Genomic DNA, 144,179 nt, shown 5'->3' with positions numbered 1-144,179 from the left:
GCTGAATTAAAGCTAATAGACTTTTATTCTTGTGTTACTCTGCTTCTGACTGCTTGATTTTGCAGGCATAGTGCTCTTTAAACGTAGGAGGCTGATGGTGATGCGTGCAAGATGAGCAGTCCATGGTTCTTAAATCCGTGTCCTTTTCCCTAGATCAGAGGTGTTGCGTATATTTCAGTTGATACTTTCTTTGTCACTTATCTAAAAGTAATATTCTAATTCCAACACTTTATCTATATTTGCATTGGTAAAATAGCAACAGGAGGATACTTGGGCCTAAAGTAGGTGTTTTATACAAGAAAATTTAGTTGATGCCATGTTGCTGTGTGGTACAGTTGCAAATCAAATAGAGCCTTCAGAAATAATTTATGCTTCGGGTGAAAAAATGCTGACCTGAATCCTGAAGCTGGCTCTCCCAAACAAAAGTGTACTTATTATAAGACCAAAATGAGAAAATAATACCAGCACAGTGCTGAAAGCCCATGTGTGTGTGTCATACATGCTGGGAGTTGTGCACTTTGGGAAGGATGGAAGGAAACAGTCTGAGCTTACCAAAGCACTCCTCATGAGTTTTTACTGGGTAACCTCACCAGTGATAGGAATAGCTTCTTGTTTTGGCAGCTCTGCCCACCTGTTATAACGTCTGCATACTGCTAAGGTCATGACTTTCAGAGTTAGACAGCTTATGGCTGAGGAAAAGCCTTGAGAAAACTAAATGAGTAATATTATTCTTATGAATTAGAGGTTGGTTAGTGATCTAGCTAGCAAAAAAAAAAAAAAAAGGCAAGTTGATTCTGAAGCTTAAAAGGAAATAATGTGTTCTGGAGATTATGGTTTGTGTCACGTGTAATGAGTTAGTGAAGGAAAGAAGCTATACAAGCTTCGCTGGGGACTCTCACAATTTGTGGCTACTGTTAATGCAAAGGGACTTGAAAAAATCTGTGTAGCCTTAAAGGCATGGCAATAGTTTATCTTAGAAAGTATAACACATGCCATGAATTGACTCATTCCTTAAATATGCTGATGGCCTTGAGCAGCCTTCTGGAGAAAGGGGCATGAGCATCTAGCTGAAGATACTTTCTTATGCTGTTTGAAACTTCAAGAAAAACTCTGCAATGCCTTAGTTTCAAGATGGACGTAAAAGAAAATGTTGCTTAATCATATATGGAATACTGATCCACTGTCTTCCGAAATACCATGCCATTTGATACCTGTCACAAAAATCGTGGTGATGCTTAGATTTTTTAGCCTTGTAAGAGCAAAGATGATCAACAAGATAACCCCTACAAGAGACGATACTTAAAAGTATGATTACTTAATTCTGGTAATGAAGCAGTGTCTGACTTTGGTCCCATATTTACGCAGTAGTATCAAGGTCACAAACAGGTCCAAGTGAGACCTTCTGAGACTACTGATTACTTTAAACTAGGGAAGTTATTATGGAAACTAGGCAAACCCTTCATACCCAACGCTGTAATAAGGAACATTGAGATGGAGATAATGCTAATGGCAATAAATTAGAATCAGATAAAAGAAAATACAGCTTCATGAAGCATATCGTAAAAATGAGAAATTTATTGCCTGGTGATAATCAGGTCAAATACTCTTTTTGGAATGAAAAAAACCTACAGAAAGATTTTGTAAGTACTAATAATATTTTGTGTGAGCTAAAACAAGGATAACAGTCTCCTTCTTTATGCTGGCTAAGGGCAGAATTGCACTTTTCATGCATAGTGCTGAAGAACAGAAATCTGTGCTATGGGATTTGTCCTCCATTTACTGACTTTTGTTAGTGACATTTATAGACAACAAAAAAGTTCGTCTTTTACTGGCTAATTGTTCCATTTCTATATTTTTTAAAAGATGGTAGTTATAGCCCCTATAATCCTGTGTGACATACTTACCAAGAATACGTTTGTGCAGGGCCAGTACTACAAGCAAGGAACTCGCCTGTTCTACCTTCACTGTCTTAGATGTCTGGTAGGACTGCCCATGAGGACAAGTGAATGGAGATGCTGGGACATTTATTCTGAGGAGTAATTCTGAAAAAATATTTGGTTACACTGCAGATAGCTGGACTTCTGTCCCACTCACCTGCTGAGCTGTGGCCCTGATCCCTCTGGGAGAGCAGAAAGTTCACTGCAAGGTGACTACTAGTGTCATGGGAATGTAGACTTCTAAGCTCCCTCCCCTTATACAGCTTTTCTAGTGCAGGCATCCTTCTCTTACACATGAGCCGCTCAACCACCCTTGTTCCTCCATCTATAAATAACCCCAACAATCTATGTGTTGCAACATGAAAGTTAATCCTTTCTTTTTTCAAAGTTATGCTCATTCATGATCAAAGAATAGTTTAGGTTTGAAAGAACCATTAAACACCATCTAGTCCATTCTCCTGCATTAAGCATTAACATCTTCAGTTCAGTCTCCTCAGAGCACTGTCCAACCTGACTTTGTATGTTTCCAGGGATGGGGAATCTACCACCTCTCTGGGTAACCTGTTTCAGTGTTTCACCACCCTCACTGTAAAAAATTTCTGCTTATATCTAGTCTAAATTTCCACTCTTTTAGTTTAAAGCCATTAACCTTTTTCCTACCATTATAGGTCCTTATTAAAAGTCTGTCTCCATCTTTCTTGTAAGCCCTCTTTAATATTGAAAAGCAGCAATACGCTCTCCCTAACGCCTTCTTTTCTCCAGGCTACATATCCCCAACTTTTTCATCCTGTCTTCATAGAAAAAGCGCTCCAGCCCTCTGATCATCTTCATGGCCTCCTCTGTACTTGCTGTAACAGGTTGATGTCTGTTCTGTGCTGAAGAACCTGGAGCTGGATGCGGTACTCTGGGTGGAGTCTCACAAGAGCAGAATAGAGGGGTAGAATCACCTCCTTCAAGCTGCTGGCCACGCTTCTTGCGATGCAGCTCAGGATACAGCTGGCATTCTGGGTTGTGAGTGCACACTGCTGGGTCATGTCCAGCTTATCCTCCAACAGCAGCCCCAAGGCCTTCTGCACAAGGCTGCTCTCTATCGCTTCATCCCTCAGCCTGTATTGAGAGACCCATATGTCCCAGCCTATACACACGAACTTGCATTTGGCCTTGTTGAAACTCATGAGGTTCACATGGGCCCACTTCCCAAGCTTGTCCATGTCCCTGTGGGTGGCATCTTGTCCCTCACGCATATCAACCACACCACTCAGCTTGGTATTGTCTGTAGATTTGCTGAAGGTGCAATGTATAATGTCTATTTCTGTGGTGAGAAATGCTGATTTTTGTGTCACTAGCTAGTGGAAAGGGGCTTATCCACTTCCTTTTCTTCTTCCAGCTCTTTTTCATTGTAGAGTGAGTTTACTGAGCTCTGTCCACTGGGTGATAGAAATTTAGACTGGGTGTGAGTAACAACCCAGTGAGACTGGTTGATAGGAACTGAACCAGGATCACTGTTGCATCCTGATCGCTTACTGATCTCATCCCATGACAGAAGATTGCCTTGTAGTTGCGAAAATAAAATCAGCTTTCAGTCTGACTGGCAGAACCAGAACAGCCCTCTCTGGACCGGTGTTTGAGCACACATCAGGTGCATGCCAATTTCTAGGCAACTTTGCACTATAGCTATAAAACAGAGCAATATTTTTTGTCTGCCTACAAACATAATGTGGATGATGCTAAGGCAAAGCACGTTCTTATCCATACCCCCATTTTACACTAATTTGAGCTGAAGGTCTGTTAAAAAACACCCCAAAGATCTTCAGGCTGACCTGATCTGTTCATGCAGTTCTCAATGGACAAAAGCTCAGAGAGGAATGGAGTGGCCTGCATGACTTACATTTGATCTTGACTCCCTGGCCGGAGCAATGAGATATTCATTTGTAGCTCAGGCCTGAGCCCACCTTATGGATCATCAGTGAAACATGTTGCTTGTTCCTGCAAACAGGAACAACCCAAGCTGTTCCTACATCCCCAGACTGGATCCAAGGGTTGGCATGCTAGTGCAAGGTTTTTCAGATGCAGGCAGAGGCAGAATTAAGACTCACTGCCAAAGCTAGCAATAAAATTAAATATTAAGAAGCCAGCAAATGTGAATTTTAGCTCTGCCTGTAGGATAATAGTACTACCAAATTGGCTAAACTGTCAGCCAGTCTTGCAAATGACAGCCAAATTACTGAGCAAGGCTGAAAGATAGTTCTACGGCTTAGAAGTATAAAGTTAATGTAAAACTGAGCTATGCTTTTGGTCTATATATAATCACAATATGCTTTGATAGCCTGCCCTGAAATTAGCTTTTTAAAATTTAGATTAAAGCTTTAAAGCAGATCTTACAAGGTTCACTTCCATATGCACATTTATGACTTTTTTTCTTACAATTAATATTTAATACCAGAACTGTCAGTGAAGATTTTTCTTTCCTGTTTTTCCTAGCAGCATATTTCATCATGATACACAGGCTTTCTATATATGCATAAGGCTGTCAACGAAGTGTTGGTAGTACTGGAATAATACAGGCCTTGAGAGGAGTTAGGTTTAATGCTTGAAACAAAAAACCCACCCCACCGAAGAGGAGATATTATTCTGAGGAGAGTAAATAACTTAGTATTTAGCCTGAAGGTGCATCCTAGATGTGTGTCAATGCACACACAAGCATCTTTGTGGCAGAGAGAGATTTCTTTTTATGTCTGTTGCATTGCACAGGAGTGAAAGAAATAGTGGGAGGTGATGTGATAAAAGCAAGCAGAGGAAGAGCAGGAGCAGAGACAGGAATGGGTATGTTGCCTCTACCTGACTGATGACAGGTGGCTGGTTACTGTAGGTGTCACAGGCAGCTGAGTGGCAAGGAGAGGTATGAAGCTGGAAAAATTGGTGCCTTTTATTTTAGTAGGGTTTTATGTCAAGCATGAGGAGCTGCAGGTGAGGAAGCACAAAGCTACAGAATCAGGAGGAGGAAAAAAAGGCTGGGCTGATTGGCCAGGGAGAAGAACAGTTAGAGCCTGTGCTTGGAAAACAGGAGTGCCTGCTGGAGCAGGTCTGACCAGAGAAGAGACACAGAGGAGGGATGAGTGTCTAAGGACAGCCAGAGGACATCCACTGACAGGGAGGCAGAAGGATGAGCTGCAGGAAGGGTTTTGGGATCAGAGTAAGGGTGAGACTGCGGGGGAATTGAGGCCAGAAGGAAAGAGATGGCATTTCTTGCAAAGAGAAATTAAAATCATACACGAGGCATCTAGCAGTGTGGAAATGAAGACCACATGCCTTTCAAAATATTTTGCAGGAAGAAAGCACTGGGTGTGGATGTTTGGTTCACACTGTCATAATGAGCCTTTTTCTGGTCTTTGTGGAAATATTTTCGCCATGTTTTAATGTATTTACAAAATCACTGATTAGTGATGGTTTTGATGTTGAGCCACAGGAAGCTTTGAGCTTTGCCTGTTCTCAAACTTCAAAAATATATACAATCTTGAATTCATGACATACGATGGGTGAGAATTCTGTAGCCTCCAAATACACTTAACTTCAGCTTTTGCCTATTTTTTTACTTTCATAGCTACTTTTTGATTTTCAGATTAATGATGTGCTCATCTGAATGACCCATCTATCAGTTCTCGATAAACTCATGACTGAAAACATTTTAAGATCTTAGAGTTGAATGCTGTGAAGAAAACAGGTTATTGACATATTGGAATGATTTTCACTCATTAAGCTAATAGCTTTGAGCTAGTAGAAAACTCTTCATTTTATAAAAAATCTCACACCTAGGGAGAACCCAGCCACTGGTATATTATTATAGAAAAGAATATATATGTCAGAGGTCTATTTGCCAGAAAATATAAAGCTCTAAACTAGTTTCCTGAGTATTTGTTTTACAATACAGCACTGTATTGTCATATGGGCTAGGGCTGGTTCAAGTTTTTGGCATATTAGAAATGTGGTACTCTTTACAGAAGTTCCTTCAATTTTTTCACTTTCTCATTTTAGAGGTTCTTCTTTTGATTTAATATTTTTCTATACCTAAGAAAGAAGACATGAATATCCTTTGGTTTTGTTTTCCAAATATGTTTACCGTATCCTTTTCTACCTGCCCAGGACTAACCCTTCCAAGGAAAGTTTTGAAGTACAACCAAAAGCTCAGTCATCAGCAAAATCCCCCAAACTTAGAATGAATTACTAACTATAAGCAAGAACAAAATATTTTAGGTCAGCCTCTTAGCTCTGCAGTTCAGAAACTCAAACCGAAGTAGGGTTCCAAGGAGAGCTACGTCAGCAATGCTACATTATCTATGCTCCTCCCAGACTTTGGGACCTAGTGTGTTACTGGCTCCTATAATGACAATAAACATCACTTGTGTCAATCACTTCCAGCCAACCTGTTGTCTAGGTGACAGATGTCCTCAAGTGTTTGGTGTATGTTGTCTTCTGCAACTATGATTCATGTGAAATGGGAAGGACTTAAAAACTCTCCATGTTTCCCTTGGAGAATTTTTAATGCATGGTAAAGATCTGAGCTACCCCATTGCTGTGCCATGGCTAGGATAAATAGGTTTTGGCACACAGAGAAAGCAAGGAATTTTAGACTCCTTCAGAGTATCAACTGAAAGTGGCAACTTTCAGATGACACAATCCTCTAGGGCAGTCAGTTTTCACAGCAGGTGCCTTAATGCACAGTTATCTGCCCTTGCTATTGCATTCCTTGGGGAACTGCAGTTGATGGGAACATATTGCAGATTGTCTCTTTTCTTCTGCACGTCCTAAGTGATTGTGGGCTTGAAGCTGGGTCACACGGTCACACATGAATCACCCAGAGTGCAATACGACATCTACTGCACCTGAGGGTGGAACTGGCTCTGACATGTTTCATAGTTGGATCCTTTGTTTAGTGCATGGTGAAAGGCTGTAACTTGCAAGTGTTTATTGGGAGACAGCACTGAAGACCTTCTGAGCTACTGAGCAACTACTGAGCTCTTCTGACAGGCAGAAAAGATTTTGTTGTAATACGCTTTTTAACACTGCAACTCACCTAGCTCACTGTGAACTCTTAAAACCAAGAAAACTGAGACCTTTCTATCTGCTGTTGTGTAAATGTTAGTGACTGGAGGTTCTTTTCAAGTATTTTCTGTTGTTAAAAAAGAAATTTTAAGACACATTTCCTTTCTCCAGCTCACAGTTGATTTTGTAATCTTCTCTTCCACTTTATTTTGCATCAGTTCCAAGCCTCATATTTTTCTCACAAAATCACAAGCTCAAATATGTGTACACTGATTTCATTCGGACTTTAGCATATCTACCTGCCTACTGAAACTGATTTTCAGTGACTTTTAGAGCATGTTTGCAATTGTAACAGAGTAGCTGGTATACTGGTAAAAGGAACAAAAAAAAAAAAATGAAATGCACTACCTAAAAAGGAAAAACCGCGACCAACTTTGTGGATGGATAACTGTTTAACTTAAAAATCATATAATATACAGGATTAGTATATATCCTTTTGTTCACCAGACCCTTCCTGACTCAAATATGGTTTTAATTGTTTTAAACTAAAAGAGGGTAGACTCAGAGTAGATATGAGACAATTCTTTTTTGGTGAGGGTGATGAAACACTGGAACAGGTTGCCCAGAAAGGTGGTAGTTGCACCATCCCTGGAAACATTCAAGGTCAGGTTGAAGAGGGCTCTAAGCACCCTGATCCAGTTGAAGATATCCCTTCTCAGTGCAGGGGGCACTGGCCTTTAAAGTTCCCTTCAAACCCAAACCCTTCTATGATTCTATGCTTCTATGAACAGAGAGAATTTTCCGTCACTTGAGTGTTAACAAGCCTCTGTGTAGCTGTGGTAGAGTCTTCGGAAAAGTCAAAGTGCTGTGTTACTTACAGATGATTCAGTACCTATTTCTAAATGCTAAAGTAACCTGTATTTCCTAACTTTATTTTCATGTCTAGCCACCTGTCAAGAATTCTTTAAAAGCTGGGTTTTCACAATAAGATCTTCCCCCCTATATTTTTTTCTGCTAATGTGTAACAGTAAGGTAGAACAAGTTATGAGTTTTCTGTCTATGTGCAATCTGGCCTGTGAGTGTACAGTATATATATATGCAATAGTAATTTGGTTAATGATTCAGGTTTACCCTGCCCTCATATTTGAATATGCAGTAGTATTGCAGTTGCCCCGAGCACATGGAGATCAGTGTGAATACATTCAGAAAAAAACAGACCACCAAAGTAGCAATAGTGAAAAGGGTTTATAGTAGTATTTATGTCTCAAATCCCTAGACTTTTATTGGCCACATCTGAGTAGCAAGCAATGAGATACTGCAGCTGTTAAACCTTCCTTCTCTTTCATAAGACAGAGAGAAAATTGCATCCAGAAAAGTCCTCAAGTAGGTCCTTTCTTGAAGATCTTTGGTTCCTTTTTATCTACAGAATGCTTTTAAAGTTACCTTCTTCCAATCATATGCTACTTTATTTATTTAGTTAGTTATTGGAGTCAAGACTATTTTTATTATGGAAACATGCAGAGTAGCCTCAAACATTTCTACAGTTGTTCTTACTTGATTCATGTCCAGGAAATGTCTCCAGCAAAATACTGATTTTCATGCTACTTACTTACTCTCTCCTTTGGTTAGTAGCAAACAGTATACACTTGCTGAGTTTCATGTGACAAATAAAATAAAAGCTTGTTTTCAAAAGGGAATTGTTGTCCCAAAGTTACTTTTCATCCTTTATTGCAGTTTAGTGAGAATGAAATAATATGCTTCAGGTCATGGGAGCAAGGAGAAAACATGATGACAGAGTAACAGCAGTGTTTGAGGTAAAGCTGTTTAGCACCTCATCTCAGGGTACAAGATCCTTGTCTTATAATAAAATACAGAGGGAGCAACTGCACGGAAGGAAGATAAAACACTTCCATGGAAAACTGAAATAATCATTTTATCTTGTCAGGGTTTCTTTCTTTGACTTTTATTGGTGGGTAATTTCTCAATTGCTACAACATACTTCCCTCTCGAGCTGTGGTTAGCCTTGGTTTGGCTTGATTATAATTAACACGGGGGTTGAAGAGTTCTGTGCTGAAGTGTAGGTACTTACATCACATTCAGACACTTTCTTCAGTTAACCTTATTAGTCTATTATTAGAGCAGTGAAATTTCTTTGTCTGTAAATACAAGCTTTATCTGCATGCTTTTTCCCTAGACAGAAAATTAATGTGGTATCTGTATCTTTATCTTATTTGAAGCCATATTTATAATATTTGTAATAAATCAATCTTTCTTTCCATGTCAGTTTCTGATTGTTCTCTTGATTTCAGATACTGCTGTGTTGTTGGCATGTGATTTTAAAATTAAGTACCATCTTCGGTTTCTTCACCAGAGACATTGTTTAACAGAAGATATGGTCAGGAGGGGAAGGGGTAGGGAGAAAAGAGGAGAAAAGGGTGCTTGATTATACAGTGGTAAAATCAGCTGAGTGTGAAGAATTTGCTACTGTTATATTCCACTCATAAAAGTTGCACGCAGCATTTAGCTTCAGAGCTAAATTCCTGTAAAGTTGGCACCCTCACATCTTAAATTAATGCATTAATTCAAGGCCAGATAAGGTGACCTGATGGCCAAATTAGGCCTGCTGATTTAGCTTGTATTTCATTGCTCCTGCAGACCAATTGAAGTGGATCAACCCTGTTGCCTTTAGGCTTTCCTTGCTTGGAAACACCTCGTGTGCATGGGATGTGGGTGTTATCCTACAACATCAGTTCCAGAGAAGCTTTCTTGCTTGATTTCAAAGCAAGTTCAAACTCTACTTCAGGCTATTTGAGAAATGTGTCAAACCAGAACCATTCTGACAATCTTTTACAGGTTGCCACTTTTCTCATGCACTGTATTCAGTAAGTCCTAGTCCACAGGCACCATGTCTTGGAAAAACTTTTAACATTTATTACCAAGATGCTGCCTTAGAGCTTGCTACAATCTGGTGCCATTAAAGGGTTGGATCCTCCTGTCATTCAGCTCTGTGGGAAGTGTGATATTTCCTCATTTCACACTAAGCTTAGTCACTCCTCAGACAGACAGGGAAAAGGGACATATGTTCGGCTCTGGGTACCTGAGATAGCAGACAGGGCCTCTCAGAGTCAGGGGGACAGAGAGACTCAGCTCTGATGCTCTCTGACCAGCTAAATCATCTGGATGATCTGAGTTCCCACAGTATTAGTGGTCTGTGTATACCAGGCAGAATCCTGTTGTCTGAATGTCCTCACCCTTCGATGTTCTCTCTTGGCAGAGGTTGGGCAGTGTGACTGGGACCAAGCTCCATGTGATGAGTGCCAGTCTTTGAATTTGCCTCTTACTAAATGTCCTCTCCTGACAGATGGAATGAAATGTAGGTGGTTAAGGCAAGTTTTAAAAGAGGTTTGCTTCAGTTTCAAAAGGTGGGTACAAATAGCATGATTAATGTCCATTGTCTACAGGAAGCTGTGACTGAATGCAAAGGTGAAGCACTTACAAAAGAAATGAACCAAAGCCTCTTGAAGCCATGTGAAAATCACAGTATTCAGTGTAGCTGGCAGATACAGCTGTCTCCAAGGAGACAAAACTCAAAGACTTGTTCAGAGACAAAGTCATTACAGAATATTGGATGTAAATACCCTAGCTGCATGCAAAATATTTATGATTGCCACTGTATGCTTCAAGATTGAAAGTGTGCAGGTATGGAGAGTGTTATAAGGCTTTTAAGTTATAGATAAGATTGTCATTCACAATGGAGGGACATAGTTTTGAGAATCACACCTGGTTTAGGGTTCCATTCACAATAAAAGGGCATAGTTTTGAGAATCTCATACCTATCTTAGAGATTTGATTGCTAGTTTCCTGTCCAGCCTCATAATATTACTCTGCTTTACATCCCATCTGAGATTTTTCAGAGAAAACTTCTAAAAATTATTTCTGTTGAGTCATAACTAATTAAATCTGTTATCGTGATTAACTGCACTCTAACAGTATCCTGAACAGTGCACCCAAATAAATTCTGACACCTTTTGTCTGTCCAAATAAAAGCAGAGATTAGTATAAGTAGCAAGTATTGTGCTTCACTACATCTTGCTAGTAGAGTGAAGATAGCAGGAAAATAAGAGCAGAGGCCTCATGTATTATAGTCTTACAAAAGACATAAGAATGGCTGTAGTTTGTCCACACCAACGTCCAAGCAGGACTGCTGGTCTGTTTAATAGTATCCAGCTGCAGGTGCCCAGTAAGGACTATGGAAACAGACAAACATGCAGTTATCCTACTTCTGTATGTTTGTGGTCAAAAAAAGAAAACATTAGTTCAACAAAAAGGATTGGCAAACTAAAATAAACCTTTCTAAGGTACATTTTCCAGTTGCCTTGTAAAAACCAGAGTTACTTTTTGTTAGTTGCTACTACTACCTTAAAGACTGGCAGCTGCAGAATACATAATTTTCCATAAAAAGAATGAGAATACCTGTAGTCTTTATATAAATTCAAAGCAGAAGTAATGCTATACAGCTCTGATATATAGAAATATTTTATAATAACAATACTGCTGCTTAGGGAATGTGGCCTTTAACCAATTTGCTGAATATCTCTTCTGCCGTTGTGACACCCTACTGGTTTACTGATAAAATAACACCATTAGCACACTATGCTAAAAGTCACCGTTGCCAGAGCTCCCATGAAGATGTAGCAACTTATGAAACTAAAGACCAAAGTAATATTTTAACAGGCACTGTTTGGGTTTATGTTCTGTCAGCTCGCATTGCTGATTACAACAGGGCTCTGGTTGCTTCTGTAGCTGGCTGTTTTTCCTATTTTTACATTCACAAACTAATACTCCGACCTTTTTCTGCTCCTGCCCAGTACAAGTTAATTGTGGGTTAATGAGTTTGTGGTGGCTGGGGATATGCACCAGATGGCATAGTCTGCCTAACATTTTACACATGGAGTTTCCATGGATTAAATGACCTTAAATGTCATCAGCTTTTTAACTGTAAAATAAATCTGACTCCCTGGGTGTGTAGTTCCTGGGTATTACCACATGTGTTAGTAGAGACATCTCACATGAGGTCTTTAAACAATCATCAACTGGCTCCAAGAGCAGAAAAGTCACTCAGACTGTGCTGTTTGTACCAGTCAAGAGTCTTACCATTTACATATCTGTGGATCAGGTCATGCTTACAAATGTGCTTTGTTACTTTACATCCAGGTTGCTCCTATAATTCTAATTTACACAGCACATGACTCTGCCAGATTTGTCCTGGACTTCAAATACTTACAAGGGTCAGATGTCCAATCTGTGATTTTATATTTTTAAACTTACACTTCCTTTTTTCTGCAAGGTTTTGACGCTGGTGGGACTCCATTTTTGCATTTTTGACTCTTTGAAATGCCTAATATATGCATATGCAGCAAGATACATTAGATTATGATTCAACACTGTGGAAAGATAGTGTAACTTACCCAAAAATCATGAACTGGGAAAATGATGGGAATACAATTTTAGTATGGCTAATGAGCCTATTAGGAACCAGTTCAAAATAGGAGAGGGGGAGGAAAAAAAGAGATTAGCTTAGTTTAGTTCTACCAGAGTCTCCCTTACACAAGCTAGAAGGATTGGCAGCAGATGTTCCAGCTTGTTTTCATGATCACACAGCCGGAAAGAAAAGCTTAGGCTGCACTGCTTCCATCACACTATGCGAACTCCTGGGTCTTTTCAGAGGGTGACTGCAAAGGCAGACCTTGAGAAGCCTGGTGGAATCCACCTTGAGAAAAAGATGTTTGCAGAAATAACAAACACCTCTCTCTCATCTTAGGCTTGGCCCCTGGCAAGTTTCAGGTGTTGCTGGGATCCATCTGATCCACAGCTCTTGCTGTGAATATGTAGACAGCTGGGAACTGCTGGAGCACTGCCAAACAAGTTTCACGTTTCTGATTTTAGGAAGAGGGCAATTTAAATCCAGAATCAGTGCTGGGCATTCATTGCTGCATGATGTCGCATATTATAAGCTCATAAGTGGCACAAAACCTGTGCAAGCAGCTTGATGTGTCATTAAATGTTTCTGACTCAAAAATATTTTTTGAGGTCTCCAATTAAGAGACCAGCTTTTCAGGTTCTTTTCTCCAGCAATTCTATAATGCCCTAGTTCAGAATCTTTTTGGAGCCTCCAGCTTTCTTTTACAACTACGTAATTTCATAAATTATGTTTGGTTGCTTAGGGAGTAAAGGAGTATTTAATCATGTCTATATCTATTTTTCTTCATTATCAAAAGTACTTTTACCAAAGATTAGTTTTTAAAGTGCTAAAAGTGATTTTTCTTTTTTTTTTTTTTTTAATAAAAAAAAAGGCTTACATTTTCTAGGGAAAATAGTTCTGTTGCTGCCTGTAATACTGTGTTGCTGTGTGTAAAAAAGTCAGCCTCCGTGGTGTTTAATTACGAAATACAGTGCTAGAATGCAAAACAGACTACGTGCATCACATTACTCGGGATTCTCAGTCACGGTAAGCCAGTTGTCTCACAGCTGGCAGCCAAACAGGCAGACACCATCTCCTGCCCTTTACTTGGTCTGCAGAAAATACAGATGCAGAAAAATGGTTTGGTCTTGTGGTTAGTGGCATCCAGACTCTAGCAGAAATAGCCACTCCTACGCAGGCTGGGTTGATCTGATCTTCACAGTCCATGAGCATCAGCTGAAACATCTAGCCAGCTTGTAAGATCCCTGCAACTTTTAATTGCTCATCTGCCTCCAATTTAGTGTTGAAAAAAAAAAAAAAAAAGGAAAATATGTGTTCCCTCTCTTCTAAAGGACTAGAAGCACCTGAAAATGTTGCTGGATCTCTAGCATGGTGGGACCAGCCAACAGAGCTAGTGAGAAAGAAAGTTGCATGTGTTATCATTTGGAGATCTTGCAGCCCGGGGAGGAGGCTCTGGGGACACTCGTGGCTGCTGCTGTCCTGGGTGGCTATCTAAGCGGGCAGGCTAATATTATCTGTCAGGGGCTCTGTGTGCTGATGCCAGAGCCCTGGGTGTCCCTGCCACTGCTGCACCCGGCTGCCAGTTCTATTTTGTTTGTGAGAGCATTTGCCAAAAGAAGCCTTGTGCCTCTCCTTTAAACAGGTCTTATCCCTTTGGGAAATAGCTTGATCCTGTTGCTGTGCCTCAGCCAGAGTGGCTGTGTATTTCCCTGATGTATCTGTCTGAGCTGTAATCACTGTAATTCAGTGATTACTGCAACTATTTAATCTACTTAGAAAGTACAGAAGGAAAGCTGAGAAGAAAAGCTATTTCTTCTCAGAAGATTTCTAAATGTGCTTTTTTTTTTTTTTTTCATCCTGTCTATTTTTCTGCCATGTGAAGAAATGAGGAAGGAGAAGAGAGTCTAGCTCAGGCAGTGATAAAGAGGTATTTGTTTCCTCACACCACAACATTGATTAAGCTGGAGGCAGGAAAGTATATTCATTTCACACTGCTGTTCCAAATCAATGCCACCTGCCAGAGGAATCTAACCTGATAGATCCTTTAATGCTGCAAAATGCTGGCGCTGTATTGGCTCTGTAGCTTTTCTGTTGGAACATCATTACCATGGTGAAGGTTCTTTCCAAAACTGTTTTTCAGCAGTGAGAATAGGCAGAGGCTTTACTATATTGTGAAGCCAGAAAGGCTTAAGTATAATCTGTCAGACTTAGTGTAATGAGGATTCAGACCAAAATGTGTAGCTCTGTAACACAGGCTACAGTGTGCTAAGTGATGAACAGTGATGTCTTGGACTTCACTGAGCACTGTGAGCACTGCGAGCACTGCTTAACTTCAAACTGTGTGTGAAAGCACTGCCAAGCAAAGTAGAAGTTTGCTTTGACCTCCATTAGGTTTGCTTTTAAGTTTGATGCAGTAGGTGGAAGTAGAAGCTGATCTTTCAAAACTCATTATACCTAAATTCTTGTCATGATTTAACCCCAGCTGGAAACTAAATACAAAGCAGCCACTTGCTCACTTCTCCTCCTTATCCCAGTGGGACAGGGAGGAGAATCAGAGGAAAAAGCAAGGAAGACGAATAAAAACCAGTAAACACAAGCGATGCACAATACAATTACTCACCACTCACCAGTGAATATCCAGCCCAACCTGAGCAGCAATGTGGGACTTCCTGGTGACTCCCCCCAGTTTATATACTGGGCATGATGTGCTGTGGTATGGAATAGCCCTTTGGTTAGGTCAGGTGTCCTGTCCCTGCTCCTTGTGTTCCTTGTCACTGGCAGAGCACGAGATACTGAAAAGTCCTTGATTTAGAGTAAGCGCTACTTAGCAACAGCTAACACACCAGAGTGCTATCAGCATTATCCTCATACTAAATCCAAACCATGGAACTGTACAAGCTACTAGGAAGAAAATTAATTACCCTAGCTGAAACCAGGACACTCCTGAACATGGATAGGAAAGTTTGGGATTTTTTTCTTGTTCCTTGTCTGCAAGCATTGGGCTTGGATTATTGTATTGTTTTACCCTGGAGCTGAAGAAATCTGGTTGTTGTGTAGACTATATTCTTACCCAAATAAAGATGTTGATGAAGACCTGTCTTTTTAAAGCACTCACCTAACATAACTCCTCAGCTCTGCTGACAATCCTCAGTAAAATTAATACTGATCATAGAGGTAGATGATTGTTCTGGTTTGAGGTTTTTTCCTGATTAATACATTTATTAGAAAGTGTTTTTTCACCTGGGACTGGAGAAATCAGAAAAAAACACTTGCAAAACTTTCTTAGAAAGAAAAAAACAGTGGAGATTTTTTTTTTCCTGAAATTATACATAGAATCATAGAATGATTTGGGTTGGAAAGGACCTTAAGATCATAGAGTTCCAACTGCTCTGCCATGGGCAGGGACGCCTCACCCCAGACCATGTCACCCAAATGCAAACTTCCTGAAAATATTTTTGAGGTGATAAATATTTAAAAAAGAATGAATATTAAACTAGGGTTGGGTATTCAGGAAATATAAATTTTCACCAAAATAACTCTTCTCTTGCATTTTCTTGACCTATTCATCTCCACTGTCTAGAAAAGACGAACAGAAATGAAATGCCCTGTTGAAAAATACAAAGCATGACAGAGGACAATCTAGAAACTGCTTTTACTCTAAAACTCTTCATGATAATGTTAAAAAAGTAAAGGAAGTATTCCAGTAAGCTATAGGACAAATACAGAGCTTATAGAGAGCTTTTAAAAAGCAGGAAGATACTGGAGATTAAGTTTCAGTAATACTCATCACTTAGTAAGGCCTATTCAGAAACTGATAGAGCTGGGTGTTGCTGGAAAATTACTTCTTGTTGCTCTCCTTGGGTTTTCTCTATGTCAGTGCACATTTCCTGAACATGCAAGGTCTGCATCCTGTACCCTGACCCCCAGGAGAGCAGGGTCTCCATCTCCTGCATTGTTGTCTGACCCAATTTAAAAGGATCCGTGATGGTAATAGCAGCCCCTTGGATGTCAGTGCGTTCAGGTGCTAGGGTTTGCCCTCCCTCTTTTGATGTCATCTTAGAAAATGGTCAGGCTGAAAAAGCAGCTCCTAAAGTCTTGGGGCTGTTTGGAAATACAAGTGCTGGTGTTCCCGGAGCAGTTTTCCTTTATCAGTTCCAGATCACAGGAAATTTCCAAAGCTTTGCTCTTGTTCAGATCAAAAGCAGAATCTGAGCTTCAAATTTCCTCTGAGCCAGGGATACCTGGTTGCAGACAAAGCTGCTTAAAACCCTGTACCTCGGAAAGGAAGACTATTTTCTTTGCAAACAGTTTTGCTTATTACTCTGTGCCCCTAAGGTATTTCTGCCACTGCAAAATGCTCACACAAACACAATAACATTTCCCCTCATTTTGCACAGAATTGAATTATCAAGAAAAGTTCAGAGCAAGGAAGAGTCTAACACTGTCTGTAAATTCGGTCTTCTCTCATTTCCTCCATCCTACCTCACTTGAGGCTGTAGTGCAATTGATCCAATACTTTATCTTGGGCCTTAAGTCTATGTGTGTGGATTTTTTAAACCTAAACCAATCTCACATTTGTCCTTGAGTGTACTTCTGTGCAGTTTAGATGCTCTCTGATCTTTTGGTCCATGCTGCAAAGCTGCGTCATGGAGCAAAATTTCCATTCCACAGATGGAACAGTCTCCTCAGCTTCTGCTAAATGTTTAATAAAATACTGCCCAATATTTCTTCTACCACATACTATTCTTAGTATCATTTTTCTAGGGTAACATCTTCTCACTTGAAGCCATTTTCTTGCTATGGAAAACAGGTCTGAATGCCTGTGCTGGGTATCCTTGTGGATCATGGATGGCTCCAGATATATCCTATCTTGTCAGGAAAGCTGTACTTTTCTGTGACTATACCAGTCCACTCCACTGCATGCTGCAGCCAAAAAGGGTGGATAAGTACAACTGGTGACAGCAGGCAGCACTTCTCTTCCTTGGGATCAAGGAATAGGTGTTTTGTCCAGGGCTCAGTGTGTGTAGCTGATAACCTACATAATCTGGAGGGATAAACTCTGTGTAGAGATATGAAGCAGTCTGTTTGCACTGGTACATTTCATCAAATTGATAAATTGCAGTCACACAGCCTGGCTGTACAGGAGATGCCTCTCACATTTTCAGGCTATTTTTCATTCTTACACAGGAACTAGGAAACTCACAGTCTTTGCATCTGTGGCATTCCCTGGTAGAGAGAGGATCTAATGCATGAAATGTAGCTCTCTCACAGCAGTGGGTTATACTAAAATGCAACTGCGCACCAGCTGGAAAACAATAGAAATGGGTTAGGTGCTGAGAGAGAGCTGCAGACTGAAGTCTGGAGTGAAAATGAGGATGGAGACTGAAGAAATTGCAATTGTTGGCTATAAACAATGCTGATGCTAACAGGGCTGGTATTGCAGCCCTGTTAATCAGAAGGTGGAAGGAGGCCTTGCAGTAGAAAAATAAGTGAAGATTAGGCTGGTGATAAAAAGCTTTTATACACATTGGTGAAAGTGGATAGCATAAAAAACACCCTGATTTTGTGCCTAAGTGTGGTGTTGAATTGATTCGAATCCAGCCCTGAATCCAATTTTTCCAATATTGTCAAATTTCAAAGCTTCAGTCATAGATCAAATCACCAAGACATCATGAAACCAGTTTTAAGGCACTGAGAGATTAAGAGGAAAAAACCCCACAAAGTTTAGAAATGCCAAGATTTTAATAGTCTTTTAATATCTGAAAGGCATAATTTAGTTGAGTTTTCCAACTACTTCATGATAACCATAAGGACTAGAATTGTTTCATATCCTTATTATCACAAAACAGAATGAAAGGGAGCCTGATTTGCACAGACCTATTCAGACGTTCAAAAAGTGTTAAAGGCTAAAGTAATGCTACTTGAAAGGATGCCTTGTAAGAAGTTATTTTGTGGAGAGAATATGAACAACACATTGAAGAAACATCTTTTCATTGTTTCTAAATTCTTAAGAAAGTTGATCACAAGAGCATAGTATGTGTTCTGTGGTTGTGAAAATACAGTGTCAGAAATCGTTGACCCCTTGGAAAGTTAGTCTGCCCCTTTGTTCAGATTTAGTCAACTTTCATGAAGCCTACCACACACTGGAACTGCACCAAGTGTATTTCTTGCAATCCCACCTTGCTGCAACTTTCCCAGGTATTGTCATGGAGCTTCACATGTTTTCACCTGTTTATTTGTAATTCGTATTAAATAATCCACTTAGCACTATCAAAATCACTGTTAAAAAATGAAACCTTTGATTTAGCATTTAGTATTCTGGATTGCTGAAATATCTTGGCTGCAAAAAGACTGAGAATTCACTGTTCTACAAGAGGAAAAGAATCATCGATTGAAGGAAAACCAAACAAAAGCCCAAAAGTAAGTGAGAAAACGTCACTTTTCTCCCAACGCATGCTAACCAGAGCTCTTAAATGTTTGCAAATGATTTAGGATCTTTAATTTCCTATTCAGAATGGGAAGCTGAGGTTAAGGACATGTTGATAGAGAGTTTAAATCATAATTTTTACCATAGGTAATGCATTCAGATAAGCAAAGATCATGCAGGAAAGCCTATCCTGACTCTAATGTGAGTAAATCAGTATCTGTTTATCAGCTGTTGCTTCTGTAAGTTTACATATATTATAAACTAGGATAGCAGTGCTTGCAAGAGAGGAAATCGTGCATTTGTCCATCATGTCCATCTCACTGAATTTAGCAAAACTGAAACAGGAGTTGCCCATATGTGAAATAGGCTCAGTGAGAGCTTATCTCTTCCTGGAAACCTCCCAACATAAGAGAGGCAAAGAAGGAAAGTAAAAACCAGTCCATCTTTTCCAGGTATTCTATTGTGCCGGGTTTATCCTATCTTATTCTTCCTTATTCTATTTTATTCTATTCTATCTTATTTTATTTCATGTAATTTTCTGCTTCCTATGGGAAATTTATTCCTAATGCAGATTGTTGATTGCAGCTATATTCTGTAAAGAACTTAAATAAATCTTCTTGTTTACTCTCCCAGACTCTAGCTGTTGAATTGATTTTAATATGTGCTAGCCACCTAATTCTGTCCTACTTACTTTTCATAGCCACAAGGTCAGCCCTTACTATGTTGCTTTGGGGATTTCATCAGGAAGCCCCAGCAATTTTGCTTCTTAGAGGCATGGTATTATAACCAAACAAAAGCTGTTACTTCACAAACCCAAGATGAACTAGCTCTCAAAATGCAGCTTCAGTCAGAGACAAGCAATACAAAGTCATGGTGCAACCTCTGCATTCCACCCAGCAGGCTTCACATCTGGGTTTGTAGTCTTTAGGTTTGCCTGTGGCTTGGTGGTTTCAGCTCCACTTCTGAGTTGCTTGGGTTGACCTGAGTTTGGAAAAAGAGCATTATAAATAATTTCAGCCTTTAGTCTTCAAAACACATGCCTGGACATGTATTTTCTGAAGCAATGTCTCCCAAGAGTCTATTGATTTCATTGCTGTCCTGGTGACCCTGTGAAGCAGAGATGAAATAGGAAAGCAGGCAGGACACACCTCCAGAAATGTAAGAGATTTTTTGTAAAATAGTTTTTTTGGTAGAGAACCATTTTTTAACCAAGGTGTCTGATAAACACCAACATCCTCTCAGGCAGAGAAGGGCAGTCAGCAACCTGTGCAGTTGGGGCACAGTCATGAGCTACTGCCCACACATGGAAGCCTGTGGGCTCCTATGACTGTCCTGCCTGCACCAGTGTATATGGTAATCCTCATTATGACTGTGTACATGAATTATGAATGTATTGCCATTTCTGAGATGGGTAGCATTTTTAGGAGTTCTACATAGATGTGGAAAGACCAAGTTTCAGTTCAAAAAGTGAGGCAGAAACTTCAGAGTTGCATTCCTTAGAAGTGTTCTGCATCCATACAGTTGAATTAAGATCTCTTAAAATTCAGATGGAATTTTTATTGGACTTTACCTGATTGTCAATTAACTGGAGCGTTAATTTGTCTTCCCGGGAATCAAGAACTTTAACTTCTTTTAGTACAAACAAAAACCTAACCCGCTGTAAAAACCTCAGTGAGAAAAACAGTGAAAAAGACTTCTGGGTCACCACAGGGGAAGATGCCATTTTATCAGATTTTGATCACTTTGTGCACAGCCAAGGTCACCTGATATTATGCTTTTGTAAAGAAAATTGCTCTGGAGTGTTTTGCAACCATCAACACTGGCAACAGTATCTCCTCAGAGAATGGGCTTTTGCCATCTGTGAGATGGTAAGAGAGCACAGCTGGCTTGTAATAAGTCATTTTTAGTGAGAGCTGTATAGCACTTGTAGCAATGTTTTTTTTTTAAAGTGCATTACTTCTGTTTGCATCAGAGAATGGTTTGTATTGGAAAGGACCTTAAGATCATCTAATTCCCACCCCCTTGCCACAGGCAGGGACACCTCACCATAGATCATGTCACTCAAGGCTCTGTACAACCTGGAGGTGTTCTTGACTGATACACTGGGGACTGGGGACTTTAGGTAGATGTGGTTTAGCTCAACAGTTTTCATCCTAGCTATGGCTTTTGTACATGAGAATGCTTACCCTTGTTCTTACCTTTCCTGCAGTGATGCTGCAGAGTCCTGAACCAGGACTCCCATAGTGCTAGGTGCCATGCAAACACAGAGAAAGAGAAATGTGTCTGCTTCTGAGGGGATGATGTTCCTTTCTTATCCTAAGAGTGCCTAGGAACACTACGGTGGTAAAAAAGCTGTAACTTCAGGATACAGGCTAATTCTTTCAAACTTTTTTGGTTTTGACTCTCCCCAAAAGGAGTAAAACCTATTTCTGTCTGATTGAGGGACCCACAGCTTTATGTTCAGAAGAGAGCAAAAACCAAAACAAAATCTGTATTACAGTCCACATCCAGGAAACGTCATGTCTGACAAGGAGAAACCACTCATTGCAAAATGCAATTCTTCAACTCAAACTTTTCAAGCAAATTGACACTGTTGGGTCCTTGCCATAGTTCCCCACTGCTCCAAGCCTTCTCATCTTTTAACCAGTTATGATGTCACACTGAAATCTTCTTGCTAAGTGGTTGATTCTTGGCAGATGCAGTTATCAAATTTATATTGAAGAAAACCCGTGGAAGAAAGAGTCAGGCAAAAAAATGGGAGGGATGCAGTTAGAGGGAAGAGGATGCCATACGTATGGCAAAGAGGGGAGAAGTCACAGTACCTTCCCTTTCCTGCAACTCTTAGTTATCTCCTGCTCACAGAAACCAGTGCTGCTGACCTTAGCTGTTCTCACTACTGCCTTTTCCCTTCATCCGGACCTGAACCTGAACAGAGGAACATGGCTTGGGGTGGCCAATTCCTATTACTCATTCTCCTTCAGTAAGAAAGTCATCAGTGGTCTTTGCAATATAAGTTGACCTTTAGGCATCTTCTTCAGGGAAACCCTTATGGGTGTTAAGACTATCCTTGGAATTAAGTTGCAAGTCACTTGGGTGAATTAGAACAAGCCTCTGAAATGGTATTGCTCAAGGCCTGGATATCCAGTGACAGTTATTTCCCTGAGTGATTTGTGAATTAGCCTGAATCCTCTTTGTGTGCTCTGTAAATACCACTCAAGTCAGCTGGCAAGTATCCTGAAAATAAAGGTCATGTTAGTAAGAGTGTGGCAAAGATGTGTAATCTGACAGAATCATCATAAATCTGAAGCTTTTAGTTTTATGTAACTGTTTTCCAGAAGCCTCAACCTATTCACTCATCACTCAGTGACTATATTGACCCATAATATAGCCTTCTGTTGGTAGTTTTCTTACCTGTACAATTTTCACAGAAATATGAAATTTCTATTTATAAATAGAAATCAGTGCAATATCTTTGCTTCAGTAAAGAACAAATATAAACTAACATCCTAGTCTGCTAAGTATCCCAGTTAAAACACTTAAACACCTAAAACACTGTTTCTTATCACATTTATTTACATATCAATGAAGTAAGCATTACAAAAAGATTGTTGGTGCTGCTTTTATGCTGAGCCCAGTAATGATAGAATTGGTCAGAATGAGAAATGGTAGTATTACCAGTTAGTTAGAATGTCAGCCTTCTAGTCTGATGTTTTTGGGTTGTTTTTTTGTTTGTTTGTTTTTTTGTTAGTCTGAACAATGCAAAATATCATAAAGTGTTTAAGGAGACCATAACAGGTGATATTTGTTAGCCAGTCCTATTTAAAAAATACATAGCATTTAAGACATGAAAACAGAAAAAATTGGTGATATAAAGGGAACTTTAAACAAAATGTTGCTCTAGGAGTTTTACTGGTTTATATCTCCTTCTGGAAAATGTTAACTTCTTATCTGGGAGTACAGTATGGTAGCTCTTACCTGCGAATGCAGAATAAAGAATATGGGTCACCACAAAAGAAGGATGGTTTTGTGGTTGTCATCTCTGAGACCCAAAGATTGAGTCTTTGGTCTGACCTACAGATCTGCTAAATGCTTCTTGTGCTGTCTTGGGCAAAACACTCAAGCTCACATCTGTCATGACTTATGCATATATCTGATTTTTATTTGTTAACACATGAATTATCTCATTAAATTCAATTTCTCTTTCTAGAAAATGTTTTTAGCGAACTTTTGTGCAAATTTTAGCAAAAATATTTTTTACAATTTAAGGGTCAATTTGTCAAGAAAGGAGACTGAGAAATCTATGTTTTCAGTTTTTCTATGAAAGAAAATTAATTTCCTCTCTTTTTTTTTTCTAAGAGAGTCCAGTATTTTCATTACCAAAATCTGTCTTTTTTTGTGTGTTTTTTGATGAATGTCTAGTACATGTTTTTTGTCCTTCCAACATAAATTTTGTATTTCTTTATGCAAACTGTTTTAATGAAACTATCAATAGGTCAAGAAACGCAGAATCTATCAAAATGTTTTTATTTAAAGTCTTAGATGAAGATACCATTTTAAAGAATGCCTGAAATCCAAAGAGTTATTAAGATTAAAGAGCCTGATTACAAGCTCTGCTGCAGTCTATGTACAGAAGTAGCAGCTGCAGGAGAACCTGCTGGAAGTGGATACCTCACACAGTTCTCCATGGGGAAGTTCTCTATTTGTGATGCTTTAGAGCAGGGGAGCAATGTTAGCTCTAAATTTATCTCTGCTTTTAAGCAGGTTTTAATTCATGTTGTGAGAAAATAACAAACAAAAAATCTCTTTGAAAAAGCAAAATAGTAAAAAATGCTATTTGTTTTTCTAAATTCCATCCCAACTGTAAAAATATTAATGATTTACTAATTTATTTTTATTTCTCTCCCTTTTCCTCACATTGATATCACATCTCTTTGCACGCCATCTTCCACTGAAAGGCATTTTACTTGTATATTTGATTCCATTCAACTTATGGTTCTAAAAGCTTTCAGTCATGTAGAACATCTTTTTGGAAATTCCCCAATTGCAGAAGACAAGTTTATTTAATTTCCAGGCTGAATGATAAAGTGAAAATATTTTGAGAACTAGATGGCACAATATATTAATTTGAAAGTCCTTTTTTGAGCGATCAGTGATTTCAGTGTTATTGCAATGAAGATCAAGTAAGATCAGAATAGGTTAAATTATCTTGTGGTCAAGAGTTTTACAAATTGACATAATTAATTAAGATTTTAAATAAGACAGGAATGATTTTTAGAAGGGACAGTGCTTTATGTTACGCAAAGATTTCATGACTTCGTGTCATGAGAAAACAGCAGGGAAAAAGCCCAAATAGTCTTGTTCTGAAACTTGCTCCTACAAACTGCAGAAACCAGCAGATTTGATGTCCTTGGAGCTCAGCAAAGCATTTATTTCAGTTGGCACCTGTAGTGTAGCATTGCATTTGGAGTGGCTCTGTCTCTCAAAATTCAGGGAAGATTCACGCCACCAGAAAACTGACAGAGTTTAAGCAACAAACACATGGTGGGATGCTTCTTAGTCTCCTTCCTCCATGAATATGCTTTTCTTCCCACACTTTGGACACATGTGGACAATGACCCTGCCCTTTCCATATGGCTGCTTTGATCTTTTCCCATCTCTCTATCAGATGAGAACATATCCTAAGCACTGTATGTCTGAATCCTTCTTTCTGTCTAGATCTTTCTGAAGTTTTCTGTTTATACCATCTTACGTCAGAAACAGGTGGGATTGTGCCAACCACCAGAGCAGCAAATACTGCAAAGAAGCTTGCCACTCCAGTAAGACACTGTTTACAAAAACAACTGGGAAGAAGAAAAAGAGGTTTAAAATCTGAAAAGGAAATTAAGCAAAACAGTTCTCCAAAATAGCCGGCTGAACCAAATGGAGACTGTACTCATAGAAGGCAGAAATAAAACCACACTTTGGTCTGAACAGAAATGCAACTTCTTATTTGACATTGTCCTCAGGGCAAAATGTGTTAATTCAGACATTTTGAAAGATTTGATTGTATTTCCTATGCAGCTTAATGCTGCCCGATGCTCTACATATTCCTTGCTACCTTTTCTTTCTCGGGTTCCTGCTTATGTTATTGCCCAGAGCTTTGCTCTCTGTCACAGATGTATTTGGCAATGTTAGTCTGCTTTTCCCCAATCTGTCTTAACAGCAGAACTTCTTAAGTATTAAAAACTAAACCCAGGCTCCATCTACCAATGTGAGGCATTGGGAAAGAAACTCTGTGAAAATCCCTGTAAATCTGCATGAGACAAAAAATAAAGCATATGTGTTTCTGTGCATGTATGTAAGCAAACAAAGGGAAAGCAGCATGAAATTACGAAGTCAATATTCAGGGTGTAGTCTGATTTCTAGTGAGTTGTAGATTATAGCTATTGCATCAATACTGAACAATATGGTTTATTTAACCTTTTCTACCCCCATGCACAAGGAAAGTATTTCTTCAATTACAGAAGGCTGGGAAATGATGAGATGACAAATGGGAAAAGACTCAAGTTTCCTGTTTGCAGTCTAGGCACACAAAACTGTAACCTTCACACACAGAGAAATAGTCTTGTATTGATGCATGTCTAGCCAGCCAGTAATTGTGGTTTGTAGACATAATCTGATCACAATAATTGTGGATATTTGGATTGTAAATACATATCACAAGAAAAATACATTAGGAAGCAATCAGAAAAGCTGTGGTAGTATATTAGCATCTGCTGTACTGCTAGACTCTAAAGCTCTTGAAAACAGTGAGGAGAGAGATACCATAATTTGTAACAGTAAGAAAGGCAGGCTTGTATTCAGCCTCTGAGCTATCTGTTTGAAACCAGCTAAGAGGTATTGACTAGCAACCTTGAAGGAAGAGCATTTGTTTGTAATTGCAAATCTTAGAATGCATTTGAGCAACTGCTTTTCTGTTATTGTTTCATTGCAATTAGCTTTCTAATTTTTGCCTAGATGGAATTAATTTGGAGAAAAAGGGCTAAGAAGAGACTTACTCCTTCCAACTAAGTGTCACATGCAACAGCCACAGTGATGTAATATGTGGAATATTGCCTCAGAGTGTACTTTGGCCTCCAGAGATTTCAGATCTGTGACTACATAAAATATAAGAAACTATTAAGGGGCCTTCAAGTGGGAACTTAACACCTTTTAGCTAATGGGTTGACCTTGGCAACATTTACAGTCTTTTTCACACTGCACCACCTCCAGTAAGGCATAGGGAAGAAACTCATGTTGTACATGGGATGAGGAAGAAAGATCTGTTCCTCTTGATCTGAGGCAGGGGTGCGTGTGTAGACAACGCTGTGCCTCCTTGTCCCGAAGGTTAGCTGATATCTAGGGTATCAGTAGGCTGGGTGAGAAGAGCCGGAAGGAGCTGAGGCTTATTCTACTGCAAAGCCTGATAAATCCCGTGAGTAAGATTTTTCGACACTTTACAGGATGGGGCATGGTGGGTGGGGCATGTGGTTAATTTCCAGTGGACAACCAGCACTTCAGCTTGTGTTTCTTCCAGAGGCCTCTTCTTTGAGCGGGTAACCAGACATGCTCTTCTGCAGGCTGTGGGAACAGCAGGCAAAAGTTTGTATGAGCACCCCATCCTTTAAGAATCTGAGACACCTTTGTGCTCCCTCTAACACAGGTATGGTTTCTCTTGGTGGCATCGTGATTGCTACAGTAATACTGGGTTGTAGGATACAGAGCCGATGGCGCTGACTCTTGAGTTATTTCTTGACAATTGTTGCTGGCACCTACCACTACCCTGCAGCTAAAGTGGGCAGGAATGGAGCAAGCTGCCAGCTGAAAAGGAAAATAGCAAGAAATTACTCATCTCCATGAAGATGTTTTGGTTTAATTCAAAGGGGTGGAGGAAAGTACCCCTTGGTAATTTGATTTGGCATATCCTGTAACCCTTTAGCAGGTGACGGAAGAGTGTTTTTACTGTAGGGAAAGAGAGTAAAGAAGTCTGTGTGGGATCAAGTTTGCAACTGGCTGTTTTTGCATCCTTGACATACATACCCATTAACAGTTAGCGCGCATGTTTGCCACCATGGCCTATTTGACCTTTCATGTTTTTGAAATTGTAGCATATCCATCAAAAGAGCTTTTGTGCTTCTGCTCACTGGAGTACTGAGCACTCAACATGCCTGCAACTGCCTGTTTGTTCTCAGTCAGGTGGGGACTAAAGTGTGAAGCTTATGTTGTCTGTAGTGGGTGCTCCCTTCTTAGTCTCTTTGGAAGTTAAAATTGACCAGGTTTGCAAAGAAAAGTGTCTGAATTCAGGATTACTGAGAACATTGATACTTCTGTGCTCATGGGGCAGAAAGAGAACAAGTTGGTGTAAGAGCTCTTTAGAACGATATTGTATGTTTTTTAGCTGGTGGGATGTGCAGTATCAATGTCCAGAGGTTTTGGAAAATGAATAGATGTTGTTGCCTTCATGCAGACAGGATATTCTGCTTGTGTAGCCTGTGGCATCCTGCTTTCTGTGAGGTACATGCAGAAGGTTAAAGAAAAAAAAAAAAAAAAGGAAAAGAAAAAATAGAAAAGAAGACAGGAAAAAGTTTCTTCAAAGGTAGTTGTTTATACTTAGTGACAGAGAGCTGAAAAGGAAGACCCAGCCAAAACTACAGGTCTGCTGAAGTAAGATGCTGCGACAGATATCTTCTGAAGTCCTTGTTATTCTTTGTTACCATAAGTGAGACAAAGAGTGAGAACAAAAACCTAGGCATGGAGAACCATTGTCTTACACAAATACTCAGATATATCCAGGAGTAAAATGCAGGTCCTTTGGTCCTCTGTGAGGGTGATTGTAATCCAACAGTTAGTCAACACTGTGAGTCTATAGAAGACTAGTTTTATATTGGTAACATGGAGCAATTTCTGAACTGAACTGAACAGCAACTGATGGGGGGTTTTATGTGTTTTATGACTCTATTTATATTCCCAATGTAACCACAGTGACAAAACCGACAATTCAGCCTTGACACTAGCATCAGGAAGATTACCACAGAATTACTGGGCCCTTTTAAATAGCAAGGAAGAAAAATAGTGATGTAAAGATTCAATTTTCTACCAGCTGAATGAGCCGATAGGCTGCAACCCATCTGTTTTCCTGAACTGCATGTGTTCCCAGGGACTGCCAGGTACTGGAATGGGAAAAAGGCAATCTCCACGGGAGGAGAAGAGTTTCAGCAGGAACTGAAAGAGTATGCCTGTTGTTTTAAGGGAAAAAAATAGTAAAATTAGAGAAGAATGGGAAAATGTTCCATCCCTGGCAGTGTTCAAGGTCAGGTTGGACAGATCTTTGGGCAACATGATCTAGTGTGAGGAGTCCCTGCTTATGGCAGGGAGCTGGAACTAGGTGATCTTAAGGTCCTTTCCAACCTAAGCCATTCTGTGATTCCGTGATTCTTGAAAATTAAAAAACAGTACTGTTAGGTTTGTCTATAATGGTATGGAATAAAACTCCACTGGGAGATCCTGACAGGTAGCAGAGAAGGCATTACAGGCTGGCTTATTAAGATAGAACTGCCATTGCTGCTGCTGCCTGCTGGAAAACCTGTAAGAGAGTGCCAGATCCTACCACTAAACAGCCAGAGAAGTCTGTAACAGTAGATACCACAAGGAATAAAATGCATTTTTTGAGGGCAGAATGGAAGTATCTTCTGAGTCCTCCCCAACCCCTGTTTTTACCAATTCTGTGTGTTTGAATAACTTGGGAGCAAAAATAAATAGGTAGACGGGAGCAGACAACTGGGCAGTACTGCAGTCACTGTGAGCTGGGGTGTCTGGGTCTGCTTATAGCTGCAATGAGCCATAAATTATATATGTGTGCGTAATATAGGAATGAAGGTCTGCATGGTGAGCAATGCCTATTATGGACCTTTAGTTTTCTCTGAAGTACTTGGCTGTGGAGGTAGGAACAACTGCTGAGCAACAACAAACCCTATTTTAACTCATCTGGCACAAGTAGGAGCTAGGTGTTGTCACATTGCTCTTTAGGAATGAAGGACAACATTATGAAGATTTAGTTGACCTCCTGAATAACAGGCTGGGTCGTGCCGCCCAAGATTCCTGCTGTTTCCAAATAGGGTGTAGTTAAACTGCAGAAGCTCTTTTGCAAAGACATCTGCTCCTCCTCCACATGTGAGACACAGAGAAACAGAGAACATGCTGCTTCCCCTGCTGTCCTCATCCAGCAGTTAATTATTCTCCACTTTTTGCTGTCTTCTGTAAGTCTTGGTTTGAGCTAGGCTAAAATTTGATCTCACTGCCACGGGTCCTCATTAGGCCCTTGACCTGATGAAACTACAAAATTCCTTCCTTGTAGCACAGGGCTTTCTCTTCATACAGACTGACACTTTCAGTTTTCTCTTCAGTAAGCTGATAAATCCGCCTTCTTTCTTCCCTCATAAAAAGTATTCTCTCTGGCTGACAAGGCTACTCACGACTTTCCATGTCTGCCCCAGCTGACTCCCCAGGCCTGTCAAGCCACAGGCACAGTACTGCCTTGCACAGCTCAACCACCACAGAGTGACCACAGACAGATACAGACTACCAAAACCTGTTTCCACAGAACCTAAAGGGTACTCCAGCTACAAGTGAGGAAAGCCTTTCTTGGCTTTGCTTTACTCTAGGACTTCTTACCAGGAAGGAAATCTTTCAATCTCTTCACTCAGACCAGTAGCTCCTTCTCAAGTCATGTTTTTTGCTTGACCTCCCAAGAGGATGAAATTCCCAGTCCTGCAAGGCTTTGGAGCTGTTGTTAAGGGGTAAAAAGTCCCCAAGAGCTGTGTGGCATGCTGTGAAAACACACCAATAAAAACAGTTTCAGCATTTGCACTTCACTGATGGCTGATGGATGTTCACTTGGTGTGACTGAGTCATCAGATATGGCACCCATCAATAAGCACAAAGCAATAGCTAAGCCAGGCCATCCAGCAGTAGCACATAACTGTGCTATGAGGCAGAAGGGAACCTCTTAACAATTGTTAACAATTGCCTCCAAGCCTTGTTAGCGATGCAGTGGATACACTACTAGCAGTCATCTGATGAAAAGCATTCAAGCCACTATGAGCACTTGGTTGAATGAACCCAATAGAAGATTTAAAGCTTTAACAAGCTGCCTGAAATGCTTGTCATGTTTTTGAGCTTAGAAGGCATAGAAAGTCTGAAGAGTGCCAAAGATTAAGGTCCTCAGTAGTTCAGTTCACCCTGTCTCATGGGGAACTGTAAGGGTAAACTCTCAGGAGGTACCCAGGACACTGTGATTGCAGTGGCCTGAACCAAATAGCAACTTCAACCAGGAGTTATTAACAAATTCGATAAATTTGTAGTTTGATGGGAAAATAGAACAGAGGAATAAATACTCTTTGACGAATATCAAATGGCTAACTGTCTTGAGTCACTGCATTTTTTATATTGTATCTAAAATTCTTACATCATAATTGTAATGCCTGAAATCAACAATAAGAAATTGGGTTATAAAGAAACATTGCTATGGTGTTAAATGCATTATTGGCATACTGAAATTATTTACAATCCAATAATCATACCTCTAACACTGGTTACTGCAAACTATAATTTGAGAAAGTTAAATTGTGAATCATAATTCAATAGTGTTTGATGTTTATTTGATTATGCATAAAGATAATAGGCACAACAATTTGTTTACGTGTGGCAGAAAGCTTACTAATTTTAATTTGGGGTATTTCATTTTGCTGTCTTTTATAGAACAGTTAGAGGATAATTATCCTCTTGCTTACCCTTGAACAAGTAAGGGTAATTGAACCAAAGCTATGGCCTCATTTGTTTTTTTTGTGCTGTAGATCGGAATAGTGTCTATTGAACTTTCCTCTTGACAGGACTATCTTCTGCTCAGCAAGCTTTATATAAGTTAGGAAGAAGCTTTCAGCTTAATTGTAGATTAGTTTTTGCTGCATGCTGTGGAGCACTCGTGTAGAAAAACTGCAGTTTGTTCAGCTCTTGGCATGATCTCACCCCTTTAAAATTAACGTAGAGTTATCACAATGACTGAAATTGAATCAATTGCATTTCTGCAGATTTCCTGATATTTTAAGCTGGCAGAGATCTAGAAACTTAAAAATCAGAGTCAACACTTTTAGTACGTCAGATACCGAAATGAGCCTGTGACTGGTGTGTGACTTTCAGAATAGCATCATTTCAAAGTTTACCATGCTTTTGTTATGAACAGGATTATTGTTTGCTCTCTTTCTTATCTATTTCTTCTTTTTGCTTGGTTTTGAAAACTAAAAACTGTGAGACTTGTCATAAGCCAGAACCTTAGCTACCTTTATCCTAAGTTAACCTTTTCATAAGGGTTTTTCTAGTTTTTATGTATCCCAGAATATCTCTGACATAAACTTCTTGGGAGAGTGGAGAAAGACAGAAAAGTTAATATGTGTTCCTCTTCTCTTGCTAAATAAACCTTTCAGAAAAGAAACCTGCGAGAAAACTGTGATTTTATTTTTTAATTTATCCTCTAAACCATTGCATAATCCAATCGATTTTCAACAGCAGTCATCAGAAATTAATTTTTGTAATAATAAAGAGGGAACATCTTTTATACGCAAAACAACTTTCTGCATAGCACCTCTAAATTGAAATTAACACTGCACATGTATGGTGCTTTTATTGTTATGACTATTCAGATTAGGTGAATAAAAATGTCAGTTTTGTTTAATACAAATATTTGTTTGTGACTCCTGTATAGGACATAGCTTCAAAATAATGCCTTCTCGGGTTGTCTTTTACTTCTATTAAATAGTTTATGAACCTTTTTTCTCCCTTCAGTTCTTTTATTAAATAGGAAACATCAGGAAAATGTTTTAAGTTTTTATCCCAAAGAAAAAAAAAAAGAAATTGTCTTTACTCATTAAAGTGTAGAAATAATTTTCACAAATGGAATGACCTTGAAAAGTGAGATGCCTCAGTTTTTTAAATCACTTATTTAAGCCAGCCTACTGGCACATAAGTTTTCCATTCATTTTCAAAAACAAAAAAAGAAAGAAAGATATTTTTAGTGTTGTTTGGAGGTGCTTTCCACAAGCATAGCATTCAAATTTGATGGGACTAGGGAACGCTGCAAACCTGGTTAGCTGTGTAACTATTAATGTGCCCTTGATACAGAGAAGCAGTGTGCTAGTCTGATATTCCAGAAATGCTTATTCATCTTACAAAAATCTTACTAGACTTTAAATGGAATGGTGGTGGAATGTTAGGTTACTGGATCCGTTAACAAGGAAGAGACTCCATGTCTAGTTGTCTAACCTCCAGCTGACTGAAGAGTAATTACCTTTTAAGCCAGCAATGGTAAACACCTTAGAGATTGCCCAGTGAAACAGCAGAATGTTTTTCTGTGTCTGCTGATCCTTACAGTCCCTCTATCTGACACAGAAGATAAATCTGCTTTGCTTTACAAACACCTGAGTGCATTACCTTGAGTCTGTAACCTAGGAGATTACTGAATTCTTTGCGCTGGAAGAGCACTCCGTGGTCCAAAAAGTCCTTATCCTTATCCTTGGTGCATGCTGTTGTCCAGGACAGTCATCTCCAGCATGCATGCAGACAAGACTCGAAGTTGTATCCAAGAGAGTTCAGAATCTTCACAAACACCTTGATCTGTGAAAAACCTGTCCTCACAAAAAATTGAAAGAACCCAGCTAGTTAGCACCTGAGACAATTGGCACTACTCTTTTTATGTGTGTGCTTTTCTCACCACCTCAAGCTGTTTGTGTTCATTTATTGTCCTCCGGCTCATATTTAGAACGTAGCTTCCCAGGAGCATACACTGTCATTTTTGTTCCCTCTTCAATCCACAAGTAAAGTATTTGGACATGACTTGTTCTTGGAACTTCAATAAGAACAGTAATATAGTGAACAATGCACTAAATGCACTAATGAGGGTCTCTGTTAACTTGATAAATTAATAGGCTTTTTTAATTAAAACAGTTGCATCCAAGCAATTTCCTTCTGAGAAGGGAAGAAAATGTTCATATGGGCAAAGCATAAAGACAAAATATAATGTACACAAATGGCAGATATTGTACATCTCTGCAGTGAATGTGGCAATGGTTACAAGTTGGTGCTGAGGAAAATGGCTCAGCCTAGTTCTAATAGAAGCAAATACCACATAACTAGAGTTTAACAGCTAATCTACACAAAATTTCAAAGCAAAAGTCAGTCACTGGTAGGTTTGTGATGTTGGAAGGGGCTAAAGGGTGAATCTCAAAGCAGAACCTAACAATGTATGTAACAAGATCAGAGCAAGTGAATGTATTTTTCATTCAAGCTTGAGCTGTGTTTCATTTAACTTTACAACTTGTCTATAGAACTACAGCAAAGAACACCTGATGTAAAATCCCATTTCACCTGTTAAACAAGAAAACAGGTGAACTTGACTGGAGGCACTAATAATCCATTGAGAGAATGTAGACATGTGCCAACACCAAGGTTTTCATGAAGATGGCAAATACGTAGACTCCATAGGTTGTGAAATAATCCATTCAGTCCAAGCATTCCCCCAAGAAATAATTTTTTGTGGACTTGATGACAGGCTAGTGACACGTGGCATTATGTAGAGAGTTTTGATAGGTAGAAGGGATTATGTTCAAATAGAAAATCTTATTCTTTGCTAAACTATGGCTGCATATCTGATGTTGTCGGAAAGATTGACCTCAAAAGGTCTTGGCTGCCTACTGAGTTGCAGTTAATAATCCTCATATCTGCAAATATGTTCTTCACAGTTATGCTGTGGTGGGCAGAACAGGCAAAAAAGGCTGAAGTTCAGGCCAGTGCAGACAAACTCTGAACACTGATCCCATGAAATCCAGGTGAGATGTTGGCTAGCTGGCTGAAAAAAAAGAAAAAGGAAAAGTTCTTGAATTACACCACAGCTTCTAGCAGGTTAGCTGGTAGCTCTTAACAGGTCAGTCTTCAGCCATCAAAAGGCTTCAAACCTACATGTTTGGGGGCATCCATCACAGTCCTTGAGAAACAGCAAAGAGTAGGGAGGAAGCAAAGGGAGTCAGGCTTGTAGGAACTGTAGTTAGGCCCAGAGATAGTGCTGAGTAGAAACCATATCTTATGTAGAAGAGAACCATCTGAAAACTGAACCTGTTCAATGATTTATGGCCTCACAGACTTACTTTAGTCTCCTGTTTAAAATGACTGTTCATTCATAAAACACAACTATCAGACACTGGATGAGGATGAAGTACACAGGACTTGGAGACAGAACAGGAGGAGCAGCTGCAGGGCAGAACACTAAGACTGCAGCTGTTGAATATCCAGCAGTTTTTTCTGTATGGATACTGATCTCACACCCATCTTGCTCTCCAGAAATTCATTGAGCATGGCAGACCCTGTCTTCAGGCAGATGGGAATGATCTTGCAGAATAATGTTGCCATCAGACAGATAAAACATTTTAAAAAAAAGAAGATACATTTTTTACTGTTAAAAAAAAAAAAAAGTGAAAAGTGCTTACGGGAATATCTTGAAGGACTGACTTCGGAAATGCAAGTTGGAAAGCATTTTTTTTACTGTAGGAAATGTCAAGATGCTGGAAAACCTCACTCTGCTTGCCCTAAACAGGTTGTACTCCCTCCTGTGAATGGCTGAAAAAGTGAGCTGATCTTTTTTTACCCAGATTATCAGTTTCTCACAGTGTATCTTTTCAGGTCTGCAGCACAATATTGTCAGCAGAAGTTAATATTTTGTAGGCATTTGACATTAAGACATCTTTCGCAACAGTGTGATGTTGGATGTCCCTGTGATGTGGTAGGTCACCCATACAAGCCATGGCCATATCTATTTACACACGTGGCCCAGACAGCATAAATAGCTTTTGCTGGTATTTCTGGGGAATAGAAAGTGATTGACTTCTGTTGTGATCTGTTGATCAGATGCCTTAGAAAGCTGACGTGCCTCTGGTATCTACACTTCTCTTTTCTGGTGGCTCCAATACCATCATGGATGGCTCCAATGCTGGGGTGTCTGGTCATGGTCTTGATTCCAGTCTTCTGTCATCTTGATAGAAGTACTGCTGTGTTGTCTTCTGTGTTGTGTGAGATGGTCTTTTCCTTGTTAGAAAGCTGATAACAATATATACATTTGTAGAAGATAAAATGCAGTAAAAAGTCAAGCTTTATGTTTAATGTCCATGCTGATAAATAGCCTCGATAAGGTGGATTATACACAATGTTATGTATTTGTGCAGCTCAACTTCATTTTGTCTTTACTTCCAATGTATTTGCCATAATACATAATAATACTATTTGTATGCTATCAGACTGTGATTACATACTTTAGTCTGTTGCTTCTAGACAAACCATCTGCATTTAGTTCTTTTTATGCCAGATTAAAATTGCTGTGACTAGACAAGAGATTTATTTACAAATGCTTACTTATATATACTGTTTCATTTATAGAAGGACAAAGAAAATTTACTTGTTGAAGTGCATACAGGACCAGGTAAATTTATTGTGCCTACTAACATTTTCAGAGCTACGCATGCACCAGGATGGTTCCATGCATCTATCAGCTGAACAAGGTTGAGTGTACAAATAGGCTGTTTGCTTCCAGTGTAGGTCACTCCTTAAATACTACTGAGATATTTGTGGACATTTGTTCTGCTAAAGTTCACTGATGAAAAGATTATTTAGGTAACAGAGGAAAGTTAACTACAGATGACAACAATATAAATTAAGAAGAAAATGCCATAAATGAAGAAATTAGTAAAAAAAAAAAAAAACAAAACAGCTAGGAAATCTCTTTTAACCAGCTAGCCAACCAACCCACCAAGCAAGCAAGCAAGCCGCCAACTAACCAACCATTCCTAGTGAGGCATCTCCATGCTATACAAGTGTAACAGTGGATTCCTCTTCCACTTTCTCCTTTTTGTTATTTTTTTTCAATCTACTAAATTTTCATATGTATTTAGGGATGTTCTACGGGGACAATTTGCAAAGCTGAAAGAACTGTTACAGGCTTGCTTTTCATTTATTTTGGGGAAATTTGTTGCAGGTCCTGAAAATCTCAGCCTGGTATGTGTATTTTGATTTAATTCAAAGTACCTAAAAATAACCCTGCAGTTAATTCACTAGGGGGCAAAATATAAGGTAAACTTAGAATACATTCCTCCTCCTTGAGCACTTTGCAATGATTTAATGGGAATAACTCAAATAGTACAAATAACACAACCCTATCCAAATGCAAACACTTCCTCCACTTCCTTGTTTACTTAGCAGTAATTGGTTAAAGGAAAACTTTTCATGGTTTCCACTGTTTGAAAATAGAGTTGCTCCCCTTCTAGAACCCTTCTCACATGATGCTTTAATTACCAAGGGATTTTGAAGCCTAATGAAAAAGTAGCTATAACCTGTAATTAACTTTGCTTTACTCCATGCTTGCAAAGGTTGGTGCAATGCTTACCTTTGAAATCTTTGTAGAGAAAGATGCTTGGCTTTGGAAACAAGCTGTAACATACAAGCCGGTTACCTTTTTTGTTGTTTGCCTTTTCTTTTTTCCTAATGAGTAGAAAATGTTGCAGCTTCAGGGGAGGATTTCCTCAGAACTATTAGCCTGATATAGTCCATTTATTTATGAATTATATTTCTATACTTTATCAGATCTCTCCAAAGTTTAAGCATCTGCTTTATGTACTGGATTGACTCCTGGACCTCAGTGAAATTGGATGAGTGCCTAACTGTTTTAAGAGGAATATTAGTTTCTAGCATGCAACTGAGGCCATGAGTATCTGAGTCTGATTCAAAGATTTCTTCACTCTCCCATGTACACACACAGAGTACTTCAGAGCTTTTCTCAGAGGGAACTAAAGAGGCAACTTAATGCTTCCCTCAGTATCAGGACAATGAATAAGGTGTTATTCAGTTTACTCATATATACACCCATCTCCTTACCCTTCCATTTCAGACACATGCTTTGTGCTGCATCACCATTTCTTTTTTCAAGCATTCCCAAAAGTCAGCTATTTTAAATGATTTATTAGAGCACAGGTACTTAAGCAAAAGATTAAACTGTGAATTCATTCTACAACTGGTTGACAGCAGTTTGGCTGAACTGTCAGTTAAAACAAATTGCTTGAGTATGTTTCCAAGTCTCTTAATTCTCCAGCAAATGAAGTCAAAAACATTCTGAAGGCCAGAGTTGGCCCAGAGTGGGAGTTTAACATAGTGGGGAAAAAAATCACATTTAACCTTTTTAAAGCAAAATCTTCACACATGTTAGTAGCTGGCTCTTTTTCTGTTGATCATTTTCCCATTCCAGCTGTGCCTCAGCAGCTAGAACTGCACCTACCAGAGCTTTGTGTAGCATTAGATTAACATTTTCCATTTCTACTGTACTTTATTCACCACTGCATCTCAAAGCCTTTGGAGATGAGTCAGTTATGTGCTGGCAAGTGAGCATCATATGAGCTCAGAGCAAGAACATCGTGTAAGACAGCCAGTTTTATTTCTTGTAGTTGTCACTCATCTTACAGGAAAACCTTAAAGGTTCTTTTGAAACAGCAGAAACAGATGTGGATTTTTTCAGTTTCTCATTCCATCTTCTGAGATATCATCTATCTCTCTTTATTTCTAGATCAAGGCTAGCTATGTGTCTGTCTTGTCCATCAACACAACACAGGGTCATGTGTCGGCTAGATCTTTTCCCAAGTTAAAAGGTCCCAGGGGGAAAAAGAGGGAGTAAGAGGACAGTAACATTTTAGTATGTGACAACAAAGGCAGGATTGTGGTTTTGGCAGATGCTTAAATGAAAATTCGAATTGCATGAATTCTTATTGTCTTAAGGCCTGAGCCAATGGAAAAACATGGAAATCCTTCTCCTTGTACCTCTGAATTCAGTTCAAGATAATGAAACTTTCAGGAGCATGCCAGTGGTTGTCTTCTTTGCACCTTCCTCTTTCTCTTTATACTGTTTTTAACCCTATTTGTCACCACTGAGCAACAACCTGGTGGCTTAGATGCATACAGTTGTTTGGGTGCTGGGGGGACTTCTTGGGCTGGAGTAGCCACTTCCTCATCCCCTCTGCTTTACCTTTCATTCCTCCAGCTTCTTCTACCATTTCATGCAGAAAACAAGACCATTTCTCTCCTATGAGTGCCTGGCAACAATCTTCCTCGCTCACTCCCTTTGGCAGTATGGGAATATGTTCTCTCTTGTCTTGCCTAATGGACAGCAAGAGCCATTTTGAAAGCAGCTTCTTCGTGTGACTTGTGAAATTGGCCGAAAGCTGGAGTTTAAAATAAAGGAAAAAAAAAAAAAAAAAAAGAAAAGCCATTTCCAGAAGATTCAGAAGCTTAAGCTTAAAGTTAAGCTCTTTAAAATGAGCAAAGTTTTTTGGCATAGAAGCGGGAGTCACTTTTAGCTAATGGGCTTGCAATGCTTCCTGATACCAAAATAAATGTATGAGTTTAAAGAGCTGCATATCAAGTAACTAGGGTCATCTCTGTAGTGGTCAGTGCCTGCAGTATAGGCAGAGCTGTCAGAAGCAGTGGCAGACGATTTCTGAAAGTTTGTGAATGCACGCAAAAAAGGGCAAATTTCTTTCATCTGTTCCCTACAGAGAATCTCCACCTCATCCTCCTCATGACCGAGGGTGGCAGCAATATCATGAAATGTCCTGCCAACAAGAGGCTTAAGTGTGCGGCTGAAAGTGAGGTGTAGTTTTTCTGATAGAAGGGTTCTATTAAATCAGTGAACATCTTTCACAGCGTATTAATATGTAACAGAAAGGAAGGTTTGTGTTTGAAAAATAATTTACTACTTTCATATGACTGCTATGTAACTCATGTTTTCTCTTGCTTAGTGCTCAGAATGGACCCAGTCATTCTACACAAAAGGGCTTTGTACATGGGGTAGTCATCACTGCCAAGTGACAGCTTGTCTGTAGTATAAAAAAGTCAGAAGTTAATCCCCCCAAATAAACCTACCAAACTATTAATAGTACAATAAGATGCCATTTTTCATCTTCAGTTTTGAGGAGGTAAGTAATCTCAAGGGACTGGAATTTCAAAGTGCATATTGAGGAGTAAAATCCTTGTCTAATACAGCTAGGGGGTTTATAATTTTTAGTGCTTGTATGAATATTCACACAAATCAAAAACCTTATTCTAAATCTTCTTATGAGATCATGGGAAAAGAAGCCTCCAAGTTTGAAAATTTATTTCTCTTGAATCATTTAACATTTTAGTTATAATTTTCTTAAAATGCCATAGAATTTTGTTTTCTATTTGTGTCATAATAATAGTAGGCAAGGGACCAGCATGTAAAAAGTGATATCATCACAAGTAGAAATAAAAGATGTTTTGAGGGAGTGAACTAGTTGTTTTGAGAACTCAAGGAGGGCACAAGTCTCTGGAAACCAGATAGAGATTTTAGATGCTTAGCTTTGTGATTGTAGTGTGAAACATTTGGGTCCTCTTTCGACTTTTTATAGGTTTATTTATAAAGTGAACATTATGGACTGAAAAAATAGGTAGAAAGGAAAATGCAGTATATAGTTCATTAATTTGTGAAGAGATGTTTGAACACCCATTTTAAGGAATGAATGTACATATTACTGATCAGACTTAATTCCAAACAGCTGCACAGCATTTTTAATTGACACCTCAGGTAGGATTTTCAGGACTTAACTGTGCTCTAGTTTTTTTTTCACTTCAAAAATCAATAGAGATTTTGCCATCTACTTTAGGTAGGAGGTCTTTTTAAGCAGCTTTTATTCTGTTGTTGTTTATTACATTATTCCCAAATCAGCTAAATTTCTTGCCTCAGATGTTTGTGTTGAAAACAGCTCTGGTGCCATACCAGCGCATCTAAACTAATTATTTTTAAAAACATTCAAGTTCCATTTATTTTACTGGATTCTGAAAGCTGAGGCTGTCAAAACTGGCTAGGATACTGCTGCCATTTTGGCACCACACTAGCTCATGGGTCAAGATCTACTAGCAGGCTTTGCAGATAATTCTTGACTCAACAGAACCATCCCAAGACCCTAACATTCATCTCGTCTTTTAAAACCTTCAAAAAATAAGGTGATCATATGTATTAGAACTGTACACTAAAGATGTGTAAGCTACTCTGTGTGTGCCTACCAAACACATCTGCTTTGGCAACGCATAAAGGCTTTAGAATCCGATCTTTGGAAACCACCACTATTTTGTCTGAGTCTTTGATACCTTTGAATAGGCTTCTCTTTAACAGCAGTTAGGATATGAATATGTCATTTTGTAAGTCCTATGACAGTAACATGGAAAACAATTTTATGCTGTCTAAATGCTGAAGACTATAATGTATGTTAAGATAGGACTGGGAGGGTAAGGAATAAATCTATTCATAGAATCATAGAATAGCTAGGGTTGGAAAGGACCTTAAGATCATCTAGTTCCAACCCCACTGCCATGGGCAGGGACACCTCACACTAAACCATGCCACCCAAAGCTCTGTCCAACCTGGTCTTGAACACTGCCAGGGATGGAGTATTCACAGCCTCCCTGGACAACCCATTCCAGTGACTCACCACCGTAACAGGAAAGAATTTCTTCCTTATATCCAATCTAAACTTCCCTAAATCTATTCAGTAACAAAACTTTGTTTTGACCTCTCTGAAAGATTCATTCAGGCCTAAATTACACCGTATTTTCTGTCTGTTTTCTATGTTCGTATGTAACTCAGGTCTTTTCCTCAGAAATTAATTTAGTTAATTTTGGGACCACTAAGTTACTGCTTTCCCCAGCAAATTCAAAGTTACCATGCCAACTATTTGTCTCTTTTAATATGGTTCTGAAATATGCATTATCATCATTATTATTATTGTTGTTGTCGTTGTTGTTTGTTATTATTATTATTATTATTGTCAATGGCTCTTTACAAAACTGCTATAGTGTCAGACAGTTGAAGTTAGAGTCATAATTAAGAACAAACGTGTTTTTTATTTTGACAGTACACAAAAGCTGAGGTACTTTTCTACGTGACTGATTGTTGGCACCAAAATGAAAACACACCCTTTCTGTATGGTTATCATTAGTTTTTCTGTATGGTTATCATTAGTTCCTAACGCGTGTTACTGTAGAAATTGTATCCTCACTCATCTGTTCTTCTTGGGCAATTTTAAATCCCTTTAACTCATGGCCTCTTATAAACTTCTACAGGAGGCTAGCCTTCTTAAACTACTAAATAACTGAAAATCCCAAGGCAGCTAGGCTGCAGTATCTGGGGTGCCTGACACTGAATTTTGTCTCTAAATTTGTCCCTAAATTTTTTTGGACAAACACAGCAATATATAATTTGTATAACATTATTAGATATTTCTTAGGTGTCTAGCAGTGGATTACTTAATTTCCTTCTTGGGAAGATGGTGATAAGCTACCTGTATACTCAAAGAATTTTGAGTCTGTTTTCCAAACAGCAATCAGCTCATACAGTTCCCTCAGGAACTGTGTATCAGGCCTCCCTGTGTACCTGTAAAGAATAATGCTACAGTCTGCAACACAGTTCTCTCAACTGTGTTGACCTAAAAAAATACTTCCAACATATATTTCTCTTTGATTGTCATTTTAGGTTACCATAAGAACCAGTCTAAAAGAGGAAGGGTGAGAATAACATCAAACGAAGTGGAAATATTTTTTAAGACGATAACTGCTGATTGTTTAGCATCTTCACATGAAACAGCACTGCAGTATTTTCTAACTCTTAAGAAATTAGTATTTAATTTCCAGGCATAAAAATCTCATTAAGTTATTGTTGCTAGCAGAGCTCAGTTATTTAAATGTGGAAAGGAATATTATGGGGATAATGTATCTATCTTTGAAAAAAATCCTAAATCTGAGTATTAATAAGCCAAAAATGTGGAAGGTATGTCAGAGACAGAGTACAATCCCAGGTGACTTTCTGATTAGACTTGAATTAAAGCTACCCTGTGGATTTTCTAAACGGGACACATTCAGGTTACCCTCTATTTGTAGTGACATGGTTTGGAGGCCAAACCCAATTATTTCATTTTCTCATTCTCTTACATCATCATTTATTTTCTGTGACAGATGATATGCCTCATATTCCTAATGAAGTTAGCAGGAGCTGAGGCCAGATCTTCAGATGATGTAAATTTATCTCCATCATTCCATTACATCTCGCCAAAGAGTACACCTGCTCCTGTCTGACCTCACATTTTTTCACAGCCAGAGACTACTTGATGTGACCTGACTTAGTTTAGTTTTAGTTGACGTGCTTTGCAAGATAGGAAGTTAGTGAAACTTAAGAGTTTTTACTAGAAGATAGTATTTGTAGTGGAGACCATGTTTGAACCCAGAAGGAAATTCATATAGAATCAAGTGAACATTTTATGTTATTAGCTGTTAAAGAAGCTTGGCATTTTTGATTCCTGAGGGAAAAAAAAGAAATGCACCAACTAATTTCCCACTAAAATGGCAAAAGCATATCCACGTAAGTCATGATCTCCCTCGAGCATTTTTGAACTGCAAAGTAAGCATTTGGGCATTGGTATTAAAATAATCAACAAGGTTACATTGCTTTCTAAAATTAAATTCTCCCAAAGCATAACCCTTCTCCAGGGTATGTCATGGCAGTCTTTAGTTTAGTGATCTTTTTTTGTCCCAAGGCAGAATCGGTGAAATTAAAGGGTATGACTAATTAATGCAGTAACTTGAACACAAAGCAATAAATCAGACATGCCTTGCCTCTCCACTTACTTCTTTTTCTTATGTTAGTTTGTCTGTTTTATCCTTTCAAGCCCACTAGCACTGCACATTTGAGGTTCAGTAGTGTTTCAGAGTAAGAAGGTTGCCCCGTAGTATTTATTTCTCTGTTTCTTTCACTTTTTAACATTATTTCGGGATGGTGCTTGATGTGTGTCTTGTTTGGACACTCTGAGGGCAGGTTCGTTACACATCCATTTTCAGTGGACTCAAGCTCATGTTGAGAGGTGTAGGCTAGGGTCCAGGGTAGGGAAAAAGCTGAAGAGTTTTCTGTACCCAGCCTTGAGACCTTTCTATTTTATATTTGGTTCTGTGCAGACTGGGCCTGTCCAAAGTCAACTGCTGCAAATTAGATCATCACCAACTCTCCTGAGTTGGTCTTTTCCTGTATCACAATGCTGACGCTTTTCAGAGGAAATTACATAGACGTTAGCTGTAGATTTGCTATGTGTTAAAATTTGAAACTTTGGGGTTGTTCTTTCTTCTTTTTTTTTTCTTTTTTTTTTTTTTTTAACCTTGTTGTAATAGAGAAAAAATAAATACGTTAAAAAAATGTACTTAGAAAAGGGAATGGACATTAAGGTAGCTTTAATCTTCAGCTATAATTATTTGCCTTTGGTAGGAACAGCTGATCAAGTGTTTGTGCTGTGGTGTATTAATGTTTGGGTGCTACCAGGTTAATCCCAGGCAAAGTCTTGCATGTTTCCTCCTCAGTTGCATACTTTTTTTAAAAAAATGAGATGGAAGAACCCAAGCTCAGCAGATCCTGCAAAGAATTTAAAAGGTATGAACAAAGACGGGTTCGGCAGCAGCAGCCACAGGTGTATCACTGCTGCTAGACTTGATACAAACCTGCTTGTATAAGCTGCTTGTGTCCAGGATTTATATCTCAGCTGTAAATTGCAGTGGAGTAGGAGCTACCATACCTCAGGGTAAGGTGGGTTTATCCCCTCAATGCCCCACCATTCATTTATTTATTTATTTTTAATGACAGAGATAAAGGAGTAATAACATGGGCTTCAAAAAATGTCATTTGTAAAAATCGGATGCTGCATTTGTATGCAAATGTATAGTCTTATTTTAAGAACCAGTTGACTGCTGGCTGTGGGGTCAGTGAGCTTCACCTGGGTTTGTGCTGTGACGAACAGCAGGTTGTGGCACAGAGCTGGACTGAGCTGTGGAGTTGCCAAGGCTGGAAACGACCTCTTGAGACTGACCAGTCCAACATCCTTGCTGAGACAGGTCTAATTTAGATACAAGGTTTTATGCATTCAACAGAGTCCTGCAACAAACATACACAATAATAGCTTCTGGAAAACTGTTATTAAAGAATTGGAAGAGAAGCAAACAGATAACAAAGCAAGTTTAAGAAAGCATTTCCACTCCTCACAGTCCTTTGAAACTATTGCCTTGAACCATGTAGCAAGTAGGCTGGGGCGGGGGGAGCCATTTAGGCATCATTTGAAGAACAAGTGTTATTTTTGTAGATGTTTTTATGGATGCAGTATTGGTACAGGAAATTGCATTCACAGATGCTATTTGAAACTCTGCAGGAGGGAGAGAGCACTCAGGACTTGACAGGAGTCATAAGAAGAATAGGTAATTTATGTTGAAAGCTCAGTCAAAAAGAGCCTTGATTTTCAAATCTCTAATATGTAACAGTCATGTTACAGCCTTGCATAAAGTCTAGCACAAGGAGCACTTCATCACTAGTTCTACCACATTGTGCAGGTAAATCTCTGAGCTCCTGTACACCAGGTTTTAATACCCAGGTTGTCATGGTTCTGGCAGGGGAGCTGAGGTCCACAAGGCTGCCTGATGGGTGAGGTTATTTCCGGCAGATTTCTGTATCACACTGAGCTTGTAGAAGTCCTGAGGCTTTGAGCTTAAAGGCTTTGGGAGATAGTAATTACACCTTAATTATACATGAGGCCAGCGCACAACAGAGGCAAGCCTGAGTGCTGTATTTTGAAATGCCAACTGTATTAAAACCCAGTCCTTTTCTTTCTGAATTATCCAAATGGATGTTAGCAACGTCAGCAGCATACACCTGCATTCAATTATCCAAAATTTTGGGATTAAAATTGCATATTATGGACTGGTGCGGTCTGTATTTAAGTTAGAAAGAAAGCTTGAGGCTGCATTCACCCACAGTTTGACTCAAAACTTCTCTGGGCACAAATGAAACTGAGGGTGTTCAGGGGCTGGTTTTCAGGTAGAAAAAATGTTTTCTTAAGGTTTCCAATCTGTGAAGCCAAGTTCTAAGTCTGTTTGAAGTCTTATTGAAGAAGCAAAATATATTGAAATGTTTTTATTTAAAAATTACATCAAGAGCATGATGGATGAGAATCGATTCCCTGTCTGATTCAAGTAATGAGAATGGCTACTTCTTTCCCTTTTTACCATCTACACTTCTCTTTAACAAGTCTGGCTCCTGGACTTGTCCCGTTTTATTTTCCTTTTCTACAAAAACAAGTCTGGTTTTATTTTCCTTTTCTACAAAAAATTTCTGTCCATATGCTTTGGGAGAAAAACTCAACAATATACATTGTAAAGTCTCTATACTTAAGAAAGCAAAAAAAAAACCCAAAACATCCCACTACATACTCTGGTGAGTTCAGATATTATTCTGATTACTGTCCATACCAGATTGCCTAGACAACCATAAGCCAGAAAATCTGAAACTCTCTCTGTACATAGACAAGAAGAGGGAAGTCTGACTGCATGCAATAGAGAGGCACAGCAACTTCTCAAAACATGGACAGGTTGAAAGACACAGAAAGGACATTTGTTAAACAAATCTGCCTGAGTTATGCTTTCTGATTTAGCAAACTGGTGGGGCGTTTTAAGCAAAGGACTTGGCATGAAACAGAATCTCCCTATGTTCTACTTCCCCAAGGCTTTGAAAGAAGCCTGCTGCTGTTTTCCCCTTGAGTTTCCACCTCCTTGTGGTGTTTCTTAGATTTTCCCCTGTTCATCTCTTTTCCATGCTCCTCTTTGCTTTCTCAAATCCTCTCAGTGAGATGCTTGCTGTCAGTTGTCTCTTCCTATGTGGAGCCTTCTATTGCTTGTGTATCACTTTCCAGGTCCTATTGTGCATGCAATTCTGACAAGGGCTTTAAAACAGGCTAAGGTAAGAAGCGAAGTTCACCTGCTGGCAGCAGTGACACTCTACGATGGACAGCAAACATTATTAATTCATACAAAATCTTGGTCATCCTCCTTAATGAAAGAGTTAAGAAATGAATCTCTCAGCTTAGTCTCAGGAAATACAGAGTGATTCTGCAAGGCTGTTGTCTGTAGAAGCTCAGGACTTGGTCAGAACTGGTGTGTGAACTTTTGCTCACACTTTGCCATGGGCAAATGAAGATAGGTAAGTACCTGTATGCGAGGCAGCAGGTGGCACAGATGAACTAGGTAGATATTTTTACAAAGCAGTCCCTGCCCTCTTCTGCACCGGTCTTGCACGTTCTATCCTAAAACTTCTCATATGGCCTCTCTTATTACAATATTTCTCAAACAGAGAGGAGTTTAAAAAAAAAAAAAAAAGTGCTGGACATTCCTGTTGATTTTCTGGAGAAAAACAAAGCAAAACAAAATGAAACAAAAGATATCAAACCCTTCCAGTAGCAACCAAGATGTGGCATTACAAAGCAATGTGAGAACCTTGCGTAAATGTATTCAAGGAAATAGCAAAAAATTCATGCATTCAGCAGAACAAAGAGTGAATGAAATGATTTTTAAAATTAATATAATCAGGATTAATTTTCACATTTACAAAAAAAGGAAAATTTAATCTTAACCTCAGAATGTGGTTTTGGAACGTGCCTATGTAGTTGGATCTTACTTCTCACTGTAAAAACTATTTCAATAATAATAACAATCACTATCAACAACAATGCAATTATAATCTTACAAACAATTTAACAAAGCTCCTCTCCATCATCCTTGGGCTTCTGACATGATGAGTTTTTAGGGCAACTCCAGATAACTCAGACTAGCAGAATTTGTGTGTAAAAATACTCTTTACTAATACAGAATGACTATGACCAGCATATCTTGATCTTTCCTTTATCATTGACAAACCCTAACCATGGGAAAATTTACACAATATGCTCCTATATGTGAAGAAGATTATGTCATTCAGCTGCTGAGGGCAACCAGAGGAGATGTGCCCACACATATATCCTGAACTGTGGTTGCTGGGGAGGTTGAGCAAAGTACTGCAGAAAGAGCATGCTAGCAAGGCCTCTCAAAGTAGCCTTTTACATTTGTCACTACCAGAGACAAAATACAGGACTACACAGTTGCTCTGATGCAGAATGTGGTTTTTGTGTTACATATTTACTTTTTAAATTCTGTTTAGGACCACGTTTGCATGAGCACTTTGAGATTTTCAGATTAAATGCTTGTCATTCTCACTGCAACAGGCACCAGATGGTAGTGTTAGTCTTATTTGGTATGCAAATATTTCACGCTATTTCCAAGAATATTATATTTTTTTTATGCTCTGCAGGATTCTTTCGCTTCGCTTAGGTGTACATCACAGAAAGTAGCACAAAATTTTTTAAAATGTTCGGGTATTCGCTAACAAACTGTGAGTGCCTCATTGCAGAGGTACTCACCTGTATGCACTCTGTTCCACAACTGGGATGTACGCTACAGATAAATACATCTGGTCATAAAACATCTATTCTCCACATTTCTGACTTGTTCTCCTGTACAGTAGGCAGAACTACAAGACCTGCTAATAAGGTAGTAGTAGAAGGTTGGGTTTTTTTTTTTCCCATGCGCTTTTTAGTCTTGTGCTGTTTTTGGAATGTATTTTGTGATCTCATGTTTGCAGCACCTGCGTTACTGGAGAAACTCTTTGCAGAACACATACTGCTGTTTTGTTTCCCCTTGTGCAGTGCGAGCATGCCTCTGGGAAAAGAGCATGACATCAGCTTCAGCTTGTTGGATTCTTGAAGTTAAAGTCTTTCCTCTTCCCGAAGAGAAAGGGTCAACTTTCTGCCACTGCAGGCTCTTCAGTTAGATGCTGGTATATACTGTGGTTCTACGGCCTGGGTTCCAGTAAATTCTGTATCATTTAAGAACTTTAAGTTCATGTGTTTTAGCCATGCACTTAAATATAGGGATTTCCTTAGTGTGTATTTTTTAGACTACAGGTTCTGAATGTCAGGACAGTGCTATTTGGTGGTATCTGCTCCTCTCCGATGGACAGAGGATTCTGGAGAAGAGAAGGAATTATGTAAGCCTGTTGTGATATGATCTAATCAATGCAACAGATTTTTTCAAGTTCAGATTTTGTTAAGGTTTTTGTTTTGTACCAGCTGTGACTCATTTGTTGTTTGTGATGGGCTTTGACAAAAAAACATTAAACACCCTTGAATTAGTAGCATTAGTGATTTTATATGTTAATGGACAACATACATCAAGGCGTTTCCGCTTGCAGTCATCTTTAGTCCTGACAACATGGCAGTGATGGCTGTGGGAGGAAAAGCATGGAGGTGCTTTCATACAGGAAGGAGAACATCATGAACCCCTGCTGACTTGAAGGAGTTTCCATGGCATGGCTGCAGTCCCAGCTGTCTATCTAGATCTCTAAAAGCTGTTTCTCAGTCCTGCAAGCTCAAGTTTTGGAAGCACAAACACTAGCCCTGGTTTCTGTAGCAAGGCTGTAAAGTAAAGGTATCTTTCTAGTAATAGCTGAGTTGTCACAGCTCTTTTTAGTTCTCAAGTTATTTATACTTGTGTCAGAAGTTCCACAAACTTTTGTATACCAACAGTAAAAAGACATGCTCCAGATATGGTGCTGAGCTGTAAGGCTGGTGAGCTATTAAAAAACAGATTTAGGCGGATGGCATCTAGACCTGCAATCACTTGACATTTCAGACTTTCACACAAGAGCAGTGCCCACAGGTCAACTAACAAGCTTCTTTGTTCCACCGAATATTTAGTTCCCATAAAGCTATTTTCTTTTACATGTGCGCTGGATCTGTAATGTAGCTGTAAAAAAAGTGTGTAAGCTGAAACACACAAAGCAGAGGGAAGAAGACAGCGAAAGGATGAACATATATAGCAGCTTAAAGATCTCTGCTTTTTATATCTAGAAGATGATCATCAGTATTTTATGCACTGCATGGGGGTACTCATTTTGCCTAGGCTTATATACCTACTTTTACTGGAGTTACTTGGGATGTAGGCTGGCTAAATCTGATCTTGCATTGCAAAGTCATTTTTTTGCCAGGAAACCCAGAACAGCTAGCAGCCTCCTTATCCTTTTGCTTAACCATCCTGATGGATGCTCAGGATTGCTAAGAACAGCTTAGTTTATGAAGAATTCAACTTATCTTGTTATTACAGTGAGAATGCAATTCTCTAGATAACTATCAAAATCTCTTTAATGTCCCTTTTTGAAAGTGGCCAGAAAAACAACAAAAAGGATATACTATTGTAGTTGAGTCAAGACGCACTTCTCTGCAGAAGCTTTGAAGTCAGGTTTTCGCACTAAGTTTGAGGGTAGATACTTTCCCGTGATAATCAGAGAATCATTCCACAGCAGTTTTGAAGTCTATGCATGATTAGATTCTGGGTTTGCTACAAGGGTTTGCAAATAGGAGTGGAATAAGACAAGGTGACCTACCTCTTCCTACTTTTTGTCAGCTGACTATGGCTGTCTCAGCATGAGGACCATTTTTTCTCTAGAGCTGTGAATGTCTGGTCTATAGATTAAAGGATCAATAATTATCACTTGCCACAGTACCTCTTTCACATTCAGCTTGCCTGATGTCCTCAATCCTAGCTCCTGTGTCCTCCTGCTATGATGATGTCCATACAGATATCTTTCCAATAGCCCGTAGCAGGAAAGCATATGTTCTAGTCCATGTTGCCTGGCGAGCTGTACACATATATAAGGAATCTTTTTGCCACTCAAAACTTGCTGGATTGTAGTCAAGATCAGTGTAAAACAAATCTGAAATTTTTCTTTTCTGTCCCCCCCTTTGTGTTTTGGGATACTGTTTTTAAACGATTCAGTCACAACTCAAATTGAGAAAGCCACTGTGCTCTTTATTGCCCTCACAACCAAGGGTTATTTAGGGTTTCAGTGTAAAACTCTAACACAATAGATTTAGGTGTTACCAACAATGTGCAAGCTAGTAATTCTTAACTTATAATAATTTCAATTAAAGTAGCTGACTGCATGGGAAATCATGAAGGTTTTTTAAAAAATATAGAAAGGAAAACTAAGAAATCTGTTATACCCTTCACTACCCCATATCAAGGTGGAATGCAGCTCACATCGGAGATAATGTTGAAAAAAAATTTCATGTCTCTGCCAAGCAATATGTGCACACACTACTGAAAGATGGGATGCCAACTGGTTTATTTGTTGATGGTCTGGGGTACATATCGGGATAGGACTCAGTGTGGACAGGGTTTTCCATGTCCTGAGCAGGTTTTATAGGAGGTACACAGTTTTCAGTGCTGCAGGTATCTCAGCTTTTCTGCAGTTTCTGTGATAACATCTTCTTTTGATGTAGGCCTACTCTTACCCATCCTGGAGCAAAAATAACAGGAAAAGATGACTGGAGAGTGCAGAAGAAATAGTGCAGGTTCTGTCCACGATTTCTGAGAAAGAAGCAAAGAGCCTGGAAGAAGATACATGTGTCAAACATATTTACTGGTATTGCAGGAAATCCATTGCAGCTTAAGTAGTGATGTGAATTTGAAGCATTGTATAACAGTATGTTATAAAATTCTGTCACATGTGGTAATATCTGCCTTGTGTCTTTATCTGACACAAGAGGAAGAGAAGAGGGAGGAGATACAGATCTCATAGGAGAAATGTTGCTATGACAATTTACACTAGCTAAAAATATACTCATGAATGCTTGAAAGGCAAGCTAGTAAAAGCAATATTCCCATTGCAGGATAAAAACAATTTATTCCAAGTTCAGAAATGGATAATTCCATGGAAGGCACTTTGGCCTTGAGTTATGTCTTTACATTAAAAATTCTAGTTTCTGCAGTGAAGAGTAAATAATTAAAAATTTCAGTAGTACAGAAAATATATAGGTTTTGTATAGGTTTTCTATGATGAATTGCACATTACTGCATAGGCAAGTATTTTTGATCATGTGAAATGCTGTCTTGTGTGCTGATCACTCCCAGAGACCAGCAATACAACGATGTTGTTCACAAAATGATCTTCCAGGGCTGTTGAAAGATGTGATGTGACTTTCTCAAATAGAAGAGCAAAGATATAGATGTGCAAATCATTATGTCATGTCCAAACAAGAAGTGTGCAGGAATAGTTTTCCAAATGTCTCTGTCAGTATTTTTGCAGTACCATCATCTGCAGAGTGGGCTGGAGTTCTGGTTCCCAAATCATTTTTTCAGTTGAGAACACAAATGAGGATGTGGCAGGTGACACATACACCTCCTTCTTGTCAAAAGTTTCTCACACTTGGGTGTCTTATACTGGTGGAGAACACAGAGTTGTTACTTTGCCTCTCTGATGCAGGCAAACCAAGTATTTTCAACGGCTACAAGCAGTACTTGCATGGCCCAAATTCTAGCTCAGGCCCTGTGCTTTAGTGTTTGCTTGTGGCCAGACACAGGTTTTCAGTTCTCAGGTGAATCAACGTTTGAAGAGCTCTGCCTATCTCTGCTGAATGTCAGGAACCAGCAGTACCACTCCAAGCAGTGCTCCTCTAACATGGGAACCCTAACTGTGTTTGCTTTGTGAGAAACTTCAATTCACTGTGGACTCTAACTTTTCAAAGCCTTGCTGAGGGCACGTAAGAGATAGGAATCTCCTACTACCTTTTAAAAATGTAGCTCAAATCCCTAAGGCTGATTCACTGACGTTCATCGCCCTCATACATGCATCCACTAGCTAAACCAGGGCCATCTGAATCAGACTGGCAGTCAAGTCTCAAGGGTCACAGCAAAAAGACCTCAATAGCATGTAGGTCCCAGACAGTAGTGTGTGTCTTGATGGAAGTGCTTCTGCTATAGGCTGCTAAATCTGATAATAAAGGCGGATATATCCTGAAAGTATGCCCAGGAAATTTCACTGAAGCTTTTTACCATATTTGCACATTCTCTGAAATTCATGTAAGAGGATGCAGTAATTGGAAGAAATTATAGTTTTAATTTTTCTGGTGTGTGGGAGAAAGCATATGCTAAACGAAATGAAGAAGTACAGGTGAGAATTGAAAAGAAGTGAGTCAAACTTGAAAAGCTCAACTATTTTACTCGCTGGCTGAACTGCTAGGCAAAATTCCCTGGAGTTCATCTATGGGAGGACAGACCAGATATTTATAATACTAACAGAATTAGAAAGATCCAGGAAACACTGTTAGTGAGAGTGGTCCCTTTGTTTTTAGGCACGTAAACAGTCAGATATATTTGACTTTGACTTCCCTTTCTTCTGTCTCTTGCAGATTAGGGTGCATAAAACTCAGTTTGTGACAACCTGCTTTTATTTAGTGTATCCAGCCTTCCAAATTTTTGCATGTGTGTAAAACTTTGCAAAATAAGTTATTTTTCTTGAAATATTGGGTATTTATCAGCAAATAATTTGAAAATAAGTTCACAGTCCCTGCACTTATGTTTTGTTTAATGCAACCAGAGAATGAACTCTGATTTTATGCCATTTTTATACTCTTCTTGATTTTATCTAAAAACGAAAACTTCAGTGCTTTCCTTGCTTTGTTTTTTTAGGACATATGTAATCAGTTCTATTAAAGTTGATAACTTACCTTCTTCATTTTCTTTCAGCTTGAATTTTCCTATGCACTTATTGCTCAGTGCTACCCTTACTTGTGTGTTAAAATTAACCCTGGTACATGGTTTTGTTCTTATACATTATTTTTCTTCATGTGTTGTAAGATCTACAAGTTCTTGTCATGGATGGTTGACCCATTGGTGTAGAAGATCATTTACTTCCAACCCTCCTGCCAACGGCAAGGACATGGCAGGGGGGTTGGAACTAGATGATCTTAAGGTCCTTTCCAACCCTAACTGTTCTATAATTCTATGATTCTACGATATATTTGCAGAGATAGCAGTGCAGTGCAGAGTCCTCAGGTCTCATATACTTCTGACTTAGTCTGAACTTTTTACACAGTCTTCCTGCACACACCAAAGTTCCCAATGCGTTTTTATGTAGCTCACAACCCTGTCCATATATGATTCCTTTATACTCATTCACTCACCTGGCAGGGTTTATTTTTCCCTAAGGATAAGTTGCAAAAGGGGGCTTAGTGCTGTCAGTGTGTGGGTCACCTACTTGCCAAAATTAAGGATGGATGTTTTAGCACAGTTTGGGACATAATCCTAACCCAGTAATTTCTGCAAAGTAGGATCATAATAATACATATATTTTTCCAAGTGTGCAAAAAAAAAAAAAAAGGGGGAGGTTGGAGGAGAGGAATATGGGAGAAATGAATTCATGAGGCTGGACACTTTTATTAGAAATATACAACAAAGCAGTGAACAACTCCTATAGAAGCCTGTCACCATGACACATTCAATTACCTTTACTGTCTGTTGGGGTGGCTGGATGGACATACCAGCATAGACACAATGGAACCTTCTCTCATTGCAACCCACTTGATTTCCACTACCTTCTACGTCCGCTCTCCTCTATGTCCACTACCACATTAAGAGGATAGTAATATACTTTCAGTTTAAATGCCTACATAACAGATCTTTATCAACAAGATGAAAAAATTTTAAATAAATCCAATCTGAACAGAAGTTTTCTCTCCCAACACAGAGAAGGCAGTCCCTTGGTGTTACAAAGACAATTGTAACTGTCTTTAAGCTGTGCCTGGAACTGACAGTGCTAATGCCGACTTCAGGAAAGGCCTTCACTACATAATGTGCGCAGTGGTACATTTGCAGTTCCAGCCTGTCTGGTTGCCTAGGATAAACCTGCAAATAAGAGCAATGATACTGCATCATTGAGAAAGTTGAGGTGAGTTATGTTTGCTTTTCAGGACAAGCATAGAATTGTATCTCTCTATACCAGGGAAAGGTAATGAGGCAAAAAGCAAAATAAGAAACCTTGCAACAGCGGGACAAGATTGTGGAGGAGTGGGAAGAAGCAATAACCCTTTTGACTTATGCACACAAGAAATCAGCAGCCTTAGAACACCAACTGTTGCCTTCCCCGCAAAGAAAAAGGAGATTTATTTTTGCATTGCCTTGAAGTACGCCAGGCAGAGCGCCAAGGTCAGTGATGACTAACTTAATGACTGGGGCTGTGGAGGGGAAGTCACAGTTTCGTTCCCTCTGTGCCTGCAGACTTGGAAGCCAGGCAGTTCCTCTCTGCCCCACTTTCTCTAGGAGAAATTCAAGTCCCTTGTCCTAAAGGGGTGTTGTGAAGACAGAGTGTTGCAAGAAATGATGGAGGTCAGTTCCCTGACAAATGGATAGTCCCTGCTTCCCACTGGAGTGCTTAGGGGTTAATACCTGATGGAGTTAGGATGGATGGGTCTAACCCTCTCTGCTTAGGTCCAAGTACAGGGCTGGGGGCAGATGATGAGGTTTTACCTGCTTTTGAACACTGGGCTGGCTCTTCTTGGCGTTGATCTTGCATTGCTGAATTACTGGGAGGAAAAAAAAATGGAGGAGGCTTCTAAGTTAAAGAAGTGGACCTGCTTTTGCCACATGGAGTTACAATGTTGTACTGCATATTGGTTATGTGTTGCAGGGAAGCATCAATCACAGAATCACAGACTATCAGGTTGGAATGGACCTTGAGGGTTATCTGGTCCAACCTTCCTTGGCAAAACATGGTCTAGACAAGATGTCCCAGCACTCTCTCCAGCCAAATCTTGAAAGTGTCCAGTGTTGGGTAATCCAGCACTTCCTTGGAAAGATTATTCTAATGTCATTGTGAAAAAATTTCTTCTTGTGTCCAGTCAGAATCTCCCCAGGAGTAGCTTGAGCCTCCTCTTTTCCATGTGACTCCTTGTAAAAACGGAATCTCCATCTTCTTTGCTACCCTTTAAATACTGGAACATGGTTCAGTATTCTTTCTTTTCGTTGTGCTGAACAAAAGCATTTCTCTCAGCCTTTCCTCACACAGCAGGCTGCCCAGTCCTATGATCATCTTTTGGCCCTTTCTCTAGACCCTCTCCAGCCCATCCACATCTTTTGGTTTAGCAGACACTGAAACAAAACAGTATTGCAGGTGTGGTCTGACAAATACTGAGTGGAGTGGGATAATGACATCTTTATCCCTGCTGGTGATGCCCTTGTTGAAGCAACTCAACATCCTGTTGGCTTTCTTTGGCACAGCTGCACACTATGCACTTATATTGAGCTTTCTGCCCATCAGAACCAACCCGCAGGTCGCCTTTCACAGAGCTGCTTCCCAGCTGCTTGCCAGCCTGTTCTGCACCCTTGAATTATGTTTTTCCAGCTGCAGGACCCTAAATACTTGTCTTTGTTTAACTTAAACCATGAGCTGTTTTCTGCTTCTCCACGTAGATTTCTAAATGAGCTTATCTCTGTATTTTTTGTTCAGTTTCTAGAGCTGCTATAATCTGCCACCTGGTGTAGATCATGAAAAATCAACTTTTAAGCATTTCCAGTTCAGAAAGTGGTGCTGATTTAAAAAGTCAGAAAGCAAATGTTGGCTTCATTACGTATTTTAAAATTAGGAGCCATTACCTTGGTTTGCTTCTGACACATGCTGAGAATCGCTTCAACTTTTTTCTTCAGCGCTTTACAGAGATGTATACATTGCTTGCTGTTTGTTAACTATTTTGCCTTAGAGTAAAAATAGATTTAATAATGCATCTGACTAAAACAGTCAGCCTTTACCACAGGTTGGTCAGCACTTCAGTAATAAGTATTTTAAAAGAAAAAAACCCAAAGGAATTACAGATCGTCCTCTTGCCTTCTGGTGTCGTGCAGCAGTTCTCACATATCTCAGTGGCATTTGGTGGCATTGCTATAAACAGTGATGGCTGTCTTAACTTTGGTGTTGTCAAGAAAGGTCTCCATTTTCTATGTTCCGTGTTGTCAAGAAAGGTCTCCATTTTCTAAGTTCCTTTTTCTTCTCCCTTCATTCACACTAAGAAGAGCAGGTGAGGCTCTGAACTCTCAAATCCATGGGCATAGGTCTCTTTTAGGCAGAACTAATGGCCTCAGGGTGACCAGGTTGTCACAGCTCTTTGGAAAGGAAGGCTTATGCAGTGGGTAGGGTTGACTCAGTCCTTTAGTCGCCTGCTCTTAGACAGGTTACACAGGTACAGATCCTCAGTATTACTTGAGCATGTCTTTGTCTTAAATAAACAGAACTTTATCCCAATGCAGTCATATGCCTAAACATCTTTCAAGGACCTAATTCCTGTACTCATGACTCTTCCATTGTGTAGGTGAACTATTCTTCCCTTTCTCCCTGTGTTGTTGTGAGGTAGGCAAGTGCCAATTTGTTGGTAGACCTGGTACAAAAAATAGAATCAGAGGCCTAATAACAGCTGTTCTTACTGTATCTGAAGATGAAGAACCACCATTAGGTGTTGGCTACTGAAACTGTAGTCGTGGCAAATGTACAGTGTTATTGCTATTTTTCTTAGATATTGCCATAATGCTTCTCTAAGACTGTCTCTAGAGCATTAGTTCTAGATTTACGTTTTAGATTTTTTCTTTTTTTTTCCTCCAACCTTTTTTATTTTGAAGGAGGCTGGAAAGTAAGAACTCTGCTCTTTCTTATTTTTAAATGATTTTTTTTTTTTCCCCCTGCCTTTTAAAACAGAGATTACTGTAAACCCTGTGATGACCTCCACAGTAATGCAGGTCAACCACTTTCATGACAATTACTCAATCCATGCTAATTACCCCTGTGGTGAATTAAATCTTTTCCATGTTTGGTTGTCTGCCTTGCAGTTATTATAGCTCTCCCACACTACTACTGAAAACAGGAGAAGCGTCTGAGATTAGGAACAAAGTAGTGCTAATTTATCATAAAGTACCACTGCAGTACTTGCTAATACTCTCCTTGATAGCTATTAGTATTTTCCCTGAGTAGATGCCTATGGAAAATAGATCTGTCACTGAAAATATGCCATTGGCTGACACAGCTTGCTGGCTAACATTGCAGGACAGCATGGGGGAATATCTCCAATGTGGTCTCTGATGTGTGCTCCACACCTCCTCTTATTCACCAGTTCAGTGTGAACCCCGTATCTAGCAGGTTGATTACCTAGTCATGATGGCGAAAATTTCCAGAGTATTGACTTCTTTTTATCCTGCCTTTGTTCCAGGAAAGTGGGAAGTGGGAAGTGTACTAAAAAAAAAACCCAAGTTGACACCAAGTTTATAAAATCAAATTAAGTAACAGAATTTTTTTGAAATTTTGACAAGTCTACCAGCCTTGCGTAATACTGTTTCTTACAGTCTTCTCCAGTAATAATACTAGATGAATAGAATGAGAATAAATTGCAGCGCTCTAGCTATTCAACTAACTTACTCAGCAATGAATTTTGATTGTTGCTTTAGTAGTCAAGGTTTGATGGTCAAGAGCCCTTTCTCTCTTTTTTCAAAGCTTGCGAGCATTCAGCTGGCTGAACATAACCAAAGCTAGTCATGGAGCATTCTCCCTGAAAAGTCATGCTCCTTGAAGCACTGAATGTCCGGTAGCTCTGTTACTTATGACAGTAAAATACCTGAAAAAATCATCTTTAAAAGTTAGTCGATTCTTTTAGCTTTACTATTAAAAATATCAGTGTGATGTAATGCATCTGACTTGAGATATGTTTCACATCAGCAGTAAGTTATTTGTTTCCACATTAGAGTTTTTGGGGAGAGCTAGCTCTCTTTGTCCTGGATGAGGTCAGACTAAGTGGTTGTTGGTAGTCCAAGTATAGATCACACCAGACTACTGATACCATTTCCAAATGGAAACACAGTTTTTCTGCTGGTAGAGATGTGTGGCTTTGCAAAGATCTATTTTTAGAAATAGGTTTGATTGCCCCTCTAGATATTTAGCAACATCCATGTGTTTAAACATGATTGCTGTGATAGGCTTCCAGCAATAATAGTGCTGGCTCATGTTTCTCTCACTAGAAATCTTCCTTCCTTCCTTCCTTTTGCAAAATATATTTTGTTTAGTACTCTCTTGTCCCTCATTGAATACTTTACTGCTGAAAATGCTTTTGAAAATGCTAGTGGATTAGCAGAAAGTTGGGAGAAAGGAAACATTAGAGAAAACAAATCCCTGTAGAGGAAAAGCTGGCAGATAGAAGGGTTTATGACCTGAGAAAAAGAGTCTTAGTGTCTCCTGGGCATTTTGGGAAAGGCAATTCCTTTGAGTGCTGTTATTGCAGCCAAGTAACTCACTGCACTAGAAGAGGCCATGCACATGGAAGTCTAGCCGAGGAGTTTTGAAAGTGACCCCACCTTTTGGGTGTTCCGTTTAAGGTGTGTTGAGACCACCTAAATGAAGGCACCCAGTGTTTCTGGTCACTCTTCAAAGCCTTATTTCCCCAGTCTGTAGTTCTCAGTTGGCTTCCGCCAACAAATCAGAATTCTAGCAATTTAAGTACCTTGCAGCTGTCGTGAAAGATTGGTTCAATAAAGCTTTAAGCCTAATTTTGAGCTTTACTGGGTAAGCTGCCCTTACACCTTGAGTCCTGCAATAGATTGCATGCTGTTTTACATGGGTTTCTCCTCAGACACATGAATGTTACTCTCAGCCATTGATTTTGTCTTCACATGGTCACAGATGTCCTATGGATGAGTTACAGATTTGGGTCCTGTGACTAGCTCATATCAAGAAGTTCCTAAGATGCCAGCGGCCAGATACCTCTTCTTAGATTCTAACCACAGAATGTATGTAGAAAATAGACTGCATTTGGGATTCGGGAGGAGAGCTGAATAGGATGTTACTGAAGTGTGCAATGATGTGGTAAGTCTCCTGTTATAGGACATTGGCTTTTAACTGTTGCTGGTTACATCAACATTAAATTTTTAAACAGAAAAAAAATAGGGCCCCCTTTTTTAATACTTCATCAATATCCAACCAGCTGCTATAGTAACTTAAGGTCAAGTTTTCACATTTTTTCCTCAGAAAATGAGGAGGGATGTAGAAATACTTGTGAGCTTTTTTAGTATGATGGTTTTCATTTTCTAGCCAGTATGTAGAAGTTTAGCTCAAGTGAAATTTCAAACGTGTATGACCTAATTGCATATTTGAATTCTCCCTTGCCTGCTCCCCTCTCTCTTTTTTAGGTATTACTTCATTGAATCATTTTCTTATTTCAGTGAGAAACATTACTTCATGTACTCTGCACCTGTGACACTCATTCCAAGAGTATGCATGTTGAACTTCTGTTTAATTAATTAATCTAGTATTAGTAAGAAGTTTTACAGATGGTAAGCACCCTGTAAGTGCTAATGTAACAATCACCTTTTCTTCCAAGTGAAAATGTATGGAAATCAATCACATGTACAATTAATCAAGGACAGTAACAGGCAGAAGAATCATGGCACATTAATGGCTTGTAACTCACAAGTTACAGAAACGTCATTAGTTTATAGTTTAAAACATACCTCATAGAGTCAAATGCACTGATGCAAACATGAAAGTATTCAGATGAAGTTATGGAAATTGTATGCATACATATGCATGTATAACAGCATATTGAACAATATGGCAAGAAAAGATAAATGCTTTTGGGAAGGATGGGTTACATTACCATCTTTTTTCAGATTTTTTTCTATTGATTCCCTATACCTGAAAGCACTGCTTTCACCTTTCCTTCTTGCATCCAGTCACTTCGTTCCCATGCATTTTTCTCTGTGCAGTGCTCCATGATGAAACACTGCTGAAAAGCTGGACATATTTGTACTGCAAAGTTATATTCTCACAACTTTACAGGCAGCTCTGACAAGGCCTGCAACAAGGTGAGAATTCCTACACTTGACTGCTGACGGTGTATCTTTACTGACTCATGCAAAGTGTCTAGGAATATCCGCTAGGATTTCAAATAGGTTCCTGGTGTCTTTGAGTCTAAGCTAGGAGTTATGAATGTACAAATATGCCTGGGTTTCTCTAAGAAATCAATAAACTGAATTGGACTTTACCATGGGTTTTGTTGTCCATGAGTCAAATCAAGGAAGTGGAGATAGCTAGTGAGGTGTGTATATTCACACCCTCTTGCACTGGCCTCAGAGTTTGCTTCAACTGTGCATAATTTCTGCTTGATGAAGCAAACTATTTTTCATCCTATTATGGCATGTCACCCCTGAACTCAAATCCTACAAATAGTTAATTGTATGAAAAGGCCTATTAATATTAGTAAGAGGACTACCCATGCACAGAAAGCTGTGCAGTGCTGGACCAGGTCCTAGTAAAGGAAAGCTGATCATGTTATTTGAAAAGGCCAAGACTATCTAAGGTATCCATGTAAGTTTACATTAATTCTCCCAGGAAGCAAACTAGGACTTTCAATTTCTGTGTTAGTGATAAGTGTCCCACCTTTATTGTCCATTATTTATATTCATTGGCTACAGTAGACTGGTATCTCTGTGGGTTTGCTTCTATACAGAGTGGGATTTTATTTTCTCAGTGTGCAAGGATTCCTATTTTCAGTGGGATCCTCTGTTATTTCCCTTTTTTCCCAGCATACCTTTTCTTATTCACAAGGGTTGTATGTTTTAATGAACATTATTTTTTCTTCTGTCTCAGCCTGTCAGAAAAGTTTAGTAAACCTCGTGCCTTGTGGCAAATGCATTTACCAGGTGGATGGAGCATATGTAGAGTGCACTCTCTTTGGAGTTGCTGTCCCTGTAAATTACTGAGGTGCAGACCAAAAACATCTGGTATTCCCTCACAGGGAAAGGTGAACACAGATTGCTTAATGCTATCCAATCCTAGCAGGGCTCAGTGTTCGATTTTATCAGAAAAGGAGTTAGGGAAGAACAGCGTGAAGCATGCCTCCGCCATGCATGCAGACATATGTGAACCACTCTCACCTCAGGACTTGAACATGGCAGTCACCGGGAATCACTGGGCTAAGTTCCTGGGAAAGGCATGGGCATCACTGGAAAATACTGAAATCTTGAAAATAACTTTGGGATGGAAACCTGGTCTTATATGTCAGAATTTACTCTGTCTTTCACAAAATGCTACAGAATGTCTGTTCCCACTCCAAAGAGGGGCAGCTCTTGGATCCAGCAGGTTTGTGGGAAGGCTGAAGATTACATGGAGAAATGCTCCAGAGAGTTTCAAAAAACTGCTTCCTGAAATTGTTCAGTTGAACAGAATAATAATTTGGCCTCTAATGAGTGTGCATACACAAAGGACTCCCAAATGGAATAATATATCAGAGCAATGACAAACACATTAGTTTCCTGGGAGGAGAGAACAGAGGTCCCGTAGCGCAGTGATGTGCTATTTGATGACCCTCACAACACTGCCACAAAATCTACCAAGGGAGGAAGATGCTGTAAGCAGGGAAAGAGGATCTGGTAGTAAGACATTACAGGCTGTGTACATAAAAATGTACAAAATCCATTGCAGTTTCTTTGCTGTGTAAGGCAAATTGCAAATATCAATAGACAAAAAATCAGTTACTGTTAAAAGCACACAGATTTCTAAGCTGTTGAGTTTCCTCAACACATCTGGGCTTCCATAACAATTTACATGTGTAATAGAGCTGAAGAATTTAATTCAGTGTTCTTATTTCTAAGAAGTTGTCGCATTTTTAATTGAATAACCTTGCTTAGTGTTTGCCTTTTTTCCTTATAACATTGTCTGATGGATGCTGGAAGCAGAGGAATTATAGTGCTCCTAGGTTACTGCTCTATTTTAGAGGACTGCATGGCCCAATGGGCTGGAACTCAAGAGATGGATTCTCCACCAGCTAACCTTGAATGGCTCGCACCTGTGAGCTTCAGCTCACTGTGTAGCTGAAAAACTAAAGGTGAAGGGGAGCTGATGGTACCTTCTTTTTGCAGCTGTTTGGGATATGAGCAAAAGGCTCTGTGTAAGAAGCAGGAGTGACCTGCAGCTACACTTCCTGAAGCAGACTAGTTTTGATACATGATTCAGTTCTCCCATCTCACTGTCACTCTGTAAGTAAAACCATGTGTCTTTTTTCTGAACACATTCGTTCTGATCTGTCTGTTAAACCTGTTTTTCAAGGGTAATGGTGAAATGGTTAAAAATATAAATAAGAATATACACAGGGTTTGTTGGACCACTGGTGTAGAATTTTGCTTCCTGTGTATCCTACCTGTTCTTCATCCATCATAGCTTTAAAGCGCAAGGAATTCCTTCTCCTGTGAATTAGAGTTGTTACAGAAGAAAAGCGTTTTACTGAACAGTCAGTCTAACCTTTCACAACATCTCCTGGAGGACAGAAGCGGAAAGTATCTATCTCAGTTGCAGATGTAAAAGCCATGAAGAAATAGCTAGTGAGGCTGTATTAGTAGCAAAAGTCCATTTCAGCATAAATGTTAAATGTTAGGAGAATCTATGTTTCAGTACCTTTTGGAAGCTGAAAAGAACATGAAATCTATCTAATATTTGTAAATGAGCCACAAGTATTTGGATGCTAGTGTAAGGCTGGTTTAGAGCTGTGTATTGTGTCCTTCTATTAAAACAAAAATATTTGGCTGCTTCCAGAGCTGACATGAGTCATGGTTTGTTTTCTGTTGAGCAACACCTAAGAGTCTTCAGCAGGGACTCTGAAAGTGGGTTAGTTCGCTTGTATTTCTGTCCAGTTGTCTACAGGCTGCCCAGATTTATAAGAGGCAGTATGTGTCCCACAGTACTTGGAGCTTTACTATCCAAGACAGCAAAGTTCTAGAAGTGTGGAAAAGTAGGAGTTAAATGAGTAGCCAAAGTCACTTAACACCTGGGAGCAGATATTCTGAGTCTTACAGAAGTGTCTTACCAGTCAAAACTCACTCTGTCTTTTAAGACTCAGAAGCTGTCCAGAATAATATAATCATGGGATGGTTTTTGGTTGGAAGGGACCTTAAAAGCACATCCAGTTCCAGCCCTCTGCCCTGGGCAGGGATACTTTCCACCAGACCAGGTTGTTCAAAGCCCTGTCCAACCTGGCTTTGAACACTGCCAGGCATGGAGCATCCACAGCTTCTCTGGGCAATCTGTGCCAGTGTCTCATCACCCTCATGCTAAAGAATTTCTTCCTATTGTATAATCTAAATCTCCCCTCTCTCAGTTTAAAGCCATTACCCCTTGACCTGTTACTACATGACCTTGTAAAAAGTCCCTCACCAGCTTTCTTGTAGGTGAATAATGGAAAGGAATCAGAAATGGTTAAAATGATGTCCTTTAGGACAATTATGGTGGTGTTCACGATGCCGTAAGGATCTATTTCTATTTACTTTTTAGACAATGTGTATTTTCAAAATTGTTGAAACTCTTGCTAAAACCTAGAAGTACAATGTGATTGTTTAAGATGCATGTAAAAATGAAAATATTTTCTCTGCTGAGTATTTTTCCACCGATATAACATGGATGTTCTATTAATAATTAGAATAAACAGAACCAATGACATCAAATGCTCATCAGTTCTCCATATTTAGATGATTGTAATGTATTATTGTGTGTGTGTTCTTTCTCTCCTAAATGATGGCACAATGTAGAAGAGTAAAGCAGCACCCTTTAAAAAAATATTCCTATTTTCTGATGCTGCAGTTTCCAGAAGCCTCCAGAACACAGCCAGAGCAGCTGGAAGGATGAATACCGAATTGCTTGAAATAGTTTTGTACATGTTGTAAGGACAGCTCTGTTGCACCTGCCAGTGTCCTCGGAATTTTTCAATATTATTGTTTCCCTACAGCACTAAAAGTGCTATGACAAAGACTCTGAATGAAGGACTGGCCATGAAGTATTTCTGTGGTGTTTTTTTTTCTGTAGAATATGGGGGCTGGGTGAAGCAAATTTGTGAACTATTATGGACTGGTACTTGGACTGGCAGTTAGGAGATGCAGCTATCCTGGGCTCATCCTGTTCTATCATAATGCATTGTTACATATCCTCTCTTCCTCTCAGTGATGAATAATTACATGAAAATTATACTGACAGCTAAAATAAATCTCCCCAAACTATCTACTTGATTTCAAATATTTCGAGATTATTCAGGGCTTTAAGAAAGACTGAATACATTTCCTGCATCAATGCCGGCAGCTTGGGAACTTTGGTCCAAATATAGAGCATCACATTAGTAATAAATATTTCTCAATTTACATTACAGGCATCCATAATTCAGGTCATCATAAATACCTTATTTCTAAAGAAGGACACAATTTCACCTAAAGTTTTGTTTACTTCATCTGGTTGGTGTTTTGAGGTCTCATAAAAGAGGATCTGAGTGATGTTTTTCCTATGGTGGTGTCAGTTGTCAATCTTCTCTCCCTTACTGAGTCTCTGATAATTTGGCTAGATAAAGTCTGCACTTACTACAGCAGAAGCAGTTGCCTTTCCCTCCACCATTTGCCCAATACATGGATATCTTAAAAACATACTGTGTTTTGCAATTCCTGCCGCTTCTCCTGTGTTTGAAGAGCTGCTGGAGGACAAGGGATAAAAAAGGTTCATCTTCTTGGTGTTTATGGACTCTGGCCACACCAGCAAATAATTTGGCAAAGAAAGAGCAGTCTAACAGACTGAAATATTTGGTACTGTGACCATTACAACTACACTGTATGCAGTTCAGGTTATAGTTCAAGGTGGGTTTGGTCTAGCCCCCTGAATAAAGCATCTAGACTCTTGTGAATCAAAGCAGTCACAAGCAAAAGTTACTCGTGCAAACATGTCCCCCATTAAGGTCAGTAGTGCATTTCCTATAAACCAGAGCAGAGACTTTGAAGAGTTTTCCTCTGAAAGGTATCCGCTTCATGTGTCCCCAAACCACACTGCATATTGAATCAATGCTCAGAAGGAGGGAATTACTGTGGATTTCTTTTTGTAACTTCTCTGCTGTCTCAAACAAAAAATGTTAATATCTATGTTGCCTTGCATAAGGAAAGTCCATAAAACATTGCAGTTGTTTTCTGCAGTGACACCATGGTCAAAGCTGCAATGCTCTGATCCCAGTCCTACCAGTGGCAATGGGCCATTTCTACCTGTAAGTACTGCACCTTACAGCAAGTTTTCGTAAAACTGCTTTCTTAAACACTAGCCCCTTACACTTAATGGATGGTAGTACAATAAGAAAATGTATATATTCTTTGTGTTTGCAATGCTTCTTGCTCTTTCTATGTTGCGATTTAATCATGGAAAAGAAGTGCAGGTTTTGAAAGCTGGGGTATTGAATTAGTCATTGGTTCATTTTACCATGCTGTGAGAAGTACATGCAGAGTCATTAACAGCTGGTCTCCTGAAGTTTTATGTACTAAAGGATGATTGGTGCGCACTCAACATTTTGAGTCTTGGCATGATATGCAATTACAGAAATGGTGATGGAAAAGTTTCAGAAACAGCAATGATGTAGAGCGAGAGTTCTGGTCTATAATTAGTCTGTCCTATCTAGTTCAGTTTTTATATTTTTAAAAGGTACTTTATATTAATCTGATAAAAATAAGCATAATGGTAAATATCAAATAGACGTACTAGCAGCAATAAAGAGAATAAAAACTGTCTTGGCATATGCACGAATGTAATTCTGATAGCAAGACTTCTCCAGAAGTTCTCTGGTGTATCTGAAAGATAGTTACAGCTTAAGTACTTAGGAAACTAAAGAAAAGCAGAGCTGAAACTGATTAGTGTCAAATGCCAAGCTTTGCAAATGAACAGGCTGATCACACATCAGACCTGACCTGTCATCTCTATGAGAAGGAATGAGAGGAATGAGAGTAAGCAGTGAAACATAGTCATGAAGTGTTGTGGACAGTGCTGGACTGCCAAACCTGCCCTGAATTAAAAACTCTGCCTCAAAGCACCATCTGCTCTTACAAACCTGAATATTTTAGTGAACGGGGCTGTTAAAAATCTGCAACAGCATCCTCCAAATGCATATATTATATATTCAGACTATTTGGTGTATGTATTCCTTTCCTGATACTCTAGACTGTCTATTCCAGATCAGGGGGTGCCAAGACAGAAAGCTGGTGCTGGACATCATCTGCACACAGCGAGCTCCAGAATGATGCCACCAACATGGCAATCTGCCCTTGCTTTGCCATTGAAAATTCTATCTGCTCACTGCCTCTCTGTTGAGTGCTCAGACATCCTGGAGCATGGCTCACAGAATGCATTTCCAGATGAAATGGGCCCAGTTCTCAGTGAAACAGTATCAGTTACAGAGTTTCAAGTATAGAGTGGAACGCTAGAGAGTTAACCTTGGGTAAGTATTTCTCTTTCAGTTCAAATCATTAGATAACCCAGACTAACTTCCCCTATGTAGACAGTCCTGCAGAAACTGAGGCTGGCATGTTGTATTTGGTAGGTCATATGATCCATCACATTAGTTTAGACCTGAGATTAAGTGATAGGCCTTCCACGCACATGCTAAGTAATGGTTTGGATTACAGTAAGACTGCAAAAAAGCTATTGAGCTTCTTATGTAAACACTGCTGTTACAATACTCTGTTTTCACTCTTCCAGAGTTAAGTTGAACAGCTCAAAGGCATTTTTCTGTGAAATTAGATAACACACAAAAAGAGTTAGAGAAGAGCAATGATGGCACATTAAATTCACACCTGAGCATATCTGACAATAAATTCCCTGTGTTGACAGGTCTTGAGAACACAGAACTCATAAATGGATTGTACACGTAAGCTGTGGTGTGGTAGCAGCAGACAGGCAGCCAAACAGTTTTGAATGTTCAGCAGAAGTATGAAGGGCTGTTCTAGAGAACAGCAGAGCTCTTGTTAGCTAATCAAACAATCATGCCGTTACGGAGCAAAACAAGGAAAGGAAATATAAGACAGGGGCAGTGTCAAAATAGCAATGTCAGCTGGAAAGCTGTTGCACAGAACATTGACTTTGTGACAGGGATGTAAAGATTTGAACTCAAAGATATAAAGATATTAAGGCATCACTTCGCAGAGCCTTGCAATATCTAATCTGTTTACAGAAGTAACCCTTAAGGTGCTCACATTTTTTAAAAAACAAAAAGCCAGACTTTTGTGGTGTTTTCCTTACCCATGCTGGGGTGGCAAGTACCAGAGTCCTTTTCTCTCCCCTCTACAGCTGTAGGTACAGTCACTAAGCTCAATGAGATTTGCCCTGAATATCCTGGAGATTTTGATTCTTGGCAGTACAATGGTTCTTCACGTCTGTCCCAGCTTGGAAGTGAAGTTCCAGACTAAGAAGTGATAATGTAGGAAGTGGGGGAATGCACTACTCCTTACAGCATCTGGGAGGACAGAACTCATGCATCCATTGATTTGAGGTAATCTAACACTTACCTGCATCTGAAAGAACAAATTTTTCCTACTGTTGAAGAGGGGTAGATGGGCTATAAATTAACTTCTTTGTCAGTACTTTGCCACTGCTTATCACAACTGGGGCCAGAGGGCTTTGCTGAGTTCAGAAAGTAGCTCACGCTTAGATGGGCAAATGGGTGGTGAACTGAAGAAAGTGACTTCTGAAAAATATGCTCTCAAAGCAATGTTCTGGACCCAGGCAACACTGCAGTGCACAAGCACCCTCACTCAGAAGAGCAGCTGCTTTGCCCTCTCTATTTACTCAGTTACTTCCCTACAATTTTGAACATTGCTTCTTGTATATTTTATCACTCTTGATGCCTTGTACTGTGAATATTTTATGTAGAATGGCACTGCTCTGCCACGGGGGGCTGAGACAACAGGGAGGTGCTTACCACAGCTATCACACTAAATAATCCAGGCAAGTACAGAACAGAAACCCACAGGCTGGGCGTTGGAGCTGTTGCTGAAATACTCTGTCTTGTTAAACCACAGCGTGCCCTGCCTTAAAGGGGAGGGAATTCCATGCATGTCATGCGAGCGTCATACAGGCATGAAGCACCTAGGCTGTGCTGCCATAGAGAGGTGTCCACAAAGACTGTCCATATTCCTGGTGCTGCACTGACCACACAAGATGCTGCAGGAAACAAGCATCCTGGGCTCAACACTTGCTCTAGGCAGAAAATGCTCCCTGAGGCACCAGCCTCCTCTTCTGGCCAGAGCTTCTCAGGGTTTTTATTTTTTTGTCTGCTCTTCTGTAATTTGTTTTAATTTTCTAATGAAATCTATGTGATGAAATGAGACAATTGTCCCATGTGGGACTTGAATAGAGCAGCTCATGCTTACCATTAATTAGCTGGGTTTCAGTTCTTGATTTTGAACCCTTTGAAGCAATTAAGTTTGTGTGAAGGCTTAATCACAGAAAGTAACCTGAATCTTACACTCCGTAACGTCAGTAAGAGTCCCACTGGGCAACACTTTAGCTGCTTCCAAATGTTGCTTCTGATGACCTGCTCATACTATCTAACTGATTTGCACTGAAAGCAGACTGTTGATTGCAACAAAGAAATGAGTCTGGTAGATAGTCAGTGTGAAATCCTGGAGATTTTTCTCATTACAGTATGTTAGAGAAATTTTCATTGCCTTCCCCCCTCTCCAGCTGTTCAAGAATGGTTACTCTGCCTTTAACACACAATCTCTTTCTTCAAAACAGAAAATTTTCCTTAATTAGCTTACCCCTGAATTAAGATGATTTTCACTGTCTTGCCTGTGTCTCCTCTGAGTGCCACAGCAGTTAACATCTGGTGCCTTAAGAGATCAGCTGTCTTATCTCATGCCAGTTGCGTTATCTATTTTATATCTAATTGCCTTCACATTTTAGAAAATATTCCTAAATTCTTGGTTTCAATATAATAAAAATGTTACTTCACAAGTCAGGATATTCTGAGGATATTATTCTCCCCAGTAGCCATGTTTTTTAAAGAAAATATCTTAACTAGAGTTTTCCTTTCCTCCATTTTTCTTTTCCCTCCTTTAGGGTACAAGCCAAAATTAGGCCTTACTGGGGAGAGAAACGGAACTGTAGATAACCATACTGTAGAAAGATGCAGGAAATTGAAGAGAGTACCTTCCTTCCAAGTTCCTTGCTACTAAATTGCTGTCACTGCAACAGCTCAGAGTGCAGTAGTAAGTGTAACAATCCAGAAAAAGAGAATCAGAGTGCTGAAGAAGGTGAGGACTAGAATTAAATGGATGACTATGCTGAAATAAAGATAATGCAACTTCACTAAACATTACATTTGGGTCTGTTTAAAATGAAAGGGCTTGGAAACAGGCCACAAAAATACTAAGAGGTGGGGAGACGTCTGTAAGTAGAAGTTTAATATATTCTTTTAGGCAAGATGTGAACAGTAGAGACAAGATAACCCTCAATGAAGCACAACATCATAAGTTATTTTGGAGTTTCTGCTCAATCTTGCTTACTTTGTGAAACCAAGAAGGGCCACTCAGTGAAAATTAAATGAAATCTTTCTTACCCAGCAGATAATGAACCTTTGGCACTCACTACCACAAGATGACATTGCTCTCACCCATGTAAAAAGAAGGTTGAAAGCTTTCCTGACTACAGAGGATCAAATCAGTGAAACAGAAGATTCTCTTAACTAGTCATTCAGTTTTAGGTGAACTGAACATCTTACATCCAAAGACTGAACAGATTAAAACATGTATATTATGTTTAGTTCCTCATACTGGCAATGTAATATAGCTGGTGCAACACTTTCAATTTTATTACCATACGTGCCTCCTCTAAGAAGGTTCTACAGCTTTTTCTTTCTATGTGAATTTGTCTATGCCAATATGAGTAAAATCTTTGCTGAAAGAGCAGAAATAATTCACGTCCTAGCAGAAATTAGCAGGATAGCCTTTCCTTCCTGACCATCAGAAGCACTGTGGTGCTGTTTGCATGTTATTCTGAAGCAAGTGCCAAAGGGAGATAAGGTGTGTACTATGTCACCTTTAGTGTGGCTACAATGCTTGTTTCATTTAAGGGCTGCTGGAATTGTGTTGCCTTTCTTCAAAGTAGCCATCCATACGTTTTAATGCTGTACATTTGTAGAAACAAGCTGTTGTGCATTGATAAGAGCTTAAGTAGATTTCAAAGTGCTGCTATCTCAGTTTGCCAGCCTTTAAATGGATCTTACTTGATTTTCTGTCTCTTTGTATTTCTCATGCCATTCTGAAAGTTTTATAACTATGTGCACTCGCACACATATGTATGTATTCAACAACAAGAAACGCATACACACACATGGATGTGTGTGAAGGGGTCATTGTGTATGTGTTTAGCATTTTTTTCTTAGGGGCTAAAAGGGGATGTCTGATTTCTGTTGAATTGGTACTTTCTTTCCTGTTGGGTCCCAGAAAACAAGGGTTAGCGGTGAAATGTCCAAATGTGTGGTGAAAGCAGAGCTGCCCTCTGAGGGTGCAGGGAGGAGAGGTATTTTGCAAATTATTTCTTTGCATACATGTTAGTGTGCGTAAATCTCATCCAACTGAATCATCTGAGTCCTTTCAAATGGCTCTGCTGATAGCATCCATCAGGGTAAGTTCAGAAGTTAAGCCCTTAAAGTTTCATTCATGCAGCTGCTGAGCACTGAAGTCAATGGAAGTCTTTGCTGCTTTGAAATGGCACTACTCTATGTTGGATAAGGAAGCCAGTAAGCAGCACTCAAATAGAAAACACAGAATTTCTTCAGGGCTGAGATGATCAGTTTGAAGGGGCCTACTGTGAATATTTTGCAGTCTCCTTCCCCAAATAGTTCTCTAAGGTATTCCTCTTCTCTCCATTTTATAAGAAGAAACATCCTTTTTGTATCTATAGACATATGAAACCTTTTGCTTTTTGCCAGTTCCTTTGAGAAATGCCTTACAATGTCCTGTGTCCTGTGACAGTTTTCTTGATAATCTATCCCTGCTGAATGGCATGCTATCTTTGCTGATTTGCACTTTCTCTAAATATAAAAGAATGGATACAAGTGATATATGCTCATAATGACAACTTGCCACTCAGAAATCTGCACAGATACTATGTCTGCAAGGTGTCAGACCTCAGTAGACAACATCTCTCCTGCTTCAACTTGCACTTGCAGCACCTGCTGCAGCTACTTAGTGACTTGGCAGGCAGCACACGTCTCTGCTATGTGTTGCATTTACTGGGCAAAGTCAGATGCTAGCATCACTGATTGGACACCTCGAGTTACAAAGTGATGCATGCCTTGGTTTGATAAATGTCTTATGGCTAATGGGCAGGGGGGATAACTGGAAACAACTTTCAAGCCCAGTGCCTGTGGAACCTGAGTTATCCTTGCTGGATGTTTTGACATTGTGTCATTACAAACAGCAAACGCTAATTCTCTGGGGCTGGCTAAACCAGGTCAAATGCATGAAGCTGTGAGAATATGTGGGAGGCAGGAAGAGTGTTTTTTTTCCTCTCTGAAAGACAGCCATGACTCTGGATACTCGAAACAGTCACAAACAGGTTTCCTAGTTCAGAGATGGCGCTTAGGATACCCCAGGTCTGTATTGAGCTGAGCTCTCATGGTGTTACTGCAACACACTACTGGTTGGGAAATATACAAACAGGATGTACCTAGTGGTTGCTGGCCGTAGCTTGTAGCTTGCTTGCATTCTTGCAAAGGACTGATCTGCCTAATTTGCTGAAAAAAAATCCTGTTTCAATGAAGCGTCTTGGAATAATGTTTCCTACAGAAACAGGGCTGGCCTGAACATGTTTCCTAATGATGCTGGTGGTGGGATCTGAGCTAGATTCATGCCTGATATTTCAGAATACTTAATGTATTGTACACATCATGCACACAGGAATGCCCAATTGGTGAGCTGATAAAGCCAGGTTTCCCAGATAGCTGGAAAGGCATACCGACGAAACCCTTACATACACTGCTTAGCTTGCTTCTCCTCATCCCTGAAATCACATTTTTCTGATCCTTCCCCTATTGTTCCAGCAGCATTGCTTTTGCTTTACTCCTGGGAAGTTGGAGTGGAAATGTCACTATTTTTGTCTTTAATCCATGGAATAACTTGACTGATTCAATGAAATATTTCCCATTACTCTCTGTGGATTTTGAACCAAATCTTCACTTTTCCGGCATTGGGAACGGGAGGTGTAAGACACCTTGTCCTTGGTTGCTGATAGGTATTGTAACCATCTGGTCCCTGGAGTTAGACCTGCTGTCAGCCCTGGGCTGAGAGACCCAGGTGGACTGCAGAGGTCTGGTGGCAGGGGAGCTGAACAGGAAATACCGTGAGAAAGCTGTCTGCTGTGACTCCAACAGGGATGAGGTCAGGCTTTCTTCATATTGAAAAGTATGCAACAGGAGATGCTTTTCATACACTGTTCTCCAGTGGCCCTTAAATCTCCTGCTAAGAACCCTGCCTTTGCCAATCTTTAAGGACCATAAAGGGAGTTTAATATTATATTATGCTTGTTTCTCCCAGAAGAAGCAAGGGAAACATTAAGGAGGGATTGTCCTGCTAGCTGACAGTTACTCATTTTTTACGAGCTTTTCGAAATCCAGATCATGAGTTTATATTCTCAGGCTGTATTATTCTTCCCATGCTTGTTGAGGCCTGCTCATCTTTTCTCAGAAGGGTTTTCTCTTAACCTAAGTCATTATCAGTCATATAAAAATTAGCACGACACAGCAGCTCATTGCACATCTAAAGGCAGGCACAAAAATGTTTTGCCCATGGACCAAAAAAGCTGATATTTTTTTCCTGAGGAAAGAGATATTGCAGCTACAAATGTTCTGTTTCTCTGCTGGGGGTGACTCATGTAGCAGCTTGGATAGCTCATCCCAAGAATGCTGTTCTCCCTGTAACTTCAGTGAAAGAAATTAAAATGCATTATAATAATAGCAATATCTGATATATCTGCTGCAGATAGGCAGAGCTGCAGATTTTAGGAGAGCAAATATGCTGGCTTCAAAGAGCTATTACTATGAAGAAAATGATAACACTGGGAAGCACACAACCTAGGTGTAACAAACAAGCCTTCCTCTCACGTGCTTTGCAACCTTTGGGAGAACAATGACGTGGTTGAAGCAGTAGCTAGAATTGAAGCAGCGGCTACAGCTGAAGCAGTATACCAGCCTCCAAGACACTGCCCAGCAGTCCATTGCCTTCACAGGCACCATACAATTTATGTGCTTTGTCAGTACCTGGCAGCAGGAGCCATGATTAGAAAAAAGAAAAGGGTTTGGAGCATATGTATTACTCTGCTGTTTTCTGACATGGTTTGGGTCAGGAGAGAAAGTCACACTGAACCCTCCTTGCTAGTGCCCTTTCCTGCAGGTGTTGATGGGAGTGCAGGCACGTAGCTGGAAGGCAAAGCCCTGCACAATCAGGCTGCAAAACAGCAAATGCAAAGCCACAGGAAACAACTAAGATGTGTTTGTCAGATGCAAACATCAGGTTCTGGTTGAGGGCCTGGAGGCAGTTTTGAATCACTTTGGTCCTCATGCGCTGGTCAGGCATTAGGCTAGACACTTTTTCCTCCCTGTGGGACTGCCTATGAAATTAAGCATCTTGCAGGAGGTGAAAATACCACCGTCATGAAACAGGAATACTTTCAGCATGTGACAGAGGATGGCTGAGTCCCACAGGTTTCCTAGGCATGTCCTTCACAAGCGGGCACAGTGGGAAGTAGGGGATGCACGATGCTGGAGTCTGCCACATCCTGTTAGTGTCCTATTTGAGAGAAATGTTGCCCACATTGATAAGTCAGATAGTCCAGTCTGCAGCTCTGCCAGGAGGAGTCATTCAACAGCTCTTCTCACAAACCTGGACTCATGACAGATATTTCTCACCCAGTAAGCCTGTGCATGTAATCTGAACCAAAAATCTACTTGTAGTTATCACCCTTTAAATAGAAATTATATCTACCTCATTACAGTCATTGTGGCTAATAATCAGTGACAGATGTCTGAATAAAACCAGGAAACAGCAACACAGCAGAGGAGTGTGTGGTGCGTGTGCTGCCTTCAGTGACCAAGTTCTGTGTCACTTCAGTAGGGGGGACTGAGCTCATACTGTGACTATAAATTGCACACCTCTGCTTCTGTTTTGAAGTATCTCCATATGGGAGCGAAGAGATACTGAAAGCTACCCTAGATTCTTCTGTCTGTCGCTGGCATTGCTCCAAGAATGCAGCATGCTGAAACTTTGAATTTCCCATTGCAGAGATGCTGGAGGAATTGCTTATCGTAGAAAGAAAAGTCTGTCTTTCCTAATAAATAAAAAATACATGTAATGTTTTTTTAGAAGTAGAAGTGAGTACAATGAAGAGACAAAACTGAAATCAGAGAAGGTATTTTTGACGTGTTGATGTGTATAGCCTTAGTCATCTGCCTTCTGTTTTTTATGCTAAGGTTTGAGAGCCAAAGATGCATTGGAAGATACAGGAAATTGAAACATTGAAATTAAAAAAATAAATTGGATTCAGATGGGCAGGTAATTTCCCATGCTTTTTTTTTTTTTTGCCTGTGTCTGTATATTCTGGTCTTACTGAGATAAGCTAATTGAAAAAAAAGGACTGTGAGCTTGTAAGTTCAGGAAAAGCTGGCTTCAGAGAACCTCCCTTGATTATAAAGTTTTCATTTCTTCAGCTGCTTGGTGACATAAATCATCCCATCATGGTTAGAGAAGAAAACCATGTGATTCATGCATTTCCTGCATTTCAAATTATATATTTGATTGCTATATTTATAATCTGTGTAAATAACCTAAACCAATGTTCAAGGAAGACAAACAATGTGATATAGAACAATTCACCATGTGCATCCAGACACCTTGAAAATCAGTGTGGACAATTTCAAAGCAACTAATGAACAAAGATTCCTTACTGTAGTCAGCTTTAATGAACTATGTTTTCTTACAGCACTGATCAATCCTCTCTGGTGGTAGGAGATAACTAGGAAAAGGCCACTAAACTCAGAAGCATGAAAAGCTTTGGAAAATCACATTTTAGGAAAGACCCAGGAAAAAACTCTAATTGGCTAATTTGCATCCTAGCAGACCAACTACAATCAGTGATTCAGTAAGAATATCGCCTGTGTGGCACTACAGATACTTTGAAGAACCAGTTGCAGAGCACTGACAGGCATGCACATTGCAATCATGTACATTTTTTTGTCATTTCATAGAATCATATCATAGAATGGTTTGGGTTGGAAAGGACCTTAAGATCATGTAGATCCGATCCCCCTGCCATGGGCAGGGATGCCTCACCCTAGACCATGTCACCCAAGGCTCTGTCCAACCTGGCCTGGAGCTCTGCCAGGGATGGAGCTGGAGGAATGGGACGAAGGGCTTTGAATAAATGGTAGTGAATCATACTGCCTGGTGGTGCATGCAGGACACTTTAGTTAGCTTTGTCAACTAATTCTCAGCTTTCTGGATGACTAGTACTTGCTGTATAAGCTGGAAGAAAATCTATCACTTTTCCCACAAATTGGTTTTGGCCAGCTTTGTTAGATGACTGTCAGTTCATAATGACAATGTGTGTCTTGAAGGGCTTTGCATCAGCCTGCTGGACTACAGAAACAACAGAGTCTGCTAACAAGGTAGCAAAGTGAAAAGTGTTTATTTTGATATATGATCTCTCAGTACGTTTTTTTAAGCAGCTAGGACAGAGATGTTCATGAGCCCAGCAGCACACAAGTGAAAGCTCTCACCAAAAACTTGCTGTGTTTTCTAAGGCTTGTGAAAGCACAAATCTGAGGACCTGTGTGAAATGCACAAGAATAAAAAAAAAAAAAAGAAAAAGGAAAAGGAAAAAAAGAGAGTAGAAAAGGAAGTTCTGTTATCATCTCCATTTGTGTGCAATTCCTTTCCTACTTACATTGTATGCAGGTGAACTAGGCCACCTAAACCCTAAATCTAACTATCACTTATGCTTGTGCCACACCAGGTGTTTGGTACTTGAGTATGAAGCTGAATACCTGAACACAGTCTCCTTACTTAATGTGCCGAAGTACTCGTGAAGTTAATGGTTACCTATGAGTTGTCAGAGGTTATCAGGGACTGATGGGATATACATGCATAAAAAGCTTGGGAGTCTGGGCTAGAAGCAAGCTAGTGGAAAATCAGTTCTGGCAAGCTCAGCACTCCCAAAGTGTGGTGTTAAACACCACCTGAATAATCAAAATACTGCTGGATTTGTTGGTTTTGGGGTTTTTTTTGGTCCAGCTCCAGCTCCTAGATATAGATCCTTGTGTGGCTCCGTCTCAAATCCTCAGGTTTTGAACAAGAATTGGTCACACCTTTAGTCTAGACTGTATGTGAGAAAGAACATTTAAATATCTTCAAGGATCTCAGCTTTTCTGTCCTAGAGAAATGTGAATACAGAGATGGTGATCCTTCTGATTTCATAGACCATCAAGAGATTAAAATGTGAGGCACTCAGGTTCTGGAGTAATGGAGAACATATGACTGCCTGTGGATGACTAGAGGGGTATTTATAGAAACCAGCACTTCCAAAATTTCCTGCTCAGCTAGATCACTTTTTATCAGCTTTGCTATACTTACAAGCACCTGCCCATGTGTTATCTTTTAAAAACACAAGAGGAAGTGTGATTCGGCGGGCCTATGGGTTTTACATGTCCACAGGCAGTTCCCAACTATCTCTCCTGAGAGTAAACCCCATGTTTCTGTTCTCACCTTACTTCACTCCTTTTCCCCAGCACTGCTCTGCTCCTGTGTCTAATTGCGTGCAAGTTTTCAGTGGGAAGGGAGGGTGCCAACTGCTTTTGAGTACTAATATTTTAGGAGGTGTGCAGATTCTGCATATGAAAACACAGTGGCTGCAGATGATCTGAATTCTGCACCTTCCTTTACTGACAGTTTCTGACTCCTTGTGTAGCTCCAAAATGGTAGACCTGTGATTGCATCATCTGTATCCAATTAAACATATGGCAGTAGGGAGTGATTCTCAAACTTTCTAGCATAACCTCAATGCTGTTGTCCTAAATTATATGTGGGACTAACTGGTGAATAATTTCAGTGTTACCTTGTTATTCTCTGCTGTCAGATCAAAACCACTGAAACTGGCAGACAGGTTGGATGTTGCCCTCAATTCCTCTGCCTTTCAGAAGCCTCAGCTACTGGAAAAGATTAATGGTGTTGATTTGCTCCACTGACCTAACTTAGACTGTAGGCTTTTTGACTGTGAAGCATGAAGTATGTGCATTTAGAAGATTCTGCATTCCTTCTGTTTGTTCCCCCTGATTAAGGAATACAGTAGTCAGTCAGATTTTCTGTTGTTCAGGCCTTTTTAAGAAATCCTTGCCAATTCAGCTGTACTAGCCATTGCAAACTAGCTAGTTGTTACAATGCAAGATGGAGCTGAAAAGTGAGAGGAACTCTTTTTTATACTCTACCAGTGACAACCGGAGAAAGAAGAAAAGCTCACAACTTCTTTTCCTGGGTGATGCTTTAGTCATTCACTATCAAAAAAGCAGTGAAAACTTTTGCTATTGGTTCATGTTTCCTAGATGACCTTTATAAGTCAAAGCTCTGTTTGAATGGTGTCAATTGAAAGAGTGGGTCATGAGTCCAAAGACGTTGCTAATCGAATCACATGTGGTCCACATGGATTTATTTCAAAACCTCAACAATATTGTGGAATAAATATTTTGTCAGACTTTCAAAATGAGAAGCTGCATTTCAGGAAATCCTTCTTCCCTAAAGCCATCTGCTTTGTGTGTTAACTTATATCATGTGTTGCGCAGCAGCCTTTCTCACATGACTTCTCTTTGTGGTTGTAGTGGATGCTGCCAGAACAACGTGATCCCATCCCTTTATCTGGCCTTGAGAGCTCCTCTTTCCATCTTCCCACTAGAGCCCTCTGCTGTTGCTCTGTGCTCCAGAAGTAGCACACATCTGGAGCTGCTCTTTCAGGATGTGATGTCCCAAAATTCTGCAGTCAAGAGATTTACATTTAACCTAGTTGATGCACATTGCTTAGATGACCCAGAAAAGAAGCCCACAGCAGACCTAGAAAGGAGGAAAGTCACTCTCAAGAATTTGCAAGCACTGAACTGATTGGAGTTTTCTCTGATTTGAACTGTTATAACTGTGGAATTATAATTTGTCTTTTGACTTCATTCTCTTGCAGCATTTTCCTCGTCATAAGTTTCAAGTAGGCATCTCACACTGTGTAATGGGATTCACATTTCTCCTCCTTTCTTTACCAGTCTTAGGTTTTTAAAGTTTTATGTAGAGTTGCAGCACCTGCTGTCCCATACTTGGAAATAATTTCCCACAGATAACTTATAGGTAACAAACACTTGCTGTTTGAGTCAGCCCATAACTTTTTTTTTATTGGAAGCGGCGAGTGAGTGCGCATGAGTTATTCCTTCAACGTCAATAATGCATCACTTCAATCATACTAATTTTAGCAGTGACAGATGGAAAAGTTGTATATTTCTGACTTTTTGAGCAAAATGCCTCAAATTTTCATCTTGTCTTCATCTGTTTCTGTTTTCTGGTGAAATTTTGGTAGTTACAATTATTTTAATGCATATTTATTTCAAAGAACACACATATAAGTGAATAGGGTTATTGTGTCATAGTCTGCTTCAGGAATCATTGTGTCAGAATGGTAGCTTTTCTCCCAGTACCTAATGACACTTTACAGAACTGTTAAAACATAAAACTTGCACAAAAAATGATCTTTTATGCAGGATTTGAAAAGTCTTTACACACAAAATCTTCGACTGACTTACTTAATCCAAATGGAGAGTGGGAGGGCTTGCTTAAAGCAAAATATAATGTTCTCTCCTTACATTGTACCTGTTCCCCCTTCTTACACTTGAAATGAACTATCTTTCCCTACACAAAACCGATTTTCTGTCCTGAAAGCATCAGCAGTATTTGTACAGTTGCTTGTTACATCGCCATCTAGTGATTTAAAACATTGCAAACCTCATCTGAAGAGGTTTTCTCCGACGGACAATTAAAAGTCACAGTGCTAAAGACACTTGCCAATGCAGTTGCCAATGCTTATATGTGGAACTCATCATTAAACATTAGTGACTTCTTAGTATTTGAACAAGTAATCTTTCCTCTGTTGTTGATGTATTTTTATATGAAGCAGATGCAAGTAGAGATATACTGTAGAAGATGAGGTACTGCTTTTGATTAGGATGTTTTGGGAGTTTTTCTTTACTGAATACTTTAAAGCAAGGTCAAGCAACAGATGCTGGGCAGGATCTGGTTCTCTGATACTGTTCACAACTGTGAAGAATGGACAAGGATGTAATTTTTAACCTGAGAGACCAACAGCTCTTGTACTTCTTATAACAAGATAATTTCTCACTGTTTGTATCTCTCAGTGTTCTGTGTCTGTTCATGTGTTTTGAGAGCTGTTTTCACATGGAGTTGGCAGCAGTGATAGTTTCATCAGCCTGTGGATAGCAGAATGACTTTTGCTCAGGTTATGTTCCACAATCCTGCAAACTTCACATCTGAAAGAGATAAGCTGGATATGTCAGACCTATGTTATTCCCCAAATATCTTCCTTTTTATTGGTAGGCTTTTTCAGATACAAATCTATGTAAAGTATCAGTGACTGAAATAACCTTTCTCATGAGCATTAAACTGGTGTGCATCTACTGAAAGTATCTTTTGAGTCAACAGGGGGTGATAAGAGGTTGTGTTTTCTTGAAGTATTTTACATAGTGATAGCTCCATTATTGGCAATGGGATCCCAGAAACCACAGGTTCAGTTATGGGTCTTTCTGTTTTCAGACTGGATGCTTTGCACTGGTAATTAACTAATTAATTGGTAATTCAGAGAATTAACTGCAATACCTGCTGTTCCATCCTCTTCTCCCCATATCTTAGTTTGGCCTTTGGTCCATTGTCTTTTTTACTCTCTTTTGAAGTGAACTTTGAGGTCCAGTTTGGTTTGAACAGAGAGTAGTTTCCTCACCACACAAATATAGCTTCTGTCTGGATAGAAGACATGAGCTGGTGCCTTGAGTTGTAGTCTGCTCTGGAGCTGAGATAGTACTTTGTAGGTGAGCAATTTTTAAAATTTCTTAGAATAATTTGGGTTTCCCAGTAAAGGACCATGGAGCAGAATAGACAATTGTGTGCTGTCAAACTGATAGGGGAAGAGTCTGCCTATTTGGGAAACGTGCTTCCCAAAGCCTGGGGCATGTGTCTGCCAGAAAAATGTTGCAGAAGTGAAATATGGCCTTTTAGATTCATGTCCTCACATGCTGTACTGCAAAATAACGCTACAGAAAATTTGTCCCTGAGAAAGCAACACAGAAGCTTTAAAATTCAGGAACTAATTTTCTTTTTATTTTATATCTGTGCACAGCTAATTACTGATAAGCTGACTGCACTGATGACTTATATTACTATGTGGGAGTCATCAATTTACCTCAGTAACACAACAGTAGAGAACAGAGACAGGGTTTTGTTCCTTGGGCTCTATTATGGATTTAGAGCTATATTGTATGTCTTTTTCTTTACATTACCTTCAGGAATGAGTATCACCATAAATTGGGCTGTGCAGATATAGATTTAGTTTCTCCTCAGATGACAGAATAGAAAGTTATCCTGACTTCAAACACTGTATATGGTAGAAAAGTAGTCTATGTCAGTGGAGTTTTGTTCACAGTTTGATGAAGGTCACACACAGTAGAAGTCAACACTAGTGACCTACAGTCTTTTAACAGATGGTTGGATTTTTGCTGTAAGAGTTTAAGGTACCAGAGGAAGGCCACTCCAACTGAGATCTCATGAGGTGCTTTGGAAAACCACCTCTCCTTTCTGTTGAGACCTAGGACTGAAGTCACGTCTTCTCTTCATTATGCTCTCCACTGAAGCTCACAAATCCTTTGTCTGAAACTGCTGTTTTGCCTCAGCTGTGCATTTTAGATTCTTTCTTTTCCATTGCCATGCAAAATCAATAGGTCTCTGTACCTACTGTCAGTGAGTAACAGAGCAAGAACCAATGAATCTGTTTGCAATTTCCTCAAAACCAGCAGCCCAGTTTCATAGAATCACAGAATCATTAAGGTTGGAAGAAACCTTTAAGATCACCAAGTCCAACCACAGACCTGAACTGCAAAGTCTACCGTTAAACCATGTCTCTAAGTGACACATCTACACATATTTTAAATACCTCCAGGGATGGTGACTCAACCACTTCCTTGGACAGACTGTTCTAAAGTTTGATAACCCTTTTGGGGAAGAATTTTTTCCTAATACCATAGAATCTTAGAATAGTTAGGCTTGGAAAGGACCTTGAGGTCACCTATTTCCAACCCCCCTGCTTGAGGCCATTTTCTCTCATCCTATAATTTGTTACCTGGGAGAAGAGACTGACCCCACATTGCTATAAACTTCTTTCAGGTAGTTACAGAGAACTATAAATTCCCCCCTGAGCCTTCTCTTCTCCAGACTAAACATCTCCAGTTCCCTCAGCTGGTCCTCATCATACTTGTGCTCTGGGCCCTTCACCAGCTTCATTGCTCTTCTTTGGATATGCTCCAGAAAGTCTTTGCACTTTTGACTGCATTATTAGTGTCTAAAAATGCAATGGGCCTGAACCTTTTCATGTTGTTATGGCATTCTTAAAGCCTTTTTCATGTTAAAATTCTCTGGCACTGAAGAATATGCTTGCCCAGCCTCTTTTTGAGGAACAGATTCATGCCTGGCAGCTCTATTTTGCCATATCTTTTTTACAGATCATTTAGTACTAAGGGTGACTGAAATATTACCCTGCAGCTAAATTTAGTTGAAGTTGGCTAATGTGGTTTACAATGCTGCAATGAAATGGAGACTATATGGATCTTATTTTCTCTGTAATCCCCGCTAGAAGCCAAGGTATATCTGTAGTCTTCTGCTTTTTATGAAAGCAAATTTGTACGGTGATTTTTCATTCTCAAACACAGAAATGTTGTAGCAGACCTTTGTACTTCTAAACCAACACCACACTGGGTCTTCATGTTATCTAAAGTGCTGTTTGGGAAAGAAATTATCCTACAACCTGATATTGAAAAGGGTATTCAGATCATACCTTTGAATTTATTCTCTTTTTCAGATAAGTGTTATTAGCTGAAATAGTCACCACTCCAAAAATAGCTCAAGATCAAATGAATGAAGAAATACACAGCAATACCTTCTTTTCCCAAACAGGGGAAAGAGCATCTTCATTGGGTGACTTTTTGATCAGCAAATAAAACCTAATTATTGCGTGGCCTCTAACAGGGCCTCACTCAAGAGCAGTAACATTGCATTTAAACTACTTGACATCCTTTGATTTGCTGTTAATTTCACAGGAGTCAGTAAGCAAATTTCAAAAAGGGACATCTGTGATGGATAGTTCTGTCCTGAGCAGTTCCACTCAGTGGTCTAACAGCCATAAGACATTTCACCTTTGTGTACGTCAGATCACAAGGCATGAAGGTGATTTTGGGAACCTTGCAATGTAAGCATCCAATATATTAATTTCTACAGGTGCAGATTCTTTCTGCTCCATTGACTATTCTCTGAAATTAGCTGTTAAAAGTACACTTGCAGGGCAGGTCACTTTGTGTCAGAAGAGAATGTTCTCCTAGGCCATTTGTAAAAACATTTGTTGGAGAAGTGTCAAGAGACACTAGCCATGATCAAATAAAACACAACTGCAAGAATGTTACATTAGTTCCTGAGGTTGAGTGGTTCATCACCATTGCTTTTGATTCATATTGATTGAGCATCATGTCTCACACACAATAATGATAAAATTACTGGAAATTTTGTGAAACTTTTATCTATTTGCAGCCATCTCTTGGTGATGTTTGGAGTCCTTAATACTCAGTATGAAACATGGTAACATTGACATGCAGTGAAGAGCTGCTTGATACACCGTCATTACACAAGAAGTTGCAGTGCAGATAATTGTATGGTTTGCCTACAGAAACTCATATACCAAGGCTTCCATTAGTCAGAATTCACTGGACATGATGATCTACAAATGCTTTATAAGAGACAATCCAGTTCAAATGCATTTATGTTAGGTATGACAACCATGAAGGGATGTAGGAAAACTCCTGAGATCATGACTGAAGTCTGTCTCAGAATCAGCTGTACTCTGTCCTTCTCCCTTTGCTCCTTATTATGCCCACCATAACTTGATTTTCTATCTATTTTCTGTCTTCAGGCAACATGAACTACAGTAAGAAGGGTGGTTGTAGTAAGGAAAATGGCTGAGAAAAAATAACATGTAACAACTTTGTGTCCCAGGAATTATTAAAAAACACTGAAGTTTTTGCAGGGAGCTGCTGTACAAGAATGAAGGGACTTGTAATGTAGCTAACATATTAAAAACAATAGACAGAAGGGCACAATTAGTGAGCTGCAGGCAATGCAAATTTAAATTACAATATTATTCATTAATTACCATGATTTTGTTAGCATTTCTTTAATCAAGGCATTTGCAGTTTAAGTCTAACAGATGGTACATCTTGTAGTTCACAGTAAGAGACTGGCCATTATCTTGTGCTACCAGGTCTGAAGACATTAGAGCTAATATATGTAACTAGAGTTTTATTTTCCTGTGGGAAGTTCATGGGGCTCAGGGAAGGCAACACCAGCACTACCAGGAAGATCAGACTGGGTTCCTAAAAAGAGATCTGTGGGAAAAAGTGTGGTCAGAGTTCTAAGGAGAGGTAATATTTTTTTTGGAAAAAATGGTTGTACCAGCCAAGGCCACCACAGCTGTGATACCACTTCTGCAACACTATGGGGAGGTTATTGTCTCAGATATTACATCATCTGTCTGCCAAAAAGATCACACAGCATGAAAAGGGGAGGGGAGAGGAGTAGGAAACAAAATAAACTAAGCCGTATCATCTGCTTGGATCAACACATCTAATTAAAAGCTAGTGTCCCTTTCAGTAAATCCTTAGATAGCCACATCAGCATTGTAACTGCCACAATATGGAATTTAGGTGAGACATACTCAAAAGTTACTGACTCCCGTTTTTGAAAGCATCTCAGTAGTACCAGTCTTCTGGGATTCCTGTTGTTTTCCAAAATATGATGCACACCACATCTTAAAATTTTATTCAGTACAACTGACTGGCAAATGTGAGCGATTCGTGTGACCATACAATTCTAAAAGCTGAAGGTCTAGATGCTTTGAATTTTCCTTCATACTGTTGTGGTGCTTCATTGTCTGGTAATTTAGGTTTTACATTGGCTAAGTAACTGCACTAAATGTGCATGCTGATTTGGTTACCCTGCAAGCTTGCTCTTCCTCTGACCCCCCCCAACTCCTCTGGGAGAGCTGGTGTGCTAAGATCTGGCTGCAGGTCATAGTACACTTGCTTGTACTGTAGATTTCTCTCAGTCCACAGGAAACGCTTGAGTTCAGAGCTCTTTGAAGTGACTGAATATTGGACACCAATGAGAGAAATGACCAGTTCCCTGTTCCCCCCACACCCTGCTACCTGCATTGTGTTTCACCAGAGATGCTCACCACTAGCTACCACAACTGCAAGTTGGCCCTACAGCATACCGGGTACCAGAACAGATTCAGATTTCAGAAGAGGCACTGTTTTTCATCATGGCAGAGCTTCATATCTGGTGAGTTGCATCCCATGAGTGGGTCTATGTTGAATATGGTAGGAGGGAGCATTCAAAAATGCCTTTTGAGACTGGGGAAACAAAAGATGGTGCCATAGTCAGCGGTTTGGTTACTTAGACCATGGGGTTTTCTTTAGGAAGCCTGGTCTACTGAAGCCTGATGGGACCGGTCTGACAAAGAAGGGAAAGAGCTGCTTTGCTAGGAGACTTGTCAGGCCGGTGAAGGCAGTTTTAAATTAGATTTGTTGTGAGATGGGAGGACTGATCCATCCCAAAACTACCAGTCAGATATCAGCACCTACAGTGAAAGCTTAGAGAGATGCAGAGCTAATCCAGCCACCCCAGCCAATGAGTCAGCTTTATCAGCTTGGCTCTCATGCCTATATACAACACCCATACTACGGAGAGTAAACAAGAGGAATTAGATTTGTGTGCACATCTATGGGCATATGATACCATTGGCATCACGGACACATGGTAGCATGGCTCCTATGACTGAAGTGTTGGAATGAAAAGTTACAGGCTTTTTTTGGGGAAGATAGGCTAAGCAGACGGGAAGGGGGAGTAGCTATTTGTGTCAATGATAGTCTGTGGAGGGTACGGAACTCTGCCTGGGGACAGGTGATGAGTCAACAGAGAGCTTGCGGGTCAGGGTCAAAGGGAGAACTGCTGTGGGGGACATTATTGTAGGGGTCTTCTACAGATCAGGAGGACTGTGGATGAAGTGCTCTACAGACAGATAAGATCAGCCTCATGCTCGCAGGCCCTTGTCCCCATGGGGGACTTCAACCACCCTGATGTCTGTTGGAGGGACGGTACAGCGCGGCACAAGCAATCCAGGCGGTTCCTCAATTATGTGGAAGACAACTTCCCTCTGCAAGTAATAGAGCAGCCAACAAGGAGAGGAGCCATGCTTGACCTCATGCTCACCAACAGGGAAGGGCTGGTTGGAAATGTGATGCTCCAGGACAGCCTTGGCTGCAGAGATCATGAGATGGTCGAGTTCGAGATCCTCAGGGCAGTGAGAAGAGCGTGCAGCGAGCTCACTGCCCTGGACTTCAAGAGAGCAGACTCTGGCCTCTTCAGGACCCTGCTCAGTAAGGTTCCATAGGATAAAGTCCTAGAGGGCGGGGGGTGGGGTGGTGAAGACCGCTGGTTGATATTCAAGGATCACCTGCTACAGGCTCAGGGGTGTTGCAGCCTGACAAGAGGGAAATGTGGCAAGAGGTCCAGGAGAGATCTCTATGGATGGATAAGGAGCTGCTGAGGAAATGTAAAGAAAAAAGAAGCTTATAGAAGGTGAAAGCAAGGACAGGCTGACTGGGAGGGACATTGTCTGGGAAGCTAGGGAGCAGGTCAGGAAGGCTAAGGCCCTGAATTGAGTCTGGCCATGAAGGTCAAGGATAACAAGAAGAGCTTCTTTAGGTATGTTGCTGCCAAAATAAAGACCAGGGACAATGTGGGTCCTCTCTGGAAGGAAATAGGAGACCTGTCTACCCTGTATTTGAAGAAGGTTGAGGTTCCCGATGATTTCCAGGTTGGTCAGACCCTTGGGTGACATGGTCTAGTGTGAGGTGTCCCAGCCTATGACAGGGGGCTAGGAACGAAATGATCTTAAGTTCCTTTCCAACCCTATTCTACGGTTCTGTGATCCCTCCAAAGCTTCATTTCCCAGCACACCTACTAGGGCCAGATAGCAGAAAGTTAGGAAGGGACTCTGTACCTGAATACTTTGCTCTTTTGTTGGTTGTTCCCAGTGATCATGGTGTCCAAGCCTGTCAGCTTTCCCACAGCAAAAGAAGCAGAAATATTGCACGCTTACTACCCTTCAGACAGATCCCACCAGCCAAAGCTAAGCAGTAAATGTATCCAGTAGATGGCACCAGCAGTATAGAGTCTCCAGACAACCTGGCACTCTCCTGCTAAGAACCTGAAATCCCACGAGGGTTGGCTGGGTTAACTCCAGACTGCTCGTGCTGGGGTGTCTCCACACCCTGTGGACAAGTTTCTGGCAGCTCCACTGTCTGCACATTGTACAGAGAGGTTTTCTTCTCCAAGCTAGGGATATTGCTTGGTTATGCTGTGCTCAACCTGACCTCAGGTAGCGCATCTATATCTCTCCAGGTGTTTTGGGGCGGTCAAGACATCTGAAAGCATCAGCTTGTAAATTTGACAGGGCTGTGGGCAGCTACGCCATGGATTTGGGGAATAAGTAAAAGAAGAAGAACAAAGTTGGTGAGTTATCTGTCACAACTTGCATCTGATACAGTCTTTCATAGTCCGGGTAGCACTTCTGAGGCTCATCTCAGAATGAGGTCTGGTATATTTAGTTTATATTAATTCTGTGTTCCCCACTCTTGCCATGAAAAAAACTACCTGGCTGAACAGTTTTGTCTTTCTCAGCAGCCTCCTTATTCCATAGTGTACATCAAGGTTCCCACTACTCACACTGTCAGAATTGGCATTAACTTTCAGTGTTTTCATATGTACACAAGTAAGCAAACAGATGCATAAATATATCAATCTTTCTAATCCACTTACTTTTAAAAAATAATAATTCCCATCTCCTGATCACCTCCGTGGGTTGTTGATGAGTTTTTAGTATTATATTGTTCACCACAAAGCTTGAAGCACACTCCAGCTCCTCACTGCACTATGTGCTGTTCACACAAAAACTTGTCACTGCACAAATGGGTCTGCAGCATTTCCTTAAGCAGCACGTCATGGAAACAAGAGCATGGGGAAGCAGTGGTGTTGCTTATGCCACTGTCACCTACTGAAGAATATAGGGCTTTATGAGCTCATGGGCTGACCAAGCCAGATATTTTCAAGAGCATGTGCATTTTTGTACCAAAAACAGTCTGAGTACTAAATCACATTGCTTCCCAAGCACTCACTGTAATCAGCAAGGGTTGAGATTGGTGCTCTGGGTCATCTTTTACAGCAGCCTGCCTCAATGTTTTCTAGGGGGGTGGAGGCACAAGCCAGCCATGTCAGGTATTTAATGCAGGCATCATTTGTACATGAAAGAATTATATTAGGTCAGACCTCAAGCTTAGTGACCAATGGAAGGAAAGTACAGATAGATAATCTTCCTGCATGATCTTCCACTATGGATTTTGTCCCGCATCAGTAAAATTGCACTGGGGAAAAATTTGATCTGTGACTTGTACAGTAGGTAGTGGTGGGGAAAAAAAATAAATATATAGTTTAATGTACTCTAGAAAAAGACCAAGCCAAGTTCTTTGTGAAGAGGGTTCCGATTTGGCAAAAGTCGTGACTATGATCTGAGTTAATTAAATCAATGAATTAGAATTTTCTGAATGTATGGAGGTTATCTAGACTAGAGAACTTAGCAATAGCACTAAGTGCATTGATGTATAAATTTCCAGTCCTTTTGTATTTGGTTTCCGATTTGAGTCTTTTGTGTGTACTCCATGTTTGAAGCTGCACACTTACAAGGCCAAGAAACTTCTTATAGGGAAACCTCATTTTTTTACTTGCTGTCAATTCGTCAAAGTGAACTAGAGTGGTGTAAGTCCCATCTAAGAACAGTAAATTTACCTTGAGGGGAGGCATTGGTGGTATGAATGCCAGAGAAATAAGCACGTCATATTCTCCACCCCAGAATGGATACCTCACCCATCTGGCTTCCCTGCCATTTGGCTTTCTTTCCCTGTGAGGGAGCTCTTGATCTCTTTTCAAAGTTTTGAATACTGTCATAAAAACAGGTGTTAGGGGGCCAAAACCAAGGACCAAGGCAGGCATGAGGAGTGACAGGGAAGCCAGTGGTTAAGAAGCTTTGTTTCATACAGCTGGCTGAATCACAGAACAAAAATGGCATTAACCAAGGTACAGTAGCCTGGAGACAGGCTCAGTAAGGAAAAGACAACCTGGAATGTTATGGGTAACCTAGATGTGCATCTACACAACCCCCAGCAGAATTCACATTGTACTCAGCTCAGAAAACTCTTTTTCTAAGCTGTGTGTTTCTGAGTGGGTATTTTATAAGACAAGCTAGACAGTCCCCAACTGCGTTTTTCCTGGAATTATGATGCTGCCACTTCCTTGAATAGGATTTTTTTTTTTGCTTGTGAATTTTCTTTTGATTACAAAATAAACAAGTTATGCTAACACCCAGGATGAAATCAGAAACATTTGGGACCACAAGCCTAGTGCTTTTTAGGTTCCAACAAGAGCAGGTTAATATAGCTGTTTAATGTATATTTTTCCCCTCCAAAAGTACGTTAGGCTTTATGCCAGCTGATTTTAACTGTGTTTTTTATGTCTTCAGGAGATTTTTAGAGGTCTGTGGATCTAAGCCAACTTTTGGATTTCTTTGTTATTGGTTCTTAACTCACACAGTGTTACATTCAAACTCCTCTTTCACTCTCAGTCTTTCCAGATCTCAGAGCACCCCAGATCACCAGATATCTTAAAACACACAGCACGGTGTATCAGTTTTCTCTCCACTTTCAGAGTTTTGGGGTTGCAATTCTTCTATGTCTTTCACCCTTCCTATGCAGCTAGGAAGTCTTGAAATTTGTTTTATTTCTTCTTTACGAAAACTGAGCTTCTTATCCGCTTATGTACCTTCAGAACCTGTAGAAAACATGATGAAATTCTCAGTAAAATTACAGGACCTGGTAATACTATTTTCTTGCTGCTTTTGAAGTCACGTTTAAGTGTTCACTGTTTTCTGAAAGTGATTTAGCATGACTGTCAACTGAGACTCATAGGAATGACCTAACTGGTAAAAGACTACTGCAAGGGACATAGTAAAAAAGACATAAGAAGTTAAATTGTTCCATGGAAATATATTTCAAATTCTTACTCAAGTGACACTTCTCTTGTCTCTAAGACAAACTCTGGTTTCTAAATTTGCTTCAGTTTCATATACCACTTCCATGACGTTGTTTGGCAATAGAGAATTAGCATTTCATATTAATTCTCCTAAATCGTGTTGTATCTAAAATGTTTCGAGGTGGTATCCCTGTAGGGTCCTTGTAGCCAGTCTGAAGTCACCAGAGTTTTTGTGTGTGACTAAAACTTGTTTCGTGTGAGGCATCTGTGGAACATGATGTCAGGTTCATTTAACTGTTATTCAAGAAGAGCACAGAACAGGTGACAATGCATGGTATTGCCTTTCCGTGTAACTCATAAAAATGCTCTGAATTCAAGACAGTCTCTCAGTTGCAGTATGAGCGAGACTGCTACAATGCTGGAGAAATCATAGAATCATGGAATAGTTAGGGTTGGAAAGGACCTCAAGATCATCTAGTTCCAACCCCCCTGCCATGGGCAGGGACACCTCACACTAAACCATCCCACAGAAGGCTTCATCCAACCTGGCTTTGAACACCGCCAGGGATGGAGCACTCACAACCCCCCTGGGCAACCCATTCCAGTGTCTCACCACCCTAACAGGAAAGAATTTCCTCCTTATATCCAATCTAAACTTCCCCTGTTTAAGTTTTAACCCGTTACCCCTTGTCCTGTCACTACAGTCCCTGACAAAGAGTTCCTCCCCAGCATCCCTATAGGCCCCCTTCAGATACTGGAAGGCTGCTATGAGGTCCCCACGCAGCCTTCTCTTCTCCAGGCTGAACAGCCCCAACTTCCTCAGCCTGTCTTCATACGGGAGGTGCTCCAGTCCCCTGATCATCTTCATGGCCCTCCTCTGGACTTGTTCCAACAGTTCCATGTCCTTTTTATGTTGAGGACACCAGAACTGCACACAGTACTCCAGGTGAGGTCTCACAAGAGCAGAGTAGAGGGGCAGGATCACCTCCTTCGACCTGCTGGTCACGCTCCTTTTGATGCAGCCCAGGATACGGTTGGCTTTCTGGGCTGCGAGTGCACACTGAAGCTGGATCATGTTCATTTTCTCATCGACCAGCACCCCCAAGTCCTTCTCCACAGGGCCGTCTGAATCTCTTCTCTGCCCAACCTGTAGCTGTGCCTGGGATTGCTCCAACCCAGGTGTAGGACCTTGCACTTGTCATGGTTGAACTTCATAAGGCTGGCATCAGCCCACCTCACAAGCGTGTCAAGGTCCCTCTGGATGGCATCCCTTCCCTCCAGCATATCAACCAAACCACACAGCTTGGTGTCATCGGCAAACTTGCTGAGGGCGCACTCAATCCCACTGTCCATGTCAGCAGCAAAGATGTTAAACAAGACCGGTCCCAACACCGATCCCTGAGGGACACCACTTGTTACTGGTCTCCAGCTGGACATTGAGCCATTGACCACAACTCTTTGTGTGTGGCCGTCCAGCCAGTTCTTTATCCACCGAGTGGTCCATCCATCAAATTGATGTCTCTCCAATTTAGAGGGAAGGATGTCGTGTGGGACAGTGTCAAACACTTGGCACAAGTCCAGGTAGATGACATCAACTGCTTTACCCTTAACCATCAATTCTGTAGCCCCATCACAGAAGACCACCAAATTGGTCAGGCAGGATTTCCCCTTAGATGAGCCCAGGCTGGCTGTCACCAAGCACCTTGTTGTTTTTCATGTGCCTTAGCATGCCTTCCAGGAGAATGTGCTCCAAGATTTTGCCAGGCACAGAGGTGAGACTGACTGGTCTGTAATTCCCCGGGTCTTCCATTTTCCCCTTCTTGAAAATGGGGGTTACATTTCCCTTTTTCCAGTCATCGGGAACTTCACCTGACTGCCATGATTTTTCAAATACAATGGCCAGTGGCTTAGCAACTTCATTCGCCAGCTCCTTTAGGACCCGCGGATGGATTCCGTCAGGTCCCACGGACTTGTGCGCGTTCGGATTTTTAAGATGGTCTCGAACTAGATCCTCTCCCACAGTGGGCCCAAGGTCTTCATTCTCACAGTCCCTGCGTCTGCCTTCTAAGAACTGGGTGTGGGTGTGATCTGCATTATTACACCTTTGCAAACAGCCCAGAAGTAAAGCAGCTTGCTCAGAGCCATCCAGGGAACAAGGCACTGGGGCTAAGCAAAGAAACAGCAATGTTTCCAGACCTTTAATTTTAATCATATGTGAAGTGATGAAGTCTTTGTATCCAGGGAAACACTAAACACTTAGGGAAATGCAACACTGAGAAATACAGCACCTGATATTGCCCAAGAGTGTCTTTTATCTCACTGTGCTGTTAATCTGCAGCATCTAATGACCAGCTTGATGCTACCATAAAAATTCATCTCCAGCTTCTATGCATCTTTAAAGAAACACTTCCCTTTGAGCAGTAGTGTATTTATGTTGCCTTTAAACAGCAGGTCTATAAAAGACTAAGTAGCAGGGGATTGTTTTGGTTTGTTTTTTGGTTTGTTTTGTTTTTTTTTTCAATAAACTTGTTCGATGTTATAACAAGAATCTGATTTTGCATCTTCTTTCCCCTGAGAAATAATTCCCCTTCCCTTCTACTTAGGATCCTCAATAATGAAAGCATGCCAACTTCAAGAAAAACACTTTAATGTGTGTGGAGAAGGCAAGTGATTTTATGATATGGTAGCTTGACAAAGTAAATACTCATTTGTCTCCAATGTGATGATCTGTAATATATGATTGTCTTGTCTACTCTAGAATTTTGACAGGTGCAAGTTAAAATGTGTTTCATAATGAAGGTGTAGAATCATTAGACAAAAGCATAAATGCCTCCCTGAAGAACCTGCTGTGCAGCAAGGGATGCCACGGGGGTTGGAAGGAGTAGGGGGCATGATGGCTTCCTGGTAGAAAAGAAATGTTAGGTGAGACTGTGGGCATTTTGATGTGCAGAACTTGTTCATTAATGCTATATGCACTAGACAGAAGCAATCTGAGAAAAATACTTATCTCCACAATTTCAGCCTAAACATCGATGTGCCTTTTCAAGCAAGCAGATTTTCACCCCAGAATTTTCTCTGCCTCTGAAGGAACTGTGTGCAGTTTTGGTGTCCTCAACATAAAAAGGACATGGAACTGTTGGAACAAGTCCAGAGAACGGCCACGAGGATGATCAGGGGACCGGAGTACCTCCTGTATGAAAACAGGCTGAGAAAGTTGAGGCTGTTCAGCCTGGAGAAGAGAAGGCTGCGTGGAAACCTCATAGCAGCCTTCAAGTATCTGAAGGGGGCCTAAAAGGATGCTGGAGAGGGACTCTTCATTAGGTACTGCAGTTATAGGACAACAGGTAATGGGTTAAAACTGAAACAGGGGAAGTTTAGATTGGATATAGGGAAGAAGTTCTTTACTGTAAGGGTGGTGAGGCGCTGGAATGTGTTGCCCAAAGAAGCTGTGAATGCTCCATCCCTGGTGGTGTTCAAGGCCACTTTGGACAGAGCCTTTGGTGACCTGGTTTAGTGTGAGGTGTCCCTGCCCATGGCAGGGGGGTTGGAACTAGATGATCTTAAGGTCCTTTCCAACCCTAACTATTCTATGATTCTATGATTCTATGAATTTAAGTGATCATGCAGTACATTGTTGCTTGGCACAGGACTATTGCCTCTCCCCAGCCACCAAAACTCCGCGGCCCCAAAAGGCTCTATAGCCCACTGCCTAAATTCTGAAGGGCAGAAGGAAAAGGACCCTCAAAAACATATGTATTACTTCATCAGCTACCCAGTAGTGATTAAAATATCTTGAAAACCAGTAAAAAGTGTAGAAGACAGTCATATTACGTGTCTGTAAATTGGCAAGATGTTGGAGGTAATCAGCATGGAAGATGCTCTGGGTGAGGTTGTAATATGCAAAATGAATTAATTGGTTAAACTCCCAAAACACTGGGGTAAAAGAAGGTCAGAGGGTTTCAAGCAAGGCTGAAAATAAATTGCTTAAAATTTGAAATATTCTAGACTGTGGTAACAGTGTATACACTATCAGAATTTCAGCCCACCTATTTAATATGTAATGCCAGAATGAGTAAATTAGAAAGAATTCTAAAAACTCTTTTAGCTAAAATAAACAGTACTTGGTCTTAAGATGGGGCTTTTATATATCTGGATTTTACACCGTCTTGCTGTTCACGAATAGGGATTATCTTTTTGCTGAGTGCTGCCTTATGCTTCCCAGATATAAATTGCCATGAATGATGTGAATAGTCTCAGTAGACTACATCTGCTCCACACTTAGCATTTTGCCCTTTGAGAATATCGGTGATACTCTCTGTCTCTCTCTACTCTGGCTGGATTGCTTTGAACAATGAACCATTGAGACTGACCTGACAAGAACAAGTAGGATTATATTCCTGACTTCAAAATATGAATTCTGTAAAACATTGCAAGGTGTGGGTGGCTATGGGTTACAAAAAAAAAAAGCAGTATTACATCTGGCATCCTGTGACCTGTTTCACAATAGTAATTCAAGTGTTATTTCCTCGCTGTGTAAATTAATGTTTATATATCAACAGTGTGATAGTGAATGGAGTTTGATTATTCCATTGTACCAGGTCAAAACATAGTTCTGAAGAGATATTTTTGTTATTATAAAGGTTAAAAATGTAAAGCACTATTGCCTCACTTGCAGGTTTCACACAAATTGTGAGTGGGCTGCCACAAAGAGGTCGCAGGATGGGACAAGACAGGTGAATGAAGACATTCATTCACACTGGACACAAGAAACAGCAGATTGTGCTGAAATCCAAAATTATTTGTCTTGAAATACAGTGATCTGAAGTCATATGAAACAAACAATCAAACAATCTGCAAACTTCTTTAAATTACACTTTTTTTTTTACTTGGTGTCAGAGACATGAAGAATAATCCTTACTTAATTTTAAGTAGTTTTGTCAGTTTCAGTTTAATTGATATTTTGTGATATTATTTATGATAAAACCCAACCAAAAATACAGGGGTATGGGGTAGTTTCTCTTTCCTAATTCCTTTTTGAACTTTCACTAAACTACTTCTTTCATATCTCTGGAGAAACTATCTGTGAATTATGATGACATCTCTTGGCAAGTGCTGTCTTCAGAATCATGTAGCTGTCAAAATATGTGATGAAGTCAAATGGCCTCAAGAGAGGAAAATGTCATCCGTTTGTCATCATGACAAGTGATATACCTCTGTGAGATAGTCCAACAGATTAAAATTTATCACAAGAATCAAGAAACTTACTTTAATGGTCGAACTTCCTCACTTGACAGTCTACCAGCTGTGTCCTTTCTCCTTTTCTTCCTCACTCTGCACTTCCCCCAAGATGGTTTCACTGATTCTGTCAGTGTGAGATTTTGACCTGAGATCCATCCATCCAGCAGAACACCCTACTATTTCCTTGAGGATCCTCACACTGACTGTATTTTCAAAAGGCAATGGTTAGAGTCAGGCAGAATACCTCTGTCATGTGCCATACGCCATGGCACCAAACAGGTACTGATCTAAGAGCTGATTGTATCTGGAGAAGGAAATTGAGTTCAGCTCCTCTGGAAGTCACCCCCAGCGCTGCTCTTCTCAGATTCAACAGCTCTGCGGCAGCAATAGTGGAAAATCTGCCATGAGGCTTTTGCCGTTATAAAATCACAGCTCCCTCACACTCTTTTCTAGGTCATATTCTAAGCCTGTGACCACCTTGATAACATTAAACTCTTCAGGACTGAGATATCTGAAATGGAACAAAAAGACTAGGCAGTTTTGAGAATTTCATACAATGCTGTTGCTGTTGGTAGCTGTTTTGTGTACGTTTATTAGTTTTGATTTCACAAGTGTAAGGCAGGAAAGAATAGAGGTTAAGTCTGAGATGCTGATATAGAAAATGGATACTTCTGCAATGCAGGAACAAAAGATGATTGCATGGACAGGAGTAAAGAAGAGGTGTGCTTCTTAGTGAAACATCTGCTGTATATGTTATGCTAACAGTTAAGCTAAGGTGGAAATGTTGGTTTTGCTTGAAACTCCTCACTGTCCACCATTGTTTCCCAGTGGGGCTGTATCTCAGTACAGAGATGTTGCATGAATTTTAAAGGACTGTTAACGGCAGTTGTGGTGTACAGGGATGCTCTGTTTCTGTGCTGCCTGTGGTACTCCCTATTGATGTGCTTTGATCTGGGTCTCACCTCCTCACACACTGAAGCTGTAGGTTGGAAAGGAAATAAAGTTTAAAAAATTCCCATTGAGAACTTTCTCTGTGTTCTTGCAAACCAAGTGGATGATATTCATAAATAGCAGCATCCATGACATGTCCAGAAGATCACAGTCATTCATATTTGAGGAACAGAAGATCATTGTCCCCACGCTCTGCTTCACCAAGTAACCAGGCTCTCTGCCATAGCTAATCAAACAGAAGCGTCCTGACATCTTTGCTGAGATCACAGGGACTGAGTTCAGACTCCAGCGATACTGAAGTGTAAAATAAAATTTATAACAGCAAACGACCATGAGAAGCGCAAGGATGGGCCAGCAGGCATGCAGCTTGTTTATAGTAAAACCAGCCTTAGGAATTATAGTTCCACTACCCATACTTTTTCAAACTGTCTTCTTGATTAAGTTACTTTACACAAATTCAGGGTTGCATTTCTTGCTTACATAACCACACAGAGCAAAGCAGAATTGCACCAGCAGGAAGTTTTGCCTGGAGAGGGGGGTAATTGGTAAAAAACTTATTCATGCGATGTCATGGTTTGCTGCCTGCAAAACACCCTGAGGTCCTCCAGTGGTTTCTATATCAGTGCAATATATTATCATTAACTACACTCTGGTGAACACTGTAATTCAGAAGAAAGCTGAACACTAACTGCTAATGTATCACAGCTTGCAGCACCTGCTTGTTTGTCCGTATCTCAAGCAGCACTTGGTCACTTCTATGTTCAGTTATGCTCTTATCAACTGCTTTGGCAGCAGAGCAACAAAGCTGCAATAACCTTGAATTATACATCTAAGTACTGGGTCTTCTCTCCATAGTTACTTGGTAGGTGTAAAGTACTGCAATCCCATGGGTTCAGCAACCTGTTCAAGGCTATATGTGCCTTGACATGTTTCTGAGCTTAAATGTGCCCAAGCCACCAGAATTTGTCACTACAGATAGGCATGAGTGCAAGCAATTGCATGAAGGATAGTTAGGCTGTAAATTTGCAGTTTGCCAATCAGAAATGTAGATTTTCTTTTGCAGTGGGTTTGCATTGCCAACTCCTCAATTTGATATAAAACATGCTTGAATCATTCTGGTATCAGAAATCTACTTGGATGGGGGACTTGCTGGGCAGGAGCCAGCAAAGAGCCAGACCAAATGCAAACGTTGGACGTCTGGCAAGGCATAGGCAACTTGATTCATACAGATCTTTCTTATATGAAAGGATCTTTACCACATGAATCTTTTTTATATGATCTTTCTCATATGAAAGCCTGGCTACAGTTATTTGAACAAATGTGAAGCTGATCTACCTGCAAAGCATCAGGTGGGATGGTAGCAGCCTCGGCTCTCTTGAGTGATGGTTGCAACTGCTGGCTGCATGTGGAGAGTGCTCATCCATGTGAGAAGCCTTGTGTTCCCATGGAAACTCTTGTGGCCTGTAAGGGATGGAGGAAGACAGAGGCAGAGCCTTAAGGCACCGTGGTTGTACCCTATGTCAGGCAGACGCTGTGGTGAGAGGAACAGTGATGGCCACAAGAAAGGGACTATATGGGAGAGGGAGAGTCAACTCCAGCTGAGTTGTTAAACATGGTATGGGTGAGTTTCAGCTTCAGAAAAGCAGGGAATATCCTGTATAAAAACAGAGAAGGTGACTGTTGTGGGGCACTCTGCCTGTGAATTTAGTGTCAAGAAGAGGTGACAAACCTACCTACCTTTTGGATCTCTCTTACATGAACATAAACAGATTGGGAACTGCCTGTGGAAACAGAGTTAACAGAGCAGGTATTTAAGACAGGGATTTGACTCACCCCAATAGCTGAAAAGCCTCTATTATGCAATATAAAATTCTTCAGGAGGAAGATGTGGAAACTGCAAGAAGCGGGTGACCTGTCCGAGAGGTCAGTGACAAAAGAAACATAAGGGGTGCAGGTGGGAAGGGAAGAACATGAGGATCTTAACATATTCGAGGCCTGTGATACATCCTAACTTTTGATAGTCTGGCAGTCACTGAATCAGGCTTCCCAACTGCTGGCTTAGGGTGCAGAGCGCACACAAGTGTGGGATGAGGCTCTACGAAGGACTTGCTGCAGCATGTTGAGTCCCACAGGGCGCCATTCCAGCTGCAGGAAATTTACTACTGACAGAGGCTTTGGAAAAAATAATGGGTGTTTACAAAGGCTAAGAGGTGGCCTGAGGCACCGCATGGTACCCAAAACTGTCTTCACTCTACCCTTTCCAGCCCCTCAAAATGGGACTTATTTCAAGATAGCTATTGTCCTTTCAAGTTGTAAGAGATTAGTAAAACTGTGTGCAAAGAGACAAAGCCCAGGAAAAAAGAAGTACAGAGTGATCCCTGTCCAAGTTTTACAGCTGTAAATCTCAAACAGATTTCACAGGTCTATTCTGAAGATTTATGTTTTGAGTTCTAGCAGCCTCCATGCTCAGAAATGGCAAATCCCCTCTATGGTCCTGCACAAATCTTCTGTAAGAACTGTGCAAAGTAAGATTTTCAGGCATGATTTCTGAAAGTAGTGCTTCAGCTGCTTATGTCAGCCTTATACTTTGAAACGAATGACATTTCAGCACTCAGCACTCACTCTTACCACATCCACAAAAAAAAAAAAACATATAAGATAGCCCTTTTTGGGCAGCCCAAATGCAATCCATAGACACTGGGAAACATGAATGCAAGAGCTTCTCACTTCTTGGCTTATGGAGAAATCCCAGAAGCCTGGCAGGACATCCAAGGCTGATAGCTTGGGGAAGGCTGCCATGTGCAGAGGCAGGCCATGCACATGCCACTGTTGGTGAGGTGGTCCTGGCCATAGAGATTTGGGTTTGCTTCAGTCTGCATCAGCAAGCATCTTGGCACAGGCTGCTTGCCCTGATGCTCAACAAGCAGTGAGTGGCAGTTTATAGCTTGCTCTTACCAATCTGTGCTATTCCACAACACAAAGACTCCCCTAGGCTGCCTTTAGAGTGCTGTTTGGAGCAGTAGAAAGGCAATTTCTGCAGAAGGAAAACAGCCTGAAAATTTTCCCAGAATACTTGGAGGAGGTTGGCCTGGTATTTTATCCACATGGCAGATAAAGTGCCTGTTTTTCAGATTTACTTTTAAATTCAAACAAGTGGAATGGGAGAAAATGACAGAAAAGGGGAGGCAGCAGATTGCCTTGCTTTTGGGATGCCATGTTTTGGCAAACAAAACTGCCCCAAACAGACCACTTGCTGCTGCCCTTGACATTGCTCTGTTGCATGTTGTTCATAGGAAAGGTTATTTTTGATGCCTTTTTTCATCCTAATATATCCATTTCCCCATTTGCCCTTTAACCAGAGATCCTGGTGTTTATCCTGAGTGCTTTTTTGAGTAGAGTACCTTTCTTTTCCACAGGAAGATTACAGTTTCACTGACTTGCTTTTCTAGGTAACACTGAAGCTGTCAAAGGCAGTATAAACTACCCCCACCCACATCATCAGGTGAATTAGGGGAGGATAGTCGAAGTGCCTCTTTTCTTGGAAATCACTAGAGAAAAATCTTTCCTGTGAAAGGGATTTTGGGTTCTAAACCGTTTTGGACCCATCCCTCATGAACTGCAAACTACAGCTACAGGGGATATCTGCTTTCAGATGCTTCTATGGGCCAAAGAGAACCAAAAATAAATTTGCTGGAAATGTTTTACAGCAACAATTAAGCCTGGTATTCTGCTTGAATTTCTCAGTTGAAAAGCCTGCCATCACAAATGGCTGGTGTAATTGCCATCTTATAGTACTGACATAGGCCAGAGCAAATTCAGTGATGGCACTGAGCATTAAGAGCCTTTTCAGAGAGAGAAGACCTTCTGATTTCATTTCCTCCAGCACCCAACAGTGAATTCTTTCTGTTAACTGATGTTTTGGACAGTTGAATGACAGTAAAAGATTTTATGTTGAACCACAGCCCAGATAAATATGGACTGCATCTGAACTGTCAAGTTATGGCTATTTGTCAAAGGAAAAGGTTTGAAATGCTTACATCTTTGCTGTACTTAGTAACAATGCATGTGAAATCATTTCTATTACATAGACGGACATTCATACTTTCCAAAGCATTCAGTAATTAGAACTGAGTGATGTTTCCAATGTGCCCATTAATGATGGCTGCTGGCCAAATGTAGCACTTCAGGACATTGACAGATTCATTTGCTAGCAGCACAGATACTGGCTTTTGAGTTTTGAGTGTATGTTCTAGTAGCTCCCTCTTCTTCCTTCTCTCCCCAGAGTGGCTTGTAATAATTAAACACTCAAATCCTCATTGAAATAAATGAAAACTGGGGAATTTGCTCCCTTGGGTGCAGTATTATAACTGCATCGGCTTGCTAGCTGCAGTACTTTGCAGGTATCTCAGATACTGTCCCCCTCCATCTGCTGTTTCATGTTAGGTGTAGTATGCAGCTGGGGTGCTGCTGTTCCCTGTTCCACTTTTCCTCCCACTGAAAATGACTCAAGGAGACCCCTGTCTCTGGTCCTCAGCTCTACAAGTAACTTCTTTTTACTTTTGCATGGAACTGTCAAAAACCAGGAATGGCCAGAAGTGAGGTGATGCCCCTGTGCCTTGGCTTCTTTATGTCACAGTTGGGCTTATAAGGGACAGAAGGGCCTGAATTTGGTTGTGCCTAAGCATGAAGTTAGTGATGCTGGTGACCTTTGTATGCAGCAAACCAGCCAGTTAATTGTACAGATCCTTTCATATCTTATTTCAGAACTGGTGACGTCCCCAGTTTGAAACTCAAAGTGAATGGATTTAGGTCCAGCACAATACATCAAAGTTCTTGAATTCTTCCTCCCAGGACTATCAAAGCCTACTTTTTAAATAAAAGCAATTTTCAAGTGTAAGAGGTGGGAAATCGCTAACAAAATGATTGCTTAGAGAAGTAACAGTGCAAAAAATATGTTCAGTGTAGTAAGAAATTCTCTTGCTTCTCTCAAAACGACTCGAAATTGCTGAGGCAAGCATAGTATATTGAGCACACAGCACTAGGAAAATGTCAATGAGCAAAGTTAGCTGTGCATTACAAATGAAGCAGTAATTAAGAGCTCATATTCTATACTCACTGTCCCTTCCATCTTCCATAATTTTCACTGTCTACGGTTGTATTCAGTAGCCTTAAATTTCATAAGTTTCTTCCATCAGAGACATACACTTCTGGTAAAGAAGCTCAAAACAGAGTAAGTCGAGAAAGAGCATAAGATCTTCAAAAGCTGCTCCAGCACATAATGATTTTGAGCTATAAATACAGCAAGGATCAAAGTATTTGCTTGGGGATTGCTGGGACTCACATTTTAACCTTATGGGTTGTCAAAGCAATGGACTGTGTGAGAGCATTGTTCAAGACTTTTGAAATCCATGGCACAAACATGGTGGGGTCCCTCAGCTGTTTCCATCATTTGACTATTTCATATTGTTCTGAAAGGAGAAGTGACATCATCATTACCTGTTTAATAAAAATGGACTGAGGTGGGAAAATCCTATGTGCTTACCTACAGGTATAGACCTGATTTCATGCATACCAGTTGGATATTTACTAACCACAGTCCTTCTGAAGATGGCATTGTCTTCAGAAAGATTTACAGTCCTCTGAGGTACAACCTAAACTATTTTTTCACAACTTGCCAAGGATGAGCTACCCCTAAGAGCTTCAGCGTCTTTGTGTGTTCAGTGTCCATCATCACTCAGGCCCCAGGGCCATTCTCATGGCCTTGTTTGGTCTTTCAGGCACTCCAGAGAGGAAACACTTTTTTTCCCTTCTTCATCAGAAAGTGCAAAATTATTTGAGTTTCTAGCATGCTATAGTGATCTGGAAAATCACTGTGGTTTGTATGCGGAATAAACTCAGAGAGTGGATAGTTTAACTCAGTTTCTCTTTCTCCTACTGTTTTCTAGGCTCTGAGCCATAGAGAGTTCCCAACACCAGTGTTTAGACATGGAAAGAAGGATGTGGATTTTCAAATTTCCTAGTGCAATTTTAAAAGACCATCTGGGAGTGTCATAAAGAAAGCTGCCAGGTGCTGAGCACTCTGTGGAAGCTGGTCTCACATGCAGAAACGCAAAGAATTACCCCACATAAAGGAACAACACATTCTCATTAGAACAATGAATTTTTGACAGTGTGTTCTTCAAGGCAGCATGGGTTGGACAGGGTTTTAGAAGTTCCTCTGCTCTGTATTGCCATATCTTGCCCTGAGAGCAGCACTTATTGGGCAAACCAGAGCAACCTAGAAATTACTTTCTTCTGACTTCTTGAGAAATTTTACTTGAAGATGTGCCAGTGTGTGCATGAAAATTAACCAGGGCAATATGCTTAATTCTTCCAGTTGGCATTCTGTCTCTGCGATGCAAACTGAATCCAGGTCAGATCTTTGAGTCATTATTTTTGTCTTCTTGTAAGTCCATCATTCATCCCAGGCTAGATTTTTTATTATTTTTTTTTTTTTTTTCATTTTGGGTCACAAGCATGTGCCTGAGGTTTTGGGGACACTTGCTGACATCTGCTACAAATGCATTTTTATTGGCTAAGGCATTCTGTCAGTGAGCATACAGCACTATATTCAGAGCTAAGAAACTTACACAAATAACTTACCGCACAAAAAATTTACACAGGAACGTCTGCCACTGGCGGGAGGATTAATTTTACTATGCATTTCTAATCAGCATCCCCTTCTGAAAATCCCCACTTTAAAATTCTCTCTTTATTATACAACTCTGCACAGCACTTAAGAGGATTGCCTCTGAAATTTCATATTTCAGACTTTCCACAGCAACAAAACTGTCCTTAAACTCACAGCAAGAACAAATGCAATGGACGTTTACCAGTTGGAGAAATGGAGGTGGCTTTGGCAAGCTGTTTAATAATATCCTTTATTTCAGTCATGTCCTTCTTTGGCACCTTTGCTACCTACGGGCACCTGCCACAGGGAGAGGGAGGTTCAGCTGACTGAGAGCCAGAAGTACACTAGCCCCATGTCAGAAAAGTGCCTCGAAGAAGTCTGAGTGGAGTGAAAAGGGAAAGGGCAGTACTAAGGGGAGAAAATCTGGAAGTGTGCTGGACCTTCACCAGTTGCGCTGGAAGTGTGCTGGACCTTCACCAGTTGCGCTGCAGCCAGTCAGCAGAAGCCTCTGTCCTGCCTGGGAGCAAAGACCTCAGCAAGGATGATGCATTAGTCAGCCAAGACCAGAAGATGAGAGAGCCTGCCTCTTTCCCAGGGAGGGTGCAGGTGAAAGGGAACAGGGACAAAATGAATGCAGAGATCAAGAAGAGCTGGGCTTCAGCACTCCTGGGGCATGTTTTTTTGTAGATAAAATGCAGAACCAGCATCCAAGGAAGTGAAGAGTGCAGCTGCTAAGTCCAAACTGCAAGAGCATAGGGCACGCTGCTTCCCAGCATAAATTAACTTGCAAGTAGTTTGCCTGGAGGTGTCTGCATGGCCTTCCAACACTGTTGCCTCTGGAGAAGCAGGCATGTGAGGACTGACATCTCAATACCACTAAACTTGTTATGTCCATGCTCAGAGATCATTGTTTCCTGAAGGGGTGTCGTGGTTTAAGCCCAGGTGGCAGCCCAGAACTGCATCTAAGTTTCACCCCAATAACAGAGAGCAGCTTGGGTGCATGGCAAAACCAAGGTTGTGCTTTGCTTTCACAGCACATTCTTTTTGTGACATATATTATCCTTACAGTCAGTCAACAGTAATTTGCAAGCCCACAAAACAAGAAAATTTGAAGAGCAACCTGGGCAACTTCTGAAAACACACTTTTGTGCCAATGTGTTGTAGCCTCACCCTCCTGGAGACACTTTCACCTAGGAGCCTGACTCATGGTCCCAGAGTAAAACAAGGAGAAGGCTCCTTATTTTGAAGTCTAATAATTAGGTGTTTCTGAAGCCACCGTGCTTTCACTTCACCCTGGTTACAGTGCAGCAATTTCATTTATGAGTTTTGTCAACTGGAGGCAGCTGGTTTTAGAAGTGAGGGGTAAAAAAGTGGCACATTGCCCTGCTTTCAAACTTCACATTAACTCCTGGTCTTAACCCCATGATTTTCAGTGTTTGGCTTGGGGCTTTTTTTCGTTTGTTTTGTTTGCTTGTTTGCTTGTTTTTCAGTTCTAGTTGATGCATGTTCTAAATACTGAAGTGAGGTGTTTGTAGAGTAGGAGGTAGTTTTCTGTTACCGGAAACTTTAGGGATAATCCCTCTAAAAACAATATTGTTCCAAAATCAGGAGAGAGTCAGCAAACAGGAATGTCATCTGCCCAGTCATTGTTAAATACTGAAAAAATCATATCCTTTTATCACTGCAATGTATCTGGCCCTCTGTATCTTTCCGAAAACCTGGCAGATGTAATATGTGCTATTTATACATTTACTTTATTTTTACAGTGCATACTTTTCTCATCACTTTTTCCAGGTTGGCCCTGTTGTGTGTCACCCAAGCAACAAAATGGGATACTTCTCATTTTGGTGTCTTGGAGGTTGACTCTCTTTATCCAGTTGCATTAGACTCACATTGATACAAACTTCAGAAGGAAAAAAATATCAGACCTACAAGGGCCCATGTGAGATCGGGTATGTGTTCTGCCTGACAGTAAGAAACCATTACTTCTGTGAGGAATACAGGGAGAAAAAAGGAGGCTCATGATTGCACATGGTGGACAGAGATGGGATGCAGGTATTTTGTTCCCAAACATGTGCTCTGACTGCTTCTTGTCTGCTTCTGTCCCATAGTGTTTTGCTTGGTAGCCAGAAGGATGTATGGGACAACTGGAAGCCATCAGAGGCCTTAGGACAAAGAGAAGGAGCAAATGAAGTTCGCCAGTTTGCATGCATCCCCCTATCCATAGCCTTCAAGAGGAAGAGAAAAATATCATAACTTGATAATCAGCATGATCAGTTAGTAAAGAGACTGGTTTCAGAGAGGTAAAGAGAAGTCAGCTGATGGCTCAGTGAAAACAGAGTATACACAATGAACCACTCAGAAACAATTAAGAAGTCATGCAAAGAGGATATCGCTCATTAAGGTTTTTTTTTACTTTGTGGCACAGCTCTTCAATGCACGCAGAGGAAGGAAATCTGAAGAAATGATTTTTCATGGGCAATTCAAGAGATTTTTAATACTGAATATGTTATCATCCTGTCTTTGCTGGCTGGACAGGAGCTGTGTTCAGAGTTGCTACAGGGAAAACTTCCTATCCCACTTTCCTTGCCCAAGTTCTGGTTCCTATGTAAAATGGGGCATATCAGAAGGTGTACCTCCTGTTTCCAAATCAATCATGATAGTTTCCCCTACATATTGAATTACACAGTCTCTTGTTTTTAAAGAGTGTTACATCTGGATACATGAGCAAATACTTGTATTTATGAAAGAGGTAGATAAAGCATATGAAAGCAAATCCAAATATTAATACAGAATTAGATTTGATAGGATGGAGGAAAAGTGTTTTCGTTCCAACATCACTCCAGTGTGGTTAAATGTTGTGCATTTTGTAGTACAGTAGGGATCCTGTTTCCACTTTCCTGTTTTGGGGAGATTTTTAAAGGACTCATCACCTCAACAGTTTCATTGAGAAAAAGTTGAGGCAGAAAGAGAACACATATTCTCTTACAATTCATAAAGATACTATTTCTATTTCGCCTTTGCTGGCAATTCTCCCACAGTTCTTGAAGGAGCAGCCGTACCACTGCATTTCCTCTTCAAAAATGCAATAAAATTAGTAAAGCGACAGTTTTTAAGTCACATTTTGGTTCCTCCAAACTCTCACATTTGTTTTTCCACATCTCTTTTTCCGTGGCTCTGGGAATACTTACTCTTTATGTGAAACACAACCATGGCTATCACTGCTGCTTCAAGCACAAGAGTTACCCAAAATTGCTGTTCAAAGTCTAATATCAGCACACATGTAAAAAAAGATAAATTTCATCATCATTATGTATGTTACAGTAGGATTTTTTTTCTGTGATAAAGTTTAGATTGTTTGTTTCTTTATTTTAAGTACATTGAATACTGGTACTTCAAGTAATAGATTATTGACTGTGCAGAGATTTACAAAGCAAAGCAAATGCTTAGTGACAGTATGTATCACAGCCAGCTTTTCTTTAGAGACAGAAGTAGTATGCAGCAGTGAGCTGATACAGAGCTGATGTCAACCAACACCCAGTCATGACAACAACACAAAAAAAGCACTGTGGGGTGGCCTTGCATAATTCATCTCACGATGAATGGACTTTCTGCAAGTCGTGTCACAGCTACCGCAGCTTCCCGTTGTTTCCTCCATCATCTTTGGAGGAGTCCCCAGCTCTTCTGCTATACTCAGTCAAGGAGGACTTCTCACCAGATATCAAGGAATAAATTGGAAGCAGCACTCATTTTTGGCAGTCCATACTTGTCAGTGCTGCGTTCCCCAGATCAGAGCAAAACCTGCAAGGCAATAATCACTTTTGTTAAGGGCCTGTTTTGTTTCCTACATGTGTAAGAAGTTCTTGATGCAGGAAAAAGTTATTGATATAGATTTTTCTGTGCAGTTTTGGCATATCTTTCAAAAACCAAAGGTGCAGAGGGTGTAGTGTGATGTTCTTCACCTTTGAAGCAGTAGCAAGGATTTTTTTTTAATATCTCTTCCATAGGGCATTTTAACAAGTGAAAGGCAGTGAAAGCACTGGCACAAAAGCAGGAGCACTTAAAATTATAGCTGGTGCTACCCGCTGACTTCCTGTTTCCCTTGCAGCACCTTTCCAAACAACATTGGTGGTTGTTGTGTTGCACAAAGCATGTGTTCTCTCTTTAACTGGTGCTGCTTCCTTGGGAAGAAGTTGGTGGAACTAGAAAAATACCCAGTGATGCTATGCATGTCTGTCACCTTCTGCCATTGTGCAGTGCCACTCTTGCTGGCTCAGGCAGGGAGAGGAGTCAACTGGGTGTGTGTCACAGGCCACAGCTCACTATGCAGCAGCTGGAAGAGAAAGCAACTGGAAAAAATTAATTACTTAACTGGTTAGAGATTCTGGGTCTGTAACCAATCCCATTTGGCAGGAGTCAGATGCTAAAGCCTGGTGCTTTTATTTTGCGCCTTGCCAGAACTGCTCCAGTGCTGCTGTGAAGTGCACAGACAAATGAAGTGTAGCCAACTCATGTACTTGTAGTGGAATAATTAAAGAACCATAAAGCACTAGGTAAGTACCACAGCTTCTTAAGGAGGCAATACAAAGCCCTGCCCTTTTGTGAGTGTGAGCTCAGTTTTGCTTCTGGTGGTTGATCTCAGGCCAGAGCGGTGTCAGCAGTGCCAGGCCAGGGACAGCAGCCAGGTGATACCTGGCACTACTACCACTGCTCATGGTATCCAGCCAAAAGGCAAGCAGAAGCTGTGACAGGATGCTCCTGTCAGCCCAAGTAGTATATAAGACCAGACACAACTGACCTCGGATGAAAAACCAGGTGCAGAAATTCCCATGTGGCTGTCTTACTCCTGTTTTAAAGGGGGTAGCTTTCAAAAGACAACAAGCACGGTTTTAGCACAGATATGGAGAAAGTGGGAAACCATGGTACATCGGTGGTGTGGTAGGGACTTCAGACTCCCTATACCCAACCCCTGCCCTGGTATATAAGTCAGATGAGCAGCACAGTTGGCCAGCTTTGGCAAACCCTGCAGCAGCATCTACTCCTTGTCCTTCTGACACCTGAGGAAGGCCAAGAGGTTTTGTGTTATTCTCAATAGTGCCAGTTTCTTTCAGGCAGCTTTTGGCTGCTATATGTCAAAGCAGCATTAACATAATTTCCAGAGGAGTGAATAAAGGATGAAGAAGGGGCATCTGTTACTTGCACTGAGTGGGACTACAGTTGAAAAAACGAGTAGCTGATGACCTGTTGCAGACAATCGAGCACTAGAAACCTAATTTTTTCTGCTAAGTTTTCAAGGTGGTGCCTTATTTTCTTGCTCCCTGTTACTCCTGTGTAATATCTGAAGCATGAGATGCAGCATTAGAAGTGCTGAGAGGAGTGATTCTTGCGTGTGAAAAAACAGAGAACATTGTAATTAGTGAAAATTCTGTAGCATCTTCCTTAGCAAAACAGTGAGGAAGGGGCAAACCTTGCTTGGGTGATCCCTGTATTTTTGGCATCACCCAGGAGCCCATGGTAAAGATGAAAAAGAGTGTTGAAGTGTACTGTGCTGAAGTCAAGGCTCTCATAGCTACAGAATTTCAGTTTGATTTTTTCCCTTGCTTTTCTTTCCTTTTGTCAACTGCTTTCCTTTCAACAGCTGAGTCATAGACTGTCTCAAGGCTAAATGCAGTGGTCTTAGGGTCTGGTGTGAAAGAATTAATGTTCAACAGTAGGTTCTAGGGCTTGAAAGAGATCTGTTTTCTCTTTATTTGTTTTTCTTTTGTTCTTCGTTTTCTTTATGTTCGTGTGTGCCTTTAATCTGGGACATACAGAGAAAGCAAAGTACAGGGAAAGTTATCTCCGGAGCTTAATGCTTCCTCATGTATTTTCTCGTTGCAAAGTCTGTAACACCTAAACTGATCAGAAAAGAAAACAGTTCCCAGGAGCAACACACTTCAATCTTGATTGCCTTCAGCTGTCCTTGAATTCATTGTATTGTCTATGGTAGGCATATGGGCCTGAACATCTAGGACAGTGCCCAGCACGTGGTGGGAATGAGCGCCTTTGTAATGTGGTTGCATGGATGTACACATGGTTATATGTTGTAGGTTTAACCATTTCTGAGTATTGTACAGCAGCAGTCCCCATCACCCTTTCTTTTAAACTATTGTTGTCACTTGTTTTTATATTTTAATGAAAATACTGTAGAAGTGATGGGAGCAGCTGCTGACAATCCCTCCTATAATGGATCTGTGTGTCTGTATGTAATTATAATGCATGCATCTCACTCTATACTGTTTTCTTCTTTGTAATTGTCCTAGAATCTGCCAGGGTATTTTGCTATGTAGTGCTTGTGTTTTTCACATCTTTTGGTTAAGCTGAAGGAATTGGGTAGGCTTTAGGACATCTCCCTTTTGCGTCTCATCTCTGGAACTTTTGTCTATGTCTGTGTGCCCAGGTTTATGCTTTCCTGCTTCAATGTACTGTGTAAAACCACTTTGTACCTACATGCCACTGCATTGGTATCTGTCCTACAGAAACCAGCTATAGTAACTCTTTACCCATTAATGGTGATTGACTTAGTTCCATTTGTAACTGTGGGCTTCAGTGCCAAATATAGCTATTACAAAAGTCTGTAACATTGGCAAAGTGCTGGCCTAGAGAAACAAAATGAAGCTCTGTTTGAAAAGCTTAGGGATGATTTAAGAATGTCGGTTACATGAGGAAAAATCATAGATAGCCAGGAGCTGAAGGTGGTAGAGGGGCAACAGATGGGGATATAAGTTAGTGATATAAAATCTACTAGCTGAAAGGAGCAGCCTGCAAGCCCCATCTGCTTCTCAGGGACTTCCCAACAGTGCATGATGGGACTGAAATCTATGCATATTCTATCTTTGGAATTTCTTTGCTTCTGCTTCTTGGCAGCATCCTAAATGGGTTCTATAATGAGTCCTTTAAGAGTAACGCAGTTGTTAACTGTGCAGAAATTTCAGTGCACTGACCCCAGAGAATTATCTGGGTAGGTGTAATTACTTGTAAAGTAATTCATGGCTGGATTATGAAATATTTGCTCATGACATTCTCTTGAAAAGAGAGGGCATGCAGTCAGATTTGCATTGACCTTTTCTAGGGAGCCCTTCACCATTTAAAGTATGTGGAGGAAAGGTGGAGGCACCGATGTTGTCAGCAGGAGCATGGAAGGGTGATGCTGTTTAAAGCTGAAGATTTCAGGAGAGGTGGCACCTATATGCTGCACAGCAGGGTAGTGAGTTGTTGTTGGGAGGCAGAAACCACATCCATCTCATTTCTTTTCTTTGACACTCCTGTGCAATAAAAACAAGCAGTTGGTCTCCAGTTGCGTTTTCTACCTTACTAGCTGTGTGAAGAGGAATGTGTATTGGAAAAGTACACATAGTCACATAATGGTGGTGGAGGATCTCCCCCAAAAGACAGCAGGGCAAGAGGAACTGCTAGAGCTATTAAGCCCTAATGGCAGAAAGTTGGACATAAGCTTTTCTTGGAGGCTATGCCACACCACAATTGGTACGTGGCATGAGGGAGGGGATTCTGACCCTCTGCTCTAGTGAGACCCCATCTGGAGTGTCTCTGGTTTTCCGTCATATACTGTCTCTGCAAGCACTGAGATAAAGGGGAATGAAATGTCAGAACCCCACACCATCAGACTTCACCTATTTGCTTTATTTTGGCAGCAGCTTAGTCTCCCTTTTTGACACTGGAGATAGTACAAGGAATCTGCAGTAAAAAAGAGAAGTTTGGTATTGCCAGTTATTAAGCAGGAGTTCTGTCCTTGCTTGGCCATGGCACATGTCAAATAGAGTGGTGAAAGATTGTGCCATTCATCTTTTATCCAAAGGTCACTTCATAACGTGTTCTTCTAACTTGTTTGAAAGACTTCTTGTGATGGAGCTGGTTCCCCACAATGTCACCAGGAAGCCCTGCCTTTCTGCAAAGCTTTTCCTGTTGTCTAACCTTGTTGATGCTTATGGCCATAATTGCATGTTCCATCTGCTACAGACACTAAGAACAGAGTCCTCCATTCCTCTTCATGTCAAGGTTTTAGAAACTGAAATCTTGCTTCAGCATCTACCACACTGAGACTTCTGCCTGGCTGCTTTTTCGTCATACTCTATGCAGCCCAGAAGCCTTCTGAGCTCGAAGTGCTATTACACTGTATTGCGCACCTAATTGAGCATCACCTTCAATAACTCAAGTGACATCATACAGATTGTACTGTGCAATTTAACATGTATTTCTGTGGAAAAATATCCATTTGTCATGTTTTGGTTTGGGGTTTTGGGCTATTTTTAGCATAGCAAATCTGCTGTCAGTCTTGCAGTGTTATTTAGGTTTCCCTTTTTCCCAGGAAAAGCTCAGAAAGCATGGGGCTGTAGCTACCTTTTTGGTTTCTGAGACCCAATTTGATGGAGTGGGGGGAATGGAGGAAATGAGATCAAAATAGGGTATAAACGTAAAACATTGTAGTTCCTTTCAATTGACAAATAGAATCATAGAATCATAGAACAGTTTGGGTTGGGAGGGACCTTCAAAGGTTATCTGGTCCAACCCCCCTGCAACGAGCAACAACATCTTCATCTAGATCAGATTGTTCAGAACCACATACAGCCTGGCCTTGAATGTCTCCAGGAATGGTGAATCCTCCACCTCTCTAGGAAACCTATGCCAGTATTTTACTACTCTCATATATATTTACAATTGTTATATATATTAGTATACATTTAGCGTAATATATATAAAATATATAACTTATGATCTTGAAGGTCTCTTCCAACCTGGTTGATTCCATTACTCCATATATTATATATATGATATGTGTGTAATACAGAGTTATCTGTTGGGTTATAGTGGGTCGAGTCTTTCATATCACAAGATTTTCCATTTTTTACTTAGGTGGTTTCAGGAAATATTCATGTGAATACTCAAACATGTGAGTTTGTCACCTATTTGCTGAAATCACCAGGTGAGCATTTAAAATTCCTCTGCGGAGGTAGGCATACACAAATGGCAAGTTTTGTCAGCAGTGTTTTCCTGCTCCTTTTATTATTGTTTTCCCACTTATTTGCCTGGGTTTTAACATTTTAAAACCCTATGCGCTTTGAAACATTTTTCATGTGTCCAGAAATAGCAATCACTGTACACTAATTTTTATTTCTTTCACTTGTCTATATGGAAAAGGAAAAAAAAAGCATTGGGAATAAAAAATTTCTTCCTCACATCCAACCTGAATCTCACCACTTTTAGTTTAAAACCATCACATCTTGTGCTACTGCAACAGGCCCTACTAAAAAGTCTCTACCCATCTTTCTGACAGACCCTTTTTGAGAACTGAAAGGCCACAATAAGGTGTCCTCAGAACCTTCTCTTTTCCAGGCTGCACAAACACAACTCTCTCGGCCTTTCTTCACAAGAGAAGTGCTCCAGCCCTCTGAACATCTTTGTGGTCTCCTTTGGACCACCTCCCACAGGTTCATGTCTTTCCTGTACTGAGGAGTCTACATCTAAATGCTCTAGGTGAGGTAAAACCAGAGCAGAGCAGAAGGTCAGAATCCCCTCCCTCATCCTGCTGGCCATGCTCCTTTTGATGCAGCCCAGCATACAATTGGCTTTCTGGGATGCAAGCTCACATTGCCGGCATGTGTCCAAAAAATTGTTGGTTCTGTATTCCAACTGATCTTAGTCTGGTCAGTTCAGAACAAAATCTTTTGATTCTGATACATCAGTACCTACCAGATCTAGTACAGAATAGCTGTGCTAGAAAAAGTCCCCAGACAAGTCCCAGAGTACATGATCCACTCTGCCTTCTGCAGGCTAATATCACTGACACCCCTGTTCTGCCAAATCCCACCCTGTCCCCTGACAAAGCATGTAGGTCAGGTCATTGGGCAGGTTGGACAGGTGCTTTTTTTCAGTCCTGCTTATAAATTTGCATTTTTCAGTATGAGAGGGGAGCAATTCCATCTGCATTCTTCCAATTTTCAACCTTCCAGCATTTACCCTTTATAATATGGAATAATGAGACCTTTTATCTGTTTTTTGATGTGTTTTAGGGTTTTAAAAATATCAGTAATATATTTAAAGAAATAGATGAACTCCCAGATTGTAGTCTGTCTTTTTGTGTTACTTCTTGGTTTGTGAACTTTTATGGGATCTTGTTTACAAGTTTCTCCACAGCTGCAAGAGGTAGACATTTACTGCTAAATAAAATAAAATAATAAAATTTAAATTAAATTAAAATAAAATAAATTAAAATAAAATAAAATAAAATAAAATAAAATAAAATAAAATAAAATAAAATAAAATAAAATAAAATAAAATAAAATAAAATAAAATAAAAAAAAATCTTGTAGGCATTCACATGGAGTTGTATGACTGTATGACTGCAACAATATTAAAAAAACCCATAAAATCATATCAATCCAAATAAAATCATAGGAGTAGCCAGTGCTGACTTCAGTGGTTTAGTTGTACAAGATCCCAGGCATATGGCTTCACCATCAAGTTGCTAAGTTTAACAAAATCCCATTTGCTTTCAACAATAAGCCACCATTTTTGACATTTAATGGCAGGCTCAACTATTTTTGACAAAAGTATGATCTTTCATACAAAGAATTGGGATGTGGGGCCTCTTTTACTGCTTCTGCAAATTCAGATAGCTGATGTCAGCTATTATGTTGTATTGCATATCCTCCTTGTTAAAAATGGTTAGTGCTTGTCAGTTATCAGTGTTTTGCAGGCCCACAGCTGTGCAGGATTTATACGATAGAGAATCCTTCACTGTTTATCACACAGCTGTTGTAATAGCAGTTATTTCCAGTTGACACTTATCTTTAAGGACATCAATTCCCTGTTTCTCATTCAGTGCATATTCTAGCAGTATATCCAAAAGGCCAACTGCTTATTATTTATAAATAGTCCAAGTCAATAGTTACTAGACTGGGGTTTGGTTGCTTTGCAAGCTATATTTCAAGTTGTTTTTTCCATGGTTAAAATGATGTTGACTGAAGATTAAACTTGCTTCTCACTGTGGGACTCTGCCCAAGGCCCACAGTTTTGCCAGCATTTGAGATATAATCATAGAATCATAAGTGTTGCAATTTTAGGTTGATTTCTTTGGCAGCCAGTAGTTTTCAGACCGCCACAGGCAACTCAGTAGTTTTGCATCATCCCTAAATTGATTTTATTGTTTGTGTCTATTTAGAAGCTACATTGGGCTCTCAGCTGGCTACATTGCACAAATACTTCTGAACGTTAAGAAAAACCTGCTGCAGAATATGCTGGCTCTCAGCTTTTGTTAGAGGTTCCTGAATCCATGTCTATATAGGAAAGTTAATTTGGACTCCAACAGGTTGTGAATTAAAAGCAGAGTAGCTATTTTTGGTTAACACCTTAAATTGGCAGTACTCTCTCTATGCATATAGTGTAATGGAAGTCAGATTGACATTCTTTTGTGCACACTGAATAAGCTCCATAGGCAAATTACCAAGGTGTGCCTGCATGAAGCTGATTGATCCGGAAATTTTTATTCTGGCCACTTACCTGGCTAACTTGTGGCTTTTTTGGCTTAATGTTTTGTTTATCTTTAGCTGTTGGAGACTGTATGGATGTCTGTAGCCCCACTGACAGGCTGAGGTGCATACAGTCAAACAGTGATTTCATTGGAAAGCAGGAAACACAGAGCAGAGCTGTTCATTCTTGGTCTTTTTTGTCCAGAATGTAAGGATTTCTAGCTCTGCTGTTTAACTGTGATTTACACTGTTCTGCCATTCCACAGATTAAAAACAAGGAGGGCAGCACACAAAGACCATCCAGATCCTTAGGACACTACTTGTACTTTTTCCCATATGGGGCCTTCGTTTGCTTGGGCCCTCTGTGTGTTACTGCAATAAGAAGATAAATTCTCACTTGTATACTTGCGTTAATGTGCACGCTTGCTGATGCATGGAGATTTGTAGCCTCAAGTCTGTAAATGCTTAAATGTTAAGTTTGTATGTCTACAGAGATGCTCTTAAAAGAGAACAGCAACCACCCACACAGTGGTGAGGTCCTGATAGTGACTAGCCTGGGAAATTCAGCCCACTAAAGTATAAACCCTTTTTCTTCCAACAGTTTTACAGCTGCCTGAAATGTTCTACTTCTCAGCTTTTATTTTATGTGTATTTATTCCATGCAAAAAAAAAAAAAAAAAAAGAAACGTTGTGAAATTTCAAGATTGTCATTAGAATTGGGATTGCTGGTCTTTTGCACCAACTTTGAGACATATTGTAGTAGAAGATCCCGCCTGAATTTAGCCAGATTCTGTGTATATCTTTGCAGAAGGGGCAACAAATATCATATTACAAATTACGATGGAAATACCACGGTACAAATGCGCTTTTTTTCACATTACATTGCTCAGTGTTGCTCTTCTGGGAGCATATGATTTAAATAGGTTGCAATTTGAGAAGACTTCTTTGCAGCAAGACAGTTGTGTAGCTTCTCATCACCGTAGTTTGCTGATGTTGTCCCAACATACCCAACCCGTGTGAGAGAGTGTAGCAGCACTCCTACCTCAGGCAGTTAAGACATGAATGGTATTTAGATATGTACCAGAATGTAACTGGTGCTATTCAGCCTTTTAGCTGCCAACTCCCCCTACACTCTCATATTCATTTGGCTGAAAATTTTCAGTGGTTAAGCTGACTTGCCCCTGGAATAGAGACAAAACCCAGTGAACACATAATAACCTCAAAAGGTGTCTTCCAATGCAAATTATCCTGTGATCCTATGATTCTCCATGGTTTCACTGCAGTGTCGTGTGTGTGGACAGGCATGCTGCCTAATCTCACTAACATTTATCATGTCCATACTGTTGTTGCTCATGTCCATTACCAGATACCTTATGTATCTCCCATGACTGTTAGCAGTGAATTACAGTATCGTTATTGCTGAATTTATGGGGACTGTATGTAACTTCTGTGTCTGCAGGGGACTTGTGGGAACACATGAGAGAATAATGATACTTCAGTGGTCCAGCATATCTGACATATGTAACCATGGAGTTCATTAATCTGCAAAATTCACTTGCTGTTGATAAGTCTGATTTAGCCCAGGGACCAGAAACAGGCCATCTCCAGTGAAGATCTCCTTATCAGACAAATTATCTCCTAGAAAGCAGCATTCTATCTGAGCTTCTTGGACTGTTGCCAGTCCCTAAAGTGGCTATACATTACTGCAATGCTTAATGTGGATACACAACTTGCGATAGTCCCAGATGAGTATCGAGCTAGAAACCACGACAAAACCTTGGGCTTTAGGTGGCGGTTGTATTTTCATAAGTGAAAAGCTTCTATTTTACGATGGAGGACAGCAACTATCTGCTTGTGTCTCACTTTGTGACATTTTACAGTGAAATTAACATTTTGGCATCACTTCCAGCCCAATTAAGTGTTTGGAGTGGGCGTGGAACAGCAAGAGATGGTGTACATGCCATTGCTCAAGAGTTTTTAAGTGGACAGCCTGCTTTATCTCTAAGTGGGAAGATATTACTCTGGAGTTCATTTTCACAATCATTTTCATTAGTCTGGGCACCTAATGATGAGCATTAGGTTGAGGGCACACAAAAATGAGGAGTCTTGGCCTTGCCACAGTGCTCCTGTGGGATCCCAGGAAAAGTGTCCTTGTTGTTCTGCACCTGTCTCGTCTATGACAGCTTTTGTTGTCCTTGCTTCCATCTGTTAAGTATCTACTGCAACGCTGACTTATGGAAGATACACACCAGGAATGATAAAATTTCCTGTTTTCCATTTTGTCACATGCCCATGTGGAGTAGATACAACAAATCACAGAAGACGGATGTACCACACCCTAGTCAGCTACATGTCTTTGGTAAGGGTTATTTTTGTTGTTTTAAAAAGTGTGCATGGTATAAGTCTGCTTAGTTCCACAGGTAGGGAACTAAAATTGTGGCAAGTTAGCCCTGCCTTTAGCATAACAGGATCTCATCTGCCACAAATAAGGCAAACCTCTGGTGGATCTCCGCTGCATTGCATATGTGAATCACCTGGTCCATTGACTGTCTTTTCTTGAGGGAAACTTCATGCCTCTGGCATGTCATGTCATGTCACAGTAGAGAAGCTTGCCTTGTTTCCAAGGTATCTCGTTCTCCTTCATTGAGACCATCATCCTGTTGGGACACCTATGGCCTTTCCTGTGATGCAGCAGTCTGCTAGAGCACATCTTTTTGCTTTCAGTAAAATGAGCAAAGTTAAGGGCTCTTACATTGTATGAGATCATAAACTGGGTTGTTCTTGTCTTCAGCTATTTGAAACCATTAACACTGTACTATGTTTACAGAAGACCTTGATTTATTAGGTTACCCTCTTTAATGGGCCAAAATTATATTACTGTACCAGTGCCTGACCATCTCTCTCCTGAACCTGTTGTACTTCTGCCAATGGATACCAGGAAAAATTTTACTTTAAAACTTTCAAAGAACCTGTACCTCAATTTGATTTTTTTTTTTTTTTAGAAATATTGTATAGCTTGCCATTTACTTAAATAGAATCAGGCACTCTTTCATGGAAGAGTGCCTGATTCCATGGAAGATTTAGACAGAATCTAACTTGCTTCCTTTCCAAGTCCTTAATTTGTTGCTGGTTTTGCACTATAGAACAGTGGGATTCCTTTTTATTGTCATCTATAGGAGGGAGGGAAGGAAGAAAATCGATGATAGATGTTAATCAGTCCACATTTTCCCCTTTATATATGTATTAATTCAGATTAAATTCTTGAAAATTGAGGAAAAAGTATGTAGGCTTTAGGCTGGTACATTCTATAGAAAGTGAGACAAAAGTAACATGCCTTTGGGATTTGTCATTGGGACCCTGGGCAGCTGCAGAAGAAGTAGAATTAGTACTTTCATCTGTGTCAAATTTAATTCAGTCTTAGTGAGACAACAGATCACTGTGTATGTGTTAAAGTTTTGTTAATAAAATATTAACAGTTGTTTAAATGGTGAATTGATATAAGTCAGTTACTTACCTGTAACTTGAAAATGTGCATACATATATAAGTAATATATCTTTTAGAACTACCATGCTTCTGTTTTCTTAGAATATATTGGCCAGGTACTTTATAAGGTGAGAAAAACATGCAATATGACTAGACTTATCTAGTCTAGAAAGCTAGATTTAAGCAGTGAAGAATAAGCCCTAAAGTTTCCTAACATCTCTTATCATCCTTATCCGAATCCATCCCCTGTGGTCTGAGGTTGGATGGTGGTGTTGGAGTAAAGGTACTGAGTATCAGTTTGTGCTATTCTGCCTTCCCTTGAAGATATCCACCATTTTAAAGAGAGTAGAATCTGAAGTGGAAGATGAACTGGAAATAACATGGTGGGTTTTTTACAGCCTATACTTTACATCTATTTACTAGTGATTGGGATTATCACACAACTGTGAAACTGTAGAATAATGTTGCCTATATGCAGTATAAGACACTATATGGCCTAACACCATAAGTGCGGTGGGGCTTGGATTAGGACTGGTGAGCTCTGAATGCACACTGAAATTAAACAGCAGAGAATAAACTTCTGAAAAGTAGCAGCATTCCTCAAATGCTGGTGAAATGCCTGATAGCAGATGAGTGAAATACTGTTTGACTTGTTTAGCCCAAATTAGGGAATGTGTAAGAGAAAGACATGCACCTATTGGAGCAGGCAACTAAAACAATATTAGACTTCTTCCTCCTTTTGTCGGTAATTGTCCCTTTGCCCCCAGTGGAACAGTATTAATTTTTTGTCAAGAACAATACCTGCGTTTAGTGAGGTAAGAAAATGTTTAAAGAGGGGCTGGAGCCACTTTGTATCCAAAATGAATGATGTTCTTGGAAATTAAGCATATTTCTTTTCAATAAAATTCCCATTGACAAAGGGAGTTTTTAGGTCAGGGAGGCACCCTGCATTGTGCCTAAACAAGTTCTGTCACATTATCTACAAGATGTTTTTCAGTCTATGTCACTGAATGAGGTAAATAAGACCTATATGGATCATTTTGGTCTTTATGGTTTTGTACGGTAGTTACCAGCAGATATTCCAGTTAAAGTCACTCTAGGTGATCAATTAGGAGACAACAAGATTTTATCCATTAATGCTCACACCTTGGTAATATGTGGAACAAGTTCATTTAAAAAGAGGAAACAATTCTCATGGCTCCTCTGGTACTTCAACCTGTCAAGTGACAATTTCAGAGTTATCATTCCGTCATCATGTGTGGCAAAAATTAACTAGACCTTTCTTGACAAAAGCTGGGATAGTTCATACAGAACTTTAGAATCATAAAATCATAGAATAGTTAGGGTTGGAAAAGACATTAAGATCATGTGGTTCCAGCCCTCCTGCCATGGGCAGGGAAGCCTCACACTAAACCATGTCACCAAAGGCTCTGTCCAACCTGGCCTTGAACACCGCCAGGGATGGAGCATTCACAGCTTCCCTGGGCAACCCATTTCAGGGTCTCACCACCCTTACAGTAAAGAACTTCTTCCTTATATCCAATCTAAACTTCCCCTGTTTAAGTTTTAACCCATTACCCCTTGTCCTATCACTGCAGTCCCTAATGAAGAGTCCCTCCCCAGCATCCCTGTAGGCCCCCTTCAGGTACTGGAAGGCTGCTATGAGGTCTCCATGCAGCCTTCTCTTCTCCAGGCTGAACAGCCCCAACTTTCTCAGCCTATCTTCATATGGGAGGTGCTCCAGTCCCCTGATCATCCTCATGGCCTTCCTCTGGACTTGTTCCAACAGTTCCATGTCCTTTTTATGCTGAGGACACCAGAACTGCACACAATACTCCAGGTGAGGTCTCACAAGAGCAGAGTAGAGGGGCAGGATCACCTCCTTCGACCTGCTGGTCACGTTCCTTTTGATGCAGCCCAGGATACGGTTGGCTTTCTGGGCTGCGAGCACACACTGAAGCCGGCTCATGTTCATTTTCTCATCGACCAGCACCCCCAAGTCCTTTTCCACAGGGCTGCTCTGAATCTCTTCTCTGCCCAACCTGTAGCTGTGCCTGGGATTGCTCCGACCCAGGTGTAGGACCTTGCACTTGTCATGGTTGAACTTCATAAGGTTGGCATCAGCCCACCTCACAAGCGTGTCAGGGTCCCTCTGGATGGCATTCCTCCCCTCCAGCATATCAACCGGACCACACAGCTTGGTGTCATTGGCAAACTTGCTGAGGATGCTCTCAATCCCACTGTCCATGTCACTGACAAAGATGTTAAACAAGACCAGTCCCAGCACTGATCCCTGAGAGACAACTCTCATTACTGGTCTCCAGCTGGATAAAGAATGAGGCACGAGGTATTGTGCATCCTTTGGAGAATTTCTTTTCCTACCACAGTAGGACATATTCAGAATAAGCTGCAAGAGGAGAGAATCATGACTTAGATTATTTAGATCTATTAAGTATTAAATTAAGAATCATCATAATAGCAATGTGTGTAAATTTTAAAATAGTCCTGATAAAGGTATAAAATTTTTCATCGATTTCACGGCATTTTAATTGGAAGGAAATGTTCTGCACAACCAATGAATTCAATCAGTTCACTGGGAGTGGGTATTTTTGGTGACACAGTAGCATAACACATAACTTTTGGTCAGTCAAGGGCTAGGACATTGAGAGGAAATCTTTCCATGCTAAGGATGTACCTTATTTCTTGGCTCTTGCTCAGTGATGAAACTGGGTCATTGGTCCATGCACTCTCATGTCCTTTGTTAAATTTTCTTTCATTCTTTCCACGCTTTCCTCTGAACAGATGGAAAATTCACCTCTCAGAGACTCTTCCTTAAAAATTTCTCTTTCCCACCTAGTAAGGTGGCCTTTGTATTGTAAAAGGATGTTGGAAGCCTAGTGTTCACTAGGTGCTTTTTCAAGGTGGTTTTGTCCTTGCAGGCAGACCCTAATTCAAATGGAGTTAGCAGGTCACAAAGTCAAAGTAATTAGGCTTTGGGTAATAATGTTGAGAGAAGTGATTACAATAATTTTGTCATGTATTGGCTTTTAATTTTTACCTTCAGGTCTAATGAATCTGAAAGCTTTCTGAGCCCTGTTTTAGTCAGAGGCCATCAAGCATGCACAGCAATCAGTACAGACAGTATTGAAAAGTACACAATTAATTAAGGCCATTTGTAGTTGAAGGTTGCTTGTTGCCGTATTTCTTTCTCTTAACTATAGGAGAGTCTTCTTACTGTAGTAATGATGCCAGTATTGATTCCTTCACAACCAAAAGGGAGAACTCACCTCTGCCCTTGTGAGCTATTTCGGGATAGGGGGGCACCTGAAGTGTCATAGGCCAGTCCCAGTCTACATTGTGGATGAAGCATTCTTCCTCCATCTTTTGTAAGGGAGCCCAGAAGCAGCATTTTTAGAATGATAGACAGAAACTATTCATGAGTGTGTTCACTCCCATTTTTTGATCTTAATGACAATGATTCCTGCAAAGGATGATTCACACACTGCATGGAAGAATTGGTTTTTGGAAACTTGCCTCAGTGCTTGGGCCACTACAAAAACTGTTTCCTTTTTAAAATTTTATTTATTCAAAAAGCACGCAGAACCCTTGCTAGCCAAAGACCATGCAAAATAATGGTAATGACATGGGTTTTATCCTTTGATTTGTAGTTACTGGAGGATAAAAAGCCACACATGAATGATAATTTGCAAAATGAAGAGGGAATTCTCTTAGCACATTTCTGATAAAATATTCATTATTTCTGCCAAACTTTCCTATCATATCCTCTCTGCAATATCTTCAAGAGGAGAAATAGCCTTCTGAGGATTCTCTTTACATTTTCCAGGCATATACCCACCACAGTTTCCTCTTCTTTTATAAAGGAGTGCAAATACAGAAAATTTGTGTTCACTGGATGAGTGAAAAGACACTTGGTATCTAAATCAGCCATCCCTGAAATCTATTCAAATGCAAATTCCAAAGGTTCTGCATGAAATGTGAAGACAGCATGTTCCAGATTAAAGTGTTTCATTTTTTTTAAGGATCACTCTAAGTTTTCACTATGGTGTCATACTAACACCTCTCAGAGAACTATGTGAGATGCCTAGCTATTATACCTTGTTGTGAGCTAGTTCTTCAGCAGTGTATTATGCTGAGGACAAACATGCCCTGAGTCTCTGAAGACCACCAAGCTATTTCACAGTCCCCAGACAGGATCAACCTAATATTGATATTGGTATACGCACTGTTATTTTATATGCTGTAGTCTTTGAGGGTGTCCCACAAAACCAGATGCTTTGTAGTGTAGAAAAACAGAAGATGTGAATGTATGGAAAGAACAAGTTTTGCTTTGCTTTTGGTCAGGGCTTCCCTTTTGCTTTTCTCCTCTGTCTTACTGCACTGTTGTGGAGCTCCTTTCTTGCACCTCTCCCTGGCACACCCAAGGAGAAGGTCTTGGCACAGCCCTGCAGCTCTGCTTTTCACAGGCACACAGCATCTGCAGTCAGGAAGGAGAGAGGAGCAAAATGGAGGTAGGGCAGTATCGACATAACTGCAGGGTCTGACATCAGTCCTTTTAATTAGGTGGAGAAAGAAGAGAGCTAGCAGATATATTTAGAAAGCAAGATGCTGGGGAAAATTACCTCATGCTTGAGGTCTCTGGGTTTTATCATTTTAAGCTGTACTGTGAAAAAATTGAAATTACATCTTTCTAATTCTTTCCACTTCCTTGTTTATCCCTCACCCTTTTTCCACCCTGTCTCAACAACTGGATTATTCAAGAGGTTTAATCAGAAGTTAGTTCCAGAAACTTTTTTTTGCTTACCTGTCTCCTGCAGATCCGTTGTGTGTAATTTCAGTCCCTCAAAGACTAATTAATGGAAATCAGATCCAAGAAGAAGGATTAAGAGGTGAGATTTTAAATTCATTCAAAATTGCTCTCTCCCTGCTGCCATTGAAGCCCAAGGTAACTCTTCCGAATTTCAGTATTGGTCTGTTATCACTCATGCCCATGCTAAAGCAGCTGGGGACTTCAAGGTGAGCAAAGTTGGGCCAAAGTTAAGCTCTCATGAGTATGTCTGAGTAGGTCTCACCCACAGCTTGTTGAGATCAACACAAAGTCACTTTTTCACTTCACATAAGGTTGGATCAGCCAACAGAGTGCACCAGTACTGGTTTACATTTCTCCAAGGGTTTCTGCCTCTAACTATGCCCTGCCCTTATTTCTCCCACAACAAAACCCAAGAAGCCTGCCCAGGGCTCACCCAGATACCCTGGCTGGAAGAAGCTGCCAGATGTCCTCTAAAGGGAAGAATATGAAAGATGGAGACTTTTTGCTGCAGATCTTCCTGGCTTATTTTTCCCCTGCTTTACAGCTTCGGTATCATTTGGTTGAGATGGGTGTTAGAAAATACCATCATGCTCACAACCCCTGTACCCAGCAGCTGGCAATGTATTATCACAGTGAAATGAGTTAATTGCGCACCACCCGAGCTACAATTATTGGGCTTTGGGTCATACGCAGTGAAAAAAGAACACTAGCAGAGGGAGAGAAAATGAAATGCATTAAAACACCTACCAAAATACATAAATTGTCAGATTGAGCATAATGTTTGCTGTCTGGGTCTTCTTGATTTTCTGTTGAATGTTCCATCATTTAATAGCCAGCGTTATTCAGGAGGTAAAAGAGTTCAGCTGAGATTGTCTGCAGACTCACAGAAATTGCATCAAATTGGGAAAAAGTTATGTAAATTCTGAATATCCCTTTTTGGTAATTATGAATATTACAATAATTTTTGTACTCTGGTTTCCTAAGGAAATGAAGATTAGAAGGTTATGTGTAGGTGGGTACCTCAGTCATTAAGTCTTCCTGCCTTCCCTTTGTCTCACAGATAACATTTAAGCCTGCTAGTGAATTTGTCAGCAGGGTTGTGATCTCCAACTTTTCAAGTTTCTCCAAGTTTGATGAAAATGGGTAGCCGAGCAAAGGAGACAATATACCCCAGACATTATCAAACTTTGTAGAATTCAGGTAGGAGATATTATGAAAACTATCTTCAGAGAGTGCACATTTGGCACATGACATGACATAATCATGGTGCTGAAATTCATACAGAATGAAGTCTGTAATTTCTGCTTGTCAATAAAGTATTTTTTTTTTCCACTGGAGAAACTGCAGACTTGGGACTTGCAGGTTCTAAGTGGACTGTGTGTACCAATAGGTGAGATTTTTCTCTCAGATTGTGTGTTTGATGGCTGCTTGGCCTTATACAGAATGCAGTAATTCCCATAACACTGGCATTACAAAGGGTTTACATCTGTGATGCAGCTAGAAGTGTTTTCTCCTATAGGTTAAGCTAACTGGAAAGCTGATGTGAATTAGCATAGCTTCTTCCGCACCCTGTAACCTACAGTCTGAGCCAAATATTTCTAAAGCAAGAAAATGAAACCATTTATTTATCACTGCAGCTCAGGGGTATCTGTTTTGTACTTGAACAGCTTCTTGAGAAATGCAGGTGATAGATTTTTATTGCAGCCAAAATGTTTATTATTACCCAGGCACACGTTTTGGAAAGAGTACTAGTTGCTTTAGTGCTTTGTGGGTGAATGGAGTTTGTTTACCCTGGCGTCTAACTAGCCATATGCCATTCTTCATTGACTGCAATGACTACACTGCGGAACAGCTTTGTGGTAAAACTGCTGCACATGTACTGATGGTAAGAGAGCCAAATTCTGCCTCTGTTCCGCAAATGCAACACCCATTGCATCTGAAGTCCCTGCATTTTAGCCCTCCAGTGTGCAATATCCCTCATCTTTGTCTGTGAGCTCCGAAATCCACAGAATGTTCACATATGACTATGTTGATGACTTTGTTGTCTTAAGTCATTACATGCTCGAGTATTTTGTTCAATTAAGGTCTAAGCTGTAAGCCTGCTTGTTTTATCTGGTCACTGTTCACTGAACTCAAAGAACTACTTTAGTTTAGTGATGAAATATATAGCTGGGCAGATTGAATGTCTACTACAGTGAAAGGAAAAAGAAATATATTACACCTTCCAAGAAAAGTTGCTGTCCCTGGCAGGATGCTTTCTGGGAGCTTCCTAACTTGCTTTCTATTGATATAGTTTTTATGCAAACTTCAAGTTTTAAGATGAAAATCCATTAGAGCTTTATCTATTCAAACAGTTCATTCAAAACGAAAGTAGGTTGTTGCACTGTTACAGAACCAGTGAAACCAACCAATCTTTCCACTGTAGGACAGCTGCTTTCAGTAAACAAAATACCTCAGTGTACACTTCTTGCAGGGTGTCGTGTCTGTCAGTTGGCTGGCTAAGACCCAAAAGGCTCTTGCTTCCCATATAGACAAATCTTCCTTGCTCTACAGATACCTTTTCACATGTCAGTTGATACATTTGGAGGACTTGAAATAAGGATTTGTGTAACACTACGCAGGTTATGGACTTGGCTGGAGGAGCAGTTCAACTTCAACTACTACCTGGAGGTTGCTTTACCCAAGATGACTGCAGGGAGGTAGGAGCAGCAGATCAGAAAGACACTGGTAGGTTGTGGAAGGAAGTTGTTATAAGGAGTGTTTATGGATGAGTCTAAGCAGTGGTTTCTTATCCAGCTAGGAAATCCCTGTGTGGTGTAAATCATGCAGTCAGATACCTCAGTATATGTCCATTTGGCTGGTCACCAGCTCTGTTTTGTCTTTCCCACCAAAGATGATTGTATCCTTTTATAAATCATCCTACTAAACTCTAGGAACACACTTAGATCTCTTCGGGAAATAAACTGTATGCCTATGCAAGAGAGAAACAGAGAAGCTGTCTTCTTTCTTCACTCCTTCTGCTTATTTCACATGTCCTGCTACCAGGGGGTTTGCTCATACCCTCAAAACAGTGCACGCCACTAGGAGCACAGCTTTGGCTTCAGATACTCTGCAAAAGGTTAATTGTTGATGAATGTTTGCCTGTGCAGATGGAAATCGATGTAGTTAAGAGTAATGAAATATCAGTGTTTAGAGTTTTCTGTGTGGTCTTCATTAGCTGAGTGGGTTACCTAGAAATCAGAATATTAACTGTATTTTGAAGGCTACTTAAAGCTTGGAGGTGGTTCTAGATTTGGTTGGTTTTTATTGAGGCGAGAAGAAAATTTAAAAGATTACCTGGAGGTTACAAAATGCTAATATCAGAGTTAGAGAAGTTACTGAAATGGCCATCTTTATTAACTCGCAAGCTATTCAGACAATGTGCATACCTACATGACACTGGTAACCTGCTGCTTGCAATGAAAACCAGATTCTGACAAAGAAAAGGGCAAAGATTTCATGCCTTGCAGCAGCCAGATGCTGTCAGACCCAGGGTGTGTACTACTTGACAGCTGGGCACAAGATGTGTGGGAAGAGGCCTTCATTTTTTTCCTTCATCCAGAGATGAGATATGTAGATTTATGGGGAAAGTGACTGCTGCAGAGAAAAGCAAGACTGTTCAGTCTGGGTCTGCCTTTGTCCTTTGGAAGGATTCATAACTTAGACAGTGAAGTGAGCTGTGTGCTGGCCTAAGACAAAAAAGCAACCAGAGAAGCTGTAACTGTGCCTTGCTTTCCATGCGTGGAAGGGTGTAAGCACTGGGATCAGGATGAGTTATTTCAAGCCAGTCCAAGACAGCATTACTGAAGGTCTGAGACATCCAATCCAATCACCTTGATATTTCAGCTTTTAAAGTACAGTGCTTCTTTGTGCCTAGCAACCAGTAGGCAGATAGAATAATCATGCTTACAGTTTAATTCACATGCCTACCTACCCTTTGGAAACAAGTGTCATAAATGCACCCACCCATCCTACCAATAGAAATGGAGACTTATGATTATCCTATTCAATCCCTGCAGTGGCACACATTTCTTGCTTCATTCAGCAGATCCAGCACTACAGAAATCATTGTTCTCTCTTTATTTAGACCAGCAACCTATGTTGCATGTGGAGCAAGGTTTTACTTTAACTCCAAGTTACAGTGAATTTGCTATACACCCCACCTCCACTAATCATAGTTAATTACTGTCACTGCTAAGAAGCCCTTCTGTATCTGCCCACTTGGCTTATGTTCTGTCTTTGCAGATGCTTGGTGAGATTAAGCCCCTGACCTGCTCCTGCATGGGGGTGTTCACTCCTCTGATTCACTTCTTAACCTACACTTTCCACAAGCTAAAAAATTTCTGCTGTTGCCTGGGGAATGAGCTTGTCTCTGGTGAAGAGAGGCTTCAGGGAGAGCTTGGTGCTCTCCAAGGAAGCAGACCTTTTCCATCCATGTGTTGGTAAATCTGAAAGAGGCAGCGCATTGAGTGTCAGTGTAAAAGACCAAGAAGATGAGCTCCTGGGATATGTTCTTCTCATTCCATGCATCACTTGGCTTAAAGCTTTTGATCTTTGAGATATCTGGTACACTGATGCCTTCTTGTCTCTCAGTTCTAGAACTTAACTAGTTAACATTTGTGAACTGTGAACGCTTCCTGTGATAGGAGCTATTAAGTATCACAGAGAAATATGAGTAATCTTAGCATGCTCAAATTAGTTAAACTTTGGTATAGGTGCAAAGAAAATGAGTGACACTTGCTACATCATAGCGAATATCTAAGGTTATTTCAAAAGCTGTAATCCTTCTTTTATGGACTTCTGGGCTATTTTTGTAATACTAATTCTGATTAAAAAATTAAGTCTGACTGTCAGCTCTAATCCATGCTTCATCCTTGCATATTTAGCAATGTTAAACACCCTGAGTAGTCTAAAGGTATTAAAAAACATCCCCGTGCTGTAGAAATTTCTGAGAAAAGCATTCAAGCTACACGCGTTTCTCTGCTTCTGCGGTGGGAAGATCTTTTGGAGCTGCACAAGCCAGGTTGGCTGTGGTATTTAGTATATTAACTTCTATTACATCCCAGTTTGAAAGCAGCTGATTTAGTTTTTAGTTTTCTGCTGTTCCATTATAAGTGGAGCTCATTTGTGATAGTCCATTGATGTGAAAAATGGTTTGTCCATTTCCAGTTGTTATAGTATTCCTTTTTTCTCATCATGGTAGCTACTTATCTTCACTCTTCAGTTAAGCAGCTGTATAAAACTGAGCTGAAAATGCCTCTACCAAACTGTGTGAGGTTGAGAGGCTGCTGCTACACTCTATTCCCTGTGCCCCTTTTTTTCTTCGCCTCATCCAAATTGCAGCCAGACAAAAAGTTTCACCAAATTACTCAGCAGCATGCAACTAATGATAGCAATGGAGAAAAAGGCATAACTCTGCAGTTATCTTGTATTCTTAGACAGTTTTGTCCCACTTTGGGTTCTATTTTCAGTTGTCTGTACTGCAGATAGAAACATACTTTGCAGTACTGAATTCTATCTTTGATACTTCAAAAGTTCAGCTAACCTCCCCAAGCTGCACAGCTGCTCTGAGAGGGTTTTCAGCCACAAAGTGTGAACTTCTTATCGCTTTTTGCAATTAAAATGAGAAAAATTCCCCCAATAAATTCCCAAAATAAAGTTTGTAAAAAATATGTAAGTTGGTGTTGGTTTTCAATATACTGTGTATAGAAAAAAAGGCTTTTTTCTCAGTTTTCTAGTGAAATCTAATTTAACCATGTATGAAGCAATTAAGCTAGAATATGTCATTCTGGTTTATTTGATATTTAAATAATTTAAAGGCTGTAATTAGGTTGTTTTTTTTTTTTATCTATATTGAATGATAGATACTTCGCTGATTATACATTTAAATAAACACAGTAGGCAAATTATATGTGGCACATAGAAGTGAGAAAAGGCTAAGAAAGAAAGTATGTGTAGAAGAATACACTTGGTCCTGTGGAGTTTGCCAGCCACATGTAGTGTGATTTTCTGACATGGACATATGGAAAAAGAGTAATGTAAAAATGTTATGCTGCAAAATCATCCAGTTCAAGTCTCCAAGTTGCCTTGTAACTTCAAATTCTTTATTTCTATCTGATGTATTACTATAGCTTCCTTGATAGAGGAAAATGGAATTTATTTGCTATAATGATGTGTGTAGGAAGATCCTGAGAATATGCTGCATTTCAATTTTGTAGTTGAAGCTTAAAAAGTGGTTTGAAAGCAATGCTACTCATTAAACATCGAAGTAACCTCCACTGTAAGAAAGGTGTTTGCATAAACAGAGGAGAAGGGCACAATTTTCTGTAAACATAACACTGTGCCTTGTAACAGCCTGACTCACAGTGTTGTCTTGCTTGGACCATCCAGATGTAACTCAATCACTACTTACCTTCGCAAAAACTTGTCTCTGTTTTCAGATTGAGGCACTTGCTGAGAAATAAGTTTTATGCTTCAACCCAATATATTCGCTGGAGGAAGGTTCATTTGTAGTGGGGATGTACATAGGTTGGATGGTTATACGGCCACAGGAGAAGGGAGATGAAATGAAGTAACTGAAATAACTTCAGTGCAGTGGAAGAGTAGGCATGCAGCAGCTTCTGTGGTTGGTGGCTATGATACAGGAATCTGTAGGAAAGAAAAACTCAAATGATGCCTAAGCTATTTTTTCAATGGGCTTGGAGTTCGGGGTTCTCTCTTTTCAAACATGCTTACAGCTGGATTTTAGAAAAGCCTGGGTGATTCTTCAGAATATGTGATTTTAGCAATTTATGGAAGCCAAACTCCAAATAACACCCTCTCTCTTCCACCTCCAAAGTCAGTGCAGTCACTGGTTACTTTGTTAAAATTTGTCCATTAATCTTAGAATTGTAATAAATGTTATGGCAAATGTATTCAAACAAACACATTTTTGCACATGCAGTAGTGACTATGTAAATATTCTTTGCCGTTATGTAATTATTTTTCCCCAGGTTGGCCCTTTTGAGCCATAGAGGGGCTGTGGCCTGCTGACTTTTTTTCATGACAGAATGGGTCAGTTTCATCTTTCCATCACACAGCCATAATGCAAACAAGGCTATGTCAATAAGCTGGCTAATTTTTAGCTCCTGAAAACTGCCTCCTTCTTCTTGGCTTTTGACTCGCTGGGAGGCTGGGAGATGCAGTCATCCTCTTTCACAGCCCCTGGTGATTGCACACTATCTGTTCTGGAGTTCATCTCCATCCCCCAAGTATGAACAAAGATAAGATATAATAATCAACAGTGGATGCCCTGAAGCCTCAGGCACCCCAGATGAATACTCATGCCAGAACAGGTGACTGTCTATTAATTTCCATTTCATACACTTCTTTCTTCTCTGAAATTACTACAGTATAGTTGCCCTGACCCTAAAAACCATCACATCAAGGAGCTTCACAGAGCGCATGTCACATAAATATAGTTACAACAGATTAGACCAGTGTCCACTAAGCCGAATGTCCTATCTCCAAACAGGCATTCCTGTACAAGAAGTTACAAGAACAGGACAAGGACATAGTGTCTCTTCATAGAGCATTGTCCACATTTTTTGAAAGTGGTGGCTGTGGGACGCCTGAGCAGGAGGTGGGGTTTTTGTACTTAGAAGCCCATCCAGGACTTTATTCTCTGAATTTGTTTAGTTGTTTCTGGAGCCTGTTTCTTTTGGGGCTTTTTTTGTTTGTTTTTTGTTGTTGTTGTTTGGGTTTTTTGGTGTTTTTTTTTTTTTTGTTTTATTATTTTTAATTTTTACAGTGCTGTGTAGGTAGCATTTCCAAAGTGGAACTATAAATTGCAAGAAAACTCATCACCCTTTTGTTTTGAAACGGCTATATTTGTTGCTCTTAATCCTTGGATGAGAAGAAATGATGGAAAAAACGATCGTTGCTCATTTTCTCTGCAATGCTTGTTTTCATAGACCTGTAATTCCTCAGCTGCTTTACTTTCTTTAGCCTGAAGAGGTGGCTAGAGTGCACAAAACCCCGTAAAGATGGCTCACAGAAGTGTTACAGCTAAAAGTGTTTCTGACTGTTTTGCATTTCTGCTGTGAAGAAAACTCTTGTAGGGAATTCTTCCCCTTATGTCTACTCAGAAGTCGTTCACAACGTATAGGGCTACTAGGCTACACGCATTCACTCCAGTTTGGCAAATGGCAGGAACCATCTATCTCAGTGATTCCTTAATTTGAACCACGAAGCTGACCCCATTGCCACTACTGTGACATTTTTATTTCTGATTTTCAAGAAGGTCACACAAAGCTCCAGCCAGTACCACTTTAAAGAAATAAAGCATGCAAAAACCAGCTGTGCTTCGGAGAATTTTCATAGAGAAAGACAGGACATTGGCATTTCTATGGCTTAATCTGTTGGTTTCTGTCTGCAGCTGCCTTGAAGCTGTTCAACACTGAAGTCAATCACTCTTGATTTTTTTGTGGTCATTCAGTTCCTGTATTGATAACGCTGGATACTATCAATGCTACTCACAGCAGTCTTATAGTTGTGCTCCTTGCTGCTCCTGAAGTTGTACTAGAAAGCTCAGCGATGATGTAGAAGTATTGATTTAGAGTCATATATTACACTCACAAACTATTTTTAAAGATGACTATTAGGATTGCAAAATGAAGTACTCCAGTTTTAGGAAATGCAAGAATTGTGAGTGTTTGTATGGTTTTTGGCTGATAGCCATAAGTGTGTGTTGAGCCGCTCTGCTTCACTGCCTTTCAAGTTGAGTGTTTTCAGATATTAAAGGAGCATCTGCACTGAGGGTGCTACAGTGTGTAAATCACATCCTTATCAGAAGAAATTCCTGCTCTATGATTAGAACTACCATTAGGCAATGAAGGATTTTGTTGATGAAGAGAGATAGAAAGGGGAATGTAGAGCTCCACAGGGCTAGATAGGAGTTCCCAGTGCAGTGCTGTGAGGTCTGTCTGCTAAGTCCTTTCACAATCATCTGGGTTGTTCCTGTCACTAAAGCAGGTTGCAAGCATTATCCTTCACTGTGACCTCTGTTTATAATCCGTTGTCCAGATGATGGTCCTACCACTTAACAGTTCATCCTGCATAAAGCCACAGATATGGATTTGGTATATGCTGACAGGAGTTGTTATAGGAAGTCTAGACAGCTTAGCTGGTCCAGAAGGAAAGCTTGGGCTAAGCCATTTTAACAGACAGTGCGAATTTTAGAAATCTTGATTTCTGATAATTCTTTGAGACCTCCTTAAAATTTGCTTTGAAATGAATTTCTGGGTTTCGTATTTTTTTGTATCCAAACTGCTGCTTTTAAAAGCTGTGTATTATTACCATCTTTTTTAAAGCATGATATTCTGCTAATGACTTCAGAAACATCTAAATGCCTTCAGAGTTTTTGAAAGTGCTATACCAAGAAGGACACTTAGACTGTCTAAGATCCTTTCAGAAAGCTTTCATATGCTGTGGAGTTATGAGGCAGAGTAAAGCAGAATCAGTTCTCACGCAACCTGTAGCAGTACTAAAATATTCCCTGAAAAGCATACCAACCTTTTAAAACTTATCCTGCAGACAAATACTAAGTCATTAGTCAATTTTCTCTTCCCTACCGGGCATATGCATAGACTGTGATCTTATTATTTCTATATGGCTGTTACTAACAGCCTCAGGTTAAAAAGCTGAAATTCCATTTGTTTTAGGCACAGCGTTAAATAAGAAATCCAAGTAAGTCTTTTATGAACTCACTCTCTGATATCATGATAAAACTCACAGTGGAGCCTTCATATCCAGGGATCCTAGATGCTATTGATTGATGAGTGATATTAAATTCAAAGGAAGTAGAAAATTCAAGGGAAATAGGAAATTCAAAGGAAGTACGACAAGGCTACGGAAATGGGTAACCTCTGCCAAGAGCAGATGTGTTTTGTCCTCTGAGTGAAACTGACAGCCCTGCGGAGAAGGACTTGAGGGTGTTGTCAATGAGAAATTGAACATGAGCCAGCTTCAGTGTGTGCTTGCAGCCCAGAAATAAACCATATCCTGGTCTGCATCAAAGGAGTGTGACCAGCAGGTCAAAGAAGGTGATCCTGCCCCTCTGCTCTGCTCTCGTGAGACCTCACTTGGAGCATTGTGTGCAGTTCTGGTGTCCTCAACATAAGAAGGACATGGAACTGTTGGAACAAGTCCAGAGGAGGGCCATGAGGATGATCAGGGGCTGGAGCACCTCCTGTATGAAGATAGGCTAAGCAAGTTGGGGCTATTCAGCCTGGAGAAGAGAAGGCTGTGTGGAGACCTCATAGCAGCCTTCCAGTATCTGGAGGGGGCCTATAGGGATGCTGGGGATGGACTCTTCATTAGGGACTGTAGTGATAGGATAAGGGGTAATGGGTTCAAACTTAAACAGGGGAAGCACAGGTGGGATAAAAGGAAAAAGTTCTTTACTGTGAGGGTGCTGAGGTACTGGAATGGATTGCCCAAATAAGTGGTAAATACTCCATCCTTGGCAGTGTTCAAAGCCAGGTTGGACAGAGCCTTGGGTGAGATGGTTTAGTGTGAGGCTTCCCTGCTCATGGAAGGGGGTTGGAACTAGATGATCTTAAGCTCCTTTCCAACCCAAACCATTCTATGATTCTATGAAAATGGGGAGGTCTGCAAGAAATCAGTGTGGGTGCATATGAAGGGACAGTTCTCTTTGGTTTTTGGTTTTTTTTTAAGAAAGACAGCAGCTTAGTGGAGAATGCAATAGATTGTGTGGAGTTTTCCAGGAAATTAAACTGCCTGACTCTAAAATCTGCCTTTTACAAATCTTTGATAAATCAGAGACTGTTTAGGTGTCATTGAGATGATAATAATAATGTTTTCCTGGAAATGTGCTTTGTAATTTGAATCCATATTCTGGCCTTTCAGGATATCAGATATTTAAAAAAAGCAACAAGCAAAACAAACCAGAATACAGACAATGAACATTGGATGTTGTAAACAACATCCCTGTTTTCTGCCACGATTTCAAAGAGAGAGCTGAGTTTGCAGCACCAGCTTTTATTGCTGGGGATGTCTCAAATGGTTAATGCTGAAGGCTCCTTGCTGGTGAGGTTGTAATGCTGTGAGGGGCTTTGATTCTCCAGCACCCCAGTGAAACTTACCTCCACTATAGGCCTTGAGTGTTGGGTATCGCTGTCTCTCCTCAGACACAGGAGCATCACTCCATTGGGAATGCTGGGAAAATTGTTGTGAACCATTTGCTTTCATTTTATATCTGGACAAAAAAAAAAAAAAAAAGAAATCAGTTTTCAGAAGAAATTAGCTGGTTTGATTTTTTCCTATGGGTGCTTTGCTTTTTGTCCTGGAGACAACTCACATGCTGTTTGCAACACGTTATTTTTCTGGCTGTAATCTCCTGTACATGGTACAAGTTTGGGTTACTGAAGGTGAAGTCCTGAATCCTGGCTCCTTGTCAAAGAGGTCTGAGGAAGCTTGCATGTGCTGAGTATGCATTTCCAGGGTACCCAGCAATTTGCTAGCTTTCAGAGGCCAAATTTATATTCATATAGCACTGTGTAAACTGTGATTACATCTAAAATTTGAAGAAGTCTGTAGGTAGACTTTTGCATCTGTTTCTTGATCAGAAGACTATTCCCTGAAAGAGATTTTAGCGGCTACAATATCCGTATGTGTCCTTTTTCTTGGAATTTATATCTGCCAACACAGCATCTTTTTAGCTGCTTTGATTCCCCTGTGGTTCTGTCTTGCATTTTACACATACTATTCACTCCAGCAATCTCTGTTTGAGTTATACACGGCACTTATGTGAAAGTGAGATGGGGGGAAGTAGCTGTCTTGAAGGTGTCACAGCACCTGTCAGTGATTATTCTCTCAAATGTGTGTGGTGTAAATACTGAAATTTAGGATCACTAAATGCCTGTGTTACAAATCATGAAATGATGCAGGTTAGAAGGACCTCTGCAGGGTGCTTCTGATTCCAACTCCTCAACACTAGCCCTGCTAAGTCAGATTGTTCCACATTCTGACCAGTTACCTCTTTAATAGCTCGAATAATGGAGAACCCATGAACCCATGAGATCTAGTTGTAATGGGGACCTTCCTCATTGGGGGAAAAAGATTGTTCCTAAGATCTCATGGGAGTGTCCTCTGTTGCGTCTTGTGCCTACTGCCTCTCACTTTTTGTCTGTGATTCTCTGGGATAAGTCTGTCTCCACCTTTTCTCTCCCTTCCTATGAGGCTGATGAAGACAGCAGTGAGGTCTCTTTTTCCCTTCTTTCTTAACCCTGCCTAGAAAATCATTACATATGATAAAGAAATAGAAGTTTAAGTGCTTTAATATTTTGGGGTTTGAGCAGGAAGGGATCAAGTCTTCAGGCTTTTATGTATAGCCACAAAGGCTATTCTTCTTTTTTTGTCTGAGCTTTTCATTTTTTATATTGAGCTGTGTTTCTTTGATTTTCTTTTATTCCAAGGAGCTGAAGCTGTAAATAAGACAAGTATTAAATCAGATGAAAGAGAATAATGACAATTGCCAAAACTATTAAAGCAATTTTAATTGAAAGTGGTTTTGTAAGCACATAAAATGTTCTAGTATGTAAAATTGCTTCAGTGCTTGTGAAATAATTTGCAGCTTTCCCCAAAGAAAAAAAAAAATATTCACAAAGTGAAAAGAGCGGTGTTGACATTTTGCTAGAAATAAACATTCTGTAACAGCACTGAAAAATAGGGTATGAGTTTATGCCTTTAAAAAACACTTCTAGTTTCTTATTTCTTGCTTTGAAAATTAAATCCCTCAGGAGGCACACAGAAAGTGAGTGACAAAATGTGTTAACCGACTATTTAGGCAGAGAGGCTTCTACAAGCCCTGCATTTCAGAAGTTTCAGTTTTGACATGTAAAGAAATATTTGAAGAAATAAAGACTTAATAAAAGCAGTAGTGACTTACTGAAAAATATTGAACAGCAGAAGTACTTTAGTAAGGAAGCAAAGGCAAGACAGGCAAAGGAGGTAGTAAAAAGCTCTAATTGATGAATATTAGAGCAATATGCAATTAAAGAGCAAAGCTATTATGCAAACAGAAGTGACAAACAGCACGAACAGAGGTTGGAGATCAAAAGAACTTGGAACAGAGGAGGACAATTTCTGGGAAAATCTTTATAAACAGTAAGAATGCCTTACAAGTTGTTCCTTTGATAAACAGGAAGCAAGTGAAAGCCTAAGTAGGTAGCATGATGATTTTTATTATATTTGAGAAGGCTGTTTTGGAAAAGCAATGAAAATAGCACTGAATTAAGAGTAGTTCTGGATATTATGTGGTCTTTAAAAAAACAATGGGCCAATGCATCACTCACTTCACTTTTCTCTCAGTAAGAGAATGTATGTGCTCCTGTTACATTTGAAACAGCAAGAGGACAACAGGTCATGACCAAATTACCTTTTTCTTGATTCTATTATGCAATTCTGAACACTCTGAAAGTGTTTGTGCTACTGTTGATTTTTAGTGAAAAGTTGTTGTGAGCAGAGGTAATTACCAGTAAACATACAAAAAGCCCCAAAGAAACTGAAGTTTTCAAAGTAATTCAAGAGTAGTATCTTAAAACTTCGCACTCTGCCGGGGTTCACAAGCTTGGCCCTTTATCTTGCCTTAGCTGATTCTGCTGCAAGGAAGATAGTCAAAGCGAAATTCCTCCTCAGCCTTTGTACTTCCAAGGCACAAATAACTTCAGTGATATTCTTCTGCATTTGTATGAATGGGTATAAGCATCTGCCACTAGTAACTTAGCATTAACTGCTCTTCATTTAGTATGAGTATTTCTAGATGGTGTAATACTTATGTGTGCATCCCAGTGCTTTCTTTAATGAAGAATTAATTTTGTATGTCCTCTCTGAAAATCCTATAAATAATGTGAATTATGTTTCTTATCATCAATCTTCATTGTTAAGTAATATGTATGGCCCAGTCAAATTCTATGAGGACAAGTCAGGAAGGTCATTTAAAAAGAAATAAAAGCTCAATAAAGTCAATGCTTATTTATTGAATGGTATTTAGACTCATTTACTGTTATTGCCTTAGTAGTCAGGCTGAGACTTTGGATGCTGAGCTCCCTTTCTCCTCACTGGTAAAATCTCCTGCTTTTTACATGGCCGTGTAGCCATGGTGTTCATGGATTCATTGTATGCTCTGTAACAGCAGCGCAGAAAATATTTTTATTAAAAGCTCCATGAACCTTTCAGATTCCTTGGGTTGCTCACAGTTTAATACATACCTGAAGGTCCTCCATCAACACTGCAGGTAAAGGGAGGTCATATACTCTGATATCCAGACCCTGTGCAAATAGGGAGGCAGGAAGACCAAGAAAAGGAGAAATAGATTGGAAATGTAGTGATCACAACCTTGAATGTTAAGATACATGGACTCAAGTGCTTTCAGGCTAAGGGTCCTCCTTTGGTGTGTCATTTACTGAGAACCATGTCTTGAACAAAGAACCTCAGAGAAAGTCTGATGTCTGTACCTCTGCACCTTCTGTATCAGGGGCTATTCCCTCCATGGCAAATTCACAGGAGCAGTTTGCTAGGGAGACGTATGTCAGATTAGTAACACAGCTTTTGCTGACCTGAGTTGAACGTAACCTTAATGCCAAAGAGGATTTGGATTGTACTTTTCTGAGAGAAAAGTTACTTGTCACAAGAAATGCTGCCAAGCTATTTTTTCTGCTGCATCCAATGTCTGTTAATGAGCAAGACAGCAGGGTTGATATGCTCATGTTTAACATTCAGGTCCTACCATATGCTCTGTCCTTAAAGAATTGCTGGAAGATTAACTAAGGCTTCACAGCCTGATCTGCAAGGATCTTATCTTCCAGTAAAGTCCTGCACACACCTATGGCAATGGCATCACCAGTTCTACAGCTTGCATGCCTTCCACTCTCTTTAATGGCTCTAGTACAAGATTTTTCCAGTGGTCTGACAATCAGACAAAGCAAGCGAGACTCCTTGGCAGGACTCAAGGCAACCAGCTTCTCCAGATTTCAGCTGGGAGATGTGCTTGCATGGGTATGAGTGTGTGTGTGCTGGAGGAGTGAGGAATTTACAGTAAGAAGCTGTATTAAAAAATATTGGAGGGTGCTTGCAGATCTGTTCAGTGAGATTATCTAAATATTCCCTTTTCTTCCCTTTCTTTCCCCCTTCCCTTCCTCCCTTCTCTTCTCCCATTTACTGTCAGGAAGTGCCACCTCTGAAGGGTCAATTCAGTACAGCGTGGCGCCAACGCAGACGGACATCAACAACAGTTCCAACAGTGAGTCAATTTGTATTTGGGGGATTCCTTGAAATGGTATTGGTTTATGTGCATGTAGAAGGTGCAAGAACTCTGGCAAGGGCTCCTAGAATGGAGACAGGATAAGTTTGTCACCCCTAGCTCCTTCTGGTGGAAGCAACCTGCAAGTTTTTGATGCCTAACTAAAAGCATTAGATAAAGGTAGATTTTCCTGAAAGACATAAGAATCCCAAAGTGTGAGGGCAATTGCTGGGGAATTTTACCAACAGAATAGGCTTTCAGAGCTGGATGCTCTTCAAAGAAAAACGATCACCAAGAACGCTTAAGACACTTCGTCTGACTAGAGGAGACTAGAAGCCATAAGCAGACAAAGCTCTTCACTGAGTTCTTATTTCCCCAGCTGGAGACAAGAGCTGACAGTGTCCTATCTGTGTAGGAGCACCGATCTGTTTCACGACAGCTGAAGAGATTTTGCTATAAGTTTTGAGATAATTTAGCTGCTATCACATAGATTCTCTGGTGCTCTCTGGATCACTTGGAGGGGGAAGATGAGCTCGTGCATGGTACATTCTCCTGCTCTCTCATTATGCACATGCACAATGTTACCCAATACTTGTGGTCCCAGTCCTTGGTGGCCCCTTGGTTATGTGTTCTAGGGGGAGAGACTTTTTACGGGATTGTAGGAGGGGAAAGAAAAAAACATTGCACAGAGCAAATACCAAATGACACCTCTTCCTCACTCTTCCTAAATGGTACTTCTGTCCTATATTTTCCTCTTGATGACTCTCCTGGGACCAACAATCTTTGGCCCAGCATCATAGAGAAGGCAGATGGGGAAGGAGATAGTGCGTTAAAGGAGAAGTGGAAGAGTGAGTGAGCTGGAGGGAATGAGAAGACTTAATAGAAAACAGAGAAGGCACCAGAAGGGAAAAAAGAGGGAAGTAAAAAGGTCCAGAGAAAACAGTTCTGGGTCTCTGGAACTGCAGACTGAGGACTGAAAATGTCACAGTGACCTGTCCTGTAGCTAAGCTGTCTGGCCTGAGACCTGGAAAAATCCTCCATTCACCCTCCACTTCAAAGATAGCAGGACAAATGACACCCTTTTGCAGGGACTGAATGAGCAGACTGTCTGTCACTGGTTCAAGACTTACTACCAGAGCTATATAATCTGTAGCATCTCATTCATGGAAACGTAGAATAAAACAGTTGTCAGCTCCTGCATGGTGATGGAAATCACCATGGGTTTTTTAGCTGCATTGTCCTCAGCATAGCTCTAACATTTTCCATGTGTCTACAAAACACTCTAGAGATGTTATACGGAGATAAAACTTTTTATTAATATATTTAAATATATGTGTTAAAATCTTGCTCACAAACCATAAACGTAACTGTAATAATGTTATCCTAAACCGTAATGCTGTAATCTGATCTTATGCTGCACAATGAACAACAGAAAATTTATAGCATAGAGCAATGTCTCACTGATCTGTGACTCCTAAGAACTGGTTGTTTCTTCTTACGATACTTATTTGACTCACATGCTTGAGTGAGTCACACTGTATTTGTTCTCCGTTGTAGTTTCCTAATGGTTTAAGTCCCACAGTTCATGCAGTCTGATGGTCACTTCTGGAAACTATTGCTTGGAAGTGTTGATATTTTAGGCAGTGCATCAAATCAGATGGTTAGACAGCAGTATCAATCCTGTGAGCAGTTCCGTGTGTCAGTAAACATGTGGACATGTGGCCTTGAGGTCAACAGGAAGACTGTGAAATTGCAGCATGCAGCCAAGGGACCTGTTCCTATATTTGTGCCAGGTGGAAATGATTTAAGAAGATTTTAAAATCTCCCAAAGATAGAAAGTTGGGCACCAAGGAATTCAGGCTGATGCCTGGCTTATCATAGGATGCCTTTAGCAGTCAATGAGTAGACATGAGCTGTAACACAGAGATTACATTTTACCTGGTCCTAAATGAAAAAAGCAGCAACAAAAAAAGCAACAGCCTCACATACGTACTGCTCCATGATTTGGGAAACAATGAGCTTCAAAACAGTTCCTCTGGACTTATGTCATACAATGCAATACCATATCTACCATATCTTCCTTTTAGCTCACCAGTACTGCACTTGTCTAGAGCAGCACTCTTTGGGCTTTTTTCTTTTCTTCCCCCAGTTGTTGGAGCACCTACTCAAACTTCAAGATGGATTGTTATTAGATCTCAAGTCCAGCTTTGAAATGTGATTGGTTTAATTAGTGTCCGTTATGCTTCCTGTCGAGGAAGAACAGTTTGAGGTGACACTTATATTGGTTTTCAGGAGAAAATTCAGAAAATAAAAGCAACATCAAGGTAATACCAAGCACGTGAGCTATTGGGTAAGGCTACTCACAATGTTTGGCCAATGCAACTTTTTTGGTTCTCCCCACTTCCATTCACTTGTGTGTAGGCTTTCCCACTCTTCTCATCAGAAACTTAACCTGTACAGCTTAGTGTTGAAATTAGCCAGTCAGTTCTTGGAGATTCTAAACAGCACCTCAACATATTGTTACGACTTTATTGTTATTATTAAGGATGGTCTCCTTTGAATGACAAAGCCTCATACAAACACAACTGTCTATCTAGTTGGACACATTAATGACCAAAAAAAAGAAAGGGGTCTAAGCCCTGTAACAATGTGGAAGTCTTCCTATGAGAGTGGGGCAATACTGGAATAGGGACTGAGAGAAGGTGTACAATCCCCATTCTTGAGCATTCTCAAAACTTCACTGAACAAGGCTTGTAGAAAGCTGATTGAACCGGGAAGTTATGCTTTAAGCAGGGGCTGGACTCCATGTCCTTCATAAAGTCCTTCTAAACAGCATTGTCTTCTAATTTTATTATCTATGGTAAAATCAATGGCAAAAGCCTGTATAGAGGTACATATAGCCTGATACTTGCTCTAGCTGAAACATCTTCCCTCTTTGGAAATAAGCTGTCTCCTCTAAAATCATGAGGTAAATGTTGTCTTCTGCAGTGGAAAGGAGAATGTAGTGTAATTTTTTGCATCAAATTAAATTGACATCTGTTACATACACAGAGTGTCTAGGATTTTAGGAAATAAGGGCCAAAGGGTGAATTGACAAACAGGCAAAGAAATCTTGCTTTCAATAAGACTGAAACTGACTGAACCCTCTCAAGGGCAAAAGGACAAAACTGTCTTTTCACAGGTGTCCTGGGGATCAGAGCTAGAGGCATCTCACTCTGACAGCATTATTCCTGTTGTGTAGCTAAATTGAATGGGTCAGGTCCTGAGGCTGTCAATCCAGCTAAGTCTGCATCGGCATTTAGAAAGGAAGTAGACATTCTCCCAGAGCTAAATGCCAGTGACTCTGATGTGACATTGTGATAAAGTCCTGGTCTCTTTCAGTGGGAAGAAAGTATAGTTGCTTTAATTTAACGACTTGTGATATCACATCCATTGTTCCTTTATTGTGTGTTTTCAAACCCTGGGCTCCCATTTGGTTTTGACAGACACTGGGTTTTTTCTTCTGAATGTTTTTTTTTTAGCCTTTTTTCTTTGTAGTGATGGGAGTCTAAACTGAGAGCTCATTATAAATTCCTGCTGTGCATACTGAGCTCCTAAGTGTTACCTAAGGCAGGGTCTGTAGGAAGAGGTAATAGCAGATGTTCTATTATACCAACCAACATAGATGTGAAAACCAGTCTGATTTTTTGACACGCTAGTCACTGTTCATATCTGAAACAGAAGCAAGAGATTTCAAGTTATCATGCTGCATTCTGGATTTCTTAGGTGTTGTATTTTGCTTCTTAAAATTACTATTTAGAATTCACTAAGGGTTCACCCTGTGCTTGGGTGGTTGCTATTAATTATAGAGGGTTTGGGTATAATCATTGTGTCAGCAAGATTAATGATTATAAATGAATTTATAATGTTTTCTGTTTTTTTCTTGCTATGACGTTACTAGCTTTTTTAAATGGCCATTCATTAAAAAGAAAACTAGCTGAATCCTTGAGACATGCCAAATTGTTTCTGCAGTCAACTAATGACCACTAGTTCTGATTGTAGTGTTCATAGAGAAAATTTAGGAAGCGAATTTATATCACTAACTGATGCCAGATGATTTTGTTATTACAGGAATTAAACTCTTTATCTTTTCTGTGCTCTGACTTATATGTCGTGATGCCTTGGTTTTGTCAGCATACTAATCATGTCTGTAACAATACAAACTGGACAGAAGATCTTCCAGAAGAGTGTCCTGCCCACAATTTTAGCATTAGCAATAAATAATTGTGCAGTGCCTTCTGTGGAAACATTTCATTCCATCACAGCTACCAATTTCAAATTATCGTTTTTGTTCCAGTTAATGGGAGCTGCTACTGAAATGTCATTCTGGCACAAATTTTGGTGACGAGATCTGCAAACAGCAGAAAAGCAGCAGCTACGGACAGAGACGGTCAATGGCTCCCATCATGTGGAGCAACTTTTAAAGGCAGCGGTATGGCTGGGCACCACTTTATTGCAGTTACAGGCTCCTAATGCATTCAGGGTTTTATAAGCCTGAACAGCTCTGGGGTGAATTTGTGACAGGACAGGGGCATAACATCACTGGTCCCCTGAGGTGATGACGCAAGCTGAATCATGGCCCTCAGGTTCCTTGTTTACAACACTAAGGCAACATAGCAAAAAATCTCCCTTTCCAGGTGAGGGGAACAAGCAGAGATGATGGCTAAGATCAGACAAAATCACATGCCAGCACTTGGTGGGAGACTGGAAAGTCAGGAGAGGCTCAAAAGTGTCAGTACCACTGCAAGAAATTTGTGTCTATTGTTCTAGATGAGGGGACAGGGGAGGAGAACTCATGGTGTTCAGAAAGAAAAGAATTTGATCTTTGAATAATTCAGGATATTAGAGCTGTGAAATGTTCATGGTTGTGGGATTTTTTTAATGGCAGCCTCCAGGTGATGGATTTAAGTGAAAAATGCATCCAATAATCCCTTGGGGGGATGTGGGGAGGTATTGTGTTGTTTTGCTTGTTTGTTTGAGGTTTGTTGTTTGTGGCGAGTTTTTTTGTTTGTTTTGTATCTTGTATTTCACAGGTGTATTTCATAGATACTCTGGAACATGTTTGCATTGGGACATTGAGGCCATAGGATCTGAATTAATTTTTGAAATGTATTTATTACATAGAATTAAACCTGGTGTGGGCACTTTCACTCAGAATTAAGCTAAACTAAAACAAAGTGTTAAATTCAAACACAGGGTATGAAAGGCAATGAAGGCAGAAGGAGAATTTGCTTTCATCCAAATTTTTGTGAAGAGCTCATGGAGATAATATCCTATAAACCAGGTCCTCAGCCTGTATAAGTGAGCATTATCCACTGATTTCATTCAGGTGTTCAGTAGGGGAGAAACTGGTTCTTAGCAGGTAGTTAACCATAGAGAGTATGAACGCTCAGGAACTGGCATGGATAGGAAAAGGGCATAAACTGAAGAGATTTACAAAAGCAGTTGTTGTTCACATCATGTTAAAGCTACCTTTGTCCTTTTGTGCTTTGTGCGGAAATCTAACGTATTTTTTAAGTCATTACTCTTGCATCTGACTGTTTCTTTTGTGAATAGGACAAACAAGGTGAAAGAAAATATAAAATGGAGTGAAAAAAACATGAAGGAATAGACACTTCTGCCTCGAATAGAAATAGAGTAGAAATGAAAGATGACATTTTTCACAATATGTAATTAGACTGTGGAATCCACTGCCATGGGAATATTTTGAACTTAAGAGTTTAGTTAAACTCTGAGAGGCTTTAGCAACTTATATGAATTACAAGAATACCTAGACACGTGCTAATTATGATGAAAGTTCTAGAAAGGATACTAGTTGCTGTGCTTTGGGTATTGTGCTAGTCTCTAGAAGGTTGAGATAATCTAGCAGACAGGCAACCAGCAGTAGGCAGAATATTACCTGAGAAATACCTGGGATTGATCACTATGAGACATAAGCCTTAGAAGACCTTGGGTCAGATCCAGGATATCACTTGATCTAGCTTCTTTTTTTGAACTGCTTCATCCTCATCTTCGCTGCAATAAGCCTTTCAGGTGTCCAGCTGCTGATGGGTAATGTATTCTGATTTACGGAGTCAGGAAACCTAACTTTTTAATGCAACTTGCAGAAGAAATATGTTGAGCTAGGTGTGCTTAGAGCCTTATTATTGCCATAATTAACACTGCTGAGGAAACAGGTCAGTAGGTTTTACTCTGAGCCTAGTATGAAGTCAGTGATCAAGATGTAAGGGTTAGAACTGTTCAGTATTGTCATAAAAGATATTTTCAAGTGCCCATCACAGAATATGCTGTGAAAAAGCAAGCTGTGGGAACCAACAGATAGCTTTGCTTGAAGGATCCTCAGGGTAGCAAATAAAACATCCATGTCCAGGATTATTATGCACATTATGCAACAGACTTTCTCCCCAGCAAATGTAACAGTGGACATTAGGGAACAGAACAGGAGAAAATGCTGCTCACTCTCCTTCTATTATTCATAGGGAAAGCAATGTGAAGGGGTTTATATGAGAGGGAGCAAGACCCAGGAGTCACGGTGCAGGTTGTTTCACATGTACTTTTCACATAGCAACCTATACAGTCCCTGTTCATAAACATTTTCACTGTGAACAGCAGAACTGAAGATGAGAGATAAAGTTACTAGTTACTTAGAAGAGTAAGAGGCACAATAAGTCACAGTAACTGTCTGTGTAAACACCTAGTGTCCACTAAGCACAGAGGAACTGAAAAGAGAAAAGGATGTCTCATGCAAAAACACCAGAAGTTTGGTCCATGTTTTGTTCTCTGTATTTCTGCCTAAGCCCTTCTGTACTTCTGGCCAATTTTAGGGTCTTCCTTTCTGTTGCCTTGAAAGGTTAGAAGAAACTATAGTTTACAAGTCCTTTCTGTAGCGGGTGCTTCAGCTCTCTTTCTGCTCTTGCACTAGGCAGGTATGGTCCACTTAAACATGACTTCAGTGTGACAGTTTCCAAAAGATTAGACAAAGAACAGAAGAGGAAGTATGTTGGGGAAAGTCAGGAGAAAG

The sequence above is a fragment of the Lathamus discolor genome, chromosome Z (assembly GCF_037157495.1).
Source record: "Lathamus discolor isolate bLatDis1 chromosome Z, bLatDis1.hap1, whole genome shotgun sequence".
Lineage (NCBI taxonomy): Eukaryota > Metazoa > Chordata > Aves > Psittaciformes > Psittacidae > Lathamus > Lathamus discolor.
Note: the sequence above shows the minus strand (reverse complement) of the source record.